The sequence below is a fragment of the Salmo salar genome, chromosome 16, assembly GCF_965601325.2.
Source record: "Salmo salar chromosome 16, fSalSal1, whole genome shotgun sequence".
Taxonomy (NCBI): Eukaryota; Metazoa; Chordata; class Actinopteri; order Salmoniformes; family Salmonidae; genus Salmo; species Salmo salar.
The window spans coordinates 39,215,450-39,359,628 of record NC_138306.1 but is presented as its reverse complement, the minus strand read 5'-3'; the positions used below and the strand labels follow the sequence as shown (position 1 = coordinate 39,359,628).

The following is a 144,179-nucleotide window of genomic DNA, read 5'->3' as shown; positions in this document are numbered from 1 at the left end:
CATGGTCAACTACTTAGCCAAGTTCGCACCCAGCCTCTCCAATGCTAATGCACCCCTGCGTCAACTGCTAAAGCAGTCCAGTGAGTTTCTTTGGGACAAGCAACACGACATTGCTTTCCAGAATGTGAAAGACTTGATCACGAGAGAACCAGGACCAATCCTTGCCTACTACGACCCCAACAAAGAGCTCAGACTCCAAGTGGACGCGTCGAAGTATGGACTAGGTGCAGTGCTACTGCAAGAAGGAAAGCCCATCGGCTACGCTTCCAAATCTCTCACAGACTGTGAAATCAACTACGCTCAAATCGAAAAGGAGCTCTATGCCATTCTGTTCGGATGTAAACGTTTCCATCAGTACGTATATGGACGACAAGTCATTGTGGAATCCGACCACAAGCCCCTTGAGTCAATCATGAGGAAACCACTAGCTGCAGCCCCGCCAAGGCTACAGAGAATGATCCTTCAACTACAAAAATACGACTTCACAATCACTCACCGTCCAGGCAAAGACATCCCTGTCGCAGACACACTCTCCAGGAAGTTTCTTACCTACAAGGACAGCAGCCTCAGTGAGGGCATGGACATGCAAGTGCACACTGTGTACAGCAACTTACCAGTTAGTGACACGAAACTGAAGGAGATCCAAGCTGAAACAGACAAGGACTCACAACTCACACAGCTGAGGGAAGTCATACAGGATGGATGGCCTGAGGAGAGGAGAAAATGCCCTCAGAGCGTCTCAGAATTCTGGAACCATCGTGATGAACTATCACAGATCAACGGAATCATTTTCAAAGGAGAGAAAATCATTATTCCTACCAGTCTCAGAGAAGAGATTTTGACAAAGATCCATGCTGGACACATGGGCATGGAAAAGTGCAAACAGAGAGCACGGGACATTTTGTTTTGGCCTGGAATGTGCAAACAAATAGAGGACATTGTTGGTAGATGCACCATCTGTCTTGAAAGACGCCCCTCAAACACCAAAGAGCCAATGTTACCTCACTGTATCCCAGACCGACCCTGGCAGGTTGTGGCAACCGATCTGTTCACCTGGAACAACGAGGACTACATTGTAACAGTGGACTACTACAGCAGATACTTCGAACTCGACAAGCTTCACAGCACCACATCTGCAGCTGTGATACACAAGCTGAAAGCAGCCTTTGCCAGGCATGGCATTGTAGAGACTTTAATATCTGACAATGGGCCCTGTTACAAATCAAATGAGTTTGAATCCTTCACAAAAGCATGGGAGTTCACACATGTCACCACAAGCCCACATTACCCTCAAAGTAATGGCCTTGCTGAAAAATCTGTGCAGATTGCTAAATCACTCATGGACAAAGCAAAAGCAGACAAGAGAGACCCCTACCTCAGTCTCCTTGAATACCGCAACACTCCAGTTGACAATTTCAAATCACCAGCCCAGCTGTTGATGAGCCGCAGACTTCGCTCAACCCTTCCCAGCACCAACCAGCAGCTGCAACCTGAGGTCGTCAGCTACAAGGAAATGCATGAAAAACGTGCACAGAGACAACAACAACAAAAGCGATACTACGACAGGTCAGCTAGACCACTGCCACCACTGATCGGCGGAGAGTCAGTTAGAATCCAGGAGCATGGCCTCTGGAAACCAGCAGTCGTCATCCAGCCAGCTGACACTGAACGTTCATATCACGTCCGCACAGCAGAAGGAGCAGTGTACCGCCGCAATCGTCGTCACTTACTGAACACAAAAGAACAACACACTGATGAGATGAACTGTTCCCCTGAAAGAGAACGTGATGGACTAAACACACACACAGCACAACATACACCACACTTACCTGCAACACCACAAGAGCTGTTGACTGACACAGAAGCATGCTCAACATCATATCGCACAAGGTCAGGAAGAGAGGTCAAGCCCAGAGCTGTCCTCGACCTGTGAAATGTCAAAGGGTGTAGGCGGATCGCTGCCCTAAAAGCGTTCCAGACTGTAAACTTGTTATTGAAAGTTCACTTGACATGCTTTGGTATTGTATTTGTTTGAAATGTTAAGATGTCATTTCTACAGTGAAAGCTGAGTTGCTGAGAATCCCTTGTTTGAAAAGTTGGATCATTGTTTCAGAGTCTATGTTGATTCAGTTGGTGTATTATGCAATATAAATGGTTACTTACCTTGAGTTCAAACTACAGAGCATGTATCCAAAAGAAAAGCTTAGAATATGTAAAACATTTGTATTTTGTTTAAAAGAAGGGGGATGTAATATTCATATGTGAATACATACTGAATTATAATTGGATGCATTTTACCGCCGTATCATACTGTGCGGTGATTGGTTAAGACCACCCAGACGGTTAGGTCATGGGCAGTTGATCGTGGTTGGAGATAGGCTAACATGTAGTTGTAACTAGTTAATAAAGAGTTATGTTAAGAAACATCCTGTGGTTCTGCGTTTTATTATTTTGTACAAAGCGTACAAAACAAAACACTGACGGTCTGAAAGGTATGAAGTAGAACCATTATATTCACCAAATATTCAAGGGGCCGCTCTAACAATGAAAAGAAATGTCTTTAAAAATGTTAGGCAGTCGGGAAGAGGCAAGATCAGGTGGAACCATTCTAGCCAAGGAGAGGGCAGATATGCCTGTGAGCAACAGGCACAAAATCAAATCAAATCAAATTGTATTTGTCACATGTGCCGAATACAACAGGTGTAGACCTTACAGTGAAATGCTTACTTATGAGCCCCTAACCAACAATGCAGTTTTAAAAAATACGGATAAGAATAAGAAATAAAAGTGACAAGTAATTAAAGAGCAGCAGTAAAATAACAATAGTGAGACTATATACAAGGGGGTACCGGAGTCAATATGCGGGGGCACCGGTTAGTTGAGGTAATATGTACATATAGGTAGAGTTATTAAAGTGACTATGCATAGATGACAACAACCGAGAGTAGCAGCGGTGTAAAAAAAAGGGGGGGGGGGCAATGCAAATAGTCTGGGTAGCCATTTGATTAGATGTTCAAGAGTCTTATGGCTTGTGGGTAGAAGCTGTTTAAAAGCCTCTTGGACCTAGACTTGGCGCTCCGGTACCGCTTGCCATGCAGTAGCAGAGAGAATAGTCTATGACTAGGGTGGCTGGAGTCTTTGACAATTTTTAGGGCCTTCCTCTGACCGCCTGGTATAGAGGTCCTGTATGGCAGGAAGCTTGGCCTCAGTGATGTACTGGGCCGTTGGCACTACCCTCTGTAGTGCCTTGTGGTCGGAGGCCGAGCAATTGCCATACCAGGCAGTGATGAAACCAGTCAGGATGCTCTCGATTATGCAGCTGTAGAACCCTTTGAGGATCTAGGGACCCATGGCAAATCTTTTTAGTCTCCTGAGGGAGAATAGGTTTTGTCATGCCCTCTTCATGACTGTCTTGGTGTGCTTGGACCATGTTAGTTTGTTGGTGATGTGGACACCAAGGAAATTGAAGCTCTCAACCTGCTCCACTGCAGCCCCATCGATGAGAATGGGGGCGTGCTCGGTCCTCTTTTTCCTGTAGTCCACAATCATCTCCTTTGTCTTGATCACGTTGAGGGAGAGGTTGTTGTCCTGGCACCACACAGCCAGGTCTCTGACCTTCTATATAGAGATTGCATCATCTGTGGATCTGTTGGGGCGGTATGCAGGGTTTCAGTACACGTCCTGGTAATCCGTATGGCCCTGCAGCCTTGTGAATGTTGACCTGTTTAAAGGTTTTACTCACTTTGGCTGTGTAGAGCGTGATCACACAGTCTTCCAGAACAGCTGGTGCTCTCATGCATGTTTTCAGTTATTTGCCTCGAAGTGAGCATATAAGTAGTTTAGCTCGTCTGGTAGGCTTGTGTCACTGGGCAGGTCTCAGCTGTGCTTCCCTTTGTAGTCTGTAATGGTTTGCAAGCCCTGCCACATCCGACAAGTGTCAGAGCCGGTGTAGTAAGATTTGATCTTAGTCCTGTATTGATGCTTTGCCTGTTTGATGGTTCATTTGAGGGCATAGAGGGATTTCTTATAAGCTTCCGGGTTAGAGTCCCGCTTCTTGAAATTGACAGCTCTAGCCTTTAGCTCAGTGCGGATGTTGCCTGTAATCCATGGATTCTGGTTGGGGTATGTACGTACGGTCACTGTGGGTACGACGTCATCGATGCACTTATTGATGAAGCCAATGACTGATGTGGTGTACTCCTCAATGCCATCGGAGGAATCCCAGAACATATTCCAGTCTGTGCTAGCAAAACAGTCCTGTAGCGTAGCATCTGCTTCATCTGACCACTTTTTTATTGATCTAGTCACAGGTGCTTCCTGCTTGAATTTTTGCTTGTAAGCAGGAATCAGGAGGATAGAATTATGGTCATATTTTCCAAATGGAGGGCAAGGGAGAGCTTTGTATGCGTGTTTTTTTCCCTCTGGTTCCACATTTAACATGGTAGAATAGAAATCAAATAGAAATTTGGCAAAACGGTGAGCGTTTTCTTGTTTGCTTATGGCGGGATACAGCTCATTCATTACTGTCTTAGTGCCAGCCTCTGACTGTGGTGGTATGTAAATAGCTACGAAAAATACAGATGAAAACTCTCTAGGTAGGTAGTGTGGTCTACAGTTTATCATGAGAACCTCTACCTCAGGCGAGCAATAGCTCAAGACTTCCTTAGATATCGTGCACCAGCTGTTATTTACAAAAATACATAGTCCGCCGCCCCTTGTCTTACCAGACGCCGTTGTTCTATCCTGCCCGTGCAGCGTATAACCAGCCAGCTGTATGTTGATAGTGTTGTTGTTCAGCCACGTCTCCGTGAAGCATAAGATATTACCGTTTTGAATGTCTCGTTGGTACTATAATCTTCCACGTAGGTCATCTATTTTATTGTCCAAAGATTGCACGTTTACTAGCAGAATGGAAGGAAGTGGGGGTTATTCGATCGCCTACGAATTCTCAAAAGGCAGCCCGCCCTCCGGCCTTTTTTTCTCCGCCTCCACTTCACGCAAATCACTAGGATCTGGTCCTGCTCCCGAGAAAGCAGTATATCGTTTGTGACGGCCTCATCAGACTCATTAAAGGAAAAAAAGGATTCTGCCAGTCCATGGTGAGTAATTGCAGTCCTGATGTCCAGAAATTATTTTCGGTCATAAGAGATGGTAGCGGCAACATTATGTACAAAATAAGTAAAAAAATAAGTTACAAACAATGCAAATAAACAAACAAAAAAACACAATCGGTTGGGGGCACGTAAAATGTCTGCCTTCTTCTCCAATATAAACAGTTTTTTCTCAAAGCCGGGATGTCACGTGCCCTACTTATGTCAGTACACTCGTAACAAACTAAGCTTTATGAAACTTCTATTCGATCAAATAAATGAAGGTGTGGCGGAGGTGTGTCTACAGATACACAGTATTCTGACCTTGACTTAATCCCTAATAATTCCACCAGTTTTACACGCGAGGAAACCATGAATAAGGTCAGCGAACCTACCGGTTTCCAGTGGAAAAAGCATCTACTTAAAAAAAAATCTATGGAAATAACACTATTCTCCACGCACTGTAATTTACAAACTTATAAGAGCTATTGATAAGCGCTAGGTAAATGAGTAATCCATTTGAAGAATGGAATTGTAAATATAAATCACACTTATTTTAGATCAATTTGACCTGATAGTCGCTAGAGACAAATGTGAAACCAGTCATATGGCAACAAACTGATGCATACCGTATCAACATAGAAACTTTCCCACAGTAAAGTTTATGAAATGCTGTGCCATTATGCATAATTTAATTTGTACAGTCTTTTAACTTGTCTTAATTATAGACTACCCGGATTGTTTTCTATTTCTATGATGTTATATATTTATATATATTAGCCACCATCAGTATCAACCATCAGTCGGCCTAATAACCACACATATTCAACTGCCAATTTACTGTTAGTTCCTTTTAGTTGGTATTGCCTACATTATCATTCCATTTAATTCCATTTACCTTAATTTGCTTCCGCTGTTAACGCCGTCACGGCTGTGTGGTTGTTGCTGAGGATCATTAACAACAGTTGATAATATTTTAAGGCTAATTCAATAGTTATAAAGTAGAGTGCAGACCAAGCTGCAACAGTTTGAACCCGACACATGGCGCAATACTTGGTCATTTCATCACACAGTTCCATGGTTAGTGCAGGCAATAGACAAGGGTATAGCCTACTATTCTACACTATTCTCCCTATTATAATTATATGTACACTAATCTTCCAACATTACCTTGGATCAAATAACAATGTGGCAATTTTCAGAATTAATCAAAACACTGTATTTTTTTCATGAATCAATATATTTTGTGCATAAAGGCTCTCCAAACCAATTTTGTATAATTCATAAAGACTTTCCCTAAATAATTTACAAGATCAGAGTATTTTTTTATGTACAAATTGGTGCTGAAACAGAAACAAATATGCATATATTTAGATGGTTTTCTTACATTGACCCCTACTGCATTCTGAACCCGTTCTCTCGATTTATTCTAGTGAGTCTGTCAAAACAATCCTAACTAAAAGGTACACTGTATTTAAAGGGATGGCTTAAGATAAATGTACTGAAAACTCTATTGAATTAAAACTCCAGGAGAAATCTGTTGGCCAGCAAGTCGGAGGGTTTTCAGGGTTGAATTACATTTATTCAGAGCGCTCAAGGTAGCCACACCCACAGAACGCCTTCCGTGACTGAATAAGGTAAGTATGAATACCAAATACTGAGAAGTGTGTGGGAAAGACATGTATCTGAATGGCATACATTTCCTAAATCAGAATAATTAATTTTGAGTCGTCAGGCAACTTATGGACCGGGTTAAAAATGCAGTCAGTGACACTTTCAGTACTGCCTTGCACACTCGTACCTGCATCTAGCTGATCTAGTGTGTAAAAATTCATCCAAACGTTTATATTGGCCGAGAGTTTATATTGGACAAGTTCAGGTAGGTACATCCCCGTTTCATTCCATTTCCTTCCTTTTAAGAAAAGTTTTGCAATGGAATCGACAGAATGAATACACCTCTGATCACCTGCACACACAGTTAACTTTGATAGCAGACATACAAACAGCATCGTCACATCTGCGCGCTCTCCTCCTCCCACATTTTCCCTTTGCTTGTGCACAACACAACAGCTGTCTGTGACCAGGCGAAAAACTCTCAAAGCCAAACCTTCATATCATAACCAATACATCGTTGTCACCATATTAGCTAACGTCATAGTCAACATAGCTACTATAACTAACGTGTTGGTAAACCCACAATCCCATCCATGTGTACAATCGCTCATTACAGTGTACAGCAAGCTGTGTAGTTAACAGTTACACACGTCGGCCCCGGTGGCAATAAATTAATACAACTGAAAGCTTACTTTGACTTGGAAGAGTTGGAGTGTTGGATAGCCTTAGCAGCTAGCTAACATAAATAGCGTTCCACTTTGTTTGTGTCAGGTTGTTGAGTAGGCTAAATTAACTTTATTAGCGAGCTAATTAGTAAGTGAAAGTGAAAAGAATACAACAAAATATGTATCTCTCTTTCTTCTCTCTCTCGTTTTCTGCTTGTAAGGAGGTGGACCAGCTGGAGAGGTGCCAAAGGACTGGACAAGAGGATCGTTGATTTTATTTTTATTTTCAAGCAAAGGTGAATGGCTTAAAGTGCTAGAGTCCCAAAAATAAGAAAAATCTAACGTGTCAAATCAGAAAAAAATGATAAACTATAAACTCCAAGCATAAATATAATAAACTCAAATAAAAACAAAACCCATGCACTGCGTTAGCTTAGCATTAGACTAGCATAGCTGGGAGGCAGGCCGGACTGCTCTCTTGGCACTCCAGCTCTGACTGGTCCTGCCCAGCCAGTCAGACTCTTTATACCATGACAATGTGGAACAATGCAACATATTCGTTAACTTCAACATTCACCAGTTTACATGTTACCTCATTATCCTTTTCATATGTTAATATTTAACAGCTATACAATGTTGACAAATAATATTAAACATAATGACTATCAATTAAGTCTAGAAATACACATAATCACTTTTCACTACTGACTTGGCGGGAACACATTCATAAAAAGTGTCTGAATTTCACTTCCTTTACAAAACACAAGATGAGGTGAAGCAAATGGAAGGCACATCACTGTAAGTACACAGCTCAGCTTCTGAAATGCAAACTCAGTTAGCGAACAGATATTCATATTCAGAGCACAATATAAGAGATTGCTAAAATGTGTTGTCTGAATGTTCTGTTATAGATTGCTATGTGCCCACTATGTCTTCCCCTGGCTCCCAACACCTTGTGCATACGGCGGTATGCTGCACCTTACACACCAGTGCTCAATAAACAATTAAATAGTACCTTGTAATTTGTGATAATTTCTTATAGATGGTGACAGGAATGAGAACCATCACACTGCTAGTTCTCCTTAATTTTAGAAGAAATTAATTTGTTCAAAACTGTTGTCTTTCACTTTGAGTCAACTGCTCACCACATTTTATTCACTGCAGTGCTAGCTAGCTGTAGCTTATGCTTTCAGTACTAGATTCATTCTCTGATCCTTTGATTGGATGGACAACATGTCAGTTCATGCTGCAAGAGCTCTGATAAGTTGGAGGACGTCCTCCGGAAGTCGTCATAGTTACTGTGTAAGTCTTTGGAAGGGGGTGAGAATCTTGAACCTCCTTGGTTTTGTGTTGAAGTAAATGTACCCAGAGGAGGACAGAAAATAGCTGTCCTACGGCTACACTATGGTGCTAACCTACAGAGTGCTGTTAAGGCTGTTTAAATCAGTTATTTGGTGACAATAATATATTTAGAATAGTTTTATCTTTAATAATGTTTCACTAAGCTGCTTGTGACTCAAAAGTGACTTTTGACATTCAATTTGTTTCTCTGCATCTGTGTCAATTCCAAGCTGTGCTGTTCATCAGACTGTTCATGTACACTGAGTATATCAAATATTATGAACACCTTCCGAATATTGAGTTGCACCCCCCCTCTACTAGGTGTCGAAAGTGTTCCACAGGGATGCTGGCCCATGTTGACTCCAATGCTTCCTACAGTTATGTCAAGTTGGCTGGATGTCTTTTGGGTGGTGGATAATTCTGTTGAGCATGAAAAACCCAAAAGCGTTGCAGTTCTTAACACAAACTGTTGCACCTGGCACCTACTACCATACCCCGTTCAAAGGCACTTAAATCTTTTGTCTTGCCCATTCACCCTCTGAATGGCACACATACACAATCCATGTCTTAATTGTCTCAAGGCTTAAAAATCCTTCTTTAACCTGTCTCCTCCCCTTCATCTACGTTGATTGAAGTGGATTTAACAAGTGACATCAATAAGGGATCATAGCTTTCACCCAGTGGTGGAAAAATGACCCAATTCAATTGTCATACTTGAGTAAAAGTAAAGATACCTTAATTGAAAATGACTCAAATAAAAACAAAAGGCACCCACCGAAATACTTCTTGAGTAAAAGTCAAAGTATTTTGTTTTAAATATACTTACATATCAAAAGTAAATGTAATTGCTAAAATATATTTAAGTATCAAATGTAAAAGTATGAATAATTTCAAATGTCTTACTTTAAGAATAGGCAGGGGCACACTCCAACACTCAGACATCATTTACAAACAAAGGATTTGTGTTTAGTCAGTCCGCCAGATCAGAGGCAGTAGGGATGACCAGGGATGTTGTCTTGATGCGTGTTTGAATTGGACCATTTTCTGTCCTGCTAAGCATTCAAAATGTAACAAGTATTTTTGGTGTCAGGAAAAATGTATGGAGTGAAAAGTACATAATTTCCTTTAGGAATGTAGTAAAGTTAAAGTAAAAGTTGTAAAAAATATAAATAGCAAGTACAGATACACAAAAAACTACTTAATTAGTTATTTAAAGTATTTTTAGTTAAGTACTTTACACCCCTGCTTTCACCTGGATTCACCTGGTCAGTCTATGTCATGGAAAAGACAGGTGTTCTTAATGTTGATTGATAATATTCTCACCCATCAGACTATTGTCAGTTTAATCTGGTTGTTAGACTAACTCTATTATTATATGTGTGAAATTATCCTGAACAAAACTACAAACCCAACATGCACAACAATTTCAACATTTTTACTGAGTTACAGTTCATAGAAGGAAGTCAGTCAATTGAAATAAATTAATTAGGCCCTAATCTATGGATTTCACATGACTGGGCAGGGGCGCAGCCATGGGTGGGCACAGGCCCACTCACATGGGAGCCAGGTCCACCCACTATGGAGCCAGGCCCAGCCAATCAGAATGAGTTTTTCCCCACAAAAGGGCTTTATTACAGATAGAAATACCTCTTAGCAACCCCCCCCGTCCCCGTCCCCCTGTCCCTTTCTCAGACGATCCCACAGTTGAAGAAGCCAGATGTGAAGGTCCTGGACTGGCGTGATTACTCATGGCCTGCGGTTATAAGGCCAGTTAGATGTACTGCCAAATTCTCTAAAATGACGTTGGAGGCGGATTATGGTAGAGAAATTAACATTCAATTCTCTGGCATCAGCTCTGTTGGACATTCCTGTAGTCAGCATGCCAATTGCACGCTCCCTCAAAGATATCTGTGGCATTGTGTTGTGTGACAAAACTGCACATTTTAGTAGCCTTTTATTGTCCCCAGCACAATGTCCACATGTGTAATGATCATGCTGTTTAATCAGCTTCTTAAAACGCCATACCTGTCAGGTGGATGGATTATCAAGGCAAAGGAGAAATGCTCACTAACAGGGATGTAAACAAATTTGTGCACAAAATTTGAGAGAAGTAAGCTTTTTGTTTGTACGGAAATATTTTTCTGGGATCATTTATTTCAGCTCATGAACACTTTACATGTTGCGTTTATAATTTTGTTCAGTGTAGTTTCAATATAGTTTGGGTGAGGTTTAGATGGGCCATCATCAGCTGTGCAAGCGGCGACATGGGGAAAAAATAACTACATTTAGAAATGGCAGAGTAATTAAAAAAGTAAATTCATTTTGAGTCAATATGACGCTTTCGGCTCACCTAGTGTTATGGTTACATTTGTGGCCGCCTAGCCTACTATCTCCTGGTCGTTGAGCCAGTGATCTGAGAGGTTGACAAGCCTATTGTTTCAAATGTCAAGTTTTAATGTCACGTGCACATGTACAGTGAAATGCCTTTCTTGCAACTCCAAACCCAACAATGTAGTAGTCAATATCAATGTAGCACTAAAAATAGCATAAGATAGAACAAAAACACATTAAATAAAAATAAGAAATAAGAAGAACACGAGAAAGTAAGAAGCTATTGTATATTCAGGGTAATTTACAATGTGCCGGGATACTGGAGTGATAGAGGTAGATATGTATAGGGGTAAGGTAACCAAGCGTCAGGACATGTGAGAAATAGAGTATCAGCAGCGTAAATTATGACTGTATGTGAGTGTGTGTGCATGTGTGTAGAGTCAGTATAAATGTGTGTGCATGTTATGGGCTGATCTGCGCATACTCTGAGAACACACCCTGGAATACCGTCTGGCCCCGCGGCCTTGCGAGTGTTGATCTGAATAAAGATCTTTTTCACATCTTATGACTTAGAATATGTGGACAACTACAAATACCTAGGTGTCTGGTTAGACTGTAAACTCTCCTTCCAGACACACATTAAGCATCTCCAATCCAAAATTAAATCTAGAATCGGCTTCCTATTTCACAACAAAGCATCCTTCCCTCGTGCTGCCTAACATACCCTCGTAAAACTGACTATCCTACCGATCCTTGACTTCGGTGATGTCATTTACAAAATAGCCTCCAAAACTGGATGTAGTCTATCACAGTGCCATCCGTTTTGTCACCAAAGCCCCATATACTACCCACCACTGCGACCTGTATGCCCTCGTTGGCTGGCCCTCGCTTCATATTCATCGCCAAACCCACTGGCTCCAGGTCACTATAAGTCTTTGCTAGGTAAAGCCCTGCCTTATCTCAGCTCACTGGTCACCATAGCAGCACCCACCCGTAGCACGCGCTCCAGCAGGTATATTTCACTGGTCATCCCCAAAGCCAACTCCTCCTTTGGCCGCCTTTCCTTCCAATTCTCTGCTGCCAATGACTGGAATGAATTGCAAAAAATCACTGAAGCTGGAGTCTTATATCTCCCTCACTAATTTTAAGCATCAGCTGTCAGAGCAGCTTACCGATCATTGCACCTGTACACAGCCCATCTGTAAATTGCCCACCCAACTACCTCATCCCAATATTGTTATTTATTTTTTTGCTCCTTTGCACCCCAGTATATCTACTTGCACATTCATCTTCTGCACATCTACCACTCCAGTGTTTAATTGCTCAATTGTAATTGTTTCGTTACTATGGCCTATTTATTCCCTTATCTCCCTAATCTTACTACATTTGCACACACTGTATATAGATTTTTCTATTGTGTTATTGACTGTACGTTTGTTTTTCCCATATGTAACTATGTGCTGTTTGTGTCACACTGCTTTGCTTTATCTTGGCCAGGTCGCAGTTGTAAATAAGAACTTGTTCTCAACTGGCCTACCTGGTTAAACAAAGGTTAAATAATATTTTTTTTAAACGAGAGAGCCAGATCACCCAGTACTCTGGGTCGGTGAGGACCCTCACGCATGGTACAGTGTTGTTATTGTCAAAGCGTTGAGTTTGTCTGGAAGAGAGGCATCGTTGGGCCGATCACGGCTGGGTCTTCCTTTGTATTCAGTAATGGACAGTAGCCACTGCCATATGCAGCGGGCAGTTGAGCCTGTGTAAGATGATTGCATCTTATTCCGATATTGTCCTTTTGCTCGTTTGATGACTGTGAAGGTCGTCCTCAGCTGTAGCCTGAGGGTTGTCTGCGATAGCCCTGTTTGCGGTAGTCCTTTAGCTGAGTGCCGCCGCCAACATTGTTAATCCAGGGCCTTTGATTGGGTAAATTGCGAACCTTCACTATTGGGACAACGTTCCCGATGCATTTCCTTGTGAAGCCGGTGACAGAGGTGTTTAACTCGTTGATGTTATCGGCGAAGTCAGCGCTAGCAAAGCAGTCCGGTATTGTGATTAATACTTTCGTATCAGGGCATTATGGTCTAGTCTCATAGTCTATTAATTAAGATACACTAAGTGTACAAAACATTAGGAACACCTGCTCTTTCCATGACATAGAACGACCAGGTGAATCCAGGTGAAAGCTATGATCCCTTATTGATGTCACCTGTTAAATCCACTTCAATCAGCATAGATGAAGGGGAAGAGACAGGTTAAAGAAGGATTTTTAAGCCTTGAGACAATTGAGACATAGATTGTGGATGTGTGCCATTAGGGTGAATGGGCAAGACAAAAGATTTAAGTGCCTTTGAGGTGCCAGACACACCGGTTTGAAAGTGTCAAGAACTGCAACGCTGCTGAGTTTCCTATGTCTATCAAAAATGGTCCACCACTCATAAGACGCTGGATGTCTCACAACCGTGAGAAACATTGGAGTCAACATTGGCCAGCATCCCTGTGAAATACTTTCAACACCTTGTAGTCCATGCCTCGGCCAATTGAGGCTGTTTTGAGGGCAAAAGGGTGTGCAACTCAATTTTAGGAAGGTGTTCCTAATGTTTTGTACACGGTGTATATCGGCCTATGGTTTATTATGTATAGGTCTATGTGAGTCGCATGTTAAATGCAATAGTAATGGATTAACGTAGGCTTACGACTATTTTGGTCTTTAATGCGAAATCACATTAGATGGTTTGTTGTGTGCAATCGATTACAGTATGGTTTAGGGTAGGTTATGTTTTTTTGATCATTTAATGATAATTTAAGTGTCTAAATTTTGTCCCACATAAATCTTTGCTGGCCATGCCATCAATGGATTTCTGCCTACGCCACTGCTACATACCCTAATTTAGCCAAACTAGCAGAAGAAGGCCACCTTTGGTCTGGCTGTGTTCTCGGCCTTCAGCTCCTCCAACTCTTTCTCACAGGCTGTCACTCTGGCTTTCAGGGCTGCATTCTCTCTCTCCAGCTCATCCACTTTGTTATTCTGGAACTGCAGTTCAATCTTAGTGATGCTCACCTCCTTTTTCTGCTCCTCCATCTACTTCTCACTGGCTGTCACTTTGGCTCCCATGCCTGATAATTCAGCTGCTTGGGCTGTATTCTCGGTCTTCAGCTCCCCCATCTCCTTCTTGGTCAGCCTAAGCTCAAACCGTTACTCGTCTGCCTGGTCAAACCGTTGCTCGTCACTGTCTTTCAGTCTGGCCTCCATGTTGCTCAGCTCTATTTTCTATTCCACCACCATGTCTATAAGTTCCTGACGCTGCAAAAAGCTGTGGGAGAACTCAACTTTTTATTTATTTGATGTTCTCTTTTTATCTCTATAAAGCCTCTACATGTTAGCCCTGGGCTTAGTGCAGTGTGAACACAGCTTTTGTGGATCAGACAAATCAACATTTTCGAAATACTGTCTTGAGTGAGGTTTATAAATCGAACACTTTTATTCTTAGGTTTATAATCTCTCTAAACTGAAACACTAGACGTCATGAAAAATATATTGCTGAATGTAGAAATATACTTATACTGATAGCAGTGTCAACTGTCTCCCCAGCCTCCATACAGTGGAACGACAGCTACACCACTTGTTCTGATTTAGTACTGCTACTAATATATTGGTCAAATCACTGTAATTCCCAACCATGCTCACTAGATGGCACCAAGAAAAATATATCTAATCAATATCAAGTGCTTGCCATTTCAAAAGCAGGATGTGTTACCATTAAGCTGTGGGTAAAAAGCCCATAAACCTATCAGTAATTCACCATAATATTAATGAATGTATCTTAACAGTAGGTACATTGTCTGTATTTATGTGAACTTCGGATCATGACAGACCGGGAATGCTTCATTCTTGAAATCATATATCATATCCCAATGATTAAAATACAGTCAATTGTCATGGCTCCTGCAAAGGACAAATGAAGATTGTATAATGACAACAAGTCTATTATTGTAAGTGACTTATTTGACACTCAAGGAGAACTGTCACTATGAGGCTTGTACAGCATTATGTCACAGTATTTTATACGGGTGGGTCTAATCCTGAATGCTGATTGGTTAAAAACGCATTCCAGCCAGTGTCTATTCCACAAGTTACCACCGGCTAAATCTATGACATTAAAATTCCAATTTACTCTGTTCCATCTGACTGCGCAATCCACTGTCTCATCAGCCAAGCCAGGCAATTTATGAACTTTATCTCCACTGTAAAAAGCATCTAGACATTATCTCACATTTCTTTTTAGACTAACATTTAGTTTTCAACAGTGGAGATTTGTATAAATCTTGCTGTCTGTCTCTCCGACATTTGCAAAATTGTTTCAATATTCAAATTCGATCTCCAGCTGTCCCGTAGTAATGAATGTGTCAGGAGTCAGGACGAGACAGACAGGCAGACAGCTTTTCTCAGCTAGTTGAAATCATGAATCAGCATAACTTTTATGGATATATACAAAACTATCGATAGAATACAAGTCAAACCAAACGAAGTGCAGCTAGTTTGCTGTCTTTCCAGCTTCAGTTTGAAGTGATTGTGTTTGTTGTGTTGTTGGCTAGCTCCTCTGAACAAGTGTCCTGACAAGAGAGAACATTTTCTATGCCAGGCAAAATTCTGCATCAAATCACATTTGATTTGCCGAATACAACCAGTGTAGACCTTACAGTGAAATGCTTACAAGCCCTTAACCAACAGTGCAGTTTGATGAAAAAAAAGTGTTAAGAAAGTATTTACTAAAAGAAACTGAAGTAAAAAAATTATAAAATAAAACATTTAGAAGAAAAATAGAAAATAAGAAATAATTAATGAGCAACAATAAAATAACAGTAGCGAGGCTATATACAGGGGGTACCGGTACAGAGTCAATATACAGGGGGAACCAGTAAGTCGAGGTAATTGAGGTAATATGTACATGTCATTAGCTCATTGTTTTGGATGTATCCAAATAAATGTCCCTAGAAAACAGATTAAAACAAAAGCAAATGCAGCTACTTTGCTATTATTCTGGCTGCACTTTTTGACGTAAGTTAGCCGTAGTTGGCTAGCTAGCAAGCAAGAGATAAAAACGTTGCCAGCCAGTATGGCAATGGAACATTTAGAACGAACGATTGGGTAGCGTCCATAGATACAGAAGAAAAAGACTGAACGACTCGGTCGCGTCTCTGGGCAAACGAACCGATAGAACGAATGACCAGCCGGCTTGGGTAGCAACCTTAAAATTGTGTCGGGACTATATCTTGTGGAAGGATTAAATTGTATGAATAAATGAATCAAAATAAAGTTTTTAATGAAAATATGTCAATCATTATTTGAGTATGTTGGTAACCCATTGTATAAAAGGGATAATGCCCTCGAAGCCAGTGTTTGGAGGATATAGTGGCACAGTTTGCCGGCCCTCGACTTTCTTCTCGGGCCTAACAACACCTGTGCCAATATATCCTCCAAACACCGGCTTCTCTGGCGTTATCACGTAAATATCCCAGAGGAACCGAGAGGAGCTCTGGGGACAGAGAATAGCCATTTTCTCCAGCTAGTTTCCAATTTGACACAAATACCCCGAGGTAGCTACCAACATTGACTATGATTGCTTAATGCTGTAGCCTCTTTGATATTAGTATTGCTAGTTGCCAACATTATAGCGAGGGGGTGAATTCCCAAGAGCATGGTTAGGCTATGTATGCATCCTCCATCTGTCTACTTGTTGAATGACTTTATTTTCCTGATGGCACTTTAGGAAATTATGACTTGTGGCCAATACAAAGTAATTACACTTCTTGTGCCTCGGCCCAGATGAGATTCAGCATTAATAATGAATTGAGAGTTGGAGGCTCTCTCTCTCATACAGCAGATGTGCTTCCTTGGAACAGTAGTCATACAGGAAACAACAACTTGGTTTTATTGACAATGGCTGCCCAGGGCTATCAGGGATAGATTGAAGAGTAGATATATCAGCTGAAGATACACAACAAGAAGTTGGGGTATGTAGAATATTTGTCATAGATTCACAACAGAGCTTAGAATATAATTATTGAGTGATATTTTTTACAACCAGGAAATTATGGATGCTTGATGAATGATGCTTAACATCTTATTAAACTAAGATGTAACCTAAAATGCATTTATTGTAATTGCACTAAACTAAATTGTTTGTTATTCAATAATAATTTCCCCGCAACTCAATTCAACCAAATAAGGATGCCACTAAGTTGGGAAGAGCTGGATCAAGTTTTAATTTTCAAAGTTTATTTGTCACGTACACAGGATACAGCAGGTGTAAAACAGTACAGTGACATGGTTACTTGCAAGCTCTTTCCCAACAGTAATTTTTTCAGAGTTCTATATGCTCAATTTAGTGTTGATATATTTAACTCTGTGTCATTGTGTTTCACTCTGTGCAGTATTATTGAAAAAATAACAGTCATTTTAACTCTGCAGTGTTGTTCAGTATTTTAGAGTTAGTTATTAGAGTAATGTAACTCTCAAAATATAATCACAAGAGTGAATTCAACCCCTATGCAGTCAAACAACACTATTTGTGGGTTTACATGGTTCGATATGAGGTGTAAAGTCTCATTTAAATATATCTTACTGTGTCATATTATGGTGTCTTGCAATGTGACATCCAATCTCTATTAGTATCCATTTAAGAGGGAGGATGTCCAGCAATTTTACATCACCCACAATTTACATTCACAATGCATGTCAGTGCAGAGACCAGATTACTATTGTTAGAGACTACCTACATCATGTCAACTGGAACAGCCTTCTCAGTAACGGTTGCAATAAATCCAACCAAATACAGATTAGATTAGTTTAGAAAAATGTATGCTACATATCAATGTGTCGCATCAGATTTTTTTAAATCTATGTAAATGTGAAAACACCCCTCCCACATCTGTGGATACGCCATAGTTTTAACTCCCAGTCACGGTTTACTCTTATGGAGTGAAAAGTACTCCTTCTCAATCAACACTAACTCCAGGCAGCGTATGACTCTGTTGAGCATTAAGATAACTCCAGTAATTTTAACTGTAATTTGTTCAAATCTGTGATTTCAACTGTCCTTAATTTACTGTGTGGCTGTTGAAAAAAGAAAAAAAGCAAGAGATAAAAACGTTGCCAGTCAGTATGGCAATGGAACATTTAGAATGAACGACTGGGTAGCGTCCATAGATACATATGAAAAAGACTGAACGACTCGGTCGCGTCTCTGGCAACCGAACCGATAGAACGAATGACCAGCCAGCTTGGGTAGCAACCCTAGAATTGTGTCGGGACTGTATCTTGTGGAAGAATTAAATTGTATGAATAAATTAATCAAAATTATGTTTTTAATGAAAATATGTCAATCATTATTTGAGTATGTTGTTAACCCATTGTATAAAAGGGATTAAGCCGGTGTTTGGAGGATATATTGGAACAGTTTGCCGGCCCTCGTCTTTCTTCTCGGGCCTAACAACACCCGTGCCAATATATTTGGTTGAGGTTAGGAGATTGTGGAGGCCAGGTCATCTGATGCAGCACTCCATCACTCCCCTTCTTGGTCAAATAGCCCTTACACAGCCTGGAGGTGTGTTTTGGGTCATTGTCCTGTTGAAAAACAAATGACAGTCTCACTAAGCCCAAACCAGATGGGATGGCGTATTGCTGCAGAATGCTGTGGTAGCCATGCTGGTTAAGTGGGCCTTGAATTCTAAATTAATCACAGACAGTGTCACCAGCAAACCCCCCCACCACCATAACACCTCCCCCTCTATGCTTCACGGTGGGAAGTGCAGAGATCATCCATTCACACACACCGTGTCTCACAAAGACATGGCGGTTCAAATTTGGACTCCAGACCAAAGGACAAATTTCCACGGGTCTAATGTCCATTGCTCGTGTTTCTTGGCCCAAGCAAAGTCGCTTCTTCTTATTGGTGTCCTTTAGTAGTGGTTTCTTTTCGGAAATTCGACCATGAAGGCCTGATTCACATCGTCTCCTCTGAACAGTTGATGTTGAGATGTGTCTGTTACTTGAACTCTGTGAAGCATTTATTTGGGCTGCAATTTCTGAAGCTGGTAACTATAATGAACTTATCCTCTGCAGCAGAGGTTATGCTGGGTCTTCCTTTCCAGTGGTGGTCCTTATGAGAGCCAGTTTCATCATAGTGCTTGATGGTTTTTGCAACTGCACTTGAAGAAACCTTCAAAGTTCTTGACATTTTCCGTATTGACTGACCTTCATGTCTTAAAGTAATGATGGACTGTCATTTCTCTTTGCTTATTTGAGCTGTTCTTGACATAATATGGACTTTTACCAAATAGGGCTATCTTCTGTTACCACCCTTACCTTGTCACAACACAACTGATTGGCTCAAACACATGAAGAAGGAAATAAATTCCACAAATGAACATTTAACAAGGCACACCTGTTAATTGAAATGCATTCCAGGTGACTACCTCATGAAGCTGGTTGAGAGAATGCCAAGAGTGTGCGAAGCTGTCATCAAGGTAAATGGTGGTTACTTTGAAGAATCTCAAATAAAAAATATATTTCCCTACCGCTGAAAAACATCCACACAGCATGATGCTGCCACCAGCCTGCTTCACCGTAGGGATGATGCCAGGTTTCCTCCAGACGTGACACTTGGCATTCAGGCCAAACAGTTCAGTCTTGGTTTCATCAGACCAGAGAATCTTGTTTCTCATGGTCTGAGTTTCCTTCAGGTACCTTTTGGCAAACTCCAAGTGGGCTGCCTCTTACTGAGGAGTGGCTTCCAACTGGCCACTCTACCATAAAGGCCTGATTGGTGGAGTGCTGCAGAGATGGTTGTCTTTCTGGAACGTTCTCCCATCTTCACAGAGGAGCTCTGTCAGAGTGACCATCGGGTTCTTGGTCACCTCCCTGACCAAGGCCCTTCTCCCTCGATTGCTCAGTTTGGCTGGGTGGCCAGCTCTAGGAAGATTCTTGGTGGTTCAAAACTTCTTCCATCTAAGAAGGATGGAAGCCACTTTGTTCTTGGGGATGGAGACCACTTTGTTCTTCGGGACCTTCAATTTTGCAGACATTTTATGGTACCCTTCCCCAGATCTGTTCCTCGACACAATCCTGTCTCGGAGCTCTACGGACAATTCCTTTGACCTCATGGCTTGGTTTTTGCTCTGACATGCACTATCAACTATGGGACCTTAAAATGACAGGTGTGTGCCTTTCTAAATCATGTCCAATCAATTGAATTTACCACAGGTGGAATCCAATCTATTTGTAGAAATATCTCAAGGATGATCAATGGAAACATGATGCACCTGAGCTCAATTTCGAGTCTCATAGCAAAGTGTCTGAAATAATTAATTTCATACATTTTGTAATAAAGCTGTAACGTAACAAAATGTGTCTGAATACTTTCCCGAATGCACTGTATGTGTGTATGTCCTCTATATATGTTTATATACACTACTGATCAAAAGTTTGGGGTCGCTTAGAAATGTTCTTGTTTTTGAAAGAAAAGCACATTTTTTTGTCCATTAAAACAACGTCAAATTGATCAGAAATACAGTGTAGACATTGTTAATGTTGTAAATGACTATTGTAGCTGGAAACGGCTGATTTTAATGGAATATCTACATAGGCGTACAGAGGCCCATTATCAGCAACAATCATGCCTGTCTTCCAATGGCACGTTGTGTTAGCTAATCCAAGTTTATCATTTTAAACGGCTAATTGATCATTAGAAAAGGCCCATGTGAGAAATTGCAAAGAAACTGAAGATCTGGTACAACACTGTGTACTACTCCCTTCACAGAACAGCGCAAACTGGCTCTAACCAGAATATAAAGAGGAGGGGGAGGCCCCGGTGACCAACTGAGCAAGAGGACAAGTACATTAGAGTCTCTAGTTTGAGAAACAGACGCCTCACAAGTCCTCAACTGGCAGCTTCGTTAAATAGTACCCGCAAAACACCAGTCTCACCGTTAACAGTGAAGAGGTGACTCCGGGATGCTGGCCTAGGCAGAGTTGCAAAGAAAAATACATATCTCAGACTGGCCAATAAAAAGAAAAGATTAAGATGGGCAAAAGAACACAGACACTGGACAGAGGAACTCTACTTAGAAGGCCAGCATCCCGGAGTTGCCTCTTCCCTGTTGACAGAAGAGAAAGTTGGACCTGTAGCTAACTCTAGTGCTGGGTACGTTCCTAGCGGTTTGAACGTTCTGCAAACACTAGGTGGAAGATGGTGGACAAGAAAAAAAAGAAGGAAAGTGGAAGATAGTATGAGTAAATATGGAGTGTGGGATTGCACAAGCCCTTTGGAAGATCTAATGAAGGAGAAGATGGCGGACAAGGTAAAAAAGGAGAAGTGAGTTTTGAGTGAATATGGAATGGAGGATCACACAACTTGACGAGTGTGAGGATGAATTAAATGAGGTGGCAGGTGCAGTGATGACCACCTAGAAGGAGCTAAGTGTATAGGGAAGTGGTGTGGTGAGGAAGGTTCGTGTCAAGTATAAAAAGAGGGATACGTGCTGCAGTAGCTCAGAGATGGAACCTGACGAGAGTAAGGAAGAAGTACCTGCGTTGAGGACCGCCGAGTTCAAGCATCCCAATGATACGAAGGATTCTGGCCCAGTGTGGGTGAGCTTTGGGGAGAGAATGGATCCTTGTATTCTGGCTGATCCATATGTGATGTCAGGTTGAGTGGAGAAGAGTTTGGGGACTGATGAGTTGTTTAAAGTAACGCGAAGTGGATTTGTGGTGATGTTTTTTGTGTCTTCCATCCAGCGGGCTCCGAACCACGCGACTAGGGACAAGAATTTACTTGCTTTGCTCTCCAGAGAAGAGCACCTTTGAAAGGAGTGATAACGGGAGTGGCATTAAATGTTGAGGAGGATCAGCTGAAATGGAAGATTCCTGGTGTCTGTGATGCCCGCTTTTTGGTGCGACGCAGACCAGATGTAGAGCGTGGTGAAACGGAGAAGACATTGTCTGTCTTGCTGATTTTTGATGCAGAGTATTTGCTCGATCAGGTCAAGGTAGGCTTTGCCAGTTATGCCGTGAGAGCTTTTGTTCCAATAATATTACAGTATTTTAGATGCCAAGCTTATGGTCATGTTGCAGCAGTGTGTAGGAGGGGGATTTGTAGATGTGAGAAGTGTACAGTAGGGAATGAGACAAAGGAATGTGTAGTATTGGTGGAGAAAGTTGTGTGTAAACTGTGGGAGTGCCCATGGGGCTGGAGATCGGAGGTGTCCGATGAGAGAAAGGCAGGTTGTGGTTACCAGGGTCAGAGTAGTACAGAAAGGGTTGTATGCTGAAGGAGTGAAGAGAGTGGTAGAGAAAGATGGGGTAAGGGATCCTGAGAGGATTCCTGTGAGTAGGCAGAGACCAATATAGAGGGATGGGAATAATATGTGCTTCAGGAAGGTGGGTGTCTTAGCATTCATAGTCATGGTTGTCAATTTAATGCAGAAATGGAATATAAGTCACAGAAAACAGAGGTTGCGGTGATAGCTGCAGAGAGTACTTGGGATTGCGAGGTTTTACTGCAGAACAGTTGCAGGGGTGTTGAGGGGTCGTGTTCTGTCCTCCCAGACCATTGGCCTAGAGTAGGATTAGACAGAGTTAAATAGTGGAATGGGTGGTGGGTTTTTTATTGAGGGTTATTAGCTGGAAGGTTCATTTTCCTTTCCCATTTTTTATATGTTCTATAACTGGAATTGAATGTAGGTAGGCCGTGACTGGCCTCACACTCCAGTACAGTAGGTGACCGTAAATGCACCTACAATTAGGATGTGATCCGCCAACCAAATCCCAAAGAAGGAGAAGAGACATAGATTATGTATGTGTGCCATTCAGAGGGTGACTGGGCAATACTAGATTTTTAAGTGCCTTTGAATGGGGTATGGTAATACTGTAGGTGCCATGCGCACTGGTTTGAGTGTCTCAAGAACTGCAACACTGCTGGGTTTTTCATGTATCAACAATGGTCCACCACCCACTGGACATCCAGCCAATTTGACACAACTGTGGGAAGCATTGAAGTCAACATGGGCCAGCATCCCTGTGGAACGCTTTCATCACCTTGTAGAGTCCATGCCTCGACGAATTGAGGCTGTTCTGAGGGCAAAAGGGGATGCAACTCAATATTAGGAAGGTGCTCCTAATGTTTTGTACACTTTAATGCGCGTTTTGGATTAAGGCCAGTTCAAGGCATTTTCAGCCAAAGACCACAAGGGGGCTTATTGGTCCTATTTCATTGGCTATATTCTCCTTTCCTTCCCACCCTGAAAGCGGGTACCCTCGCTCGTGCAGACTGCTGAACAGAGCGTCTCGGGGACTGGTGAAACTTGTTTCGTTACAACTAGGCTATTGCCTACCCACTTGTGTTGCCAACGGACCGATGCCTGTGTAACAGACCTGTAACGGAGTTTGTACTGAATGGAATAATATCTCTGGCGTCCAAGTTCTGAATCTGATGCGGTTTTCACAGGTGTGGGATTTGTAACACTGCGCTGGTGTGACATCGTTCGCATGTAAACCGATTGAGCAGGATTGACTCTTGGAAGTGGACAAAAGATGGACTACTGTTAATTTTTATTCACAATGGGATTAAAACTATTTATTTTCCTCGGTTTATTCTGCGTCACCTCAGGTAGGACACACATTTGCCATTGACCATAATGTCTTGTAGATAAAAATGTAAATGACTTGAGACACCCATTTTACAACAAAGTATGGTATAGGCTTTCATAAAACGGTATTGTTATCGTCCTGTAGTTTAGTGTTTATCCTATCCATTTTCACCTATTATTCCAAATTGCTGGTTTAAATATCAGCTGGAATTCTGTACAGTTTGATGCGCATCTACCTAGCACCAATAATCGTTAGGAAACAGGTCACTGAATTGATGCTATGAATTGTGTCCATGCGTACTGTGTTTGTTTCTGTAACTTAAGTTTTAGGGTTCGGGATTGATCCTGCTCTATGCATCAATGTTTTCGATGAATTGACGCTTGGAGATGGTTTTGATGGAGTTACTCAAGTCCAGGGCTTCCACAGCGAGTCTCGGGCGTTCCACTTTCAAGGTAAGATGCACCCATAAAGAAACCTAATAGGCTATGCTATGTGGTATGTTGAAGGCGAGAGGGCAACAATGGTTAGTTGCAGTTTTTTCCTCGTCAGAATGAGACAACAAAACAGCAGGCATTATGAGTTCAAAAATTCATGGCAAGGGAAAAAACGTGTTTCTTCCGATATATTATTAGATTGACTGTCATGCGTGGTGAATGGGTGTTGATGCTTTTGGAAGCTCTCACATAAAAGGAAAACATTCCATTTATACATATTGTCCACAATACAACCTGTTTGTTTGCAGAACCATTTATTTTGACATACTTATCCTAGTGTTGTCATTTTCTCTCTGAATGATGCCAGGGGCCCTGGGATGCCACCTGCCCAAAGCAAAGAACAGTGTTCCCACAAGAGAGGGGGACACAGACATGCAAAGAATTATGGAAAGACTGGACATAATGAGAAGTCAGCAACATAACCCCAGGCTCATGGCGATGTATGGAGTGTGGTTGATGTTGAATGAGCCACTCTACAGGCCCCAGCCAGACTGGACCTTTAATGACCACCCTTTGTCTGAGGTCTATGGGTTGTCTAGCCTGAACCTGTTGTTGGCGATTCCTACAGAGGACCAGTATGAAAATGTATTACTACTGTAAATCGCTCTGGATGAGAGAGTCTAGTAAAATGTAATTCTATGCTCTAGTTGTACATCCTACTGCTCTGCCCTCGCACCTCTCAGAATATCACTACATGATACATAATTTTTCCATGGATAAATTCTCTGGAGAAGAATTTCAACCTGGACAAATTGGCACCTCAAGCTGTAAGCATCCAGATCAATGTATATAAAATAATGAGTTATGGCTTCAAAAGGAACGCTTGCCATCTTATAGCACATCATCCTATATAAAAGTAAAAAACATTGTTATAGGAATACCTAATTTCCAAATCCTTTTACGTGTACCTCGTATCTTCTCCTGCCTATGCTCACATCTACTTCTCTGTAGCGACGCCAGCACAGTTACTGTATGTATAGTGCAGCTGGAGCCCCTCTTCCTCTTTGAAGACAGGGGGACATGATGTCCCGTCCTCTACTCCAACGCTTATGCATTCCACCAAGGCGGGGTTCCACCCGCCCTCTCTCCTTCAGTTTGCCATTAATGTCAGAAAATGGAAACATGACTCGGACATCCCCGTACATTCTTCAGCGTTGCCCCTTGTTTCATTTAGGATGTCTCTGTTAAGTAAGTAATGCTGGGTGGAGGCGCGGTGCGGAGCGGCAGTCAAACCTGCTGGCCTCTGTGTAGTGTAGTCACTGAGCAGGCTGTCTAGAGCGAGGGGAGCTGTCTGAGTCAGGAGAACATTCCCTAAATGTCAAACAGAAATTACCCAGAACGTGGTTGCCATGTTCTCAGAATATAAGATATTAATGTTCTAGACACGTTTCATGGGAACATTGCAAGAACATTCCTGTGTTCAGTTTTCTGAGGGTTAGGGGAATATTCCATCAATGTCCCACCAAACATACACAGACCATAGTTGCCATGTTCTCAGAACATAAGATATTATTGTTCTAGACACATTTCATGGCAATGTTGCAAGAACATTTCTGTGTATCAGTTGTCAGAACGTCACCTGATGGTCCCAAAGAACTGTTCTCCCCAAAACATTTTGTTTTATTACTGTTGCTGAACCCATCAAGACCCTGATGAGTTTACCGCTGATCTATTCACAGCTCTTTGTCAGTTGGCAATGTTAGGGACACGCATGGTGCTTTTAACAGTGCATTCTATTGACATACATGATTACATTGCTCATGTTCATTTAGAGTAATTATTTTTCAGCATGTCCTCAATTGGGATTTGAACTCAGAACCTCTTGGTTCACAGCATTCCAATTGTTCTGCTACGCCACCATGTCTGTCAGTTATCAGTTAATCTGACTTTTCTCATTGATTTGATTTTCTTATTTCAGCTATTTTGGTGTTGGTGGGGCATTTTACCCTGTTTTAATGTTAGTTCCTGATTCACTATGATCAATAAAATAGTTTTTATTGTGTATACTTTTAAACAGAGCTGAGATTTACTTCAAAGTGTGTTTCAAGAAGATGACGGAGAGATGCTCAGCTATATATAATTAATAAATACTCATAAATTATGAGAGGTAGTGGAAATGCCATTTGTGCTCAAGGGGTAATCTTACAGATTCCCTTCTTACAATGATAAACTGATTTTAATTAGATCAGTTAGGGGTGTTGTATATGTTACCAAATAATGACATTAACATGCATTGCTTAGAAAGTGAGAGTAGTGTGACACCCCTTGCGGGTCTCAAACCCATGCCACCAGCACCAATGAAGAACAACCTAGCCACTCTCCCAATAAGGGAATTCCCCTAGAGTGTACAGTATGTGCTTATTGGGCCAAAATAGTTAGGTCCTGTCCTGAAGCCAACCCTAACTCCTTCTCCCTAGGCACTTGTGTAGATCTGAAACTGGGTAGATATAAGCAATAGGGCAAATTAACTTTGAAGTAAATCTCAGCTCTGTTAAAAGTACACAACAAAAATGATTTTATTAATCATTAAAACAGGGTTATGCCCCACTAACATTATACAACTACCGTAAATTCCGGACTATAAGCTGCAACTTTTTCCCAGGCTTTGAACCTCGCGGCTTAAACAATGACGCGGCTAATATATGGATTTTTCCCGCTTTCAAATTTTTTTTCTCTCCAAAAAAACACATTCTGTGACGTGCTCAGTTTTTTGGCGGCATGAAGTTTTCATTAGACCAATGAAATTGCCGAACGGGTAAAGGTCAAACAACTTTTTGGTTTACTGTTTAGATTAAAACGAGCGCTCTCAAACTTCCCATCATTCTGATTACGGTAGTCATTTTGTCACCCTCATCATGGCAAAGACACGGAGAAATGCATATGATGCAGCTTTCAAGTTGAAGGCGATTGATCTGGCTGTTGGAAAAGGAAATAGAGCTGCTGCACGGGAGCTTGGTCTTAATGAGTCGATGATAAGACGTTGGAAACAGCAGCGTGAGGAATTGACTCAGTGCAAAAAGACAACTAAAGCTTACTGCAAATTTTTTATTTTTTGTTACAAGCTGTGTTTCGTTATAGCCTATTTATTTTTGTTACAAGCCGTGTTTCGTTAAAGCCTGTGTAAAGTTCATTTGTTTCAATGTACCGGTAGGCACCTGCGGCTTATAGACATGTGCGGCTTATTTATGTTCAAAATAAAAAAAGTAAAAAAAATCAGTGGGTGCGGCTTATATTCAGGTGCGCTTAATAGTCCGGAAATTACGGTATACAAAAGCCCTTAAATTGCTGAAATAAGTAAATCAATTCAATGATGAGAAACTGCTCATTAACTGATACAGACATGGTGGTGTAGCAGGATGATCAAAATGCATTGAACCTGAAGGTTGAGAGTTCAAATCCCAGGGCTGGATATTTTGAATAATAATTACTGTACAAATGAACATGCACAATATAATAATTGATGTCAAATGTAAGTTAAACACTGTTAAAAGCATTGTTTGAGTGTACCTAAACTTGCCAACAAACAAAGAGCTGTGGTTCACCAATCAGCCTTGATGGGTGTTTCTAGTCCCGTGTGGCTCAGTTGGTAGAGCATGGTGTTTGCAATGCCAGGGTTGTGGGTTTGATTCCCACGGGGGACCAGTACACAAAAAAATGTATGAAATGTATGGATTCACTACTGTAAGTCACTCTGGATAAGAGCATCTGCTAAATGACTAAAAATGTTTTAAAAAAAGAAGGTAAAAATGTAATGGGCTTGGCCACAGTAACAAGGGGTGATGTGTAATGATGAAACAAACATCTTTGGGGACCATCAGGCAACATCCTGAACACTGATACACATGAATGTTCTTGCAACATTCCCATGAAACGTGTCTAGAACATTACTATTGAATATTCTGAGAACATGGTAACCAATTCCGGGTAAGTTATGTTTGACATTAAGGGAATGGTCTCTTGGAAACAGTCCTTGCATGTCACTGGAACATTCCTATGAAAACGTTAGGTAATGACCTAATGAGACTCTTAAGGGAACGTTCTCTAAAGTTGTTTCATTCTTAAAGTTGTGTGAACGTTTGTTGTTAGCTGGGTGCCTGATTGCCCATGGGGATGGCTGGTATCTCTAGGAGGGGGGAGAAGAAGGATATGTGTGTGTGCACACACTGGCTTGCATGAACTATGTGTGTGTGTGTTTGTGAGAGAGCTGGGAAGGTGGGGATTACATTTTAGAACTTCTCACCTGCTGCAGATTGCCTTTGAAATGACCTGTCAGCCGTACAGTGAGTGGCAGTACTGTAGGTAGGCTTCGGACTGATATGATAAAGCTGGAGGAAGGAATGTCCCTGTGCTACATTTGAAGCAGACGGCCACAACCAGAGCACTGAACTAGGATCAGACTCTGTCCTAACTGATCCTGGAAGAGGAGCCTACCATGGTCACGACAGCAAGCAGCCAATGAGCAGTATCCTATCTACACAGCTGCATGCATGTGAGCCCAGAGACCCACGTGCTGATTTTATGTCATCACCAGTGTCAGAAAGGCATTCGTTGTTGTTGAGTGTTTGAGCACTGAGCAGCACTGCCGGTGAAGTGTTTCTGTGGTGGTGGTTATGCTCCTAACTGCAACTGCCCTGGAAGGTAGCGGGATGGAAGAGACTCATTTGTTATACAGCAGCGCTCCCTGTGTGTGTGTCAACCAAATAGGAGGCAGCTAATGGGCTAACCTCTGGGGCTACAGCCACCAATGGCAGCTACCAAAGCTATTCTGGCAAAAACACTGCATTCCTTTCTGACTGATTCTATGATAGGACTTGTAACAGTAACTTGGAATCCAGGTGTTAGCCCTCTTAGTCCAACCAGATCCTTTATTCCAGAAGTGCTTATGGTGGTTGAGTGATATTTGTGTCATCTCCGGGCCACCATAAATAGAGTGTTTACACTTAACCTTTTATTTAACTGGGAAAGTCAGTTAATAGCAAATTCTTATTTACAATGACAGCCTAGGAACAGTGGGTTAACTGCCTTGTTCAGAGGCAGAACAACAGATGTTTACCTTGTCAGCTCAGTGATTCAATCTAGCAACCTTTCGGTTACTGGTCCAACGCTCTAACCACTAGGCTACCTGCCGCCACCATAGATATAGGACTAGTGGCTGACACCAGCTGAAAGACTCTGAATGTCAGACAGCCAGTGGCTGACGGTCAGTGCAGAGTCGATCAGAGAATTTGGGAGAAAGTGCTGCCCCAGCAGTCCTGGAGGTGCCCTTGGCTCAGTTTAGTATTTGTTCCAGTAGAGCGGACACACAGTGGAGGGAGAGACCATCCTCCGAATGCAGATTTCCTGAGCCAGTCGGAGCTGGAGCTGGTATTGGAATATTCAGGGTGTAGGCTAGCAGAAAGGGGGCTACGTGAGGGTTTGGAGTTGCTGTTGAGTTTATTATTAATGTAATCCCCCTAGAGAGATGTTCTCAAGCCCAACCCTCCCACGCAGATGCCTCAGCACCGATGTTTAAAGCAGAGTGTTTTGAAAAAATGCAATGTCATTTTCTAACTGGCAGTGTTACGCAATGTTGAGTGAGTCATGAATATATTTATTGTCTACCTGTGGTAGAGCTCTGCTAGCCGACATTATACATTGGGTAGGGCCTGTTTTTTTCCATCAATAACTAGGGTATAGGTAGCGCTCGGGCATCATTAAATTGATCACTAAGATTTTGAAGCTGAGCCAGTACAGTCATATCTTACTAAGATCAAAACATGGTGTCCGAAGTGCTTCAACCTCGTCAAATATAAGACAGGAGAGATTATTTCACAGAAAATAATAATGTTCCTTGAGTTTTGTCTGGGTTTACAGTGACAAAAAGTAGTTAACAGCTCACTGCTCTGTCTCGTCATTGAGCAGAGAGGCCCAAGCGGAGCTGTTGCTATGGTTACTCACAGACTCAGAGCCGCCATGAGCAGAATGCATGCAGAGCGAGCCTCCTGCGCACAGGGAGCCAGTGACCAACAGAGAGGAGCGGCTAATGGATTTACGGTCATGGCTAGAAGAAATCCAGCTTTTGTCAAATTACCTTCAGATTTGACTTTTCGTAGCAGGTTAGGAGAATTAACGTAGCAGGTTACGTGAATTAGGTTAAGGTTAGGAAAAGGCTTAGGGTTATTATTGGCTAAACAATTGAACTTTTGACGATAATTCTACAAAAGCTGGATCCCTTCTAGCCATGAGTTGTATTTACTAACTGAGGAAGTCATTTCTGATTTCAGGCAGGGCTGGACTTTAAATTTGGCAGAAGCAATCGGACCTGGGTAGGGTAGGGCCTGAATGTCGCAGGCATGGGTAGGGGTCGGGCTAAAAATTAATGCCTATGCAGAGCTCTAATCTGTTGTATATTATTTGTTCTCTAATATGGCTGTTTAGGATTTTTTTATGTTTGGACTGACTGGTCACACTTGGTCATTCTGTGCCAAGGATATTTATGCAACTCACAATAATAGCATTTCATAATAAACAAATTCAAATACCCTGGGTTAAATAATCTATGGGTCTATTTCAATACCTCAGGTAAAATCACGTTCTCCCTTCTATAGTATCAATTATCACCAGTACAGTTCAATTCAGAAAATGACATTCAAATACAGATACAGTATTTCAGTCTTATCACATAACATGGGGTGATCAGTTACTGTTCAATTGAATGTTAGAATGGGCTAAACGAGTGACTTAAGTGAATTTGACTGTGGTATGATCGTCGTGCTAAGCACGCCAGATTCGGTATTTCAGAAACAGCTGCCTTCCTGGGCTTTTCACACACACAACAGTGTCAAGGGTTTACATAGAATTGGACGACAAACAAAAAAACATCTAGTCAACGGCTGTCCTGTGGGCGAAAACAGTTAGTTGATGAGAGAGGTTCGAAGGCGACAAACACAGTAGAGCTGTGGAGAATAGTGTACTTCAAGAAAAGGTCCTCTTGAAAAGATGTCTTCAGATGTCTTCTTTGTTCTGCATGCAATGGCAGATGTCGTTCTCTCTGGGTAGGCTCGCCATCCAAGAAGACTCAAACTCCATCAAAAAAACGGCCAAAACTTACACTCATGCATACTATGGATTAATAACCTGTACTTGGCTCCAAAAGGGGGCTTCGCCCCATACCGTATTGGTAATAAATCATAATTTGTTCGACCACAACTTCTGGGGTAGCTAGCTTTAGCTTGGTACCTAGCTAGCACCAATACAACCAGAGTGAAAACAAAGACCAGTAGAAACTGCAGTCATTTTCATTATTCTTAGCAATGATTTAGGAATCCTTGTGAGTAAGTATTAGCTAGGTTGCCACTTGTTGTTCGCATTTTGAAATTGAACTTCAGTTCATGAAAATAAATAGCTAGCCAGCTACTTAACCCTGTTGCCCAAAGCTAACATTATAAGGAGCCAGCTAGCTTCATCTGGCTAGTGAGGCTTGACCGGGTTTTATGTTGTGAAGCTCGCCACAATAAGGATTAGGCACAATAATGGAATTTGTGGTTTGCCTTCAAAATAAAAGTATATCATTGACAGTGATGCAAATGAATACAAATAGTATAATTATGCCAGACTTTTATTTTGAAGGCTAAGCGCAAAGTCCACTATTGTGGCTAATCTTTATTGTGGCTAGCTTCACATAGATGGGTCCGACCACCATTAATCAAATGAGAACTGTCTTATAAATTAGGGTTATTTTAGATGATGACACCTAGCTATATAGTTAGCTAGCTAGCTAACTATATAGCTACTGAAACAGGTTGTCGTTTTGCTATGTTTTTGGGGAAGAACATTGTTTGCATCCATGAGCTAGCTAGCTTTTTTTTATGACCAGCGCTGTAGGTGCGCGAGACAACTTTACCACCATCATAGCATACGTATCAATGAATTGTTGTGACATAGTAAATACCAATGATTGTGTAATAACTACAGTTGAAGTCGGAAGTTTACATACACTTAGGTTGGAGTCATTAAAACTCGTTTTTCAACCACTCCACAAATTTGCATGACACAAGTAATTTTTTCCAACAATTGTTTACAGACAGATTAATTCACTTAATTCACTGTATCACAATTCCAGTGGGTCAGACGTTTACATACACTAAGTTGACTGTGCCAGCTTGGAAAGTTCCAGAAAATGATGTCATGGCTTTAGAAGCTTCTGATAGGCTAATTGACATCATTTGAGTCAATTGGAGGTGTACCTGTGGATGTATTTCAAGGCCTACATTCAAACTCAGTGCCTCTTTTCTTGACATCATGGGAAAATCAAAAGAAATCAGCCAAGACCTCAGAAAAAAATTGTAGACCTCCACAAGTCTGGGTCATCCTTGGGAGCAATTTCCAAATGCCTGAAGATACCACGTTCATCTGTACAAACAATAGTACACAGGTATAAACACCATGGGACCATGCAGCCGTCATATCGCTCAGGAAGGAGACACGTTCGGTCTCCTAGAGATTAACGTACTTTGGTGCGAAAAGTCATGTTGTGGGGGTGCTTTGCTGCAGTAGGGACTGATGCACTTCACAAAATAGATGGCATCATGAGGGTGGAAAATTATGTGGATATATTGAAGAAACATCTCAAGACATCAGTCAGGAAGTTAAAGCTTGGTCGCAAATGGGTCTTCCAAATAGACAATGACCCCAAGCATACTTCCAAAGTTGTGGCAAAATGGCTTAATTACAACAAAGTCAAGGTATTGGAGTGACCATCACAAAGCCCTGACCTCAATCCCATAGACAAGTTGTGGTCAGAACTGAAAAAGCTTGTGCAAGCAAGAAGGCCTACAAACCTGACTCAGTTCCACCAGCTCTGTCAGGAGGAATGGGCCAAAATTCACCCAACTTATTGTGGGAAGCTTGTGGAAGGCTACCCAAAACGTTTGACCCAAGTTAAACAATTTAAAGGCAATGCTACCAACTACTAATTGAGTGTATGTAAACCTCTGAACCACTGGGAATGTGATGAAAGTAATAAAAGCTGAAATAAATCATTCTCTCTACTATTATTCTGACATTTCAAATTCTTAAAATAAAGTGCTGATCCTAACTGACCTAAAACAGGGAATTTTTACTAGGATTAAATGTCAGGAATTGTGAAAAACTGAGTTTTTATGCATTTGGCTAAGGTGTATGTAAACTTCCGACTTCAACTGTATATACACTGCTCAAAAAATAAAGGGAACACTTAAACAACACAATGTAACTCCAAGTCAATCACACTTCTGTGAAATCAAACTGTCCACTTAGGAAGCAACACTGATTGACAATAAATTTCACATGCTGTTGTGCAAATGGAATAGACAACAGGTGGAAATTATAGGCAATTAGCAAGACACCCCCAATAAAGGAGGTGGTGACCACAGACCACTTCTCAGTTCCTATGCTTCCTGGCTGATGTTTTGGTCACTTTTGAATGCTGGCGGTGCTTTCATTCTAGTGGTAGCATGAGACGGAGTCTACAACCCACACAAGTGGCTCAGGTAGTGCAGCTCATCCAGGATGGCACATCAATGCGAGCTGTGGCAAGAAGGTTTGCTGTGTCTGTCAGCGTAGTGTCCAGAGCATGGAGGCGCTACCAGGAGACAGGCCAGTACATCAGGAGACGTGGAGGAGGCCGTAGGAGGGCAACAACCCAGCAGCAGGACCGCTACCTCCGCCTTTGTGCAAGAAGGAGCAGGAGAAGCACTGCCAGAGCCCTGCAAAATGACCTCCAGCAGGGAACAAATGTGCTTGTGTCTGCTCAAACGGTCAGAAACAGACTCCATGAGGGTGGTATGAGGGCCCGACGTCCACAGGTGGGGGTTGTGCTTACAGCCCAACACCGTGCAGGACGTTTGGCATTTGCCAGAGAACACCAAGATTGGCAAATTCGCCACTGGCGCCCTGTGCTCTTCACAGATGAAAGCAGGTTCACACTGAGCACATGTGACAGACGTGACAGACTCTGGAGACGCCGTGGAGAACGTTCTGCTGCCTGCAACATCCTCCAGCATGACCGGTTTGGCGGTGGGTCAGTCGTGGTGTGGGGTGGCATTTCTTTGGGGGGCCGCACAGCCCTCCATGTGCTCGCCAGAGGTAGCCTGACTGCCATTAGGTACCGAGATGAGATCCTCAGACCCCTTGTGAGAACATATGCTGGTGCGGTTGGCCCTGGGTTCCTCCTAATGCAAGACAATGCTAGACCTCATGTGGCTGGAGTGTGTCAGCAGTTCCTGCAAGAGGAAGGCATTGATGCTATGGACTGGCCCACCCGTTCCCCAGACCTGAATCCAATTGAGCACATCTGGGACGTCATGTCTCGCTCCATCCACCAACGCCACATTGCACCACAGACTGTCCAGGAGTTGGCGGATGCTTTAGTCCAGGTCTGGGAGGAGATCCCTCAGGAGACCATCTGCCACCTCATCAGGAGCATGCCCAGGAGTTGTAGGGAGGTCATACAGGCACGTGGAGGCCACACACACTACTGAGCCTCATTTTGACTTGTTTTAAGGACATTACATCAAAGTTGGATCAGCCTGTAGTGTGGTTTTCCACTTTAATTTTGAGTGTGACTTCAAATCCAGACCTCCATGGGTTGATAAATTGGATTTCCATTGATTATTTTTGTGTGATTTTGTTGTCAGCACATTCAACTATGTAAAAAAAAAAGTATTTAATAAGATTATTTCATTCATTCAGATCTAGGATGTGTTATTTTAGTGTTCCCTTAATTTTTTTGAGCGGTGTATGTGTTCTATTCTACTGTATTTTAGTTAATGCTAGTCCAACATTGTTCAACCTAATATTTATATATTTCTTAATTCCGTTCTTTTACTTTTAGATTTGTGTATATTGTTAGATAGTACTTCGCTACTGGAGCTAGGGACGCAAGCATTTCGCTACACACGCAATAACATCTGCTTAAAATGTGTATGTGACCAATAAAATTTGATTTGATTTACTCTTCGAGCTCCTTCCCTGACTGCAGTCAGAGACTGATCTACCTTGCAGCTGCTCGTATGCATTAAAGATTTTTTCTATCTTACAATTAAATAGTCTCTGCCTTAATCTTTGGATCTAATTTTCCACAATAATAACAAGGAAATAAATGTACAAATAGAATAAAATGCTATTAAAATGTCTTCTATGGTTACACAACATGTGCATCTCAAAAGTTACCATGAAATGGCATCTGACAGCCTGCATTAGCTAGTGCTTTGTACGGTTCAATGTGTCACTCAACTAACAAATAACTTTGAACAAAGTACCAATAAGTTTACTTTTCTACAATATATTATTGACACCAAATGCATCCATTTGATATATTGTTCACTTGGGGAAATTATTATTACTGCTACAAAAGTTTGCTTAGCAATTAGCATAAGTTATACCATTTACATTCACTAACATATAGAAAAGTTAGCATTGGCCCGCTAACGTGGCGCTAATACAATAGCTTCATTAATGAAAATAAAACTCATCAAGTAAATGGTCCACAAACGCATTCAACCACTTCTCAAGATGTTGCAATGAATAGAGCATCAATTATCAGTGTTTTTCTGAAGATATATCCATGTTTTACTCATTATTTTTGCTTTAGAGCATAGGAGAGAATGTGCCATAAATGGCGCTTCCTCTACATGGCTTGCTCGACATTGCAACGATTGAACTGTCAAAGGTGGGACCTAAAGGATTTGCACACTTCTGATTGGGTGATAATTGAATTGGGTTGTTTGCTCACAATTACATAAATATTTCACCCATTGTTTTGACCTGGGTTACACACAGTTGCATTTTGAGAGCTGGAGAGATGACATGAAATGTTGGAGAGGAGTGTTATAAACATGACCAGTGTTATTTCGATCAGAACACTGCTGCGATCTTTTACTTGCTGTTGTTGCTTTGTTATGGGTAAAGTCAGGCATCTTCATAATTTGAAACCAGGGCGAAATTTATTTAAATGTTTCCCAGTGAATTCATATTGACCTTGAGAGGCTGTTTACATCTCAATAAACTAAGTTCTTCCCTGTACAGTATACAGTAAAGAAGTCACTCTGAAAATACAGGAAGATATGGGAGCAGAAAAGATTATGTGATAGTTCGGTTAATGTACTGTAGGGCAGCTTTTCAAATCGAGCTTTTAAAGGCACCTTATCTAAATAGTAAACATATGAACCATTGATGAGATTGGCTGTATTTATTTTGCAATGGCAGGGAAGCATTCACTGTTGTACACGGATTTAGAGTTCAGACCGACAAAATAAGGTATTATTACTCAGTGACAGATTAGAGTCAATACCTATGATGGAGACTATCGCCTGGTATGAAACCATTTAAAGCTGTTTATACTGGATCCTGCAGATAAGATTAGCGTGCCGGCAAGGTTACCACAAAGCTGTGCTTCCCAGGAACACTTTGAGACTTTGGACTTCTCACTCTGTCAATGCATTTCTTGATTCCTGAAAATGTAAATGTTTTCTTATTTTTTTCAGTAATTATCTGTGTGCATTAGTTTTCATGACACATTGAAAGCGGTGCTGATGTGAGATAAGGTATGCCGATGTAAATTGATTGGTATTGATTTGGTGGTGGGGGTTGGATCTGGCCCTCTCATCAGAGCAGAGTCTCATCCACTCCTCTTTCATGTGGAGGGTATTTGGGAGGGTGACTGGTAGGGTACTACTGTCTGGTGGTAATCTTATGCCATGAGTGAGCAGCACCGATGCAGGGGTCCTATCTCTGTGCTTTAAATGCAGGCTTCTCCAAGGACAGCCGTGCTTATCAGTAAGTCCTAGTAAGGGGTCCGGTGAGCCCCACTATGCCCCTCCCCCTACTTGGGTGTCTCCCCATCCTTCATGGGGAGGCAGGCTGTGTCCTGGAGAAGAGAAGCTACTAACAGATCAAAGGCTGATGGCTTTCTGTGGAGCCCTGTGGTGAGGCTCAGTCCCAAGGTCCCTCGGCCCAAACTGCCCCCTAACCATTGTGTCTGGGATTGAGGTATCACTGTGGTCCTCCCCTTGCCTTGCCCAGTCACACCCGTCATGCTTAGGTCTGGCACATGACTGACCAGCACGGCACTCTACCATCTTCGGGCTGTAGTCTTTTGCTTGACTTTAGTTTTGTTTCAAGTCTGACAAATGGCTTATTGTATTTCTGTTGTAGAAAATGCCACGGGATCTGACTGCAATTGTATCATTTTTCCAAAAGGGAAAAAATGCACCAAACCCTTTATGGGTCACTCTATTTGATCTGTAATTGTGATTCAATGAGGTGGTCTACTAAGATACTTCAAAGCATTAATCATTTCCACCAATATACTACATTATTATGAAAAGTGGTCACTTATATTCCAAGATGGCGGAGCAGTCAGATGTCTTGTCGTGTCCCATGTGTATATGTATATTTACATCTTTTCTTCGCATATCTTTTTATATCTTTTTTTCTAAAAACTCAACCTCAAAACACTCTCCTGCAACCCGCCTTACCAATTTAAAAAAACAAACAAATAAAAGGATTATTTACCTAAAATCTGAAATCTACAACAGAAGCTAGAGCGGTTAGCCAGAGGTTGGCCAGTTCACTGGCTAATGTTGGAGTTCAGCTAGCCACGGTTGGCGGTCATCAGCTATCCCTTAGCTCGAAAAGCTATCGCCAGTTTTGTACAGCGTGACTCAGACCAGAGCATACTGGACCTATTTTCTACTGCAGGCTCTGGACATTTACACCTGGATCTTGCAGCTAGGTAGCTGCTACCCAAGTGACTATTGGCTAACGTCGGTCCCGGAGCTAACATCAATTATTGCGGAGCTAGCCAGCTGAAGAGTTCCATCAGCCACTCCTGGGCTACAATCACCTATCCGGACCCGTTTTTACTGCCGATGCGGAGCCCCATCGGGCCTTCACGACTGGACTATCGACGTTATCTGCCCGAGGGAGTTATCCAACTGGCCCCTCCGTCGCGACGTAACCTGAACGCCCATCTGCGGCCCGCTAATCGTTAGCTGTCTTATCGGCTGCTATCTGAATAGGTCTATCGGACAATTTTCTTGGGCCACTATAACTATTTTGACAATTGGACTGGTCCCCCCTACCACACGGAACCCCACTAATCTACAGACGGAAACGCACGTGGTGGCTAAAAACAGACCTCCCTCCATCTTCTGCCAGCTGCACCTATGGCCCTGCTAGCTGTCTGAATCTCACGGGACCCTTGTGATCACTCGGCTAAGCATGCCTCTCCTTAATGTCAATATGCCTTGTCTGTTGCTGTTCTGGTTAGTGTTTATTGGCTTATTTCACTGTAGAGCCTCTAGCCCTGCTCATTATAACTTATCCAACCTTTCAGTTCCACCACCCACACATGCTATGACATCTTCTGGTTTCAATTATGTTTCTAGAGACAATATCTCTCTCATCATCACTCAATGCCTAGGTTTACCTCCACTGTATTCACATCCTACCATACCTTTGTCTGTACATTATACCTTGAAGCTATTTTATCGCCCCCAGAAACCTGCTCCTTTTACTCTCTATTCTGGACGTCATACACAACCAATTCTCATAGCTTTTCGCAGTACCCTTATCCTACTCCTCCTCAGTTCCTCTGGTGATGTAGAGGTGAATCTAGGCCCTGCAGTGCCTAGCTCCACTCCTATTCCCAGGCGCTCTCTTTTGATGACTTCTGTAACCGTAATAGCCTTGGTTTCATGCATGTTAACATTAGAAGCCTTCTCCCCAAGTTTGTTTTATTCACTGCTTTAACACACACTGCCAACCCGGATGTCCTAGCCGTGTCTGAATCCTGGCTTAGGAAGTCCACCAAAAACTCTGAAATCTTTATCCATAACTACATCATTTTCAGACAAGATAGAACGGCCAAAGGGGATGGTGATGCAATCTACTGCAGAGATAGCCTGCAGAGTTCTGTACTACTATCCAGGTCTGTACACAAACAATTTGAACTTCTACTTTTAAAAATCCATCTCTCTAAAAACAAGTATCTCACCGTTGCCGCTTGCTATAGACCACCCTCTGCCCCCAGCTGTGCTCTGGACACCATATGTGAACTGATTGCCCCACATCTATCTTCAGAGCTCGTGCTGCTAGGTGACCTAAACTGGGACATGCTTAACACCCCAGCCATCCTACAATCTAAGCTTGATGCCCTCAATCTCACACAAATGATCAATGAACCTACCAGGTACCACCCCAAAGCCGTAAACACGGGCACCCTCATAGATATCATCCTAACCAACTTGCCCTCTAAATACACCTCTGTTGTTTTCAACCAAGATCTCAGCGATCACTGCCTCATTGCCTGCATCTGTAACGGGTCAGCGGTCAAACGACCTCCACTCATCACTGTCAAACGCTCCCTGAAACATTTCAGCGAGCAGGCCTTTCTAATCGACCTGGCCCGGGTATCCTGGAATGACATTGACCTCATCCCGTCAGTAGAGGATGCCTGGTTATTTTTTTTTAAATGCCTTCCTCACCATCTTAAATAAGCATGCCCTATTTCAAGAAATTTAGAACCAGGAACAGATATAGCCCTTGGTTCTCTCCAGACCTGACTCCCCTTAACAAACACAAAAACATCCTGTGGGGTTCTGCATTAGCATCAAACGGCCCCCGTGATATGCAACTTTTCAGGGAAGTTAGAAACCAATATACACAGGCAGTTAGAAAAGCCAAGGCTAGCTTTTTCAAGCAGAAATTTGCTTCCTGCAACACAAACTCAAAAAAGTTCTGGGACACTGTAAAGTCCATGGAGAATAAGAACACCTCCTCCCAGCTGCCCACTGCACTGAGCATAGGAAACTCTGTCACCTCCGATAAATCCACTATAATTGAGAATTTCAATAAGCATTTTTCTACGGCTGGCCATGCTTTTCACCTGGCTACCCCTACTGCGGTCAACAGCACTACACCCCCCACAGCTACTCGCCCAAGCCTTCCCCATTTCTCCTTCTCCCAAATCCAGTCAGCTGATGTTCTGAAAGAGCTGCAAAATCTGGACCCCTACAAATCAGCCGGGCTAGACAATCTGGACCCTTTCTTTCTAAAATGATCTGCCGGAATTGTTGCAACCCCTATTACTAGCCTGTTCAACCTCCCTTTCGTGTCGTCTGAGATTCCAAAAGATTGGAAAGCAGCTGCTCTCATCCCCCTCTTCAAAAGAGGGGACACTCTTGACCCAAACTGCTACAGACCTATATCTATCCTACCCTGCCTTTCTAAGGTCTTTGAAAGCCAAGTCAACAAACAGATTACCGACCATTTCGAATCCCACCGCAATCTGGTTTCAGAGCTGGTCATGGGTGCACCTCAGCCACGCTCAAGGTCCTAAACGATATCGTAACCGCCATTGATAAGAAACAATACTGCGCTGCCGTATTCAATGACCTGGCCAAGGCTTTCGACTCTGTCAATCACCACATCCTCATCGGCAGACTCAATAGCCTTGGTTTCTCAAATGATTGCCTCGCCTGGTTCACCAACTACTTCTCTGATAGAGTTCAATGTGTGAAATCGGATAGCCTGTTGTCCGGGCCTCTGGTAGTCTCTATGGGGGTGCCACAGGGTTCAATTCTTGGGCCAACTCTTTTCTCTGTATACATCAATGATGTCGCTCTTGCTGCTGGGAAGTCTCTGATCCACCTCTATGCAGACGACACCATTCTGTATACTTCTGGCCCTTCTTTGGACACTGTGTTAACAACCCTCCAGACGAGCTTCAATGCCATACAACTCTCCTTCCGTGGCCTCCAACTGCTCTTAAATACAAGTAAAACTAAATGCATGCTCCTTCAACCGATCGCTGCCCGCACCTGCCCGCCCGTCCAGCATCACTACTCTGGATGGTTCTGACTTAGAATATGTGGACAACTACAAATACCTAGGTGTCTGGTTAGACTGTAAGCTCTCCTTCCAGACTCATATCAAACATCTCCAATCCAAAGTTAAATCTAGAATTTGCTTCCTATTTCGCAACAAAGCATCCTTCACTCATGCTGCCAAACATACCCTCGTAAAACTGACCATCCTACCGATCCTCGACTTCGGCGATGTCATTTACAAAATAGCCTCCAATACCCTACTCAATAAACTGGATGCAGTGTATCACAGTGCCATCCGTTTTGTCACCAAAGCCCCATATACTACCCACCATTGCGACCTGTACGCTCTCGTTGGTTGGCCCTCGCTTCATACTCATCGCCAAACCCACTGGCTCCAGGTCATCTACAAGACCCTGCTAGGTAAAGTCCCCCCTTATCTCAGCTCACTGGTCACCATAGCAGCACCCACCTGTAGCACGCGCTCCAGCAGGTATATCTCTCCGGTCACCCCCAAAGCCAATTCCTCCTTTGGCCGTCTCTCCTTCCAGTTCTCTGCTGCCAATGACTGGAACGAACTACAAAAATCTCTGAAACTGGAAACACTTATCTCCCTCACTAGCTTTAAGCACCAGCTGTCAGAGCAGCTCACAGATCACTGCACCTGTACATAGCCCATCTATGATTTAGCCCAAACAACTACCACTTCCCCTACTGTTATTTATTTATGTATTTTGCTCCTTTGCACCCCATTATTTCTATTTCTACTTTGCACTTTCTTCCACTACAAATCTACCGCTCCAGTGTTTTACTTGCTATATTGTATTTACTTTGCCACCATGGCCTTTTTTGCCTTTACATCCCTTATCTCACCTCATTTGCTCACATTGTATATAGACTTATTTTTCTACTGTATTATTGACTGTATGTTTTGTTTTACTCCATGTGTATCTCCATGTGTTGTTGTATGTATCAAACTGCTTTGCTTTATCTTGGCCAGGTCGCAATTGTAAATGAGAACTTGTTCTCAACTTGCCTAACTTGCCTACCTGGTAGAGCATGGTGTTTGCAACACCAGCATGGTGTGTGCAACGCCAGGGTTGTGGGTTCGATTCCCACGGGGGGCCAGTACAAAAAAATAAATGCATGAAATGAAAAGTATGCATTTACTACTGTAAGTCGCCCTGGATAAGAGCGTCTGCTAAATGGCGTAAATGTATTTCAGAGGTTTTCTGTTGCTACCATCATAACTGCATAAAGTGAAATCTAGACAAGCCTAAATATATTTTGAGTGATAATTCATTTTTTTAAATAAATCCTCACCAAGCTAAAATGATCTAATCTCATTGGCAAAAATGGGTAACATTTATAGAAAAATTATCTTAAAATATGGGGGGGGGGGGGGGGGGGGTTAAAATAAGCACAAGTATCTACCAATGACGTTAGCTAATTTAGCTTGGTAATAGACACTAAGTGAATTATCACAATGTAAGATATTTAGGCTTGCTTAGATTTCCCTTTTTGCAGTGCAGGTTATTGCTTTAGCAGACTACTCTTGTACATGTCATTGCACCATCTGACCCACCTCAGCCAATAACACATTAAAAATAGTAGCTCTGTTGAGGATGTACTCAAGCCCTGTATCTGTCTAGTTGACCTAAAAACCAGACAACCTTTTTGTTTTGACAGAAACGACTCAAAACATGGCCTCCCCATGGAGTAGCCTAGCCAGGATCAGACAGATGCTAATGCTAGCAGCACACGCTACACTCCTTCTCTGAAGACTGTATAACGTGCTTCTCTCCAATCACACGCATTGAAGCCTCTACTCTGTGTGCTCACCATGCACAGTGCCAGGCTTCATCATGGCCTTTTTAGCATTTTCATACTACATTGTGTTAATTGACTACTCCCACCAGCTGGAAGTAAAATGTTTATGCGCTGACGAGAAGAGAGGCGGCGATGCTAGCTTAGCTTCCTGTAGCTCTAACGTGTGCCATGGCATCATGCGTGCATCCCCTGGCTGGGAGTGAACCCTTTGATGTGATTTGCTTCTGAGAAACATCATCATTTATTGATGCTTCCATTAAAGTAGCATAGATGTCTGGGTGGAGTTAGGGGGAGAAGGTGGCACACTAGTGGGACTGGAGAACAGAAGACTAGCTACAGACTAGCCAGGCTACACAGAGATCTGAATGTCCACCGCACTTCTTCCTTCTTTCTTCATCTTCTTTAATCTTTCTTCTTCCTATTTCTTCCTTCCTTTTTCTTTCTTCTTCAAGCTGAGCTCAAAACGTGCAGCTCTGAAGCTGCTTATCGGAGATTGTTCAGCTTCAGAGGAGCTGACGTCTTTTGTTTGTATTTTCTAAAACAGACAGATGTGTTCTGCTGTAATTTCAAGAGTGGATAGTTTCAAGCTGTGTTGAAATACTTATTTTAACTGTCTGTACCAACAACTGACGCATTTGTGAATCACGCTAACGTGGGTTTGTTTCTCTGTTCTGGCTGTTTGGCTTCAGTTGAGACACATTTACATTTTAGTAATTTAGTAGACACTCTTATCCCGAGCCACGGTGTAACACTGATCTATCTCCCTGTTATTAATCTAAACACATTATACTGGTTGAAATAATCCTTAATTTCTAATATGGCACTATGGTTGAACAATCATGAATATCCTTTGTATTTTGCAACAATGATAACCTGTAATGAATGAAAGCACATGGAAATGAAATGCCTACATAAATAATGCTAATGTATTTGAATGCTCAAGTGCTACTACAATATTGCCTTTTTAATGACCAAACTGCCAACCACCCTTTCCCCAGGTTCGTCCAGAGAGGTGAAGGCTCCTGAGGATGTGTCTGAGCGGATGCTCCAGAAGCTGAGGGGCCGGAGGGAGTTCACCGTTGTGGTCACCCTGAAACAGGAGCACTTCAACTCTGGGGTCATCCTCTCCATCCACCACTCTGAACAGAGGTACGGCCAGAGCCATTACAAATACGTACTGAATACAATGCTAGAGTCCTCACAATACCCACTGACCACAATGCCAGAGTCCTCATAAAACACACTGGTCAGAGTATGAATGGTTCACCTTTGCAGTGAAGTCCTTTAAACAAAATATGGGATTGTCATTTGTGCGTAAAATGTGTTGAGGGTACATACAGTATTTTTGTGTTTTTGTAAATCTGTTAGTGCAGCAGGAATCAGATGACAAAACAGACTAAAGAATGCTGTACAGAAAAAGCAAATTACACCAACACTTTATTCCTAGTACATCACCAAACTAAACACACAACCGTGGTGATTGTGAACAGTTAGTTAGCTAGTATGCTGATCTGTTTTCCAGTCAGGACGCCACATAATGTGTTGATTGAACTGTGTATATTAAAGTCAGCGCAGAGTAAAGACCTCATAGCGATGTTAATGACTTTCCCCAGCTCTGATTAGCTGAGCCAGACTGTGTGCAGGATGTGTGTTCACGCTACAGAACCATTGTTTCTTTTGGTTTAGAAATGGGTTGTTGGGTGATCTCGGCAGGCAGTGTTACTGGATTTGTGCAGCTGGTATATTGTGCATGGCTGGAGGACAATAACTCATTAGATTCGGTTTGTAGATAAATCCACTCCACCGCTACAGTTCTTCTAAATGGCTGTTTTTCTTTTGAATAATGCTTTGAAGTGAGTAGAAGTCTTTAAAGCCAGAGCTGTATTGGCAACTCTGTCAGCTCTTTCCATTAGTGTCGCTACTTCACATGGGGAATCTCAACGGACTAGACAGAATGAAGGCAGGGGTTTCCTGGAATACAAATGTACCAATGAGTTTACTCCTCTCACTCACATTACACATATGCATTAGTGTTGTCTCGCTGAAGCTGTCCTTGACAGCCGTTGAGGAGCATTAAGCTTGCACTTCAAGTGATTGGATCTTGAAAGGGTTTGCAGATCTACAGAGGAATGTGTCATGATTCTTTGAAACAGGGTGAAGCACTTATAATTTACCATGGGGTGAGTGCGGTGCACAATCCACTTTACTGGAAGGATTCTGATTCAGGGAATGAACAGGAAATGTTCAGCTATCTGTAGAGTTATGGGTGTGGTCTGTCCTCAATTTTACTGCCTTTTTACCTCTGTTAGTGATGTTGTGGTTGAATTGGGTAGTGTGTGTGTGCACGTGCACTACATGGCCAAAAGTATGTGGACACCCCTTCAAATTGGTGGATTTGGCTACTTCAGCCACAGCCGTTACTGACAGGTGTATAATATCGCGCCCACAGCCATGCAATCGGCATAGACCAACATTGGCAGTAGAATGGCCTGTACTGAAGAGCTCAGTAACTTTCAACGTGGCACTGTCATAGGATGCCACCTTTCCAACAAGTCAGTTTGTCAAATTTCTGCCCTGCTAGAGCTGCCCCGGTCAACTGTAAGTGCCTTTATTGTGAAGTGGAAATGTCTAGGAACAACAGCTGCTCAGACGCGAATAGGTAGGCCACACAAGCTCACAGAAGGGGACCGGCGAGTGCTGAAGCACGTAGTGCGTAAACATTTTCTATCTATTGGAAAACCTTCCAACAGCTGCTGTTATATCAGCAAAGGGGGGACCAACTCCATATTAATGCCCATGATTTTGGAATGAGATGTTCGACGAACAGTTAGTTGTCCACATACTTTTAGCCATGTAGTGTATGTGCGTAGCATTTTCTCTCGCCATATTCCATCTGATCATTCTTTCAGGATCCACTTTAGACAAACTTGTGTCCATATCAATTCGTCTCTCCATCCATATTCTGTCTGCTCGTCCCTTCAGGTTCCTGGAGTTGGAGAGCAGTGGGCAGCGCAATGAGGTGCGTCTCCACTACCGCACCAAGGGTCAGAAGGCCCACACCGAGGTGTTTCCCTACAGCCTGGCAGACGGACAATGGCACAAGGTTTCTGTGGCTGTCAGCGCCTCCCACATCATACTGCACGTTGACTGCAACAGGTAGACTAAATGTACTGAGATATAACCATGTTTCATTTAATCCGGTATTATTCCCAGTATGAACTACCTATAATAAGTAGGGAATATGATGACTGAAGAGGGTGTATTTTAATGTTAGAGGCATTATTACCAATCAATTTAATCAAATATGTGACTCACCTGGATTTGGTCTTATGTAGCAACTTTTTTTTAAATTCTTTTTTTTACATTGGATAAAAGTAGAGACTCAGAGCTACAAAATGGTATATCATACACTGCATTTCTGAGGAACAATGGGAAAGTAATTATGCTTTGAAAGTTGATAAACTTGTAAACTCACGTTTGAGAATGTTTTCTGAATGTTTTGGTATCTAGTGAAGAGCTCTTCTTTGTCTACACCCATTCAGCATCGTTCACACCCTCTGAAGCTTGAGCCCCACCCATCTCGTTTCGCTCTCGGAGCGTTCAAAGCGCACACTTGATGATTTGTTTAACTCTGGATAGCATGAAAACAGCCTAACCAGCTCTGCTGGCAACAATTTCATGACGCTTTTTTGCCGACGTTTGCTGACACCGGCCATATTCAATGGGTGTTTTATACTTTAGCTTAAGACATGTAGCTAGCTAGCTAGGTAAACAATGAACCTAGCTAGGTTAACAACGTATAAGATCACACACGTCACGTAACGTTAGCTAACGATCCAGCCAGCTAACGTTAGCTACAATGAACATCGTGCCAAATCATGTCGCTAGTACCCTGCATGAATCTGCTGGGAGCTAACCAACCAGGTTCAATGTTAACTAGCTAACGTTAGGGTCTAACTAGCAAAGCAAACGACTCTGGGATACGAATAATAACGTCATACACGTAACGTTAGCTAGGGAGCCAGCCAGCTAACGTTAGATAGCTAGCTAACAGTACACTTTAGCTTGAAATGAAAACACTTTCTGACAAAATTAGAAACTTGTAATATCTGAAAATGTAGCTAGCTAGACTATCTTACCCATATACATCATCATGCATGATGGATGCGTCTCCCTGTCACGGATGCCATGCCACGGTTGCCCTTAGTTTGAAGATGTAATCCGGTGTTTTCTCCATCTCTTTAGCTATCATACTCCAATTCCACTGATTTCAAAACTCGATCCTCCAGAAAGTGGTGAGCAACACTTACGCAGCTCCACTACACAATACATTTTTAAAAAAGCCTCGTTCATCAGGATTACCAACACAGACTGACCAACTCAAATAGACAGAAGCCCTTTATATGTCAGACCAATCCGAACTCCTCTTTCGGCATGTCTAGCCCACTCATTATCTCAGCCAATCATGGCTAGTGGAAAGGTTGCTGACTTTTTCTGTGGCTTAACCAACAAGGCTCATAATTGTAAAGTTGTATGCGTATTTAGAGATGGCATATACGTTTCTTATTAAGGCACATGAAAGTTTACATGTTCCAGAAGGCATTTCTACCAAAAAAACACATTTTGATTAAGAAAAAAAAGAATGGCTCTCCTGTGAAGTCATGACTTGCGACAAACGCCTAGTTTCCTGAAATGGGTCACATATTATTACTGTTACAAGCTTTAGTGGTTATTGTATTAGAAGGTGTGGTGTGGTTGGCAAATACAGTATGTTTTATGATGAGCAGTAATCATGTTTTGCTGACCCGTTCCTGTCTTTCCGTCTCTGTAGGATCTATGAGAGGGTGGTGGAGATCCCATTCATGGACATCCCTGAGGACACAACTTTCTGGTTAGGGCAGCGGAGCAGCACCCATGGCTTTTTCAAGGTAAATATGACATGTTTTGTAAAGCTGAAGACTCTTCATGGTGGCTTAGGTTTGACGGTGTGGCATAAACGGTGCTGATGCTGCTTGATAAATTATTCAAATAATTGAAGAGGAAATTAAGCGCGTTGGCTCATGGACGTTGTTTTCCCACATGCCACCCTGGTACATACCCAGCACCCCCCTTCCCATCCTCGGTTGTTTAGCCCTGGACGTGTTTTATTTATTATGGCTGGGAATTTAATTGCTCACATTTTCTCAAGACTGTCAATGTAATTTGTGCATTCTTTCTCCTTTCTCTCCCTCACTGCTAAGAATACATTTACATTTTTGTCCCATAAATTGTTTCCCCCTAGTCTGCCGCTCTATGCATTGCTGCCGTAATTATCCCACTAACACTGATTTGGGAGAAATCATTAAACTCTCTGGACCGTGCTCATTAAACACGGTCCATTGTTTATCAGATGTGAAGACATGTATCACCAATCACAGCGGTTTAATCCACATGGGAACATCCTTCCCATATTGATAACTTAGAGTATAATGTCAGCTTTAATGTCGGATTTTACCTATTTTAACCACACTGGTACTACTTTTTGTTTGCTGTCAGGCAGAACGTGTTTGTGTGTCTGTGTGTTGAACTGCGTGTGTATAATTTTGTGTGACGCTCCTGGCTGTTGCATTTCCTCTGCGTTAATTGGCAGATGAAAGAAGACTTGGAGGTCACCCACTAATCTTGACGTGTGCCCACCACACCTCCCCCTTTCGTGCCTCTGAAGCCCTGATTAGTGCTGGGAAAGGAAAGCCACATCTCATCTAAGGGAAAACTCCTTCATTAACGATCAGACATTCTTTCTCTCGGTTTGGATGGGGGTTTAGAGGAAGCAAAAATTGCATCCCCAGCAGTATAGTGGCAAACACTTTTATCACAGAGATGGGATGATACCCATTCAGCAGTTCGATATTATAGCATCCTACATGTATAATATACCATGATGTGTGTGAAGGAGAAGTCCATAAGATGAATCATTCACAATTGATTACCAATTTAGTTGCATTTAGATCTTCATCTTTCATTAGAAGACACTGTGTGTGGTTTACAGCTGTAGTCTACATCTGGAAAGTAGCTAGTTAGTAATCATACACTCAATAACCTTTCACACTAAATGCACACATTCATCAGTGATACATACATGCATTATCGTCCCTAGTCTAATGGTTTTTCAGCCTTCCACTGAGTTAGTCTAAATTACCGGGAGATGGAAACATGTTTAACAAAACATGACTCATGCCTGCTTCCATCTCGCATGATGTTGCCATAAGGAATCAGCTAATTGGTTTCTTTGGATTTTAATTCATGGCCAGTAAATTAAAGTGGCAAGACAATAAAAAAAATATATATTCTCATAAGTTGCGTGGCTCCACTTCTGTAAGAGAAGTACATGCACTCAAGGAATGAGATGGGCCAGGTTTCCATGGTTACTGAGTGTCTGGATTTGTGCTTCGACCATACGATGATAGGCTATACAATGAGGATACCTATGAATCAAATTTAATGTGTATCTCATAGCTATGCTTATCAAAGGGAATCAGGAGAAAACAGAAATTGCAATTACATTCATTATTGGTTCAATTTACATCCCATTTCAGTCCAATTATCTCAACAGACATCAGGCTGTACCAGTCCAGAGAGCACATTAACTCAGAATAAACTTGTCAGACTCCCTCCCTGCTATTGAAACATACATTTCCAGTAACAGTAAACTTCACTAAATATTTAATACATTTGTTTACTTATAGCACAGTATTTATTGGTGTGTGTGTGTGTGTGTGTGTGTGTGTGTGTGTGTGTGTGTGTGTGTGTGTGTGTGTGTGTGTGTGTGTGTGTGTGTGTGTGTGTGTGTGTGTGTGTGTGTGTGTGTGTGTGTGTGTTAAGAATATTAGACCATCTCTCATCTATTTTCTACCTATTGCACATGTAGTTGTCCTAGCTTCTCTTTATATAACACCATCCACTGCACTGTGATGACGGCTATCCTCTCATTTAGGGGTGCTATCTGTGATCAAGTAGGACACATTTAGTCAGACGAGACATTACGCTCTGTGCTCACTGTAACTAAGCCACTGTTTTTTTTCTATGTGTGTCTGCAGGGTGTAATGCAGGACGTTCAGATATTAGTCATGCCTCAGGGATTCATCTCCCAGTGCCCAGATCTCAACCGGAGTAAGTCCACACTGTAGGAGGTTGCTGAGGGGAGAACGGCTCATAATAATGCCCGGAACGGAGCAAATGGAATGGTATCAAACACCTGGAAATCATTTGTTTGATCTATTTGATACCATTCCACTACTTATTGGTGCAGTCATATTACAATTTTATTCACCTGTAACAACGTTATGTGTAAACATGTTGTCTCTGTGGTCTGGTCTTTTCTAGCTTGCCCAACCTGCAATGACTTCCACGGACTGGTGCAGAAGATCATGGAACTGCAGGATATCTTAGCCAAAACATCCAGCAAGGTACTGTAATGTATCCTGATCATAAACCTTTGTTGTCAAGGCTGATACCTCAGGCTATTCATTTCTGTTTCAACAAGTTTCATTTACCATCAAAGGGCATCTATTGTCTACCTACAGTGCCTTTGGAAAGTATTCGATATTTTGATACGTTACAGCCTTATTCTGAAATGGATTTAAAAAAAAATAAACCTCAGCAATGTACACACAATACCCCATAATGACAAAGCGAAAACACGTTTTTAGAAACAGAAATACCTTATTTACATAAGTATTCAGACCCTTTGGTATAAGACTCAAAAATGTTTCCATTGATCATCCTTGAAATGTTTCTGCAACTTGATTGGAGTCCTCCTGTGGTAAATTCAATTGATTGGACATGATTTGGAAAGGCACACACCTGTCTATATCAGGTCCCACAGTTGACAGTGCATGTCAGAACAAAAACCAAGCCATGAGGTCAAAGGAATTGTCCATAGAACTCCGAGACAGGATTGTGTCGAGGCACAGATCGGTGGAAGGGTACCAAAACATTTCTCAAGCATTGAAGGTCCCCAAGAACACAGTGGCCTCCATCATTCTTAAATGGAAGAAGTTTGGAACTCCAAGACTCTTCCTAGAGCTGGCCGCCCGGTCAAATTGAGCAATCAGGGGAGAAGGGTCTTGGTCAGGGAGGTGACCAAGAACCCGATGGTCACGCTGACAGAGCTCTAGAGTTTCTCTGTGGCGATGGGAGAACCTTCCAGAAGGACAACCATCTCTGCAGCACTCCACCAATCAGGCCTTTATGGTAGAGTGACCAGACGGAAGCCACTCCTCAGTAAGAGGCACATGACAGCCCGCTTGGAGTTTGCCAAAAGGCACCTAAAGACTCAGACCATGAGAAACAAGATTGACTGGTCTGATGAAACCAAGATTGAACTGTTTGGCCTGAAAGCCAAGCGTCACGTCTGGAGGAAACCTGGCACCATCCCTACGGTGAAGCATGGTGGTGGCAGCATCATTCTGTAGGGATGTTTTTCAGCAGCAGGGACTGGAAGATTAGTCAGGATCGAGGCAAAGATGAACAGCGCAAAGTACAGAGATCCTTAATGAAAACCTGCTCCAGAGCACTCAGGACCTCAGACTGGGGTGAATGTCCACCTTCCAACAGGTCAACAACCCTAAGCACACAGCCAAGACAACACAGCAGTGGCTTCGGGACAAGTCTTTGAATGTCCTTGAGTGGCCCAGCCAGGGCCCGGACTTCAGATCCCGGACTTGAATTCGAAGGAACATCTCTGGAGAGACCCTGAAAATAGCTGTGCAGCAACTCTCCCATCCAACCTGACAGAGCTTGAGAGAATCTGCAGAGAAAAATGGGAGAAACTCCCCAAGTACAGGTGTGCCAAGCTTGTAGCGTCATACACAAGAATACTCAAGGCTGTAATTGCTGCCAAAGGTGCTTCAACAAAGTACTGAGTAAAGGGTCTGAATACTTATGTAAATGTGATATTTCAGTTTGGTATTTTAAATAAATTAGCAAAAATGTCTAAAAACCTGTTTTTGCTTTGTCATTATGGGGTATTGTGTGTAGATTGATACATTTTTAGGGGGGTTCAGTTTTAGAACAAGGCTGTAACCTAACAAAATGTGGAAAAAGTCAAGGGATCTGAATACTTTCCAAAGGCAATGTATATGAATCTACTTTGATGATGTCATACACTGTAGATCTCCATTAGTGCATGGTTGACTGTAACAAAGTAGAATGCGTTTCATGTGTATATAGATCAGTGGTCACCAACCTTTTCTGAGTCAAGATCGCTTTCTGAGTCAAAATGCAAGCTGAGATCTACCACTCAGATTTTTTTTTACATAACTTAGAAAATGTAAGCTTATGCAACATTAACCAATCAAAAACAGTTCTGTAACAATGACGTTTGTGCAGTAGGCTATAGGCCCAATACATTATCATTGCATATTGGCTAAGCTTGAATTGACTTGCCATTGTTGTTCTTCTCAGACCATTTTGAAATTATATTTACAAAATGTAGGTGTATGATCACACTGGTAGTAGATCATTTGTTGTATTACTTATGAGGCACCGCTGAGAGAGCATAATAATAATAACAACGCAAGCTTATCGGAAATAATTTGCTATACTCATTCATTGCAGTGCTGGTTGTATCGTGAGTGGAAGTAGCGAGAACGTGCATTTTATGGCTTATAAAAGTGTTGAACAAAGTGTTGACAGTGCTGAATAACAATTTAAACATGAACATACTTTTAAAAACAGCAGCCGTTTTCTATATGTGTTGAGTCTCTCTCTAGTCATGGTTTTAAGTTTTGCTGTGCGTTCGAGATTTCTTTTTACAGTCTATGGCTCAAGGAAACTGTGCAGACACAGATAGCTCAGTGGTCTGAGCTATCTGATTGGCCAGCGGTAAGCCTATGGGTTCACTTGATCTTCTCTGGGCCTGCCCGGTAGGCGGAGTTCTACCTTCAGACACATGAAATGGTTAAAAATGGGAACACTTTGCCTTTCCGGGGCTAGGGCTGCTGAATCAAGTGCCCCTCCAGCCAACAGCACAAAACAAATAAAAAACATAGGAACGCAAGGCTTTACCGTTGGGTTTTTACAGAAATGTTTGGGGATCAACTAGGAATGCCTTGGAGATCAACAGGTTGGTGACCACTGATATAGATGGATTATATGCACCGATCTGAGACCCTCTCCCTCCCTCCATCCCCCTCCCTCCCTTTGTATCTGGGCCTGGCTTGGCCAGCTGTCCAGAGCAGAGGAGATGATGAATGGTCTGGATGGATGCTACTGTGAGAGGACCTGCAGCGTCAAGGGGGTCGTCTACAGAGAGGACGAATCATTGACAGATGGCTGCAGGAACTGCACATGCACGGTGGGCTATGTGTGTGTTTGTGTGCGTGTGTGTGTGTGTGTGTGTGTGTGTACAGTATGTGTACACTGACTGTACAAAATATTATGAACACCTGCTATTTCCATGAAATAAACTGACCAGGGGAGTCCAGGTGAAAGCTTGGATTGTTGATGTCACTTGTTAAATCCACTTTCAATCAGTGTAGATGAAGGGTAGGAGACCGGTTAAAGAAGGATTTTTAAGCCTTTAGACAATAGAGACATGGATTGTGTATGTGTGCCATTCAGAGGGTAAATGGGCAAGTCAAAAGTTTCCCGTGTGTATCAAGAATGGTTCACCAACCAAAAGACATCCAGCCAACTTGACACATCTGTGGGAAGCATTAGAGTCAACATGGGTCAGTATCCCTGTGGAACGCTTTTGCCACGTTGTAAAGTCCATGCCCCAATAAATTGAGACTGTTCGGAGGGCAAAAGGGGCGGGGGTGCACTCAATATTAGGAAGGTGTTCTTAATGCTTTGTACACTCATTGTATATAACTGGTGTGTGTATGTGTGCTTGCATTTGGTTTTACTATCCTTGTGGGCTTCAGAAGTGCTGACATTTCACCAGTCCCCATAAGGAAAAAGGCTATTTTAGTGATTGGGGTCATGGTTAGGGGTTAGGGAAAATAGGATTTTGAATGGGAATCAATTTTTTGGTCCCCACAAAGATAGTAAAACAAACGTGTGTGTGTGTGTGTGAGGGATTCAATCCCATTGTTGACCCTGCCTATGTTTTTGTCTTCTGTTAATCAATTGTTGGTGGGGGGGGGGGGGGGGGGGGGCAGTACTCCATTGTTGATGGCTTATGTTCTCATTACTTCATTGGTTTGAGAGGAGTGTTGCCCTAGATATTTAAAGAAAACAGCACAGAAAACACTGAGGAATTATAGAAAACATACACAGTAACTAGGATTAAACAGAGCACCAGGACTAAGCTATGCTGGACAGACCCTCTCAAGGGTCTACTTTCCTCTTCACCAAGTATGTCAAAGGAGCGTGAATACTTATGAGAGGGCTGGGGTTATTTACCACATCAAAAGAGATTTCACCTCTGTCACTCTCCCAGCTATAGGACATGCATTACTTTCTATGCCACTGGACTCCTGAAATGAGCCAATGGGGTGGATCTGTGGCTTAGCACCTGCAGCTGAGATAAACTGAGGAGATCACATATTTCTCAGTACATTACATTGGTATAATGTGAGTAAATCACATCTCTCACTACATTGCACCTAATTACTCTCGACAGATGATAATTGTCGTCTGCGATTCGTTCCGCCCCGTTCGTCTAATGAATCATCGGTGCTCATCGACGTGTCACTTCCCTGATGCAGACTGCAATTATGCCATTAGATAGACGTGTTCGTTACCTTATGTGTGGCAATTAGCCGCGACCTTTGAAACTCAAAGGTCACGGCATTAAGATGTTATCAGTTATGGTGGATCAGTCACATACAGTGGTTCTTCCTTTAAAAGTTGCATCATACTGCAGCACAGCTTGCAGGGTGCTGCAGAATGGTGTGGCACGTTGGAGTGCATGACGTCATAGTATTTTACTCTCAGCCATTGTCTCCATTAATGCTAGTTAATGCTAGTTGGACCAGCAGAGGACATCTTTGAGAAGTTAAGTTATTGAAATTACATGGAGCTGTAGACCTAAGTGTCTTGTTTACTGTAGTTGTTTTAGCGTAACTTACTTATTGGCATAAAGGCATACATCAATATAAAGTATATCAATCAATCATTCATTAATTTGTGCGTGTAATCACACAGCATACAAGTCATCCATGTCTTAAAATACATTAAAGCATTTTAGTTCTAAAACGATATAACAAAGGGAGCCTTGAATAATTAAACAATGAATAAACCGCAACACAATTGAATTCACAAATGCATTTGACTGTTTTTAATATTGGTTGTACTTGAGACTAGAGGTCGACCGAATGGCCGATTTAATTAGGGCCGATTTCAAGTTTTCATAACAATCGGTAATCGGTATTTTTGGGCACCGATTTGCCGATTTTTTTACTATTTTTACTATTTTACTATTATTATTTTTTAAATATATTTAAATGTATTATTTATTTATTTTTTATATATCTTTTTTTTATTATTATTATTAATTTATTTTTTATATATATTTTTTTTATTTATTTTTTTTATTTTTTTTATTACATTTTTATATATATTTTTTTTTTACCTTTATTTAACTAGGCAAGTCAGTTAAAGAACACATTCTTATTTTCAATGACGGCCTAGGAACGGTGGGTTAACTGCCTTGTTCAGGGGCAGAACGACAGATTTTTACCTTGTCAGCTTGGGGATGCAACCTTACGTTAACTAGCCCAACGCTCTAACCACCTGCTTTACATTGCCAAGGTAAGTTGCTAGCTAGCATTAAACTTATCTTATAAAAAAACAATCAATCAATCATAAACACTAGTTAACTACACATGGTTGATGATATTACTAGTTTATCTAGCCTGTCCTGCTTTGCATATAATCAATGTGGTGCGCATTCGCAAAAAAGGACTGTCTTTGCTCCGACGTGTACCTAACCATAAACATCAATGTCTTTTTTAAAATCAATACACAAGTATATATTTTTAAACCTGCATATTTAGTTAATATTGCCTGCTAACATGAATTTCTTTTAACTAGGGAAAATGTGTCACTTCTCTTGCAAACAGAGTCAGGGTATATGCAGCAGTTTGGGCCGCCTGGCTTGTTGCGAACTGTGAAGACTATTTCTTCATAACAAAGACAGCAGACTTCGCCAAACGGGGATGATTTAACAAAAGCGTATTTGCGAAAAAAAAGCACAATCGTTGCACGACTGTACCTTACCATAAACATCAATGCCTTTCTTAAAATCAATACACGGAAGTATATATTTTTAAACCTGCATATTTAGCTAAAAGAAATCAAGGTTAGCAGGCAATATTAACCAGGTGAAATTGTGTCAGTTCTCTTGCGTTCGTTGCACGCAGAATCAGGGTATACAGAATCTGGCTCGTTGCGAACTAATTTGCCAGAATTTTACGGAACTATGAAATAACATTGTAGGTTGTGCGATGTAACAGGAATATTTAGACTTATGGATGCCACCCGTTAGATAAAATACGGAACGGTTCCGTATGTCACTGAAAGAATAATGTTTTCGAGATGAGAGTTTCCGGATTTGACCATATTAATGACCTAAGGTTTATTATATTATAGTTAAGTCTATGATTGGATATTTGATAGAGCAGTCTGACTGAGCGGTGGTAGGCAGCAGCAGGCTCGTAATAGTCAAAGGTATATGATTTAGAGAGAAATAGTCGACGCGTCATAATTCCTGTAATAACTTGCGGCTGAACTTGAAAGGGGTTCCTTCGTTATTTTACCGTTCATGTCTTCCATAGAGAATGTCTTGATCTACTTCAAATAAGGTCTGTGTTTTGTGCTTAAACCGCCTCGGCTTTTTGATACCCGTGTAAATCTCACTAGGTAACGTTTGTCAACATATTTTCATAAATTCACTCTACAAAATAAATTATCTTCGCTTATATTGATCAGAGTTATATCCTATGGATATCTACACAGTTATAAAATTGGCAAGGTGGTGTAAGCCTAAACCAAACACAGACCTTATTTTAAGTTAATCTAAAAATATCCTATGGAATAAATGAAGAAACCGCTTTTCAGATTTTGCTAGAAGGTGTCATGGGAATTATGACTCGCACTTTGGTAGTCAATTCTTACCATACCCATTATTAAAATAGGATTTCCTGCATATAGAAATTACCGTTTTTGTTTTCAGCATTCATCACAGGTAACTTAAACTCGATTTTTATTATTGAGAGTATTTGTCTCCTAAGCAGACTCTTCAGAATCGTTGTCACTTCAGAGCTGTGTGTGTGTGTGTGTGTGTGTGTGTGTGTGTGTGTGTGTGTGTGTGTGTGTGTGTGTGTGTGTGTGTGTGTGTGTGTGTATATATACACACACACACACACTTTTGTTCGATAAAGTTCATATTTATATATAAAAACAGCATTTTACATCGGCGCGTAACGTTGACTAACTATTTTCCCTCAAATGCATCCGGTGAAACAGCGCTACAATTTACTAAATTACTATTCGAAAACATTTTTAAAATGTAATATTGTCATTCTAAGATTTATAGATGAATATCTCTTGAAAGCACCTGTAATGCCAGATTTAAAAATAACTTTACTGGGTAATCACACTTTGCGATAAAAGGGGATGCGATACTCAGAAAATAGGCTAGCAATACAGGTCAGCACCATCTTGGAACAATCCCATATCAAATCTAGTCTTGTATACTATTGTCAATAATCCCTTACCTTTGATTGTCTTCATCAGAAAGCACTTCCAGGAATCCCAGGTCCACAACAAATGTATTTTCATTCGAAAAAATGAATCCTTTATGTTCCAATAGCTTGTTCTTGTTAGCGCGTTCTGAAGGCTGCTCCAAAACTTCCGTTGTGCGTGGGACAGCTCTTTCGAAAAAATTCATTTTTTTTTTATTTAGGTTCGTTCAAACATGTCAAACGTTGTATAACATAAATCTTTAGGGCCTTTTTCAACCAGAGCTCCAATAAGATTCAAGGGGGATGATTGCATTGTCTTTCAAAACGTTTCGAAAGGGGAGGGTAGCCAGGGGCGCCGGCGTCATAATGGTGGTAGCCCTCCTCATGTGACCACGTTCCACTGCGTCTCATTCATTCAGTTTTCACAGTAGAAGGCTCAAATCACTTTGTAAAGACTGGGGACATCTAGTGGAAGCAATAGGAAGTGCTCAATGAACCATTGCTCACTGTGTGAATTACAGGCAAAGTGGTGAAGTTGAGTCCGCAATTCAGAATTCCACATCCTGTTACGATCGGTCTCGGGGTTTTGACTGCCATATGAGTTCTGTTATACTCACAGACACCATTCAAACAGTTTTAGAAACTTTAGGGTGTTTTCTATCCACAGGTAATAATTATATGCATATCCTAGCTTCTGAGTTTGACTAGGAGGCCGTTTCAAATGGGCACAATTTTTTTTCAAAAAGCGCTGTAGCGCCCCCTATCCTAGGCGACCGTCAAGAGGTTAACCCACTATTCCTAGGATGTCATTGAAAAAAAGAATTTGTTCTTAATGGACTTGCCTAGTTAAATAAATAGGGCTGAGTGACTCACTCATTTCTGGCTTCCGTTCAAAATAAGTTATATTATACTGCGAAGTTAAAGACACTCTTTCTGATTGTCTTTAGCATGCTGTCTCTCCTCTCGCTACAGCTAATTTTGTTTTAATTACTATGTGGATTATAATAGGTATTGATGTAATAGTAGGGATTGATGCATTTGATATAATAGTAGGGATTGATGCATTTTTCGTAAGGGTAAATCTGGTCTGTGATATTGAGTACTTTGGAGTACTTAAGCATCAAATACATTGCAAGTTCGCCCTTTTTTTGGCCATTAGGCTACACTTCACAATAGGACTCGACTCTGACTGACCACAGTATCTATCGGTAGTCTAAACTGTGGCACAATTTGGGGGCTTTTTCACACCTAGCCTAGCTATTAGACTATCCTTTTGTAAATTAATGGAGGTATAAATGTTTGTCAGTCTTTCTCCTATCACACTAGAGTCCTGCATCAGGCTTAACAAAATCAGCTGGTGGGTGGTCCTGGAGTTGAGAGAACTTTGGTAAATAAAATGGCGCAATTACACTTGACATGTGGACTGACAATTTTAGAAAAATAGGATACTTGTGCCTTACATACAGCCCATTACATAAATGAAGAGTGGATGTTATCTACCACAGAGTAGGGCAGAGCAGCTCAAAAATGCAGATCACATAAGACCAGCTATTGTGAAAGAATACTTGTGGATCTTGTTGATTTCCTCTATCGCTTCAAGAGGCCTACTGTCCACCTGGTAATTGTGTGGTTCCAAAGGATAAAGGGTCACCTTCAGATGGACGACATGAATAGCAGTGCCTTGCGAAGGTATTCACCCCCTTGGCATTTTTCCTATTTTGTTGCCTTACAACTTGGAGTTAAAATAGATTTTTGGGGGGTTTGCATCATTTGATTTACACAACATGCCTACCACTTTGAAGATGCAAAATATTTTTTATTGTGAAATAAACAAGAAATTAGAAAAAAAACGGAAACTTGAGTGTGCATAACTATTCACCCCCCAAAAGTCAATACTTTGTATAGCCACCTTTTGCAGCAATTACAGCTGCAAGTCTCTTGGGGTATGACCCTATATGCTTGGCACATCTAGCCACTGGGATTTTTGCCCATTCTTCAAAGCAAAACTGCTCCAGCTCCTTCAAGTTGGATGGGTTCCGCTGGTGTACAGCAATCTTTAAGTCATACCACAGTGTCACGACTTCCGCTGAAGTTGGTCCCTCTCGTTGTTCGGGCGGCGTTCGGCTGTCGAAGTCACCGACTTTCTAGCCATCGCTGATCCCCTTTTCATTTTCCTTTGGTTTTGTCTTGTCTTCCATCACACCTGGTTCCAATCCCATCAATTACATGTTGTGTATTTAACCCTCTGTTCCCCCCTCATGTCCTCGTCGGTGATTGTATATTGTAAGTGCTTGTGCACGTCTGTCCTGGTGTGCGTTGGGTTATGTACCCATTTATTTTATTATTCTGTTTTCCGGTGGGTTTCGTTAATAAACTGCGCCGTTGGAAACACAGTTATTTCTCTCCTGCGTCTGACTTCTCTGCCGCCAGTTCACACCCCTTACACACAGATTCTCAATTGGATTGAGGTCTCGGCTTTGACTAGGCCATGCCAAGACATTTAAATGTTCCCCTTAAACCACTTGAGTGTTGCTGTAGCAGTATGCTTAGGGTCATTGTCCTGCTGGAAGGTGAACCTCCGTCCTAGTCTCAAATCTCTGGAAGACTGAAACAGGTTTCCCTCAAGAATTTCCCTGTATTTAGCGCCATCCATCATCCCTTCAATTCTGACCAGTTTCCCAGTCCCTGACGATGGAAAAACATCCCCACAGCATGATGCTGCCACCACCATGCTTCACTGTGGGGATGGTGTTCTCGAGGTGATGACAACAAGATCCACAAGTATTCTTTCACAATAGCTGGTCTTATGTGATCTGCATTTTTGAGCTGCTCTGCCCTACTCTGTGGTGGATAACATCCACTCTTCATTTATGTAATGGGCTGTAAGGCACAAGTATTCTATTTTTCAAAAATTGTCAGTCCACATGTCAAGTGTAATTGCTTGTAAGTTGCTCTGGATAAGAGTGTCTGCTAAATGATGTAAATGTAAATGTAAATGATGAGAGGTGTTGGGTTTGCGCCAGACATAGGGTTTTCCTTGATGGCCAAAAAGCTCAATTTTAGTCTCATCTGACCAGAGAACCTTCTTCCATATGTTTGGGGAGTCTCCCACATCCCTTTTGGCGAACACCAAACATGTTTGCTTATTTGTTTCTTTAAGCAATGGCTTTTTTATGGTCACTCTTACGTAAAGCCCATCTCTGTGGAGTGTACGTCTTAAAGTGGTCCTATGGACAGGTACTCCAATCTCCACTGTGGAGCTTTGCAGCTCCTTCAGAGTTATCTATAGTCTCTTTGTTAACTTTCTGATTAATGATTGCCTGGTCCGTGAGTTTTGGTGGGCGGCCCTCTTTTGGCAGGTTTGTTGTGGTGTCATATTCTTTCAAATTTAAATTAATGGATATAATGGTGCTCTGTGTTCAAAGTTTCTGATATTTTTTTATAACCCAACCCTGATCTGTACTTCTCCACAACTTTGTCCCTGACCTGTTTGGAGAGCTCTTTGGTCTTCATGGTGCCGCTTGCTTGGTGGTGCCCCTTGCTTAGTGGTGTTGCAGTCTCTGGGGCCTTTCAGAACAGGTGTGTATATATACTGAGATCATGTGACAGATCATGTGACACTTAGTGCACACAGGTGGACTTTCTTTAATTAATTATGTGACTTCTGAAGGTCATTGGTTGCACCAGATCTTATTTAGGGGCTTCATAGCAAAGGGGGTGAATACATATGCAAGCACCATTTTTACGGTTTTTATATTTTTATAATTTTTTAAAACATCTTATTTTTTCATTTCACTTCACCAATTTGGACTATTTTGTGTATGTCCATTACAAGAAATCCAAATAAAATCAATTTAAATTGCAGGTTGTAATGCAACAAAATAGGAAAAATACCAAGGGGGTGAATACTTTTGCAAGGCACTGTACACGGTACACTGTATCGGCAGGATAGAACAGCAACCTCTGGTAAGACAAGGGATGACGGTCTATGAATATTTGTAAACAACAGCTGGTGCACGATATCTAAGGAAGTCTCGAGGTTTTGCTCGCCTGAGGTAGAGTGTCTCATGATAAGCTGTAGACCACACTATCTACCTAGAGAGTTTTCATCTATATTCTTCGTAGCTGTCTGTTTACCACCACAAACCGATGCTTGCACTAAGACCGCACTCAATGAACTTATATGGCCATAAACAAACAGTGAAACTCTCATCCAGAGGCGGTGCTCCTAGTGGCCGGGCACTTGAATGCAGGGAAACTTAAATCGGTTTGACCTCATTTCTACCAGCATGTTAAATGTGCAACTAGAGGGATAAAATCTGTAGACCACCTTTACTCCACACACAGAGACACGTACAAAGCTCTCCCTCGCCCTCCATTTGGCAAATCTGACCATAATTCTATCCTCCTGATTCCTGCTTACAAGCAAAAATTATAGCAGGAAGCACCAGTGACTCGGTCAGTAAAAAAGTGGTCAGATGAAGCAGATGCTAAGCTACAGGACTGTTTTGCTAGCACAGACTGGAATATGTCCTGGGATTCTTCCGATGGCATTGAGGAGTACACCACATCAGTCAATGGCTTCATGTGCGTACAATGACTGTACGTACATACCCCAACCAGAAGCCATGAATTACTGGCAACATCTGCACTGAACTAAAGGGTAGAGCTGCCGCTTTCAAGGAGCGAGACTAAACCGGAAGCTTATAAGAAATCCCACTATGCCCTCCGATGAACCATCAAACAGGCAAAGTGTCAATACAGGACTAAGATCAAATTGTACTACACCAGCTCCGACGCTTATCGGCTTGCAAACTATTACAGACTACAAAGGGAAGCACAGCCGTGAGCTGCCCAGTGACACGAGCCTACCAGACGAGCTAAATTACTTCTTTGCTTGCTTCGAGGCAAGTAACACTGAAACATGCATGAGAGGATCACCTGTTCCAGACGACTGTGTTATCATGCTCTCCGCAGCCGATGTGAGTAAGACCTTTAAACAGGTCAACATTCAAATAGATTACCAGGATGTGTACTCCGAGCATGCGCTGACCAACTGGCAAGTGTCTTCACTGACATTTCCAACCTCTCCCTGTCTGAGTCTGTAATGCCAACATATTTCAAGTAGACCACCATAGTCCCTGTGCCCAAGGTAACCTGCCTAAAAGACCACCGTAGTCCCTGTGCCCAAGGTAACCTGCCTAAAACTACTAACCCGTAGCACTCACATCTGTAGCCATGATGTGCTTTGAAAGGCTGGTCATGGCTCACATAAACACCATTATCCCAGAAACCCTAGAACCACTCCAATTTGCATACCGCCCCAACAGATCCACAGATTATGCAATCTCTATTGCACTCCACACTGCCCTTTCCCACCTGGACAAAAGGAACACTTATGTGAGAATGTTATTTATTGACTACAGCTAAGTGTCCAACAGTATTGGGCCCTCAAAGCTCATCACTAAGCTAAGAACTCTGGGACTAAACACCTCTCTCTGCACCTGAATCCTGGACTTCATGACGGGCCGCCACCTAGGTGGTAAGGGTAGGTAACAACACATCCGCCACCTGATCCTCAACACAGGGGCCCTTCAGGGGTGTGTGCTCAGTCCCCTCCTGTAGTCCCTGTTCACTCATGGCTGCACGGCCAGGCACGACTCCAACACCATCATTAAGTTTGCCGATTTTATTGTTATTATTATTTTTTCACCTTTATTTAACCAGGTAGGCTAGTTGAGAACAAGTTCTCATTTGCAACTGCGACCTGGCCAAGATAAAGCATAGCAGTTAGAGACATACAACAACACAGAGTTACACATGGAATGAACAAAACATACAGTCAATAATACAGTAGATAAAAAGAAAACAAAAAGTCTATATACAGTGAGTGCAAATTAGGTAAAATAAGGGAATTAAGGCAATAAATAGGCCATGGTGGCAGGGTAATTACAATATGGCAATTAAACACTGGAATGGTAGATGTGCAAAAGATGGATGTGCAAGTCGAGATACTGGGGTGCAAAAGGAGCAGAATAAATTAATACAGTATGGGGATGAGGTAGATAGATGGGCTGTATACAGATGGGCTATGAACAGGTGCAGTGATCTGTGAGCTGCTCTGACAGCTGGTGCTTAAAGCTAGTGAGGGAGATGGGAATCTCCAGCTTCAGAGATTCTTGCAGTTCGTTCCAGTCATTGGCAGCAGAGAACTGGAAGGAAAGACGACCAAGGGAGGAATTGGCTTTGGGGGTGACCAGTGAGATATACCTGCTGGAGCGCGTGCTACGAGTGGGTGCTGCTATGGTGACCAGCGAGCTGAGATAAGGCGGGGCTTTACCTAGCAGAGACTTGTAGATAACCTGTAGCCAGTGGGTTTGGCGACGAGTATGAAGTGAGGGCCAGCCAACTAGAGTGTATAGGTCGCAATGGTGGGTAGTGTATGGGGCTTTGGTGACAAAACGGATGGCACTGTGATAGACTGCATCCAGTTTGTTGTGTAGAGTGTTAGACGCTATTTTATAGATGACATCGCCGAAGTCGAGAATCGGTAGGAGGGTCAGTTTTACGAGGGTATGTTTGGCAGCTGATGACACAACAGTGGTAGGCCTGACCACCGACAACGATGAGACAGCCTATAGGGTGGAGGTCAGAGACCTGACAGTGTGGTGCAAGGACAACAACCTCACCCTCAACGTGATCAAGACTAAGGAGATGATTGTGTGCTACAGGAAAAGGAGGACCGAGCACACCCCCATTCTCATCTACGGGACTGTAGTGGAGCAGATTGAGAGCTTCAAGTTCCTTGGTGTCCACATCACCAACAAACTAACGTGATCCAAGCACACCAAAACAGTCATGAAGAGGGCACAACAAAACCTATTCCCCGCTCAGGAGACTGAAAAAATTTGGCATGGGTCCTCAGATCCTCAAAAGGTTCTACAGCTGCACCATTTAGAGCATCCTGACGGGTTGCATCACTGCCTGGTATGGCAACTGCTCGGCCTCCAACCACAAGGCACTACAGAAGGTAGTGTGTACGGCCCAGCTTCCTGCCATCCAGGACCTCTATACCAAGCGGTGACTGTTCTCTCTGCTACCGCATAGCAAGCGATACCGGAGCGCCATGTCTAGGTCCAAGAGGCTTCTAAACAGCTTCTACCCCCAAGCCATAAGACTCTTGAACATGTCATCAAATGGCTACCCAGACTATTTCCATTGCCCCCCCCCCCCCCCCCTCTTTAAAGCTGCTGCTACTCTGCTATTATCTATGGATAGTCACTCTAATAACTCTACCTACAAGTACATATTACCTTAATTACCTCGACTAACCAGTGCCCCCACACATTGACTCTGTACCGCTACCCCCTGTATATAGCCTCGCTATTGTTATTTTACTGCTGCTCTTTAATTATTTGTTACTTTTATTTATTTTTAGGTATTTTTCTTAGCTGCATTGTTGGTTAAGTAAGTAAGCAAGTAAGCATTTCACTGTAAGGTCTACACCTGTTGTATTCGGCGCATGTGACAAGTACAATTTGATTTGATGTGTGGTTTCAGAGCGAAGCCAGCTGCGAGCCTGCGACCAGGCACGGTGGATGACATGTTTCTGCTGCATAGCAATTTGAAGAAATCCTGTGATGAATGGACTGTTTTTTTGTTTTAGTATTATTATTTGTTTTCTAATATTAGAAGATTCTTTAAAGCAATTTGATTTGTCAATGTGCCATATTGGATTATGAAAAAAAAAAATCTGTTCTTAATTTATGGCAAGGTTTCTTATTAGCCAAATGTTGAACAGACATGCAGACAAATTCAATAATGCAGGAAAATAGGAATAATAGCATACTGTCTGTCATACTGAACTCATTAAGAGGTGGCTTCTATCTTCAATATAATCATTCATTCAGAAGGTTAAACCCATAGGTCTTAATCCTGCATAAATAAAATTAGATTACCAAGTTCATTTTTCGTTAGGTTATAATAATCCATGCCTTCGGAGAATGTTATGAAGTCCAAAAGTTATGGGACGAGTTAGAAATGTGGTTGTCAGAAGTATTACAATGGAAATTAACTTTTAATCCATCTGTCTGCATATTTCAAGACATGGCATGTAAAGGTGCAGTGAGATGGGTTGGACGATACTTTTCTCGTCAACCATCTTGAAAAAACGTATACTTAAACAGAAAATCAACCAATGTCAGCCTTTAAATGTTTATTTGGGGGGGGTTGCCTGATGCAGGACTAGCGGCAGACAAGAGAGACTCTTGGACTGAAACATTCACACCTCCATTCATTTCCGAAAAGATAGTCAATTTGTTCGAAAGTTCTGACTAGCGATAGATCAGCGTTCTAACTCCCCCTTGTGATAGTGTGGTGCAATGACAGAATGACGCAATTTACCACAATCTGCCACCATCTACCACAAATGGTCGTGGCATATTTTTTTTATTTTGGTTTATGTTACCTTTATTTAACTAGGCATAAGCTCAACTTTTTAATTGAGGCACCACTGTACATGTTCCTTTTGAGCAAAGTTGAATTATCTGGGAGGAATGGGGTGAGCTACAGAGGTAGAGATATGCATCTCATACTTATTTAATTCTTAAGACTGAATACTCCCCTGACCACTTATATTAAGATGTGTTTAATTCTGTTGCCTGTCAGTTTGAGTGACTTCCTGTCTTTTCTCTCTCCTACAGAACGGCACGGTGCAGTGTGAGACTATCTCCTGCCCTCCCCCTCAGTGCCCAGCGGACACCACGCCTGCCTACGTGAAGGGTGCCTGCTGCATGGAGTGCCAACGTGAGTGAAGTGTTTTAACTTAAACACGCAGAGATGGACACACGTATGCACACACACACACACACACATAAACACTCCTCTTCTCACACACTCAACACAGAAACACCAGAGACACACATAGCACGCCTCCACAACGGCTGCTTGGCAACTGACCACAGCTCTGCGTTACTAAGCTGCTCCCCAACACACCTCCTGAGATGCTCCATACTTTTGCATATACATGGAACAATCAATTATTCAACAGCCAGCTTCTCAACAGAGGTGCCCACATTGACACAAATGGGAAACAGAAATCAGGGGTCGCAGGATGTGAGATGAACTAGTTCCTGTTTACAATAGACAGGATGATGCTATGAGCCGGGAGCTCGTCCCGGACTTTCAGGGAGTTTTCTTTCTAAGAAAAAAATTACAATTATGAAATGGAAGTTGGAAGCTGTTGGAGTATCCTTGTGTCTGGCTGAGTGGACTATGAAACATTAAGATAAATGTCTGTGTGTTTTGTATTTGATCAATAGCCGTTTGCTATATACGCTAAAACTTGTAGTGTATTTGAGGTTTAAAACTGCTTCTGAAGTTTGTAATTTCCACTTGATTTTCCCTGACAAAAAATTTATCAACCCCTACAAAAATGTTCATTAATTATAATCCACATAATAATTCACATTTCCTTCTACTGCGGGATTATTTTCCTGCTGTAGCAAACTGGCTCAAATTAAGATCCTATATCTGTACATGATGTATGTCACATATTCAAAGGTTCTCTCAACTTTGTTTGCTCTCAATAAGACATGGCTCTTGTTTTTGTCTCGTGTGTGGCTACCTATACCTTTATATATACAGTACCAGTCAAAAGTGGGTTAGTACCCGCAAAATACCAGTCTCAACGTCAACAGTGAAGAGGCGACTCCAGGACACTGGCCTTCTAGGCAGAGTTGCAAAGAAAAAGCCATATCTCAGACTGGCCAATCAAAAGAAAAGATTAAGATGGGCAAAAGAACACAGACACTAGACAGAGGAACTCTGACTAGAAGGCCAGCATCCCGGAGTCACCTCTTCACTGTTCACTTCACACTTCACGGACGTTGAGACTGGTGTTTTGTGGGTACTATTTAATGAAGCTGCCAGGTGAGGACTTGTGAGGCATCTGTTTCTCAAGGTAGACACTCTAATGTACTTGCCCTCTTGCTCAGTTGTGCACCGGGGCCTCCCACTCCTCTTTCTATTCTGGTTAGAGCCAGTTTGCACTGTTCTGTGAAGGGAGTAGTACACAGCGTTGTACCAGATCTTCAGTTTCTTGGCAATTTCTCGCATGGAATATCTTTAATTTCTCAGAACAAGAATAGACTGACGAGTTTCCGAAGAAAGTTCTTTGTTTCTGGCCATTTGAGCCTGTAATCAAACCCACAAATGCTGATGCTCCAGATACTCAACCAGTCTAAAGATGGCCAGTTTTATTGATTCTTTAAATCAGAACCGTTTTCAGCTGTGCTAACATAATTGCAAAAGGGTTTTCTAATGATCAATTAGCCTTTTAAAATTATAAAATTGGATTAGCTAACACAACGTCCCATTGGAACACAGGAGTGATGGTTGCTGATAATGGGCCTATGAAGATATTCCATAAAAGAAATCAGCCGTTTCCAGCTACAATAGTCATTTACAACATTAACAATGTTTACACTGTAATTCTGATCAATTTGATGTTATTTTAATGGACAAAAAAATAGCTTTTCTTTAAAAAACAAGAATTTCTAAATGACCACAAACATTTGAACGGTAGTGTATATGAAGCCTGGGTGGGTTAAACAGTACATATTCTCACATGTAAATTGAATTCACTTCAAACTCACACTCTACAAAACCTCCATTAGCTTAGCTAGCTAATCAGGCTGTGTTGATGTAAACACTCTCACTCCATACCCACTTCATACCCAGCTGCACTGCGTTGTGGCGGGTGAGTGGGTCATAAGTCCTGTAAGCATCCTAATCTGACATCAACACACTGGTATTAATCCTCCTGCTACTGTCTCTACCGTGTCTCTGTGTACAGCACTTATCTCACTTAGGTAGACAAACACAGGGTTTATTAAGCTCGCTTTGGTGTTAGACACAAAGACACAGCTCCCTCTCCAAATTAAAACCTTATCTGTTCACATACTGTACAGTACCCTCCTCCACGGAGCGGGAGGCAAGGAGCTAGGTTCTCATTTTGATGACTTGTCAAACACAATGTTTAATTGCGTTGTGAAAAGTTCATCATTGATTTTCCTGGTAATCACCATTCTAACATACTGGATGTGATGTATCAGTTTATTCAGTTTTACTACTGTAGTTCTTGTGCAGATGTAGGAATTCACAGTTTGATTGAAGTGTGAAGTGGCTTAGGGCTAGTCCTATATAGTGCTTTCCTCCAATAATTCTGATAACCAGGTAGCCTATCCACTCAAACCTCCACATCAAACTGACACATTTAATACGATGTTCTGCCCAAGAGTGACATTGAAGTCCAATGCTCCAATTCTATTTTCTGATAATAAAGATTGCCATGTCTGATCCCAGTGTGTCTCCACAACACCACATGTTGTCACAGACTGCCATACTGAAAAGTGTGTGTGTGTGTGTGTGTGTGTGTGTGTGTGTGTGTGTGTGTGTGTGTGTGTGTGTGTGTGTGTGTGTGTGTGTGTGTGTGTGTGTGTGTGTGCGGCGTGTGACTATTTCCAGCTGTATGCCATTTCGGAGAAGAAGAGTTGGTGGAGGGAGATCAGAAAGCAGTGCATTATAACTCTGGCAGATGCCAGCTGTCCGAGTGCAGGGTGAGTAACTCGGCAGCCCTAATGAAAACATACAACTGTTTTTCTGCAGTACTGCTTGCTTAAAACTCCTTCAACTCTTCTGAAAAAATACAATCATTTAAGCAAACAAGCGCTAAAAGTGTATTTCAGTGTTTTCATTTTCATCTTGATGTGTATGACAGCCTCATTAAATACTGATTCCAGACTGGAGCTGCGCTCCTCAGGCCAGGGGCTAAATCAAGCCTGAATGAGAGACTGTGGTGGGCCGTCAACATCAGCTAAATGTATTGATCCGTTGGTTGTCAACTCTCCATTTTTTCTATTGCACTCAAAGGGGAAAGTAAATGGGCAGAACTGAGTAATTGAGTTTCCATAAGAGTACCAAACTGTCACAGCATGTCAATCACTCCAGTGTTTTGATCCATCCTCATCAAATAGATCTCATGTGGATGCATGGCCCTATAGATTTTATTTAAAAAATATATATATTCTGCATTGTTGGGAAGTGCACGTAAGTAAACATTTCACTGTTAGTCTACACCTGTTGTTTACGAAGCATGTGACAATTAAGATTTGATTTGAGACTGATGGATGTACACTCTTAGAAAAAAAGGTGCTAAGTACTGTACAACCATGCAGGGTTCTTCGGGTTGTCCCCATAGGGGAACCCTTTTTGGTTCTGTTTAGAACCCTTTGGAGAGGGTTCTATCTAGAACCCTCTATGTAGGGTTCTTCAAAGAAGCACCTGCATATGGTTCTACCTAGAACCCTCTATGAATGGTTTTGCCTAGAACCCTCTATGAAGGGTTTTACCAAGATCAATTTTATCATCTAAAGGTTCTTCCTAAAACCGTCTATGAAGGTGTCACAGCTGTCGTAGAGAGGGAACCAAAGTGCAGCGTGGTTGTAGTTCCACATTTTATTAAATCCGTGAAACTTTGCAAAACATAAATAACTGAATATGACAAAACAACAAACCGTGATGCAGAGAGAAACAAACACTACTCAAAAGATAATAACCCACAAAACCCAATATGATCTCCAATTAGAGACAACGAGGACCAGCTGCCTCCAATTGGAGATCAACCCAAAACAAACCAACATAGAAATAGAAAAACTATAACTTAAACATAGAAATACAAATCATAGAAAAACACTAAACACCCCCTGTCACGCCCTGACCTACTCTACCATAGAACATAACCTCTTACTATGGTCAGGATGTGACAGAAGGGTTCTACTGAGAACCCTTTTATCTTTGGTGGGTTCTTCCTAGAACCCTCTATGAACGGTTCCACCAGCGTTATTAGCCTTTAACATGTATAATTTATGATAATACATTACATATCTCATGAGGCCTTTTTTAAGGCCTAGTTATACCCTAACACAGCAGTGTTAGGAATCTCCTGGTTGACAGGCCACATCAGGCCTGCAAGTCACATTATGCTGGCTTGCAAAAGTGATGTGTAATTCTATTGAAATTGAGCCAGAGTTAGGATATCCAAGAAGGGGAATTGTTAATCACCCACAACCTGCATTCAGGGTGACTGCCAGGGTAGGAAAGATTAAAAACTGAGACGACCTACAATCATCTAAACTGGAACATCCATCTCAGTAACGGGTGTAATAAATCCAACTGATTGGATTAGTTTAGAAAACCGTATGTTATTAATCATTGTGTAGCATAAAATGTATCAACCAATCAATGTACATGCACAAACAGATATTACAGTAAAACAACCAATTCTGAAAATCGCCCTGCAATAGAGCATGCAGGGAAATATTATATATGGTTCAATGTAGAACCCTTCTTGCCTTCCAAAGAATCATCAACTAACCCTTTCTTCCAAAAAAGTTTGCTATGATGTTAAAGGTTCTAGGTAGAACTCTTTGCCTTAAAAAAAGAACCCTTGCCTTCCAGAAAGTTTTTTTTCTGATCAAAACAATTCTTGGTAGAACCCTATCCCTCCACGAAGAACCCTTTTGGAACCCTTTTCTTTTCTAAGAGTGTATGGTGAGGTCACTCACTTGGCCCAATGGCAGCCCCTGCTTTCTGACAGCACAGATACAGACATGGATAGAGATACAGCTACAGACAGACAGACAGACAGACTGAGAGAGAGACATAGATAAAGACACAGTTACAGACACAGATATAGACATACAATATATAAAGATACAAACAGAAAGATACAGACTCAGACAGACACAGGCTACAGACAGAAGCTGCAGATCCAGACATCAGCTGCAGATGAAAGGACTGGGTGATGGCAATAGTCATCCTGGTCCTCCTGTCTCAGACAGGTGGCCATCTGGCTACTTGTGACAGCTGCCTGTCATGTCTTATGTCTCTGATCTCATGTCTGACTGCTGCTGGTTGAAGGAGGTTTCTGGGGAGAGAGTGACTAACATAGAGAGACAACTATTAGATGTATCTCTATTTTGACTGAGCTGTGTGGAACGTAGCTAGTCAGAGATTAGTTCTAAGTTGGTTTATTAGTTTGGTTTTCTCTGGTTGTGTGTTAATGATCATGAATTGGCATCAGTCAGGTAGACAGAGTGGAGAGGAGCGGAGCTGTTGAAGAGATGGTGGGAGAGGGAGCCCCCGTATAACATTACTGTCTAATCACACAATTGGGGACAAATACACTGGTTTCGTATCCTTCTCTGTTCAATTGGATATCATGCTCATACTCATCATGAATCTTAAAAGACGGGTTGGTTGTTTAGCATCAAAACCAACTTGTGTACAACTATGGGGCAAAACAGAAAGGGTTGGCTTATAAGCTATATTTCCTCTCAAATGTTGATTAAAAACATAAATACTTTTGCACAATGAGCACTTGTTGTTGCTCAAATGCATAGTTAGTTGTTGGTTAGCTAGCTAGGGAATTTTTGCCTTATTAGCAGAGACGTGACATGAGTCAAAACATGACATCAATAACAAGCTACAACGTGCTGAAACGAGACACCTACAATTCTCCACATGGCAGCTTCTTGTCATTGTTTCTAGCTATCTGACCATTCAGAATCATAACGTCACACGGCCTTCTACCTCATCGATGCGAGTGCATAATTTTCGTGACGTTGTCAGCCAATCCATCTATAGGTAAGAGAATCGACGTGCAGAGTTTACAACATCGCTAAACACTAACCTGAAATATGTAGACCTTACTGCTATTGACCCATTATGTCACTTTAGTTGGGAAGATGTGCACAGTGAGGAAGGAGGCACACAATGGATGTCTAATTGCCTCTAATTAAATTCAAGCCTTATCAAATCTGTGGGAAACTAGCAGCTGAGCTAATCTAACCCTCCATTGGGTTGGGTCTCATATTGTTTCTCATTGGTTCCCTGTTACTAGGAGAGGACCATGCATCGGGTCGTCATGACTAGCCCCTGTCCTGAACTCAACTGTCCAGAGTCCGAGCAGATCACCCTCACCGACAGGTGCTGCAAAGTCTGCAGAGGTATTGGAAAATACATTCACCTACCTATATTCTACAGCACAGATGTAAACCTTAAAATAATCTGCAAATCATGACTGGAATCATTGCAAGAAACCCACCTGGACTGTTAGACCCAGTCTGAGAGGAGTGACCTGTGTGTAACCTCCATAGAGATGGATAGAAGATTAATCTTTGTTTCTGTATCATTATAGCGTCTGTTACAGCATGGGCAGCGCCATTGAGGCTATCTCCATTTTAAAGTAGTCAATTTCTTCTTCTTCATTGGCTGATTGCTCCCAAGTCATAGGAATCCCTACCCAGTTGACTGCTTTAAAATGGTGGAAGCTATCAATGGCAATGTCCATGCTAAAACGGCTTATATCCATGATGAGTCCTCTATCTATCTCTATGGTAACCTCTGACCTCTGTGCCCTAGGTCACGACTTCTGTGCGGAGGGCCACGGCTGTGTGGAGCACTCTGACTGTATCAACTTGGAGGCTGGGGCCTGCTGCAGCTGCAAGGACGGCTTCCGCCCGCTCCGAGACGACAACGCATACTGTGAAGGTACATAAAGGATTCTAAAAGAATAATAATAGAATTGATAACAAACACCTCCCATTGAAGTACTGTTTTCCTCCAGGATCATTTATTTTGTAGATCCAGTTTGCTTTTCCTTTTGTGCACTTTGGTTGAACTGTGAGATACTTGTGACAGCATAATTCTTATTTCACAACAAAACTACATCTTCCAACACTTTGAGAGATGACATACTGTTAAACAGACTGTCTGCTATGATTTGTGTGGAGGTATTAGACATAAGTACAGTGTCCGATCCAGGGACTTACTATCACTGACATTCTCACACCACTCTTGTCCCTTTGTCTGCTTGTGGTCAGTCTCTACTGTCTATTGGTATGAAAATACAGAACGCTCCCTAGCTGTGTTTATTGTATCACTGTCAAGAATGCATCAGTGATATTTTATGAGCAGAGACGCTCATAAGTAGTGCTGTCATGTAAGTAGTGTTACACTATATATACAAAAGTATATGGACACCCCTTCAAATTAGTGTATTCGGCTATTTCAGCCACAACCGTTGCTAACAGGTGTATAAAACCGAGCACACAGCCATGCAATCTCCATAGGCTAACATTGGCAGTAGAATAGCCTGTACTGAAGAGCTCAGTGACTTTCAACGTGGCACCGTCATAGGATGCCACCTTTCCAACAAGTCAGTTTGTCAAATTTCTGCCCTGCTAGAGCTGCCCCGGTCAACTGTAAGTGCTGTTATTGTAAAAGTGGAAACGTCTAGGAACAACAACTGCTCAGCCGCGAAGTGGTAGACCACACAAGCTCACAGAATGGGACGACCGAGTGCTGTAGCGCGTAAAAATAGTCTGTCCTCGGTTGCAACACTCACTACCAAGTTCCAAACTGCCTCTGGAAGCAACGTCAGCACAAGAACTGTTCGTTGGAAGCTTCATGAAATGGGTTTCCATGGCTGAGCAGCCGCACACAAGCCTAAGATCATAATGCCAAGCGTCGGCTGGAGTGGTGTAAAGCTCGCCGCCATTGGATTCTAGAGCAGTGGAAACGCATTCTCTGGAGTGATGAATCACGCTTCACCATCTGGCAGTCCAACGGATGAATCTGGGTTTGGCAGATGCCAGGAGCACGCTACCTGCCCCAGTGCATAGTGCAAACTGTAAAGTTTGGTGGATGAGGAATAATGGTCTGGTATTTTCATGGTCTGGGCTAGGCCCCTTAGTTCTAGTGAAGGGAAATTCTAGACAATTCTGTGCTTCCATCTTTTGGTAACAGTTTTGGGAATTCCCTTTCCTGTTTCAGCATGACAATGCCCCTGTGCACAAAGCGAGGTGATTTGGCCCTCCACTTTTGAAGATTGGAAAACGTGTTAATACATCAAAGTCATTATAATTTCACATGGGTTGCCTGCTAAAAAAAACATGCTCGTAAATGCTATATAACATACACTGTGAATATAGATGTCTTCGCCCCTCCTCCCCTCCTCTGTGGAACTTCCCACATACAGTACATGTATGCTTCTTACTATACGGAATCTTCCTGGGATGATCAAAGACGAGATGACTGCTTCATCTGCAGTGATGTCATGCTATAACATCTACAGTGCTTACCCCAACTCATAGTAATACATGTGGGATTCCGGGAGCTAAATCTAAACATGACGTTGATGACTAGTGCAAATAAGCCATTAAATCTTGTCTCCATATCCCTTTCTTCCTCACTGCCTCACTCCGTGCCTGTGTGCATACATGCCCTACTTTTAGCAAGCTGACAAATTCCCTCCAACTTCTCTCTTCTGTCACCTTCACCAAGATCAGTGGGATGTCTTTGGCTACATGTTCGTTGGCGCTGACAGAGATAACCAAGGAGGGAAAGGCATGTGTGTGAGAAAGAGAACAGTTATTCCTGACCTCATGTCAGTCTGTTTTAATATGCTGAATATGACCAGTTGGTCAGGTAATTACACTATCTCTGGGAATCTGCATAATTGAAGATGCCATCAGCCCCCGGTCTCAAATTAATGGAGTGTATGGTCTCTGGGCTTCAGGTTAAGCTCTTGCCACATGGCACCACCTCCACGCACTGAAATAGACTGTGACCTCCCTCCGCTGTGTACATGCAGCCCTACAGGCAGCTTAACCCACTATATGTTGGCGGGAAGAGTTTTGCTAAAGGCTTTGCAAAATCTGTGAGGAAGACGTGTCCAATGTTTTTGCACACCTATTGCGTTATGAACATGAAGGTTCAAATTAGGTGTGGATATTTCAGTTTAGAATTGAGCCATATTAGGTTTTTTGTGTGTTTTTATTTTGCTTTATCTTGGTGTTAGGAAATTAGTATGTTTGGAAATTGACCATATTCATGACTGTATTCAGTTGTTCACTGAACCATTCCATCAAAGGGGCAATCAGCAGTTAAAACGACAACAAAGCGTTTTCCCTGCCACTGTTTCGGTAAAAGGCTGAGAGATGCGGCTGGAAGAATGCAATCACTTTTACATTCATAGACTTAGCTATGGATGCATGGACCGGCCCACTCACCTCGAGAGTGACCCAGGTCTCTGTATGAAATTGGATAGGGGTGTGATCTGAGAACTGCATTTGCATCTGAAATTGTGTAGGGACCAAATTGACTATTGTAACTCTCACAAAATAAATGTATTTTTGGGGGTGCTTCTGGAAATCACTTACATTTTGAGTACTGTGCCCTGCCAAAATAAGTGGACCCGTCAACATACACTGTAGTTGTTTTGAGGATCACACAGGTGTATGAGAGAATGTTGTTGTTCAGATAATAGTCTGGACAAAGGTAGTTATGCCATTTTGCTGTTGAGGGTTGGTATATGTCAGTAGACAGATGCACACAGACATTGAAATTGGCAGGTTCCAAATGTTTGTCAGCTTCATTATCAGATCGCAGAAGAGATGAGATGGACTCTGATCTCTTGCTGCACACAATGTACATACAGTACACAATACATAAAGTACATACAAAATACCCCAATACAGTTCCCTGCACCCATCAGGCAGGAGTCAAATAGGGCTAGGTATATCTCTGTCTGGAGGAAAAGACACACAAACGTTAGCTCTTTAAAACAGTCCTAGGTCACTGATGTGCTGAAAATAGCGTATGAGATCACTCCTGTGTAAATGTTTCATAGAAGCAGTGGTAGCAGAGACAAAAGGGGGGGAGATGCACTCCTCTCCCAGCCTCTCTCAGCTCTGTGAGATAGATCAAGTGCTGTTCTCTCAGACAGAAAAGCACCAGAACCCATCTCAAGGTTGCGTCCCAAATGGCACCGTGTTCCCTATATAGTGCTCTACTTTTGATCAGAGCCCTATGGCACCTGTTCAAAAGTAGTGCACTACATAGGGATTTGGGATGCAGTCTCAGTCCCTCAGAAGGCAGACATTAAGAAGGCTCCTGAACAGCTTTTACCCCCAAGCCATAAGACTGCTGAACAGTTAATCAAATTGCTACCCAGACTATTTACATTGACCCCTTTTATTAATATTCTTATTATTTTGTTTGCACTGGCTGTATGAACACTCTAGACTCTACCCACACACTCACACATACTACACTGAACCTCCAACACACACATACATACACACTACATACGCTCACAAACACACACACACTTGCATATTGACGCCACACACACCCACACTCACTCGCACATAGACACACTTTCACACTCCTTCACACTCTTCACATATGTTGCTGCTACTCTGTTTATCTATCCTGATTGCCTAGTCACTTTTCCCCTTACTTACATGTACATATTACCTCAACTACCTCGTACCCCTGCACATTGACTCGTTACCAGTACTCCTTGTATCGCATTGTTATTTATTGTTACTGTTTCCTTTTATGACATTTTTTTATTTTGCAAATATTTTTCAACTCTGCATTGTTGGGAATGGGCTCGTAGGTAAGCATTTCAAGGTAAAGTGAAATTTGGCGCATATGACCAATTTTGATTTGTATTTTCCAACACAGCTCCATGTGTTGGGGTGTATTGAACATCAATGTTAGAGTTAGAGCCAAGCTGCTGTGGCTATGTGATGGACTGTGTGATTGGCTCTAAATTGAGGCATCAGTAAAGCGCTCTAAAGGTTGAAGCTAGTCTCATTATTAGTATTCTTACCACAGGAGAAAAGGCAAGGGGCAGATCGTGTAGGTTTTTCTCATACGGAAATCATTATTTTCTGGGTCTCTGAAAATTACTGTAGTATCACTTTTCTTTTTATACCTCAAAAGGACAATTTTAAATGCTTCTCTATTTTGAAGTACACAGTAATGTAGTCAACTATCGGCATTTGCACATTGCAAACCTCACAAGAGATTTATCGAGTGTATGATTACCATTCAGAGGGACTGTGTGTGTACAGAAGGATAGCGGTTGTGTACCATCCAGTGCATTGTGACCTGGCCGGTGTATTTTGCAGCGTGTTTTAACGTCACAAGGTGGAGGGAGGCTAATTGGTGTTGACTGAGGAGCACAGCTCAATCACTGCTGGGATGAGCCTGACCCACACAGCGTGCAAACGCCAAAACTGCTGACAAACACCCTGTGGTGCTGAAAACCAGGCCAGTCTGTAAATAGCAACAGCATATGACAGCAACCGTGCTCCTACTGTATCCTTCATCACCAGAGACAATTCCCCTGTGTTTGTCAGGCAGCATTAGAGACAGCTACAACTATTAGCACCTGTTATTCAGAGAGAAGGATGATAGATGATGGTGATTCATTGATTCATTCAAAGAGGCAAGATTCCTCAAGATTAATGAGTGCCGTGAAGGAGCGTAAGCCCACTCACTCCCTCAGACAAATCCCCCATCATTCCTTACATGCTTGATAGCATAAGCAAGGAGTTTATTCTGTAAAATACATTAGCATTCATCTAGCTTGTCATGACACACACACACACACACACACACACACACACACACACACACACACACACACACACACACACACACACACACACACACACACACACACACACACACACAGTGCATTCCTCAGTGTCTGCAGAGTTCATTCATACCAGTCCATTATTCTAAACTCAGGTACTGTAGTGGGATGATTCCTCTCACTTCATTCTCGCTATGATTTATCACTTCTGGTTGTTGCCTTGAAAAGAGACAATGGCTGTACTGCTTTTTAAACAGAATTGAGACAGAATTGTTGTTGCATCCCAATGTGCTTCTGTTCACGCCATTGTGTTAATTGTTTCGCTTTTCCATGTTTGTTTTGGTCTTTTTAAAGATTACTCATTGCCTGGTTTTTGAAAGAGATGAAAAGATGTTGAGCATTGTCTCTCGCCCATTAAAACACAAGCAACAAAGCATATAATCTCCCCACCAATGTTTAGGCAATTGTTCTGAAGAAATACTAATGGCTTCCTAGTTGTTTTACTGAGAGGCCTGTTTGCGTAGAGTGATTATAACATATAGCTTGAAAATAATCGGAGACTCTTGGGATTTTAACAAAAGGAGCCAGATATTTTTTCCTCTATCAATTACGGCTGCAGACTCTGCTGAATGAAGGAAATGGAGTTGCATTTACTCTCCCTCCTAATATACCATGCTCTGCCTCCTTCGACCCAAGCAATATATTGTGGAAATTCTTACACAGGGACGCTCAAAGTCAATCTTAAATTAATCATTGTTTATTGTCAGCATGCTTGAGAGGTTCCAACAAAGTTAATGCCCCATAGTGAACGTCTGTCAGAAGCTCGAACTGGGCAGTCCCTTATATACTGACAAGTCATATTTGCATGACTTAGCTTATTCACTGTTCCCCGAGCGCCGAAGACGTGGATTAAGACAGCCCCCCCGCACCTCTCTGATTCAGAGGGGTTGGGTTAAATGCTGAGGACACCTTTCAGTTAAAGGCATTCAGTTGTACAACTGACTAGGTATCCCCTTTTCCCTTTCATAATTAATTAATCATTAACGTTTGCTTCATTCATGTGACCGACCAATACTGGGTCATGCAACTGACAGACCAATACCTCACGAGGCTTCTTCTCTCTAAGCGGAGACCTTAAAACTGAGATATCTCTAAACAAGGTTCTGTGTGTACTGCCAAATTGCAGACACTGATAGTGAGGATTCATTCAATCAGTCACTTGCATGAACACAAAAATTGGTTTATAGAAAAGCACAAACATAGAAATTGGTAAATTGAAAAGCTCCAACATAACATTTTCCATCACAAATACATAGACAATTAACATGTAGCATCACAGTAAGTGGAGTGCTGCCTAGAGAGAAACCAATTGAGGACCTATTTTTTTATCGTAATACGTTGAATCGTTTAAAAACATAATACATATGGAAAGCAGTGGTACCTACTGAATTGTCTGAAAGACAGAAATGTCTGAAAACTCTCCAAACAGAATAGCCTATCTATATACTGCAGCTCCGTCCACCGAAGGTGCTTCAACAAAGTACTGAGTAAATGGTCTGAATGCTTATGTAAATGTGATATTTGTTTTTGCTTTGTCATTATAGGTTATTGTGTGTAGAACATTTTGTTACATTACAGCCTTATTCTAAAATGTATAAAATTATTTTTTCCCCCTCATCAATCTACACACAATAACCTAAAATGACAAAGCAAAAACAAATTTCACATTTACATAGTCATTCAGACCATTTACTCAATACTTTGTTGAATGTGGAAAAAGAGAAGGGGTCTGAGTACTTTTCGATTGCACTGTATACAGTAGATCGCTGGTTGTTGGTTGAGCTCTGTTTGCATTGCACTGCGTTGAATCACAATATGAGCATTTTATTTACCCCAGCAGTTTTTTGAGATTCTGCATGTTGTGTATAATGCTTTTGACAGTTTTTTTGTTTGTGTACTTCACAAAGAGTTGCTGTGACCACTCTCCAAGGGTCTTTCAGGGGGATGCAAACCCATTTCACACCTCACACCTGTACAGGTTACCCACTTGTACATACAGTGAAACAGGACTATATAAGCACCCCCTAATTATTATTAATTATATTAGCTAATGGGGTTAATACATTTATAAAAGATTGAATCTACTGCCTTGTGGTGAGTCATTATGCATAAAGAAAATACACTGCTCAAAAAAATAAAGGGAACACTTAAACAACACAATGTAACTCCAAGTCAATCACACTTCTGTGAAATCAAACTGTCCACTTAGGAAGCAACACTGATTGACAATAAATGTCACATGCTGTTGTGCAAATGGAATAGACAACAGGTGGAAATTATAGGCAATTAGCAAGACACCCCCAATAAAGGAGTGGTTCTGCAGGTGGGGAGCACAGACCACTTCTCAGTTCCTATGCTTCCTGGCTGATGTTTTGGTCACTTTTGAATGCTGGCGGTGCTTTCACTCTAGTGGTAGCATGAGACGGAGTCTACAACCCACAGAAGTGGCTCAGGTAGTGCAGCTCATCCAGGATGGCACATCAATGCGAGCTATGGCAAGAAGGTTTGCTGTGTCTGTCAGCGTAGTGTCCAGAGCATGGAGGCGCTGCCAGGAGACAGGCCAGTACATCAGGAGACGTGGAGGAGGCCGTAGGATGGCAACAACCCAGCAGCAGGACCGCTACCTCCGCCTTTGTGCAAGGAGGAGCAGGAGAAGCACTGCCAGAGCCCTGCAAAATGACCTCCAGCAGGCCACAAATGTGCATGTGTCTGCTCAAACGGTCAGAAACAGACTCAATGAGGGTGGTATGAGGGCCCGATGTCCACAGGTGGGGGTTGTGCTTACAGCCCAACACCGTGCAGGACGTTTGGCATTTGCCCGAGAACACCAAGATTGGCAAATTCGCCACTGGCGCCCTGTGCCCTTCACAGATGAAAGCAGGTTCACACTGAGCACATGTGACAGACGTGACAGTCTGGAGACGCCGTGGAGAACGTTCTGCTGCCTGCAACATCCTCCAGCATGACCAGTTTGGCGGTGGGTCAGTCATGGTATGGGGTGGCATTTCTTTGGGGGGCCGCACAGCCCTCCATGTGCTCGCCAGAGGTAGCCTGACTGCCATTAGGTACCGAGATGAGATCCTCAGACCCCTTGTGAGACCATATGCTGGTGCGGTTGGCCCTGGGTTCCTCCTAATGCAAGACAATGCTAGACCTCATGTGGCTGGAGTGTGTCAGCAGTTCCTGCAAGAGGAAGGCATTGATGCTATGGACTGGCCCGCCCATTCCCCAGACCTGAATCCAATTGAGCACATCTGGGACATCATGTCTCGCTCCATCCACCAACGCCACATTGTACCACAGACTGTCCAGGAGTTGGCGGATGCTTTAGTCCAGGTCTGGGAGGAGATCCCTCAGGAGACCATCCGCCACCTCATCAGGAGCATGCCCAGGAGTTGTAGGGAGGTCATACAGGCACGTGGAGGCCACACACACTACTGAGCCTCATTTTGACTTGTTTTAAGGACATTACATCAAAGTTGGATCAGCCTGTAGTGTGGTTTTCCACTTTAATTTTGAGTGTGACTCCAAATCCAGACCTCCATGGGTTGATAAATTGGATTTCCATTGATTATTTTTGTGTGATTTTGTTGTCAGCACATTCAACTATGTAAAGAAAAAAGTATTTAATAAGATTATTTTTTTCATTCAGATCTAGGATGTGTTGTTTAAGTGTTCCCTTTATTTTTTTGAGCAGTATATATTGACAGTTCTGTGAAGTTGACTACATGACTACTTGGCTTCTCCAGTACAACAGCAGGGATAGGCAACTGGCCCTCCTTTTGATGGCCCTCAATCAAAAATATATCTCACTCAGATATCATATTAAAACCTGCAAACATTTCTCTCCACCCTATCGGAAAATATGTAGAATTGCAGGAAATTAGCTGTTAAACGGCAACATTTTCTCTTCGCCTCATGGCAAAATGTGTAGAATTGCACGAAATTAACTCTAAAATGTAAAAAATGTATCTTCTGTCAAAAGTGGGCTGCTAAAATGTTTTGCTTGCAATGTGGCGGTGGTGGGGGAGAGGTACGCACATGTGGGTATGCAGACCTGTGAGCAACTGCCGCCCTTCAAGATTTTTGATGGCCCCCACCCCCATCAAAGTTGCCCATCCCTAACCTAAAGTATGAGTAAAGGATGTTGTTCTTTGAGTACATGGAAGATCTAGAAGCACAGCCTCCAGTGTCCCCCTCCATCTCCCCAGGGTCTCCACTGATGAAGAAAAACTACACTTTAGCTCTCCCTCCTTCCCTAGCTTTGTATGAGGACTTAAGGCTGATTCTTTAGTAGAGCCCCAGTTAGAGGATCCTAGGGTGGGCCATGCATGACCAGCTGTCCTGTCTTTACACCTCTCCCCAGATATCGATGAGTGTGCAGAAGGGAAGCACTACTGCAGGGAGAACACCATGTGTGTCAACACCGCCGGCTCCTTCATGTGTGTCTGCCACACGGGCTACATCAGGATCGATGACTACTGCTGCACGGGTGAGTCCTTTCTTCTGGCAGACTCTTATAGCTGCTAACAGGAGAGACCCATACTGCCCTACCAAGCAAAAAGGCAGTAACTGCTAATTTGGTCGAAAATGAGTTAATGTCATTCTTGCTACATTAAATACATGCTTAATCATGTGGACAAGTGTCCTTCCACTATTGTTTCTTGGAGAAAATGGGGGTCATGTCAGCAGTAATTGTATAAAGTTATTGTGAAACCACGGTAATAAAAGCCATTTTTCTTAGTTCCACGCTATGAGCAGTTACTGCCTTTTTGCTTGGTAGAGCAGCATACTGTACTTGTTTCATGTTTATGACTTCGGACTACACCGTTGAAAGCTGCAGAGGGGAGCCTTTTCAACAGAAGTTATTGGAAGGGATATTATTTAATAAGGCAACTTAGCTGTGCTCAGTGTGTGCGTCAGCGTTTGTGTGTGTGTCATTGTGCGCGCACAATTGTGACTCATGCTTGTGAGCCTTTTTAAAACATTTTAGAACTATCATCATGTAATGAAAACACTTCAAACACTGCATAGCCATGTACAGTTGAAGTCGGAAGTTTACATACATCTTAGCCAAATACATTTAAACTCAGTTTCACAATTCCTGACATTTAATCCTAGTAAAAATTCCCTGTCAATTAGGATCACCACTTTATTTTAAGAATGTGAAATGTCAGAATAATAGTGGAGAGAATGATTTATTTCAGCTTTTATTTCATCACATTCCCAGTGGTTCCGAAATTTATATACACTCAATTTGGTAGCATTGCCTTTCAATTGTTTAACTTGGGTCAAACGTTTTGGGTAGCCTTCCACAAGCTTCCCACAATAAGTTGGGTGAATTTTGGCCTATTCTTCCAAACAGAGCTGGTGTAACTGAGTCAGGTTTGTATAGGCCTCCTTGCTCGCACACACTTTTTTCAGTTCTGCCCACAAATGTTCTATTGTTACGCCCGTTGTTTTAATGACACCAAGGTGCAGTGTGGTAGGCGTACGTTTTCATTTATTTCAAATGACACCGGGAAAACAACAAAATACAAAAACAAACGTAAAGCTATATGCAGTGCAGAAAGCAACTACACACAAACAAGATCCCACAATCACAGGTGGGGAAAAGGGCTGCCTAAGTATGATCCCCAATAAGAGACGACAAGAAACAGCTGCCTCTGATTGGTTCCCAATCTAGGCCAACAAAGAAATAGAAGCATAGATATGCCCACCCAAGTCACACCCTGACCTAACCAAATAGAGAATAAAAAAGGTTGTCTAAGGTCAGGGCGTGACATCTATAGGATTGAGGTCAGAGCTTTGTGATGGCTACTCCAATACCTTGACTTTGTTGTCCTTAAGCCATTTTGCCACAACTTTGGAAGTATGCTTGGGGTCATTGTCCATTTGGAAGACCCATTTGCGAACAAGCTTTAACTTCCTGACTGATGTCTTGAGATGTCGCTTCAATATATCCACATAATTTTCCTTCCTCATGATGCCATCTATTTTGTGAAGTGCACCAGTCCCTCCTGCAGCAAAGCACCCCCACAACATGATGCTGCCACCCCCGTGCTTCACAGTTGGGATGGTGTTCTTCGGCTTGCAAGCATCCCCCTTTTTCCTCCAAACATAACGATGGTCATTATGGCCAAACAGTTTTATTTTTGTTTCATCAGACCAGAGGACATTTCTCCAAAAAGTACGATCTTTGTCCCCATGTGCAGTTGCAAACCGTAGTTGTGACGAGCTTGTGTTTAGAGGTAGGTGAAGGAGTCAAGCGCAGGAGAGCAGAGATGTCCGAGATGCGTATTTTAATAGGCAAGTCCACAAACATACAGGTCAGGTACAATATCAAAATAAACGCCCTTGACAACAGAGAAACCAGTACTCACGGAAGGAGGGAAAAAAACAACGCTCCTAACACTTGGTATAATACGTGAAAACAAATAAGGCTCAACCTTAACGAGCAACATCACATGAATAATCCCGCACAAACCTAGGCAGGCAACAGGGGTAATTATACACACATATCCAATTATACGCTCCTCCGTATCATACAGTGCGTCTGCCTTAGTGTTCTGGGAACCTGGTCTATATGATATAGTAAATCTAAACCTGGCGAGGGTTCAGTCTCCTCCCCTCCCGGATGTACTCCAGATTACGGTGGTCAGTCCAGATGAGCAAAGGCTGTTGAGCCCCCTCAAGCCAATGTCTCCACACCTTCAGAGCTTTGACAACAGCCAACATCTACCGATCCCCCACGTCATAGTTTCGCTCCGCCGGGCTGAGCTTCCTCGAAAAGAAAGCACAGGGGCGGAGCTTCGGTGGCGTACCCGAGCACTGTGAAAGCACGGCTCCAATTCCAGCCTCAGACGCGTCCACCTCCACTATGAATGCCAAAGAGGGATCTGGATGAGCCAGCACGGGAGCCGAGGTTAACAGAGCCTTCAGGCGACCAAAAGCTCTGTCCGCCTCAGCCGACCACCGCAGACGCACCGGTCCCCCCTTCAGCAGTGACGTGATGGGAGCAGCCACCTGCCCAAAACTCCGGATAAACCTCCGGTAGTAGTTGGCAAACCCTAAAAACCGCTGCACCTCCTTTACCGTGGTTGCAGTCGGCCAATTATGCACGGGTGCAATGCGGTCACACTCCATCACCAACCCTGATGTGGAAATGCGATACCTTAGGAAGGAGACAGCCTGTTTGAAGAACAAGCATTTCTCAGCCTTGACGTACAGGTCATGCTCCACCAGTCGCCCAAGTACCTTGCGCACCAGAGACACATGCGCGGCGCGTGTAGCAGAATAGACCAGAATGTCATCGATATAAACCACCACACCCTGCCCGTGCAGGTCCCTGAGAATCTCGTCTACAAAGGATTGGAAGACTGCTGGAGCATTCTTCAACCCGTACAGCATGACGAGGTACTCATAATGGCCGGATGTGGTACTACACGCTGTCTTCCACTCATCTCCCTCCCGGATATGCACCAAGTTATACGTGCTCCTGAGATCCAGTTTTGTGAAGAAGCGTGCCCCGTGAAATGACTCAATCGACATGGCGATGAGAGGTAGTGGGTAACTGTACCCCACCGTGATGGAATTTAGACCTCTATAGTCAATGCACGGACGCAGACCTCCCTCCTCCTTCTTCACAAAAAAAGAAACTCGAGGAGGCAGGTGATGTGGAGGGCTGAATGTACCCCTGCCACAGAGATTCAGACACATATGTCTCCATAGCCACCGTCTCCTCCTGTGACAGGGGATACACGTGACTCCTGGGAAGTGCAGCGTCTACCAGGAGATTTATTGCACAATACCCTCGTCGATGAGGTGGTAATTGGGTCGCCTTCTTTTTACAGAAGGCGATAGCCAAATTGGCATATTCTGAGGGAATGCACACGGTGGAGATTTGGTCTGGACTCTCCACCGTCGATGCACCGATGGAAACCCCTACACACCTGCCTGAGCACACCTCTGACCACCCCTTTAGAGCCCTCTGTTGCCACGAAATCTTAGGGTTGTGACAGGCCATCCAGGGGATCCCCAGCACCACCAGAAACGCAGGAGAATCAATGAGGAGGAGACTAATTCTCTCCTCATGACCCTCCTGCGTAACCATGCCCAGTGGAGCCGTGTCCTCCCTGACTAGCCCTGACCCTAATGGTCAGCTATCTAAGGCGTGCACTGGGAAGGGTTTATCAATCTGAACAAGGGGGATCCCTAAAGTATGCGCAAAACCGCGGTCAATAAAATTCCCTGCTGCGCCTGAATCTACTAGCGCCTTATGTCGGGAATGAGGGGAAAACTCAGGAAAAGAAATCAGCACATACGTGACCAACAGGGGACTCTGGGTGAGCCTGGTGCTGACTCACCTGGGGTGTCCGAGCAGTGCTCGGCCTGACGTCTCGGCTCCCAGAAGAGCCCCTCCAGCACCGGTCAGCAGTGTGCCCTCTACCACCACAGCTGGTACAGGAAAGGGCTCCTCCTCCAGTCGCCCTCGCTGAAGCACCTCCTAGCTCCATGGGCATTGGAGCGGAGGGGCTGGTGGATGAAACTGACAGGGCCCGATCTGGACGTCCACGGGTCACCAGCAAGTTGTCCAGCCGAATGGACATGTCTACCAGCTGGTCCAAGGTGAGGATGGTGTCTCAACAGGCTAGCTCCCTACGGACGTCCTCGCGAAAACTGCACCTATAGTGATCGATCAGGGCCCTGTCGTTCCATCCCGTGCCGGCGGCCAAGGTCCGGAACTCTAGGGCGAAGTCCTGTGCGCTCCTCGTCTCCTGCCTTAGATGGAACAGATGTTCACCCACCACTCGGCCCTCAGGTGGGTGGTCGAACACTGCCCGGAAGCGGCGGGTGAACTCTGGGTAGTGGTCCCTCGCCGAGTCTGGATCGTTCCACACCACGTTGGCCCACTCCAGGGCTTTGCCTGAGAGGCAGGAGACGAGGGCGTTCACGCTCTCACCTCCCGAAGGAGTCGGGTGAACGGTTGCCAGGTATAGCTCCGTCTGGAGTAATAACCCCTGGCACCCGGCCGCCGTCCCATCGTACTCCCTCGGGAGCGCAAGTCGAAATCCACTGGGACCAGGCGACGAAGGAGAGGGTTGTGGGACTGGTTGGAGTGTGGCTGGTGGAGGTGTAGAAAGGCCACCTCTCTCCCATCTTTCCATCGTCGCCATCACCTGATCCATCGCGGTCCCCAGATGGTGTAATACTGCCGTGTGGTGTCAGCTCCTGACTGGTGCGGGATTCTGTGACGAGCTGTTTAGAGGTAGGTGAAGGAGTCAAGCGCAAGAGAGCAGAGATGTCCGGATGTGTATTTTAATAGGCAAGTCCACAAACATACAGGTCAGGTACAATACCAAAATAAACACACTTGACAACAGAGAAACCAGTACTCACGGAAGGAGGGAAAAAAACAACGCTCCTAAACTTATACACACTTGGTATAATACGTGAAAACAAATAAGACACAACCTTAACGAGCAACATCACATGAATAATCCCGCACAAACCTAGGCAGGCAACAGGGGTAATTATACACGCAGAAATTAAGGCAAATGAAACCAGGTGTGAAAGAACCACAGACAAAACAAACGGAAAAGGAAAAAGGGATCGGTGATGGATAGTAGGCCGGCGACGCCGAGCGCCGCCCGAACAGGGAGAGGAACCACCTTCGGTGGAAGTCGTGACAGTAGTCTGGCTTTTTTATGGCTGTTTTGGAGCAGTGGCTTCTTCCTTGCTGAGCAGCCTTTCAGGTTATGTCGATATAGGACTCGTTTTACTGTGGATATAGATACTTTCGTACCTGTTTCCTTCAGCATCTTCACAAGGCCCTTTACTGTTGTTCTGGGATTGATTTGCAGTTTTCGCAGCAAAGTACATTCATTTCTAGGAGACAGAACACGTCTCCTTCCTGAGCGATATGACGGCTGCATGGTCCCATGCTGTTTATACTTGCGTACTATTGTTTGTACAGATGAACGTGGTACCTTCAGGCGTTTGGAAATTGCTCCCTAGGATGAACCAGACTTGTGGAGATCAAAACATTTTTTATGAGGTCTTGGCTGATTTCTTTTGATTTTCCCATGATGTCAAGCAAAGAGGCACTGAGTTTGAAGGTAGGCCATGCACAAAGTAGATGTCCTAACCGACTTGCCAAAAATATAGTTTGTTAACAAGAAAAACGAGTTTTAATGACTTCAACCTAAATGTATGTAAACTTCCGACTTCTACATACAACCTCAAATAACCGGATTGACTCTGTATCGGTACCCCCCTGTACAGTGGGGGAAAAAAGTACTTAATCCCCTGCTGATTTTGTACGTTTGCCCACTGATAAAGAAAGGATCAGTCTATAATTTTAATGGTAGGTTTATTTGAACAGTGAGAGACAGAATAACAACATAAATATACAGAAAAACGCATGTCAAAAATGTTATAAATTGATTTGCATTTTAATGAGGGAAATAAGTATTTGACCCCCTCTCAATCAGAAAGATTTCTGGCTCCCAGGTGTCTTTTATACAGGTAACGAGCTGAGATTAGGAGCACACTCTTAAAGGCTTGTTACCTGTAAAAAAGGCGCATGTCCACAGAAGCAATCAATCAATCAGATTCCAAACTCTCCACCATGGCCAAGACCAAAGCGCTCTCCAAGGATGTCAGGGACAAGATTGTAGACCTACACAAGGCTGGAATGGGCTACAAGACCATCGCCAAGCAGCTTGGTGAGAAGGTGACAACATTTGGTGTGGTTATTCGCAAATGGAAAAAACACAAAAGAACTGTCAATATCCCTCAGCCTGGGGCTCCATGCAAGATCTCACCTCGTGGGGTTGCAATGATCATGAGAACAGTGAGGAATCAGCCCAGAACTACACGGGAGGATCTTGTCAATGATCTCAAGGCAGCTGGGACCATTGTCACCAAGAAAACAATTGGTAACACACTACGCCGTGAAGGACTGAAATCCTGCAGCGCCCGCAAGGTCCCCCTGCTCAAGAATACATATACATGCCCGTCTGAAGTTGGCCAATGAACATCTGAATGATTCAGAGGACAACTGGTAAAAGTGTTGTGGTTAGATGAGACCAAAATGGAGCTCTTTGGCATCAACTCAACTCGCCGTGTTTGGAGGAGGAGGAATGCTGCCTATGACCCCAAGAACACCATCTCCACCGTCAAACATGGAGGTAGAAACATTATGCTTTGGAAACATTGTGTTTTTCTGCTAAGGGGACAGGACAACTTCACCGCATCATTTGACAGGGCCATGTACTGTCAAATCTTCCCTCAGCCAGGGCATTGCAAATGGGTCGTGGATGGGTATTCCAGCATGACAATGACCCAAAACACACGGCCAAGGCAACAAAGGAGTAGCTCAAGAAGAAGCACATTAAGGTCCTGGAGTGGCCTAGCCAGTCTCCAGACCTTAATCCCATAGAAAATCTGTGGAGGGAGCTGAAGGTTCGAGTTGCCAAACGTCAGCCTCGAAACCTTAATGACTTGGAGAAGATCTGCAAAGAGGAGTGGGACAAAATCCCTCCTGAGATGTGTGCAAACCTGGTGGCCAACTACAAGAAACATCTGACCTCTGTGATTGCCAACAAGGGTTTTGCCAACAAGTACTAAGTCATGTTTTGCAGAGGGGTCAAATAAATATTTCCCTCATTAAAATGGAAATCATAACATTTTTGACATGCGTTTTGACATGTTGTTATTCTGTCTCTCACTGTTCATATAAACCTACCATTAAAATTATAGACTGATTATTTCTTTGTAAGTGGGCAAACGTACAAAATCAGCAGGGGATCAAATACTTTTTTCCCCCAATGTATTTAGTCTTGTTATTGTTATTTCACTGCTGCTATTTAATTACTTGTTACTGTTATCTCTTATTCTTATCTGTATTTTTTGAAACTGCATTTTTGGTTAGGGGCTCGTAAGTAAGCATTTCACTGTAAGGTTTACATTTGTTGTATTTGGCGCATGTGACTTGAATCGCTTTGAGATTCTTTGAAAGTGCTATATCATTTGAACAAATTGGGGCAGGCAGGGCATGCATGTGACAGTTAGAGTGGGGAGGGAGAAGCGGCAGCCAAGTCAATCTATACTGAACAACAATATAAACGCAACATGCAACAATTTCCACGATTTTACTGAGTTACAGTTCATGTAAGGAAATCAGTCAATTGAAATAAATTAATTAGGCCGTAATCTATGGATTTCACATGATTGGGCAGGGGCACAGCCATGGGTTGGCTTGGGAAGGTATAGGCTCACCCACTTGGGAGCCAGGCCCACCCACTGGGGAGCCAGGCCCAGCCAATCAGAATGAGTTTTTCCCCAAAAAAGGGCTTTATTACAGACAGAAATACTCCTCATTTCCATCAGCGGTCCAGGTGGCTGGTTTTAGACGATCCCGCAGGTGAAGAAGCCGGATGTGGAGGTCCTGGGCTGGCGTGGTTACAAGTGGTCTGCAGTTGTGAGGTCGGTTAGACATACTCTACCCCAAATTCTCTAAAACGACGTTGGAGGTGACTTATGGTAGAGAAATTAACATTAAATTCTCTGGCAACATCTCTGGTGGACATTCCTGCAGACAGCATGCCAATTGCACGCTCCCTCAACTTGAGACATCTGTTGCATTGTGGTGTGTGACAAAACTGCACATTTTAGAGTGGCATTTTATTGTCCCCAGCACTGTTTCTCTGTCAGCAGTACTGTAGCCCTCCATGTTCAGGTCAGCCAGTTCTCTTCACACCAGATTGAAATGCCACATGGTGACACAGTTACTACTGACACAAGCACTCCTTTTCTGTAGAGCTACCCTTAGAGCTGTGTTCCCTTAGAAGGTATAGGCTCACCCACTTGGGAGCCAGAGTTGTGTTCCCTTAGATTGTTTCAGGCAGTGAGTTGAAGAAACAGACTTTGGGGAAGATTTACTAAGTTTGCATCAATAAAGTTTGTGGTTTTCAGAAGAGAATGATACTGCAGCTAAAAGCTTACAATTTCTTCTATAGTCCATGTTTTTACCACGGATGTCATATGTAGGTGCAGACCTTGAATAGATAAATGGCAAATACACTACTTGAACTTGAGTAGACCTTTGTGACTACACTCAGGCTTTAATGAAGGTCATTTGATTATGGCCCTGACTTCTTGATGACCCACAAACTGTTGACGAACCACCATTGTTCCATTAGTCATTTTAATCAGTCTTACTCTTCACAACAAACAATATCACAAAGATAAAGAAAGAAATCAAATATTTAAATTAACACCATGACTAAAATTGTTACTGAACAGCAGGCCCATGTCTCCTTCCAGTTGTAAAGATGACTCAATGGTATACCCATAGAAACAGTATGTAGCATGGTCGTCATGTTCGCTGTGAGTGCATTACAGTGCGAGTTATGAGGCTAAGTAGATCCCTGTGTGTGTAGTCTCTGAGGGGGACACAAAACATTTCCTCTTCGTCTGTAATTAAAAAAGCAATTACCACTAATTCAAACTAACTCAGCACGGAGAGGAGACAGAGAGGAGAGGAGGTAGAATGCAGAGTAAAGGAGCAGCCTGCCTGGCTGAGACGTGCCAGAAATAGGGGCTGCATCCCAAATGGCACACTATTCTCTTTATAGTGCACTACTTTTGACCAGGGCCCATAGGGAGGGCCCATAGGGCTCTGGTCAAAAGTAGTGCACTGTATAGGGAATAGGATGCATTTGGGACATAGCCAGAGAAAGGATTCGGGCCTGCTGCGACGCTGCTTTCCTCCCCCCTCCCTCCCCTCCCCCTCTGAGCTTCTGGGTTTGAATTAAAGCAGTAAGAGTCTGTAAGACCCACCAAGACAATGCAACAACACAGCAGATTTTTTACATTTCCTCACTGCCACAACTATGCCCATGGTGGGTTTCCCCTTGTTGATGGGAACAGGAAACAGAAGAGGATATGGGAATGGAGGTAGTGAGGCTGTCAGTAGGTATTTTAGGAATGTTTCAGAAGGAATAATCATGAGAATTCTCACTCATCTCACACTTTTTTGTTCTCTTATTTATTCAGTGAAGAAGAGACACACACCTTGCGTACTCAGTCTTTTTCTGTAGTGTTAGTTCTCCTTAGACACACCCTGAATTACATTCCACTCACAGTTATATTTCTATGCATCTTGGAGCCGGATGCAGTATCCTATTCATTTGTCTCCTATCCTGCAACCCATTAGTTTCACCGATTTACAATGAAGATTAATACTGCAGCCCAGTGGATTAAGTTGTGTTTCTGTATTTTACATAGAATCTTATTAAAATGCCTTCAAGTCAGAGCCATGCACAACTCTGTTATGCATCATGATTAAACCGAGGCGTATTCAGGGGGCCTGATGTAACGACTTTCTGCCTGCTACAGTACAGTCAAATTACTGTCGTAATCTCTCTCTGAGTTATTGGACTATCAGTGTATATTCACAATCATTGCCTCAGCGCATGATATAGAATCGCTCATATAGAGCCACACTCCACCTCTTATCTGATATTAAAAAGATGAATTATGGTTAAATTGTACTTAATTCAAAACTTGTCCGATGGACCCATATGTGGCTAAATCAAATCAAACCGACACAATCTTATTAGAGCACATACACAAGGCACAGCCTCCGACAATATTCATGTTTATTTCCAGAGTATGCCATCTCGCCCATTCCTGTTGCACTGTGATATGTTAGCGATAGGGGCCATGTGCTAAGCTAGCCATGGGGTTCTATTCATTATTAATAGCAATCAAACATCTGTTTCTGTTTGAACAGGGTCCAGAGGGAATGGGCTACTCCCCAAGTGGCTTAGAAAGGAAATATTGCCACAGCTCAAGAAAACACAAAATATGGTATCTCCCATGTCCATTAGAATAGCTCATTCAATATGAGGATCTTCATTATTCTCCATGGATTCAAGCAATTACTAGATTGCAAACCTCAGCAGAAATAATGCACAGATAGCCTAATTATATTGTTTTTCCATAAGTGCATGTATCTATACTAGTCCACACAGTGATTAAGAAAGATTACACTTATTTAATTGAGTTACTCTAGTAACAGTAATTCTGGATTAAAAGGCTAAACCCAGAGAGATTTTCTATAGTTACATCATGAGGTTCTGGGTTCAAGTGAACATGGTATTTACATAAAACACCCCACAGTGAAGGGGGTCACTATTTAACATCCCAGCTGGTCAATGTCCAATAGAGTCAGGATAGAAAGGAGCAACCCAACTTTCCCCTGCTCTCTGACTATCATTTTAGCCTTGATCTTGAAGGTCAAGATAGCCCTCCTCTCTTCCTCCCTCCCCAAAGTGCCTGGGGTGTGCTCCTCACTCATAGAGATGAGTTGCCTTTGAATGTTATTAGAGGGCTGCTGTCCTGAGGTGTGTGTGTGGTGGGATGTGAGGTGTGTGACCCCGCTCTTATCCGATGATAACCAATCCGGCCTTGGTCTCAGAGGCAGTAGGAAATGAGGGAGGGAGGTGGGGATGAAGGGATGAAGGGAGGACGGAGGTGGGGATGAAGGGAGGACGGAGGTGGGGATGAAGGGAGGACGGAGGTGGATATGAAGGGAGGGCGGAGGTGGATATGAAGGGAGGGCGGAGGTGGGGATGAAGGGAGGGCGGAGGTGGATATGAAGGGAAGGCGGAGGTGGATATGAAGGGAGGGCGGAGGTGGATATGAAGGGAGGGCGGAGGTGGATATGAAGGGAGGGCGGAGGTGGATATGAAGGGAGGGCGGAGGTGGGGATGAAGGGAGGGCGGAGGTGGATATGAAGGGAGGGCGGAGGTGGATATGAAGGGAGGGCGGAGGTGGGGATGAAGGGAGGGCGGAGGTGGGGATGAAGGGAGGGCGGAGGTGGATATGAAGGGAGGGCGGAGGTGGATATGAAGGGAGGGCGTAGGTGGATATGAAGGGAGGGCGGAGGTAGGGATGAAGGGAGGGCGGAGGTGGGGATGAAGGGAGGGCGGAGGTGGATATGAAGGGAGGGCGGAGGTGGATATGAAGGGAGGGCGGAGGTGGGGATGAAGGGAGGGCGGAGGTGGGGATGAAGGGAGGGTGGAGGTGGGGATGAAGGGAGGGCGGAGGTGGATATGAAGGGAGGGCGGAGGTGGGGATGAAGGGAGGGCGGAGGTGGGGATGAAGGGAGGGTGGAGGTGGGGATGAAGGGAGGGCGGAGGTGGATATGAAGGGAGGGCAGAGGTGGGGATGAAGGGAGGGCGGCGGTGGGGCAGTGGGGATTAGAAAGGATGACTTCCACTGTGTGAAGTCAAAGGGCCTGGCAGATATAGAGGATTATGTGAAAACAGTGGGCCTTGACCCCCGTCTCTCCTCCCCATCCTTTCACGCTTTGTTCCCACTCTATTCTATCTCCTTTATCTCAGATATTGCATCTTATGATGACTTTGATACTCTCCCAAAGATGGAAAACAAACACTGCTATTTCAACACAGCCTTCACATTTAGAACTGTTATTACGATATGCCTGTCAAGACCCAGAATGTCTCCATTTTCCATAAAGATCAGTGAGTTCTCCATGAGTTTATAAGTAGTTCTAGATGCAGTGACTGTATTAACTGATACAGTGACTGTATTACCACGGCCTAATGCAGTTTTAGTTACAGTGTGTCGGTCAAATTGTTGGACAAAGGCTGAGTTGGCTCCAGGCTGGGCTAAGGCTCCAGTCAGTCAGTCTGCTGTAGCACACTACAGAGGGCTCCCTAGTGACAGCCTGTACATAATTGATTGTTTATCTGTCTGCAGCATGAGCAGCACTAGTCAAGAAGAAAAACCCCTACACAGGACGCAGAGGCACACACATACACAGATGGACACACGCAGACACATGTACTGTACGCACACACACACACACACACACACACACACACACACACACACACACACACACACACACACACACACACACAGGAAGGATAACCTCGTCGCAGACACAGACACAGACACACACATGCACCTAGTCTGCCAATTTCTCCATTCTGTCGATTCAGTGTGATGGCATACAACTCCCCTGCCCGGCAGGCATAGACAGATGTGACCTTGGGCAAATCTCCTCTCTGTTTTTACTCTCCTCTTCTGTTAGTTTTATATGCTCTCTGCATCTCATACGACACCCTGTTCCCTATAAAGTGCACTACTTTTGACCAGGTCCCATAGGGCTTTGGTCAAAAGTAGTGCACTTTGTAGGGAAAAGGGTGCCATTTGGGACACATCCTAAATACTGCCTCAGTGGGGACTCGGGGCAGGTTTTAATGCAGGACATCAGCAGGTGTGATAGAGCAGCAGGACCGGTGTTCCTCCATGTTCTTGACGCTGTCATATAGACATCATATCCTCAAAGGAGAAGCTCAACACCACATCACTTTCAATTTGTTTGAGCCTGATACTGTTCAGGAAATGTAATGGATGGGATGATGTCAATGGAATGGATGGAGCTTAGGTCTCTCCCGTGGCACGCATTCTCATTCAGATACATCCTTGTTCTCAGATAGTAAGACGTTCAGTTTGAGGGCTGTTTGGTTTTTGCTGTATTACACAATTGAAGTCTAACAACTACAGAAAAAATACTTCCACTAATTAGGAGAAAAGCACAATATATTAATACTGTACTTTATTGTCATTGTTTAGTAAGACTCCTGAGAGCTAGTCGGTCGGTGTATGAACATGTGTGAGCACAGCAAAGAGGACTTGATGCCAGGCTTAGGATGGCCCAGAAATCCACTAACACAAATGGAAGAAGTGTTACCCAATAAAATTGAACCCTCTGGAATGGTCCACACAGAATAGATTTATTCCTGTGTGTCTGTGGGATAAAGATCTCCCTGTGTTCTGCTTGGTACTGATGGTAGTGTGTGTCTGCCTCTCTCTGCTTCCTGCTGTTAAGGTGTGATTGACCTGTGTAAGGAAAAGTTTTGTTTAGGTCTTAAAGGTGCTGTTATGGTATGATTGAATGTGTAAGGTGAAGTTTAGTTCAGGTCTTAAAGGTGCTGTTATGGTATGATTGAATGTGTAAGGTGAAGTTTAGTTCAGGTCTTAAATGTGCTGTTATGGTATGATTGACTGCGTAAGGTGAAGTTTTGTTTAAAGGTGCTGTTCTGTTTGTTTGTTTTACTGTTCCAGAGCATGATGAGTGTGTGAGCGGACTGCACAGCTGCGCCCAGAATGCCCTCTGTTTCAATACGGTGGGGGGACACAGCTGCTCTTGTAAGCCGGGATACACTGGCAATGGTACCATCTGCAAAGGTGAGATCCTACTGACCAGACCCACACAGATACAGTACAGATAGGGTCCTTTTTCATTCTAGTACCCCTTCCCTAATGGATAGACCATTACTAACCATCCAACAAGTAGTGGATTAATTCTAAAATGTATATTTAATTTATCTTACTGAAATAAATTAATCAAAAAAGCTGTATGAGTTTGAAAAATGTAATCACATTGCAAATTGACCCCATGGACAGTACACTCTTTGAAAAAAAGGTGCTATCTAGAACCTTAAAGGGTTCTTTGGCTGTCCCCATAGGATAACTATTTTTAGTTCCAGGTAGAACTCTTTCTACAGAGGGTTCTACATGGAACACAAAATGGTTTTACCTGGAACCAGAAAGGGTTCTCCTATGGGGCCAGCTGAAGAACCCTTTTTGGAACCCTTTTTTTCTAGGCCTAATTAAAATGTTAATCGAGCTAAATGAATGTTGAATACCGACTTTGTGGTACCTGTGTTCTTCCTCTAGCGATGTGTGATGGCCTGTGCCAGAATGGAGGAACCTGCATCTCCCCTAATAACTGCATCTGCCAGCTAGGCTTCACAGGGAAGATGTGTGAGACAGGTAAGACTTCCTCTGTCCAGTCGGCAGTCCTCTGATTTAAACACTGCATCAAGACCACAGAATAGAAAGTACGAGGGAAGAGGTGAAGTGTGGAGTTCTTTATATAGATTTGATTTGTATTTCAAAGGATCAAATATGATTTTTTAAATCAAATCAAACCAAATCAAATGTTATTTGTCACATGCGCCGAATACAACAGGTGTAGACCTTGCAGTGAAATGCTTACTTACAAGCCCTTAACCAACAATGCTTTAAGAAGTTTTAAGAAAAAGAAGTGTTAAAGTAGTCACTCTAGACTACTTTAAAGTAGTCACTCTTGCTGAAAATAAAATCTTAAGAGGATACTTTCAGTGTTATCATCGCTTTGGTGCCAGAGTTTATTTCATTCTCTAGACATACCAGAAAGAGCCCATTAAATCATCTGCATCTTTGTTTCAAATAAAACCAATGTCTTGTGTTCAATTGGAACACATTTGACTGAGACAATCAAATGAGACTGTTGTCCATTTTAAGTGTTGACCTGGCCCTGTCTGTACTTAGTGACTGTCTTTATTTACTCTGACAGTAAAATGACGTGATATTACTGAGATATTTTCACTATACCCCAGCTGGGGTATTTGGAGCTTGCAATAAAGGCATTTCACTGTACTTGTGACATTAAAACTTGAAATTATTCACAAAAAGCACCCGTCTTCAGTTTCTCCAGTACTGTTATCCATAAATACATGGCTCTTAGTTTCCCCATTTCCCCTGTTCATCCTCCTTCATTACCTATGTGTTCTGTTCTGTGGTGACTAATAAGATAGTCTCTGTTCCAATGTGCCATTGGAGGATTTTAACTGCAGTCACAGCACTATGGGAATGACTGTCTGCATCACACCAGATATTATTCAGTATGGCCTTTTCTTTTACAGGGCTTTAAACTTTCTCACTTTCAAATGACAATAGCACACAAACACTAATGCACTGAGCATTATAGTGCATCAAGCATTATACTGTAGATTTACCACTATGCATCAAACTCATCCTATATTGATGTCTATCATTTGTAATCTGTTTTCGTATACATTTCCATCTGCGGTGGTGTATATGTAAGCATCATGGGGAGAGGTTGAAACGGCGTTGACATGCTCATGTAGCAGCTTAACACTCCTTATCCCTGATCTATACAACAGATGCTTTTCTCTCAGCCTGTCGTACGTAGAGAATAGCTGTCAGGACAAGACAACATGGAAAGCTAATAAATTAAAAAAAACACAGGGCCCTTACAGTTTTAGACTGTCTTTAGGCTCTCAGACAGGGCAGACAGAACAGAAACCGAGATCTGCTGAGCTGAGCCGCTGCCCACTCATTGGTGCAGGTATTGATTGCACATAAAGGACCTTTATGAGGCGTACCCTTTTACTACCTGTCTTAAAGCAAATTACTTTTCTCAAGGTGCTGTTCTGTCCTGTTTTGTGATGCTGAGGATGGCTGAAGGGAAGGCCAGAAAGCTGGCTGGTGTTATGACCATAATAACCAGGATCTCTTATCACTCCATCTGCTCTCTGCAGTGGACCAGCTCTGATGACCATGTACCCTAGTAATGATATGGCCAGAGCTCTCAACCATTTCATTACCTTCACTGGGCTTTGCCTTCACTAGGTTTTCTCTGTAGAATCTGCAATTTTCTGTTCTGTAGATCTAGCAATAGTGAGTAGCAGGGGACATGGAATTGTGAGAATGTATTTTCTGTTTAATAGAACAGTTTAGAACAGAATGCTTAAAGCCTAATTAGTGACAAACAAATAGTTGTGGTGCAGAGTGACTTTGTCAATCTAATCACAGAATGAGGGAAAACAGTAATGATGAGGATGTGGAGCTCAGGCCTCTGTTTATTTTGGGCTCCTTCCTTCCCAACAGTTAATCATCAACGTTGATTTTAATTCACACACACACACACTCAAACAAATTCCCAGAGAGGGTGCCTCAGGTGACAAGGCTTTTGTCACCACCTCTGCATCTGTTTCTCTCCTCCTTTCCCCTCTGAGAGTCTTCCCCTCCTTTCCCCTCTGAGAGTCTTCCCCTCCTTTCCCCTCTGAGAGTCTTCCCCTCCTTTCCACTCTGTCTCCAGCCCCATCAGGCTTGTGACAGCTCCTTTCCTCACGTGCCCATTGTGCCCTCAACAAATAGCTGGAGCCACCTCTGGAGTTGCCTGACGACTCAAACTGAATTCTTCCACTGCTCTAAGTTCACTACATAGTTGAAGTAATTTGTGGTGACGTCAAAATTAGGCATGTTGCACAAAACATCAGCGATTGGATCATCTCTAACCAATCGGAGTATCAAAGCCAATGACGCATTCTTTTTTTTACCCCCTTTTTTGTGATATCCAATTGGTGGTTGCAGTCTTGTCCCATCGCTGCAAATCCCGTACGGACTCGGGAGAGGCAAAGGTCGAGAGCCATGCGTCCTCCAAAACATGACACTGCCAAGCCGCACTGCTTTTTGACACATTGCTCACTTAACCCGAAAGCCAGCCGCAGCAATGTGTAGGAGGAAACACCGTACAACTGGCGACCAAAGTCAGCGTGCATGCGCTCGGCCCGCCACAAGGAGTGGCTAGAGCGCGATGGGACAAGGACATCCCTGGCCGGCCAAACCCTCCCCTAACCTGGATGACGCTGGGCCAATTGTGCGCCGCCTCATGGGTCTCCCAGTCGCGGCTGGCTGCGACACAGCCTGGGATTGAACCCGGGTCTATAGTTACGCGCCACTCGGGAGGCCCCACCAATGACACATTTTCTAAACACTGCTTTACCCACGTATGAAACCCATCGGTTTCTGGAAATAGTCTGGTGGTACTCAGATCCAGACACATTGAGGAGAAGAAACTAATGTCCATGGGCGTGACGCAGCATTAGGCTAGAGCAAGGAGTTTAGGCAACCAGGCAACCTCTGGAGGCCTCTGCAGAGACCTCATCAGGCAGTCAGTGGATGGACTGGAGGAGTCAGTGCTCATGTGCTTATGAGAGCAGAGAGAAAGAGAGAAAGAGAGAGAGAGAGAGAGAGAGCTCCATCCATCCAGCCTGGGGAGCAAGGGTAGTCGAGGTCGAGCAAGGCTTGGTGACTGAACATGGAAAAGCTTTCACACCAACCCACCGTGCTGCTTTTAGAACCCCCCCACCCCCGGACACACACTGCCTCCAGAACAGTGGCAAGCTACCTGCCTGTGACAGCTGAGAGTGAGGTCCTAAAACACAGACCGAAGATACGCACACACATACATACATACATACATACATACATACATACATACATACATACATACATACATACATACATACATACATACATACATACATACATACATACATACATACATACATACATACATACATACATACACAAACACAAACTACATATTTCTTTTGTTTTTAGCTCATTATCTTCTCCCTTAATTTATAGTCAAAGCCAATCCAAGCTTGTTAGGCTTTATTGTTTTTTTTTTATCCTCCACTCTGATAGCCCACTGTGCCTTCAGTCGCTAATGGCAACCCGTTGTTGCCCTTGGCGGCGGTTATCTGTGGTTACAATAAGACAATGAAAGCAGCCAAAAGAAGAGTGGTCTTGGTGTTGTAGTGTCTCACTCCCTCTGTTTGTGACTCATCTTTACACTAAAATTGTTCTTCAAGGACCAAGATAAAGAAATAGGGGCTTGTGTTAGATGTTATTGATGTGCTTTAGAAACAACTCTGCTCGACATATGGAGAACAACCTGGTGGAAAACTTTGAAAAGCTTGTAACTATTCAAGGCTCGTTATTTTTGTACTATTACAGTAGTTACATAGACTTTCATACTCGTCTTTCTACATTTAAGAAAGGTCCGGAAGGTCTTAAACACGCTTGATGAACCTTTCAACATCCTCAGGTAACTTCATATTTGAGGCTTTTTTTAGGCTCTATTAAATGAGAGTTGTTGCCTGACTAGAGAAAGAGAGGAGAGGATACAGCACAGTTCTGTTACAGACCAGACCAGACAGCAGAAGAGCCCAGGGGTCACTCTGACACATCAACTAGGAGGGTGGATGGGTGCAGACAAACAGTTTGTTACTACAGACCACATTAACATGGAGGACAGACAGACAGACAGACAGACAGACAGACAGACAGACAGACAGACAGACAGACAGACAGACAGACAGACAGACAGACAGACAGACAGACAGACAGACAGACAGACAGACAGACAGACAGACAGACAGACAGACAGACAGACAGACAGACGCTGGAGGAGACATCTTCTAGTCAAATCAAATGAAATTTTATTTGTCACACATACACATGGTTAGCAGATGTTAATGTGAGTGTAGCGAAATGCTCTCTCTTCTATTCACATAACTGTTTCCTTACACCGTCTGAAGTAGGGAGTGAGTGTTTTGAATAGTATTGCAGTGATTGCTTTTCCTCCCTCAACAGCCCCCATGAAGCCTCTCTCTCTCTCTGTCTCTCTCTCTCTCTCTCTCTCCATGCGGCCCAGGGGTGCCCGCTAGTTGATCTCAAACGGGTTTTTTAAGCACAATGATTATTACTTCACTTCGCCATACTTCTCCTGTTTCCAAGTGACTCACTGTTCATTCTCTACCATGTTGTATTGTTACTGTACATGCTAATGTTCATTTAATGTGTACAGAGTATTTTAACACACTCCTCTATTGCCCAGACACACCCCCAGGATCAGTAATCAGTAATCTGTCATAAATCCACTTAACGCCAAAGCATGTATACAGGAGAGGACACCAGAATCATATTTGAAATAGGATTAGGAAGTGTTATAAATAAGAGCAGCAGATCAGGATTCTAGTTAATTTCCCTGTGAAAATGGAAATACTGTAATCATATTGCACAGTATGTAAGATCTGACTGTTCAGGCCCTGATGTTCTGCGGTCGAGAGAGAGAGAGAGAGACTCTCTCTGGGGTCCAAACAGGAATAAAACAATAGTCTACATCATAAATAAAACAGTACATCAAACTACAAATTAGGCATTATACATATTGGCATTGCTCCATTACTACAAATTTACAGTATAAAATGTGTGTAGAGTGTATGTGTTAGAGTGCGTGTGTGTCTCTTCACTGTCCGCTTTGTGCCGTGAGGTGTTCCATGTAGTCATGGCTCTATATAGTACTGTGTTTCCCAGAGTCTGTTCTGGACTTCGGGACTGTGAAGAGACCCCTGGTGGCATGTCTTGTGGGGAATGTTTGGGTGTCTCAGCTGTGTGTTAGCTGTTTGAACAGACAGTTCGGCGCTTTCAAGACGTTGATACCTCTCGCAAAGACAAAAAGTGATGAAGTCCTCTACTTTGAGCCAGGAGAAATAGACATGCATGTTATTGAAATGAGCCCTCTGTGTACCCTGTTCTGTTCTGGGCCAACTGTAATTTGCCTATGTCCTTCTTTGTGGCACTTGACAATTTAACTGGGCAGTAGTCCAGGTGTGTTAAAACTAAGGCCTGTAGGACTTGTTTTGTTGATTGTGATGTCAAGAAAGCAGAGCAGCATTTTATCACGGACAGACCTCTTCCCATCGTAGTTACTGTTACATCAAAAATGTTTTGACTATGTCAGTTTACAATCTTGTGTTACACTAAGCAGTTTAGTCTCCTCAACAGGTGAGACTAACGACTGAGTATTGAGGCGACAGGTGCAACACATCCTGACCAATGAGGATGATTCCAATCAGTGTGTGTCCACACCTGAATAGAACCAACCTTGAAAACCAAAGCCTGTAACAATGAGGATTAGGGTTTAGCAAATAATTTGTACCAAATACTATGCTTTTAGTTTTTGATATGTTTAGGACTACCGTAATACTAGCCACCCATTCTAAAACTGACAACAGCTCTTTGTTAAATGTTGCAATGATTTTACTTGCTGTGGTAGCTGACGTGTATAATGTTGAGCCATCAGTGTACATAGACACACAGGCTTTACTCAACGCTAGTGGTAGGTCATTAGTAAAAAATGAAAAAAGTAAGGGGCCAAGACTCTACCTGGTTTACTTTAGGAATTCCTGATTCTACCTGGATTATGTTGGAGAGGCTTCCATTAAAGAACACTCTCTGTGTTCTGTTAGATAGGTAACTCTCGATCCACAATATGGCAGAGGATGTGAAGCCATAACACAAGATATTTTCAGCAGACTATGATCGAAAATGTCAAAAGCTACACTGAAGTCTAACATAACTACTTCCACAATCTTGTTATTTTAGCCAATTCTTTCAGCCAATCATCAGTCATTTGTGTCAGTGGCGTACATGTTGAGTTAGCTGACAATGTCATGAAAACGATGTGCACGCTTCAAAGCGGCCAGATAGTTAGCAACAATGACAAGAAACTTTTATGTGGGGAATGGCGCATTTCAGCTCATTTGATCTTGTTCTTGATACCATGTCTCGTTTTGAGGTGTTTTGACTGATGTCTCGTCTATGCTAATATGGCTAACATCTGCTAGCTAGCTAGCTAACCAACAGTTGTAATGATGTATTTGAGTGCTCATTGTGGAACTTTAGTTATGTTTTCAAAAAACATTGTAGACTAAATATAGTTTACATGTTAAAAACAATCTGAGCCATCCCCGTCTGTTTTTCCCCGTAGTTGCGCACGCGTCAGTTTTGTTGCTAATCAACCAACCCATTTATATATATTTTTTTATTTATTTAACCTTTATTTAACTAGGCAAGTCAGTTAAGAACAAATTATTATTTACAATTATGGCCTAGGAACAGTGTTGTTCAAGGGCAGAATGACATATTTTTACCTTGTCAGTGTGCTGAAAGTCAGTTAATACATTTACTGTGAAATAGCATTGTATCTGGTTAAAAAGTTTACTAAAGGTCGGTAGCAGGCTGCTCCTCGCACTTGCCGTGCGAAAGTGAGCATCCGGCCAAGACGGGTTGTGCTGGCTCAGCGCTCCTGGTCTCCAGTACGCCTCCTCGGGCCAGGATGTCCTGCGCCGGCTCTACGCACTGTGTCGCCAGTGCGCCTTCACAGCCCTGTGCCAGCGCCCCGCATTTGCCGGGCTAAAGTGAGCATCCAGCCAGGATGGGTTGTGCCAGCTCTACGCTCCAGACCTCCAGTACGCCTCCTCGGTCCAGGATATCATGTGCCGGCTCTACGCACTGTGTCGCCAGTGCGCCTTCACAGCCCAGTGCGTCATGTGCCAGCGCCCCGCACTTGCCGGGCTAAAGTGAGCATCCAGCCAGGACGGGTTGTGCCAGCTCTACGCTCCAGACCTCCAGTGCGCCTCCACGGCCCAGTATATCCTGTGCCAGCTCCACGCATCCGGCCTCCAGTGCGTCTCTCCAGCCTGGTACGCCCTGTGCCTGCTCTACGCACCCAGTCTCCAGTGCATCTCCCCAGACTGGTACACCCTGTGCCGGCTCCACACACGAAGCCTCCAGTGATGATCCATGGCACGAATGCTGCAGCGGCGATCCATGGCCCGGAGCCTCCAGCGGCGATCCATGGCCCGGAGCCTCAAGCGGCGATCCAAGGCCCGGAGCCTCCAGCGGCGATCCACGGCCCGGAGCCTCCAGCGGCGATCCACGGCCCGGAGCCTCCAGCGACGATGCACGGCCCGGAGCCTCCAGCGACGATGCACGGCCCGGAGCCTCCAGCGACGATGCACGGCCCGGAGCCTCCAGCGACGATGCACGGCCCGGTTTCACGTAAGTGGGGGGAGCCTCAAGCGGAGCGGGGTCTGCGTCCCGCACCGGAGCCTCCACTGAGAGGAGATGCCCACCCGGACCCTCCCCTATAGGTTCAGGTTTGCGGCCGGAGTCCGCACCTTTGGGGGGGGGGGGTACTGTCACGCCCTGACCTTAGATAGCCTTTTTTATTCTCTATTTTGTTAGGTCAGGGTGTGACTTGGGTGGGCATATCTATGTTTCTATTTCTTTGTTGGCCTAGTATGGTTCCCAATCAGAAGCAGCTGTTTATCATTGTCTCTGATTGGGGATCATACTTAGGCAGCCCTTTTTCACACCTGTGATTGTGGGAACTTGTTTGTGTGTAGTTGCTTTCTGCACTGCATATAGCTTTACATTCGTTGTTGTATCTTGTTGTTTTTTGCAGTGTAATTTTTATTGAAAGAAAATGTACGCCTACCACACTGCACCTTGGTCCAATGTTTACGACGAACGTAACACCCAGTGACCAACTGATTTTACCTGTTCAGGTGCCGAAAATTGTTATGTTTCTTCACATATGATGGTGACATATCTGAGCATACATTTGCACCATATTCAGTAGTAGGCTATACAAAGCACAGAAAGGCGAACATCATCATATTTAATCCAAGTTGCTATTTCCAAAGCACATCTTTGCTATTTCTGTTTAAAATATGCAGCACAGCAAATACATCACAAAATTGCAAATGTATGCAAATCTTTGCTAAAAAGAAATGTTTATGTAGCCCTCTCCTGCAGTCGAGTGACCAAAGAGCTCTCTAGTGGCCTCATGGTGGAATGTTATTCATATTTATCACAATTTCATAATTAATAAACACAACAACATAAAATACTAGGGTGTTTCTATCTCAAACAAGTCTTCTGTGATGTATATGAAGTGTAATATTGAATACATTTCAACTCTATATTTGACATGGTACAAAACCATATGTGTGAGGTGTGTACTTTTGTTTCAAAGTTGATTTGTTTAAGACTACAAAGAAACACTCTGTGTGACATTGATTTAGCCCACTGCAGTTAAAGGTTTGACAGTATGTCCAACCGGCCTCACAACCGCACACCACGTGTTTGGCGTCGTGTGGGCGAGTGGTTTGCTGATGTCAACATGGTGAACAGAGTGCCCTGTGGTGGTGGGTTTATGGTATGGGAATGAATAAGCTACGGACAACAAACACAACTGTATTTTATCATTGGCAATTTGAATGCACAGAGATACTGTGATGAGGTCCTGAGGCCCATTATTTTAAGGTACAGTGCACTTTGAAAGTATTCAGACCCCTTGACTTTCCATATTTTGTTACTTTACAGCCTTATTATAAATGGATTAAATAAAACATTTTCCTTATCAATCTACACACAATACTCCATAATGACAAAGCTAAAACAGTTTTTTTTAAATGTTTGCAAATATATAAAAAAATAAAAACAGAAATACCTTATTTACATAAGTATTTAGACCCTTTGCTATGAGACTCGAAATTGAGCTCAGGTGCATCCTGTTTCCATTGATTGTCCTTGACATGTTTCTACAACTTGATTGGAGTCCACCTGTGGTAAATTCAATTGATTGGACTTGATTTGGATAGGCACACACCTGTCTATATAAGGTCCCACAGTTGACAGTGCATGGTCAGAGCAAAAACCAAGCCATGAGGTCGTTGAAATTGTCCGTAGAGCTCCAAGACGGGATTGTGTCGAGGCACAGATCTGGGGAAGGGTACCAAAACATTTCTGCGTCATTGAAGGTCCCCAAGAACACAGTGGCCTCCATCATTATTAAATGGAATAAGTTTGGAACCACCAAGACTCCCAGCCAAACTGAGCAATTGGGGCAGAGGGGCCTTGGTCAGGGAGGTGACCAAGAACTCGATGGTCGCTCTGACAGAGCTCCAGAGTTCCTCTGTGAAGATGGGAGAACCTTCCAGAAGTACAACCATCTTTGCAGCACACCATCAATCAGGTCTTTATGGTAGAGTGGCCAGACGGAAGCCACCCCTCAGTAAACGGCACATGACAACACTCTTGGAGTTTGCCAAAAGGCACCTGAAGGACTCTCAAATCAAAATCAAATCAAATTTTATTGGTCACATCCACATGGTTAGCAGATGTTATTGCGAGTGTAGAGAAATGCTTGTGCTTCTAATTCTGACAGTGCAGCAATATCTAACAAGTCCCGTGTGGCTCAGTTGGTAGAGCATGGTGTTTGCAACGCCAGGGTTGTGGGTTTGATTCCCATGGGGGACCAGTACGGGGGAAAAAATTTATGAAATGTATGCATTCACTACTGTAAGTCGCTCTGGATAAGAGTGTCTGCTAAATGACTCAAATGTAAATTCCACAACAAATACCTAATACACACATCTAAGTAAGGAATGGAATTAGAATATATACATATAAATATATGGATGAGCAAGAGGACAAGTACATTAGAGTGTCTACCTTGAGAAACAGATGCCTCACAAGTCCTCACCTGGCAGCTTCATTAAATAGTACCCACAAAAACACCAGTCTCAACATCAACAGTGAAGAGGCGACCCCGGGTTTCTGGCCTTTTCGTCAGAGTTCGTCTGTCCAGTGTCTGTGTTCTTTTGCCCATCTTAATCTTTTATTTTCATTGGCCAGTCTGAGATATGGCCTTTTCCATTCAAAATCTGTTGTTTCCAGCTACAATAGTAATTTACAACATTAACAATGTCTACACTGTATTTCTGATCAATTTAATGTTATTTTAATGGACCAAATTTTTTTTTTCTTTAAATAACAAGGACATTTGTAAGTGACCCCAAACTTTTGAACAGTAGTGTACATATGAGATGAGTAATGCAAGCTATGTAAACGTTATTAAAGTGACTAATGTTCCATTAATTAAAGTGGGCAGAGATTACAAGTCTGTATGTAGACAGCGGCCTCACTGCTAGTGATAGCTGTTTAACAGTTTGATGGCCTTGAGATAGAAGCTGTTTTTCAGTCTCTTGGTCCCAGCTTTGATGCACCTGTATTGACCTCACCTTCTGGATAGTATCGGGGTGAACAGGAAGTGGCTCAGCTCGTTGTTGTCCTTGATGATCTTTTTGGCCTTCCTGTGACATCAGGTGTTGTAGGTGTCCTGGAGGGCAGGTAGTTTGCCCCCGGTGAAACGTTGTACAGACCGCAAACCCTCTGGAGAACCCTGCGGTTACGGGCGGTGCAGTTGCCATACCAGCCGGTGATACAGCCCGACAGGATGCTCTCAATTGTGCATCTGTAAAAGTTTGTGAGGGTTTTAGTTGACGAGCCAAATTTCTTCATCCTCTTAAGGTTGAAGGGGCGCTGCTGCGCCTTCTTCACCACACTGTCTGTGTGAGGTGGACCATTTAAGTTTGTCAGTGATATGTACTCCGAGGAACTTTCCACCTTCTACAATGCTGTCTCGTCGAAGTGGATATGGGGCTGCTCCCTCTGCTGTTTCCTGAAGTCCACGATAATCTCCGTTGTTGACGTTGAGTGAGAGGTTATTTTCCTGACACCACACTGAGAGCCCTCACCTCCTCCTTGATGGCTGTCTCATCATTGTTGGTAATCAAGCCTACTACTGTTGTGTCGTCTGCAAACTTGATGATTGAGTTTTGAGGCGTGCATGGCCACGCAGTCATGGGTGAACATGGAGCAGTCCTTGGTAGCGGGCCGCGTCGGTGGTCGGTGGCACTGTATTATCCTCAAATCGGCCAAAGAAGGTGTTTAGTTTGTCTGGAAGCAAGACGTCGGTGTCTGCGACGTGGCTGGTTTTCCTGTTGTAGTCCGCGATTTTCTGTAGACCCTACCACATACATCTCGTGTCTGAGTCGTTGACTTGCGACTCTACTGTGTCTCTATACTGACATTTTGCTTGTTTAATTGCCTTGCAGAGGGAATGACTCCTCTGTTTGTATTCTGCCATATTCCCAGTCGCCTTGCCATGGTTAAATGAGGTGGTACGTGCTTTCAGTTTTGCGCGAATGCTGCCATCTATCCACGGTTTCTGGTTAGGGTAGGTTTTAATAGTCCCAGTGGGTACATCCTCTTCTATACACTTCCTTATAAACTCACTCACCGAATCAGAGTATACATCGATATTATTCTGAGGCTACCCAGAACATGTGATCAAAACAATCTTGAAGCGTGGATTATGATTGGTCAGACCAATATTGAATAGTCCTTAGCACGGGTACATCCTGTTTGAGTTTCTGCCTATAGGAAGGGAGGAGCAAAATGGAGTTGTGGTCAGATTTGCAGAAAGGAGGGCAGGGGAGAGCCTTGTATGCATCGCAGAAGTTAGAGTAACAATGGTCCAGTGTTTTTCCAGGCGAGTGCTACAGTCGATATGCTGATAGAATTTAGGTAGCCTTTTCCTCAAATTAGCTTTGCTAAAATCCCCAGCTACAATAAATTCAGCCTCAGGATATATGGTTTCCAGTTTGCGTAAAATCCAGTGAAGTTCCTTGAGGGCCGTCGTGGTATCGGCTTGAGGGGGGATATACATGGCTGTGACAATAACCGAAGAGAATTCCCTTGGGAGATAATACGGTCGGCATTTGATTTTCAGGAATTCTAGGTCAGGTGAACAAAAGGACTTGAGTTCCTGTATGTTGTTACAATTACACCATGAGTCGTTAATCATGAAACATACACCCCCGCCCTTCTTCCTGGAGAGATGTTTACTCCTGTCGGCGCGATGCACTGAGAATCCCGGTGGCTGTACTGACTCGACAACATATCCCAAGAGAGACATGTTTCCGTGAAACAGAGTATGTTACAATCCCTGTTGTCTCTCTGGAAAGCAACCCTTACCCTGATTTCGTCAACTTTGTTATCTAGGGACCGGACATTAGCGAGTAATATACTCGGAAGCGGTGGGTGGTGTGCACCTCCGAAGTCTGACTAGAAGACCGCTCCTTCTCCCTCTCCTCCGGCGGCGTTGTTTTGGGTCAGCCTCTGGAATCAGTTCTTCCCGGCTGTATGTAATAACACTTAAGATTTTCTGGGCTGACAATGTAAGAAATAATACATAATAAAAACAAATACTGCAAAGTTTCCTAAGGACTAGACCATGACTAACAATATACTCTGGTCTGATGAAACCAAGATTGAACTCTTTGGCCTGAATACCAAGCTTCACGTCTGGAGGGAACCTGGCATCATCCCCCCAGTGAAGCATGGTGGTTGCAGCATCATGCTGTGGGGATGTTTTTCAGTGGCAAGGACTGGGAAACTAGTTAGGACTGAGGGAAAGATGAACAGAGCAAAGCACAGAGAGATCCTTGATGAAACCCTGCTCCAGAGCGCTCTGAATATCAGACTGGGGTGAAAGTTCACTTTCCAACAGGACAACGACCCTAAGCACTCAGCCAAGACAACGCAGGAGTGGATTCAGGACAAGTCTCTGAATATCATTGAGGGGCCCAGCCAGATCCCGGACTTGAACCTGATCGAACATCTCTGGAGAGACCTGATAATAGCTGTGCAGCAACGCTCCCCATTCAACCTGACAGAGCTTGAGAAGATCTGCAGAGAAGAATGGGAGAAACTCCCCAATTACAGGTGTGCAAAGCTTGCAGCGTCATACCCAAGAAGACTCGAGGCTGTAATCGTTGCCAAAGGTGCTTCAACAAAGTACTGAGTAAAGGGTCTGAATACATTTACAAAAATGTCTAAACCTGTTTTTGCTTTGTCATTATAGGGTATTGTGCGTCGATTGATGAGGGGAAAAAACAATGTAATCCATTTTAGAACATAACAATGTGGAAAAAGTCAAGGGGTCTGAATACTTCCGAATACACTGTATCTGTATTTCCAGTCATGTAAAATCCATACATTAGGGCCTAATGAATTTATTTCAATTGACAGATTCCCTCATATTAACTATAACTCAGTAAAATCTTTGAAATTGTTGCATGTTGCGTTTTATATTTTTTATCAGTATAAATGGAGTGTCTTGTACAGAATAATACAAAATGCTCTGAGACCAGGTTTGATGTATACAGTCAGTATTTGTTAACATGAAGAGAGAGAATTGGATGTCATATCTCAGGATATTGAATGAGTCCATATCCGGCCATAGGAAATGTCAATATGTGATATTCGGAGCAAAAGATACATCTGGATTCAGAATTTGTCAGGATAAGGTACATATCCACAAAACTCAAAATATGCATTGGAAAGGGTCTGTATTCTCTAGAATATCAAAAACTTGTCCTGTAAAGATATCCCCTGATATGGACCCTTTACGCCCATATAGTCCACTACCATCCTTAGTAATTTTCCATCTGGTTGAGAAGGAGGACATGCCAGTGTAACAAATAGGAGGAAAGGTAAGAGAAAACATTGACCATGTAGTTGAGTGCCTTTGGAGAGTTGTTTTTAAATAGAGACTTTGTTTCAAGCCTGTTGCTCACCATAACGAGAGAAATAACCATGTCTGTCCCATCAGCTCTCTCCCACCACATCCATCCCTCTGTTCCTTCATTCATTCTTTCTTTCCTTCTTTGTTTATCCCTTTCTCTCCCCCTGTTTCTGTCTCCATCGCTATCGCTCTCTCTTTCGGTAGCCATTGTTTTTCACTGAAAATAAAATATTATACCATTTATGGCCAAGATGTACTAGAATAGGATTCACTGACTTGAATCAGACACTGCCACTGCTTATAGTGATTCACAGTCATTCTACCTCATGCATTCATATACATTTAATTTCCTTTCTCTCACCAGAAAATAGGTCATTTTCAGATGAAACGCCCATATTGTTATTGCTCTTGATGGTAAATTAAGAATTGTAATATGTAAGGGGGAATTTACACATGTGCCTTGCATTCGTGATAAGTCTAATTCAGACGTGACAGGAAGCAGTCGTTTGAGAAGGTATATTTAGACCCACCATCAATTTTACAAAGGCCTCGGAAGTGCTTTGTTGTAATTGTGATTGACAGCTGTGGTGTCACATAAAGGAAGTAGAGGGTGAAACGTTTAATTGAAAACGTGACCTCCTGTCACCATAGCAGGGCATTTAGGCATAGCAACAGAACAGTTTGAATGAATATACGCTGAAAATAGTTCAATTTGTGTATATTTAGAACTGCATTCCCTCTAAGTTGGTTATAAATAGTAACTTCATCTTTCTTTGAACAATTTCATACAGTTATATTGGAGAAAATATAATTTAAATAGATTCTTTTTTTCCCCCTTCCCCATCCTGGCTTGAGACCACATGCCGCTTCTCTATTTCAAAGCATGCCAAGCTCTGTCAACTGAAATTCACTGGCAGCAAAGAGCATGAGAGATTTCACTTTATGACTGAGAGACGAGAGAATATGCTTAATTTCAAGGCTGGTTATTATTTTTGGTGTTACCATATGATTTTAGGTGACAAGGTGGCTGTAAGGGTCTGTATTTATTTTCTTAGTCAACCTTGTGTTCTGTTTCGTTGTGTTCTTGAACGTAGCTCTGTTTCCCTGTGTTCTTGAACGTAGCCCTGTCTTTCATTTTTGTTCATTGATTTCACCTGTGTTAGTTACTCACCTGCTCTCATCAGCTCCTTATTTAGTTCAGTTCATTCTGTTTGTGCCTTTGTGAGGCCTTTGTCAGCTCCTTATTTAGTTCAGTTCATTCTGTTTGTGCCTTTGTGAGGTATTGTTCATTTTGACTCTACTAAGCCTTTTCCTAGCTCGTTTGTTAGAACCAGTTGTAGCCTTCAGTCCTAGTTTGCTTACCTGTGTGTGATCATTGCCTGCCTGTTGACCACGATTCCTGCCTTCTGCGAAGGCGAAATAAACACCTGCCGTGCACTGCGTGTGAATTTACACCTTTTTCTCCGAGTATTCATTACAGAATACCTCACCCAAAAACGGAATGGATTCAGCGGAACTACAGCGGCGCCTAACCCAGCAAGAGGAGCGTATGGAGGAAATCTGCCATCTTCTCCGCCAGCCTATCCCTAATCCTCCGATGCCAGGTTTAACCCATAGCCCTCCTTCATTCATATCTATGCATGGACATGACAGTTCACCTGGGAAATGTCAGGGAGTTCTGATGCAATGCAGCAAATACAATGAGCACAACCCCACTAACTTTACCACCGACAAGAGCAGCGTGGATTTTGTTGTCTCTACTCACAGGCAAAGCCCTGGATTGGGCCACCGCCACATGGACTGCCAACAGCACAGAACTCGGCTCCGAGACCCATTTCCACACCCTCTTCAGAGGTATTCAACCACTCTCCTTCCGGTCATCCTATAGGGGACCGGAAGAACTTCAACAAGGACGCAATTCAGCTGCCGAGTATGCCCTCGAGTTCCGCACCATGGCTGCAGGGAGTGGATGGCGTGAGGCTGCTTTACTAACCGTCTACCAAAGAGGGCTCAACAGGGAACTTCAGGATTTAAATCAATACATTCGTATGTCCATCTCCATCGACCACCTCACCACCGAAGAACTCTGCCACCCAGGAACCTGAAACCTTCTCTTTCCATGATTTCGTCATCCCGTCCGAGTCTTCCAGAGCCCATGCAGTTGGGCCATGCTCCTCTCCCGTGTATCAAACATCAAAGGTGGATCCAAGAAGGGCTCTGCATATACTGTGGAGGGAAGGATCATCTACTCAGCCATTGCCCTGTTCACCCCCCACGGAGAGATATGGGTTCACCCCCCACGGAGAGATATGGGTCCCTCCGCTGCCATGCAGTAAGGCGTGTCCTTATTTCTAAATATCTCCCAGAAGCATTTCTCCATCCCAGTATTGATAACCGTGAATGGGGTTACTAAGTACGTAGAGGGCTTGATAGATTCGGGAGCTGCAGGTAATTTTATCGATCACCTGCTAGTACAAGAGCTTGACATTGATCTAACACCTGTCAACCCCTCACTTAAGGAATAACACCCTGGACGGGCAGTCATTGGGCACGGGCTTCATTACGCACCTGACACAGAGCGTCACCCTTCAGATTGGAGTCTTCCACACCGAAACCCTTCAACTCATGGAACTCTCATCCTCGGACACCCTGGCTTTGTCGTCACGACCCTGCCATCTCATGGCGACAAGGTGAACTACTGTCCTGATCTTCTACCTGTTTCACCAGTTGTCCCAGCCTACCCTGCAGAGCCACCATCATTGAGTACTCTGCCTCTGCAGTGCCACCCACCATACCATCTGAATACGCCCAGTACAGAAATGTTTTCGTCAAAATCAAGGCCTCCACTCTGCCACCACATTGCCCAGGGGACTGTGCTATTGACTTACTCTTTGGAGTGTCCCCACCGACGGGCCCTGTTTACCCCCTATCTATCCTGGAAAAGGAGGCAATGGAGAACTACATTGATGAAACACTCAAACGGTTTCATTCGTCCTTCTTCCCCGGCTGCGTCCAGCTTCTTCTTTGTTGGAAAAATTACGGTGGTCTCCGTCCATGTATTGATTACCGTTCCCTGAATGATGTCATGGTCAAGAACCGTTTCCCTCTTCCTCTGATCCCAGCGACCCTTGAACAAGTGGGCCGCGCCAACATCTCTACAAAACTCGACCTGCGAAGTGCATATAACCTTGTCTATATACGTGAAGGCGACAAATGGAAGACGGCCTTTATCACCACACGAGGGCACTACGAATACCTGGTCATGCCCTATGGCCTTACTAATGCCTCCGTCGTCTTCCAATCCTTTGTGAACGGGGTTTTCCAAGATATGATCAACCGCTTTCTCATCGTCTACATTGATGACATCCGGATTTACTCCCACTCCCTGAAGGAACACATACAGCATGTGCAAAAGGTTCTTCAATTGCTCCTTGACCATAACCTTTATGTGAAGACTGAAAAGTGCACCTTCCATGTAACCTCAGTAAACTTCCTTGGTTTTGTACTGACACCTGGAGGGGTCAGCATGGATGAGAACAAAGTCACCGCCATCAGTAACTGTCCCAAACCCACCGCCGTTAAGGAACTCCAATGTTTCATTGGGTTCTCCAACTACTATCACCGGTTCATTTGGAACTTTAGTTCTACTGGCGCTCCCCTCACTGCCCTTACCAGCCAAAAGACCCGGACCCTTCAATGGACTAATACCACCCTGACTGCTTTCAACAACTTGAAGCGCCTCTTCACCTCAGCTCCTGTCCTTCGCCAACCTGATCTGACCCTTCCTTTCATCTTGGTGCACGCCCCCAAAGTAGGAGTAGGAGCAATACTCTCTCAGCGGGTTGGAACACCTCCAAAATCACATCCATGTGCCTTCTTCTCCAGGAAGTTATCCTCCGCTGAGAGGAATTACGATGTAGGGAACAGAGAACTCCTTGCCCTCGAGTGGCCCCACTGCTTGGAGGGCACACAACATCCCTTTCTTGCCCTAACAGATCATCGTAATATGGAATATATCAGAGGGGCCAAGAGGTTAAACTCCAGACAAGCCTGCTGGGCTCTCTTCACATGCTTCCATTTTCATGTTACTTACATTCCTGGAAAGAAAACCATAAAAGCTGATGCTCTCTCCCGCCAGTTTGACCTTCCAACCAGTTACTCAGATCCTACATCCATTCTTCCTTCCTCCTGCATTTCAGGACCGGTACAGTGGGAGGTTCACTCTGCCATACAAGAAGCCCTAACCTCAGACCCGGCTCCTCCTGAGACACCAGCTGGGAAGAGTTACGTACCAGCAGCTGTTAGACCCCAACTGATGCAATGGTGTCACACCTCCTTGGGGTCAGGACATCCGGGCATTACACAAACCACCGAAATTCTGTCCCGTAAGTTCAGGTGGTCCTCACTGGCATCCAACGTAAGGGATTCCGTACTCTGCTGTCGCATCTGCGCCCAAACCAAAAGCCCTCGCATTTCTCTTCCGGTAAGCTTCAACCTTTGCCTATCCCTCACAGACCCTGATCCCACATAGCTGTTGACGTCATCACAGACCTTCCTGAATCCTCTGGTAACACCACCATCCTTGTCATAGAGCCGTTTTTCAAAAATGTGTCTTGTTCCTCTTTCTCATTTACCTAACGTCATGGAATTGGCTGAGTGTATGTTCTAGCAGGTGTTCTGGCTGTGTGGGATTCCGGAGGACATCGTCTCTGACCACGGGCCCCAGTTTGCAGTTTGTCTCCCGCGTGTGGCGAGCCTTCTGTGACTGACTGGGGGTCGCCCTCAGCTTCTCCTCCGGGTACTATCCCCAGACCAACGGGCAAACGGCACGCCTGAACCAAGAAATAGGGAAGTACCGCCGCCAACAATGTTCTGCCTCTCCACACGACTGGAGTCAGTATATGGCCTGGGCCGAATACGCTCAGTCACTCATGCATTCATCCCTCTGCCTTACTCCGTTTCAGTGTGTACTTGGTTACCAACCCCCCATGTTTCCCTGGGAGGCGGAGTCTGGTACTGTCCCAGCTGTCAACGACTGGTTTCGGCGTGGGTATGGGAGACCGCTCACCGGCATCTGCAGGAAGCCTCTAATACCCAGAAATGCTTTGCCGCCAACCTACGCCACTCTTTCACCCCGGACAGCGTGTGTGGCTCTCTACCAGAGACATCCGGCTCCGCCTCCCCTGCAAAAAAATTCTGTCCTCGCTTCATTGGTCCCTTCAAGATAACCCATCGCATCAACCCTGTCACGTACCGCCTCCAGTTACCCTATCAGTATAAAATCTCCTCGTCCTTCCATGTGTCTTTGTTAAAACCGGTCACTTACAGTCCTCATCATCCTCCAGTCTCAACCCGCAGTGCATCCCCACCATTGGACGTCAGAGGGGAACCTGCCTACGCCATTCAGGCCATCCTTGATTCCAAACGCCTGGTCGGGGACCCTGGACCGGTCATTAGGCCCATAACCTTCCCAGTCCACTATCTATGTATTGGTCCCCGACCAGGTTCTGTGTTTATTTTCTTAGTTAACCTTGTGTTCTGTTTTGTTGTGTTCTTGAACATTTTGGTTCATGGATTTATTTTTTTAATTTTACCTTTATTTAACTAGCAAGTCAGTTAAGAACAAATTCTTATTTTCAAGGATGGCCTAGGAACAGTGGGTTAACTGCCTTGTTCAGGGGCAGTATGACAGATTTGTACCTTGTCAGCTCGGGTATTCGATCTTGCAACCTTTCGGTTACTAGTCCAACGCTCTAACCACTAGGCTACGCTGCCGATTTCACCTGTGTTACAGTGGCTTGCGAAAGTATTCACCCCCCTTGGCATTTTTCCTATTTTGTTGCCTTACAACCTGGAATTAAAATAGATTTTTTGGGGGGTTTGTATCATTTCATTTACACAACATGCCTACCACTTTGAAGATGCAAAATGTTTTGGTGAAACACACAAGAAATAAGACAACAAAAACAGAACTTGAACTTGCATAACTATTCCCCCCCCCCCCCAAAGTCAATACTTTGTAGAGCCACCTTTTGCAGCATTTATAGCTGCAAGTCTGTTGGGGTATGACTCTAAGCTTGGCAAATCTTGCCACTGGGATTTTTGCCCATTCTTCAAGGCAAAACTGCTCCAGCTCCTTCAAGTTGGATGGGTTCCGCTGGTGTACAGCAATCTTTAAGTCATACCACAGATTCTCAATTGGATTGAGGTCTGGGCTTTGACTAGGCCATTCCAAGACATTTAAATGTTTCCCCTTAAACCACTCAAGTGTTACTTCTGCAGTATGCTTAGGGTTATTGTCCTGCTGGAAGGTGAATCTCTGTCCCAGTTTCAAATCTCTGGAAGACTGAAACAGGTTTCCCTCAAGAATTTCCCTGTATTTAGCACCATCCATCATTCCTTTAATTCTGACCAGTTTCAATGTCCCTACTGATGAAAAACATCCCCCACAGCATGATGCTGCCACTACCATGCTTCACTGTGGGGATGGTGTTCTCGAGGTGATGAGAGGTGTTGGGTTTGCACCAGACATAGCGTTTTACTTGATGGCCAAAAAGCTACATTTTTAGACTCATCTGACCAGAGTACCTTCTTCCATATGTTTGGGGAGTCTCCCATGTGCCTTTTGGTGAACACCAAACATGTTTGCTTATTTCTTTTCTTTAAGCAATGGCTTTTTTCTGGCCACTCTTCTGTAAAGCCCAGCTCTGTGGAGTGTACGGATTAAAGTGGTGCTATGGATAGATACTCCAATCACCGCTGTGGAGCTTTGCAGCTCCGTCAGGGTTATCTTTACTCTCTTTGTTGCCTCTCTGATTAATTCCCTCCTTGCCTGGTCTGTGGGTTTTGGTGGATGGCCCTCTCTTGACAGGTTTGTTGTGGTGCCATATTCTTTCCATTTTTTAATAATGGATATAATGGTGCTCTGTGGGTTGTTCAAAGTTTCTGACAAATAAATATATAACCCAACCGTGATCTGTACTTCTCCACAACTTTGTCCCTGACCTGTTTGGAGAGCTCCTTGGTCTTTATGGTGCTGCTTGCTTGGTGGTGCCCCTTGCTTAGTGGTGTTGCAGACTCTGGGGCCTTTCAGAACAGGTGTGTATATATATATATATATATATATATATATATATATATATATATACATACATACATACATACAGTGGGGCAAAAAAGTATTTAGTCAGCCACCAATTGTGCCATTTCTCCCACTTAAAAAGATGAGAGAGGCCTGTAATTTTCATCATAGGTACACTTCAACTATGACAGACAAAATGAGAAAAAAAATCCAGAAAATCACATTGTAGGATTTTTAATGAATTTATTTGCAAATTATGGTGGAAAATAAGTATTTGGCCAATAACAAAAGTTTCTCAATACTTTGTTATATACCCTTTGTTGGCAATGACACAGGTCAAACGTTTTCTGTAAGTCTTCACAAGGTTTTCACACACTGTTGCTGGTATTTTGGCCCATTCCTCCATGCAGATCTCCTCTAGAGCAGTGATGTTTTGGGGCTGTCACTGGGCAACATGGACTTTCAACTCCCTCCAAAGATTTTCTATGGGGTTGAGATCTGGAGACTGGCTAGGCCACTCCAGGACCTTGAAATGCTTCTTACGAATCCACTCCTTCGTTGCCCGGGCAGTGTGTTTGGGATCATTGTCATGCTGAAAGACCCAGCCACGTTTCATCTTCAATGCCCTTGCTGATGGAAGGAGGTTCTCACTCAAAATCTCACGATACATGGCCCCATTCATTCTTTCCTTTACACGGATCAGTCGTCCTGGTCCCTTTGCAGAAAAACAGCCCCAAAGCATGATGTTTCCACCCCTATGCTTCACAGTAGGTATGGTGTTCTTTGGATGCAACTCAGCATTCTTTGTCCTCCAAACACGACGAGTTGAGTTTTTACCAAAAAGTTATATTTTGGTTTCATCTGACCATATGACATTCTCCCAATCCTCTTCTGGATCATCCAAATGCTCTCTAGCAAACTTCAGACGGGCCTGGACATGTACTGGCTTAAGCAGGGGGACACGTCTGGCACTGCAGGATTTGAGTCCCTGGTGGCGTAGTGTGTTACTGATGGTAGGCTTTGTTACTTTGGTCCCAGCTCTCTGCAGGTCATTCACTAGGTCCCCCCATGTGGTTCTGGGATTTTTGCTCACCGTTCTTGTGATCATTTTGACCCCACGGGGTGAGATCTTGCGTGGAGCCCCAGATCGAGGGAGATTATCAGTGGTCTTGTATGTCTTCCATTTCCTGATAATTGCTCCCACAGTTGATTTCTTCAAACCAAGCTGCTTACCTATGGCAGATTCAGTCTTCCCAGCCTGGTGCAGGTCTACAATTTTGTTTCTGGTGTCCTTTGACAGCTCTTTGGTCTTGACCATAGTGGAGTTTGGAGTGTGACTGTTTGAGGTTGTGGACAAGTGTCTTTTATACTGATAACAAGTTCAAACAGGTGCCATTAATACAGGTAACGAGTGGAGGACAGAGGAGCCTCTTAAAGAAGAAGTTACAGGTCTGTGAGAGACAGAAATCTTGCTTGTTTGTAGGTGACCAAATACTTATTTTCCAACATAATTTGAAAATAAATTCATTAAAAATCCTACAATGTGATTTTCTGGAATTTCTTTTCTCATTTTGTCTGTCATAGTTGACGTGTACCTATGATGAAAATTACAGGCCTCTCTCATCTTTTTAAGTGGGAGAACTTGCACAATTGGTGGCTGACTAAATACTTTTTTGCCCCACTATATATATATATATATACTGCTCAAAAAAATAAAGGGAACACTTAAACAACACAATGTAACTCCAAGTCAATCACACTTCTGTGAAATCGAACTGTCCACTTAGGAAGCAACACTGATTGACAATACATTTCACATGCTGTTGTGCAAATGGAATAGACAACAGGTGGAAATTATAGGCAATTAGCAAGACCCCCAATAAAGGAGTGGTTCTGCAGGGGGTGACCACAGACCACTTCTCAGTTCCTATGCTTCCTGGCTGATGTTTTGGTCACTTTTGAATGCTGGCGGTGCTTTCACTCTAGTGGTAGCATGAGATGGAGTCTACAACCCACACAAGTGGCTCAGGTAGTGCAGCTCTTCCAGGATGGCACATCAATGCGAGCTGTGGCAAGAAGGTTTGCTGTGTCTGTCAGCGTAGTGTCCAGAGCATGGAGGCTCTACCAGGAGACAGGCCAGTACATCAGGAGACGTGGAGGAGGCCGTAGGAGGGTAACAACCCAGCAGCAGGACCGCTACCTCCGCCTTTGTGCAAGGAGGAGCAGGAGAAGCACTGCCAGAGCCCTGCAAAATGACCTCCAGCAGGCCACAAATGTGCATGTGTCTGCTCAAACGGTCAGAAACAGACTCCATGAGGGTGGTATGAGGGCCCGACGTCCACAGGTGGGGGTTGTGCTTACAGCCCAACACCGTGCAGGATGTTTAGCATTTGCCAGAGAACACCAAGATTGGCAAATTCGCCACTGGCGCCCTGTGCTCTTCACATATGAAAGCAGGTTCACACTGAGCACGTGACAGACGTGACAGAGTCTGGAGACGCCGTGGAGAACATTCTGCTGCCTGCAACATCCTCCAGCATGACCGGTTTGGCGGTGGGTCAGTCATGGTGTGGGGTGGCATTTCTTTGGGGGGCCGCACAGCCCTCCATGTGCTCGCCAGAGGTAGCCTGACTGCCATTAGGTACCGAGATGAGATCCTCAGACCCCTTGTGAGACCATATGCTGGTGCGGTTGGCCCTGGGTTCCTCCTAATACAAGACAATGCTAGACCTCATGTGGCTGGAGTGTGTCAGCAGTTCCTGCAAGAGGAAGGCATTGAGTCTATGGACTGGCCCGCCCGTTCCCCAGACCTGAATCCAATTGAGCACATCTGGGACATCGTCTCGCTCTATCCACCATCGCCACGTTGCACCACAGACTGTCCAGGAGTTGGCGGATGCTTTAGTCCAGGTCTGGGAGAAGATTCCTCAGGAGACCATCCGCCACCTCATCTGGAGCATGCCCAGGCGTTGTAGGGAGGTCATACAGGCACGTGGAGGCCACACACACTACTGAGCCTCATTTTGACTTGTTTTAAGGACATTACATCAAAGTTGGATCAGCCTGTAGTGTGGTTTTCCACTTTAATTTTGAGTGTGACTCCAAATCCAGACCTCCATGGGTTGATAAATTGGATTTCCATTGATTATTTTTGTGTGATTTTGTTGTCAGCACATTCAACTATGTAAAGAAAAAAGTATTTAAGATTATTTTTTTCATTCAGATCTAGGATGTGTTGTTTAAGTGTTCCCTTTATTTTTTTGAGCAGTATATATTGCACACAGGTGGACTTTATTTAATTAACTAATTATGTCACTTCTGAAGGTAATTGGTTGCACAAGATCTTATTTAGCTTCATAGCAAAGGGGGTGAACACGTATGCACGCTCCACTTTTACGTTTTGTGTTTTTTAGAATTTTTTTAAAACATTACATTTTTTTCACTATTTTGTGTATGTAAATTACATGAAATCAAACTAAAAATCTATTTAAATTACAGGTTGTAATGCAACAAAATTGGAAAAACGCCAAGGGGGATGAATACTTTTGCAAGGCACTGTAGTTACTCACCTGGTCTCATCAGCTCCTTATTTAGTGCAGTTCATTCTGTTTGTGCCTTTGTGAGGTATTGTTCATTTTGACTCTACTAAGCCTTTTCCAAGCTCGTTTGTGAGAACCAGTTATAGCCTTCAGTCCTAGTTCTGGTTCACCTGCCTGTTTGCCTACCTGTGTATTGCCTGCCTGTGACCACGAGTCCTGCCTTCTGCAAAGGTGAAATAACCACCTGCCGCGCTCTGCGTGTGAATCTACACCTTTTTCTCCCTGAGTATTCATTATAGTGGCAAGGTGCTGTAGTTAGCTTTTTTGTGTTACTACTTAACATTGAGCAAATAATTTAAGAAATATGTCCTACAACCAAAAATAACATTTGGACATTAGATTGGAGGTCACTCGAGAAATTCGCCCAGAAATGTTACTTCCCTGATCTGGATCCTTTGTTTGGACTTCCCGAGGCAGCCCCATTCATCCTGGGTGCTACACCCAAATGTTGACGCCAGAGAAAAGGGAGGAGAAGTGTGGTTCTAGTCAGGCGGCGAGCAAACCTCCCACCGCGTCCAAGTATATTACTTGCAAACGTTCAGTCCCTGGACAACAATGTAGGCAAGCTCAGGGCAAGGATCTCCTTTCATTGAGACATAAGGGACTGTAGCATACTCTGTTTTACGGAATCGTTACACTGGACTTCAGCGTCAGCAAGACAAAGGAGCTGATTATGGACTACAGGAAATGGAGGGACGAGCACACCCCCATCCACATTGAGGGGGCCGTATTGGAGCGTGTCAAGAGATCCAAGTTCCACGGTGTCCACGTCACTAAGGAATTAACATGGTGCACACAAACTCACATCGCTGTGAAGAGGGTACGACAGTGCCTCTTCCCCCTCAGGAGGCTGAAAAGATTTGGCATGGGCCCTCAGAGCCTCAAAGTTCTACAGCTGCACCATTTAGAGCATCTTGACTGCCTGCATCACCGCTTGGTACGGCAACTGCAAGGCAAGGCGCTACGGTAGTGACTACCACCCAGTACATCACAGGGGCCTAGCTTCCTACCATCCAGGAGCTCCATACCAAGTGCTGTCAGAGGAAGGCACTGACTCTATGCACACACACTGGACTCACACATACTTACACTGACAGTGAAACACACTACATACGCATAACACATGCATACTAATGCCACGCACACAATTTCACACTCACCACATACGCGCTGCTACTACTGTCTATTATCTATCAAGTTGCCTAGTCACTTTACTCCTACCTATATGTACAAAGCAACCTCAATTACCTCATACCCCTTCACATCGATTCGGTACTGGTACTCCCTGTATATAGCCATGTTAACCTCTATGGGCTAGGTGGGACGCTTGCATCCCACCTACTCAACAGCCAGTGTAATCCCGTGGCGCGATATTCAAATACCTTAGAAATGCTATTACTTCAATTTCTCAAACATATGACTATTTTACACCATTTTAAAGACAAGACTCTCGTTAATCTAACCACACTGTCCGATTTCAAAAAGGCTTTAAAATGAAAGCAAAACATTAGATTATGTCAGCAGAGTACCCAGCCAGAAATAATCAGACACCCATTTTTCAAGCTAGCATATAATGTCACATAAACCCAAACCACAGCTAAATGCAGCACTAACCGTTGATGATCTTCATCAGATGACACCCCTAGGACATTATGTTATACAATACATGCATGTTTTGTTTAATCAAGTTCATATTTATATCAAAAAACTGCTTTTTACATTAGCATGTGACTAGCATGTGACTAGCATTCCCACCGAACACTTCCGGTGAATTTACTAAATTACTCACGATAAACGTTCACAAAAAAACATAACAATTATTTTAAGAATTATAGATACAGAACTCCTCTATGCACTCGCTATGTCCGATTTTAAAATAGCTTTTCGGTGAAAGCACATTTTGCAATATTCTCAGTAGATAGCCCGGCATCACAGGGCTAGCTATTTAGACACCCAGCAAGTTTAGCACTCACCAAAGTCAGATTTACTATAAGAAAAATGTTATTACCTTTGCTGTTCTTCGTCAGAATGCACTCCCAGGACTTCTACTTCAATAACAAATGTTGGTTTGGTCCCAAATAATCCATAGTTATATCCAAATAGCGGCGTTTTGTTCGTGCGTTCAAGACACTATCCGAATGGTAAAGAAGGGTGACGAGCACGACGCATTTCGTGACAAAACATTTCTAAATATTCCATTACCGTACTTCGAAGCATGTCAAACGCTGTTTAAAATAAATTTTTATGCAATTTTTCTCGTAAAAAAGCGATAATATTCCGACCGGGAGTGGTGGTTTTCGTTCAAAGAGAGAGAAAATAAAAACATCTCGTGCCCTCGTGCACGAGCCCCAGTCTGATGGTCCTCTGACAGGCCACTATCCAAACGTGCTAATGTGTTTCAGCCAGGGGCTGCCTCGATATCATTCAGCTTTTTCCCGGGTTCTGAGAGCCTATGGGAGCCGTAGGAAGTGTCACGTTACAGCAAAGATCCTAAATGTTCAATAAACAGAGGCAAGAAGCCCAAGGAATGGTCAGAGAGGGTACTTCCTGTTTGGAATCTTCTCAGGTTTTTGCCTGCCATATGAGTTCTGTTATACTCACAGACACCATTCAAACAGTTTTAGAAACTTTAGGGTGTTTTCTATCCAAAGCTAATAATTATATGCATATTCTAGTTTCTGGGCAGGAGTAGTAACCAGATTAAATCGGGTACGTTTTTTATCCAGCCGTGCAAATACTGCCCCCTATCCCCAACAGGTTAATTTTAGTGATCATTATTTGTTTTTCACTGTATATTTATTCATTTTATATACAGAACCAGTCAAAAGGTTGGACAAACCTACTCATTGTGTTGTTTTTTTGTTTTTTTTACTATTTTCTACATTGTAGAATAATAGTGAAGACATCAAAACTATGAAATAACACACATGGAATCATGTAGTAACCAAAAAAGTGTCAAAAACATCTGAGAGTCTTCAAAGTAGCCACCCTTTGCCTTGATGACAGCTTTGCACACTCTTGGCATTCTCTCAACCAGCTTCATCTGGAATGCTTTTCCAACAGTCTTGAAGGAGTTCCACATATGCTGAGCACTTGTTGGCTGCTTTTCCTTCACTCTGTAGTCCAACTCATCCCAAACCATCTCAATTGGGTTTAGGTCAGGTGATTTGTGGAGGCCAGGTCATCTGATGCAACACTCCATCGCTCTCCTTCTTGGTCAAATAGCACTTACACAGCCTAGAGGTGTTTTGGGTCATTGTCCTGTTGAAAACAAATGATAGTCCCACTAAGCACAAACCAGATGGAATGGTGTATCGCTGCAGAATGCTGTGGTAGCCATGCTGATTAAGTGTGCCTTGACTTCTAAATAAATCACTGACAGTGTCACCAGCAAAGCTCCATCACACCACCTCCTGCATGCGTCATGGTGGGAACCACACATGCAGAGATCACCCGTTCACCTACTCTGTGTCTCACAAAGACACGGCGGTTGGAAACTAAAATCTCATATTTGGACTCATCAGAACAAAGGACAGATTTCCACTGGTCTAATGTCCATTGATCGTGTTTCTTGGCCCAAGCAATTATTTTCTTTATTGGTGTCCTTTAGTAGTAGTTTCTTTGCAGCAATTCAACCATGAAGGCTTGATTCATGCAGTCTCTTCTGAACAGTTGATGTTGAGATATGTCTGTTACTCTGTGAAGCATTTATTTGGGCTGCAATCTGTTGTGCAGTTATTCTAATGAACTTATCCTCTGCAGCAGAGGTTACGCTGGGTCTTCCTTTCCTGTGGTGGTCCTTATGAGAGCCAAATTCATCATAGTGCTTGATTGTTTTTTCGACTGCATTTGAAGAAACTTTAAAAGTTCTTGATATTTTACTTATTGACTGACCTTCATGTCTTAAAGTATTGATGGACTGTCGTTTTCTCTTTGCTTATTAGAGCTGTTCTTGCCATAATATGGACTTGGTCTTTTACCAAGTAGGGCTATCTTCTATATACCATCCCTACCTTGTCACAACACAACTGATTGGCTCAAACGCATTAAGAAGGAAAGAAATTCCACAAATTAACTTTTAACGAGGCACACCTGTTAACTTAAATGCATTCCAGGGACTACCTCAAATAACATTTTATTTGCCACATGCGTCGAATACAACAGGTGTAGTAGACCTTCCAGTGAAATGCTTACTTACAAGCCCTTAACCAACAATGCAATTATTTTTTTTTTAAACGGGAGAAGAAAAAAAAAGTAACAAATAATTAGTTGAGGTAATATTTACATGTAGGTAGAGTTATTAAAGTGACTATGCATAGATAATGACAGAGAGTAGCAGCAGCATTAAAGAGGGGGAGGGGGGATAACCATTTGATTAGCTGTTCAGAAGTCTTATGGCTTGGGGGTAGCAGCTGTTATGAAGCCTTTTGGACCTAGACATGGTGCTCCGGTACCGCTTGTCGTGCGGTAGCAGAGAGAACAGTCTATGTCCAGGGTGGTTGGAGTCTTTGACAATTTTTGGGCCTTCCTCTGACACCTCCTGGTATAGAGGCGGTAATAATATTGATTTATACGCTGATTCGGTGAGTGAGTTTAAGGAAGTGCATAGAAGATGTTGTACCCACTGTGACTATTAAAACCTACCCTAACCAGAAACCGTGGATAGATGGCAGCATTCGCGCAAAACTGAAAGCGCGAACCTCACGGACTACAAAAAGGAAACTAGCCACGTTGCAGACACTGATGTCTTGCTTCCAGACAAACTGAACACCTTCTTTTCCCGCTTTGAGGATAATACAGTGCCACTGATGCGGCCCGCTAACAAGGACTGTGGGCTCTCCTTCTCCGTGGCCGACGTGAGTAAGACATTTTAAACGTGTTAACCCTCGCAAGGCTGCCTGCCCAGACGGCATCACTAGCCGCGTCCTCAGAGCATGCGCAGACCAGCTGGCTGTTTTGTTTACGGACATATTCAATCTTTCCCTATCCCAGTCTGCTGTCCCCACATGCTTCAAGATGGCCACCATTGTTCCTGTACCCAAGAAGGCAAAGGTAACTAGTCAAGGATAATATCACCTCCACCTTACCTATCACCCTAGACCCACTTCAATTCGCGTACCGCCCCAAAAGGTCCACCGACGATGCAATTGCCAAAACACTGCACAGTGCCCTATCCCATCTGGACAAGAGGAATATCTATGTAAGAATGGTGTTCATTGACTACAGCTCAGCATTCAACACCATAGTACCCTCCAAGCTCATCATTAAGCTTGAGGCCATGGGTCTCAGCCCCACCCTGTGAAATTGGGTCCTGGACTTCCTGACGGGCCGCCCCCAGGTGGTGAAGGTAGGAAACAACATCTCCACTTTGCTGATCCTCAAGCTACTTTTATGTCTATTATACACAATGGAGATATTATCTTCATGCATGCTACGGCATCCACACTGAAACTGCTGGATGCTACTTATCATTGTGCACTTAGGTTTATTACGGGTGCTAGCTACAGAATTCACCACTGTGTTTTATATCCAATTGTGGATTGGACTTCGCTGTCCATGAGAAGAGAACAACATGCTCTCCTTTTTGTCTATAAAGTACTTCTGAATAAACTACCTTCTTATTTATCATCACTCATCAACATTATAATTATAATTAATAAAACCAGGTCTCAAGCATGGATTACACTTGAGGCCCCTGCGATCTCCACAGAGTTGGCTGCCTTTTCCTGTTACGCTCCTTGCTTATGGATTAGCTTGCAGACCAAATTTAAACTTGAGACTCTTGTCCCTCTTGCCCATTTTAAACATTTATTGGAGGAGTTTTATTTTTGTATTGCTTGTAACTTCTTTGGGTAATACAAATTATTGTGCTATTAGGGGAATAACCTATGTCTAAATGTAACAATCTACTGCTGTATTTTTTTGTGTTATCTATGATCGTTTTGTTTGTCTTGTGTAATTTCTTAATCATTGTACTTAAACTGTTTATGTATACGCAGGGCCCAACTGTAAAGGAGACCTTGGTCTCAGGCTATGTTCCTTGTTGAAATAAAGGTGTAATAACACTGGGGCCCCACAAGGGTGCGTGCTCAGCCCTCTCCTGTACTCCCTGTTCACCCATGACTGCGTGGCTATGCACTCCTCCAACTCAATCATCAAGTTTGCAGATGACACAGCGATAGTAGGCTTGATTACCAATAATGACGAGACAGCCTATAGGGAGGAGGTGAGGGCACTCGGAGAGTAGTGTCAGGAAAACAACCTCTCACTCAACATCAACAAAACAGATGATCGTGGACTTTAGGAAACAGCAGAGGGAGCACCCCCTTATCCACATTGACGGGACAGCAGTGGAGAAGGTGGAAAGTTTTAAGTTCCTCGGCACATCACGGACCAACTGAAATGGTCCACCTCACACAGATAGTGTGGTGAAGAAGGCGCAATAACACCTCTTCAACCTCAAAAGGCTGAAGAAATGTGGCTTGTCACCTAAAACCCTCACAAACGTTTACAGACGCACAATTGAGAGCATCCTGTCGGGCTGTATCACCGCCTGGTACGGCAACTGCACCGCCCACAACCGCAGGGTTGTGTTCAAAGCGTCTTTTAGGCAAAGGGTGGCTTCTTTGAAGAATCTCAAATATAAAGTATATTTTGATTTGTTTAACACTTTTTTTACTTACTACATGATTCAATTAATGTTATTTCATAGTTTTGATGTCTTCACTATTATTCTGCAATATAGAAAATAGTTAAAATAAAGAAAAACGCTAGAATGAGTAGGTGTGTCCAAACTTTTGACTGGTACTCTATATTATTTTTAACTCTGCATTGTTGGAAAAGGACCCGTAAGTAAGCATTTCACTATTAGTCTACACCTGTTGTTTACGAAGCATGTGACAAATACAATACAATTTCATTGATTTGCCTTTGTGCAAACTGGAAACCACAATACCTGAGGCCACATTTATTGTAGCTGGGGTCTTTGATAAAGGAAATCTGAGGAAAACACTCCCGAAATTCTACCAACACGCTTGACCATTGTTAATCTCACTTCCGGGACAACTGCAAGGCCCACCCATGCGGCAAATCAAATCACGCCTCCATCCTGCTCTGCCCCGCCTATAAGCAGAAGCTTAAACAGGAAGCACCTGTGGTAAGGTCTTGTTCTACGTTGGTCTGAACAATCGGAATCTATGCTTCAGGATTGTTTTGATCACGGGTTGCCTCTGGGAATAGTATCAATGTATACACTGACTCAGTGACTGGGTTCATCAAGAAGTGCATAGAAGATGTTATTCTTACTGTGATGATTAGAACTCATGCAAACCAAACAATGTGGATAAATGGCAACATTTGGAAAAACTGAAATCGCAAACCACCACATTTATCCACGGCAAGGTGACTGGCAACATGGACGTGTAAAAACAGACCAGCGAGGACCTCCGTAAGGAAATCAAAGATGCAAAATGACAGTACAGCTGGCTGGAGTGTTTACAGACATATTCAATCTCTTCCTATCCCAGTATGTTGTCCCCACTTGCTTCAAGTTGTCCACCATTGTTCCTGTTCCCAAGAAAGCGAAGGTAACTTAACTAAATGACTATCGCCCGGTAGCACTCACTTCTGTCATCATGAATTGCTTTGAGAGGCTAGTTAAGGACCATATAACCTCCACCTTATCTGACACCCTAGACTCACTAAAATTTCCATACCGCCCCAACAGATCTACGGACGACGCAATCGCCATTGCACTGCACTCTGCCCTCACACTGCCCTCCAAGCTCATCACTAAGCTCAGGGCCCTGGGTCTGAACCCCTCTCTTTGCAACTGGGTCCTAGACTTTGTGACTAGACAACCCCAGGTGGTGAAGGTTGGCAGCAATACCGCCACACTGATCCTCAACACGGGGGGCCCCACAGAGGTGCGTGTTCAGCTTCCTCCTGTACTCACTGTTCGATCATGACTGCATGGATACGTACATCGCCAACTCAATCATCAAGTTTGCTGACAACACAACAGTGGTAGGCCTGTTTACCAACAAAGATCAAATCAAATTTTATTTGTCACATACACATGGTTAGCAAATGTTAATGCGAGTGTAGCGAAATGCTTGTGCTTCTAGTTCCGACAATGCAGTAATATCCAACGAGTAATCTAACCTAACAATTTCACAACAATTGCCTTATACACACAAGTGTAAAGGAATGAATAAGAATATGTACATAAAAAAATATATGAATGAGTGATGGCCGAACGGCATATGCAAGATGCAGTGGATGGTATGGTATAGAGTACAGTATATACATATGAGATGAGTAATGTGGGGTATGTAAACATATAAAAGTGGCATTGTTTAAAGTGGCTAGTGATACATTACATCAAGATGGCAAGATGCAGTAGATAGTATAGAGTACAGTATATACATATGAGATGAGTAATGTAGGGTATGTAAACATATGAAGTGGCATTGTTTAAAGTGGCTAGTGATACATTTATTGCATCAATTTTTCCATTATTAAAGTGGCTGGAGTTGAGTCAGTATGTTGGCAGCAGCCACTCAATGTTAGTGATGGCTGTTTAACAGTCTGATGGCCTTGAGATAGAAGCTGTTTTTCAGTCTCTCGGTCCCTGCTTTGATGCACCTGTACTGACCTCGCCTTCTGGATGATAGCAGGGTGAACAGGTAGTGGCTCGGGTGGTTGTTGTCCTTGATGATCTGGATGATCTCCAGGTGTCCTGGAGGGCAGGTAGTTTGCCCCCGGTGATGCGTTGTGCAGACCTCACTACCCTCTGGAGAGCCTTACGCTTATGGGCGGAGCAGTTGCCGTACCAGGCGGTGATACAGCCCGACAGGATGCTCTCAATTGTGCATCTGTAAAGGTTTGAGTGTTTTTGGTGACAAGCCGAATTTCTTCAGCCTCCTGAGGTTGAAGAGGTGCTGCTGCGCCTTCTTCACCACGCTGTCTGTGTGGTTGGACCATTTCAGTTTGTCCGTGATGTGTACGCCGAGGAACTTAACTTTCTACCCTCTCCACTACTGTCCCGTCGATGTGGAACGGGCGGTGCTCCCTCTGCTGTTTCCTGAAGTCCACGATCACCCTACAGGGAGGAGGTAAGAGCCTTGGCAGTGTGATGCTAGGGACGGGCCGCAGTGGAGAGGGTCAGAAGCTTCAAGTTCCTCGGTGTGCACATCACTGGGAACGTAAAATAGTCCCTCCACCCTGACACTGTGGTGAAGGCAGCACCACAGAGCCTCTTCAAACTCAAGAGGCTGAAAAAATTTGGCAAAGACTTCTACAGATGCATCATCGAGAGCATTCTGTCAGGCTGTATCACGGCCTGGTACGGCAATGGCAACTGCACTGTCCGCAACCGCAGGGCTCTCCTGAGGGTAGTGTGTTCCGCCCAATGCATCACCAGGGGCACACTCCCTGCCCTACAGGACATCTACAGCACCCGGTGTCACAGAAAGCCCAAGAAGATCATCAAGGACTTCAGCTACCCGAGCCACGGCCTGTTCACCCTGCTACCATGTAGCAGGCGGAGACAGTACAGGTGCATCAAAGCTGGGACAGAGTGAAGGAAAACAGCTTCTATCTCCAGGCCATCAGACTGTTAAACAGTCATCACTAGCCGGCCTCCGCCCAGTACCTTGCCCTGCACCTTAGAGACTGCTACCCTATGTACAGAGTCAATGAACACTGGTCACTTTAATAATGTTTACGTAATGTTTATTTTTCTGAAATCGTTTCTGTAGTTAGGAACAGATGAGATTTGCATTCCTGCATCATTATTCTGTTAAAATGTAATTGATCTCTGAAAAATAACTAATTGATTATTTACTTTATATATATACACATACTGTATTCTCAACATAGTTAATCTTACTGTATATATCTACTGCTGTACATACCTTTTTCCTACATTGTGACACAAATCCAATTCAAGTCATGGTACCGATATTAGCATTTTTCGCACATACAGTTCAAATCCTCTATACAGTGCAATCGGAAAGTATTCAGACCCTTTGACTTTTCCACCTTTTTGTTACATTAGACTTTTTTTTTTTAATTGATCAAATATTGTTTGCAAATGTATTAAAAATAAAAAAACAAATACCTTATTTACATAACTATTCAGACCCTTTGCTATGAGACTCGAAATGTAGCTCAGGTGCATCCTGTTTCCATTGATCATCCTTGAGATGTTTCTACAACTTGATTGGAGTCCTCCTGTGGTAAATTCAGTTGATTGGACATGATTTGGAAAGGCACGCACCTGTCTATATAACCAAGCCATGAGGTCGAAGGAATTGTCTGTAGAGCTCCGAGACAGGATAGTGTCGAGGCACAGATCTGGGAAAGGGTAACAAAACATTTCTGCAGCATTGGGTCCCCGCCGGGCCCCACACAAGGGGGGCCCAAGACTCGTCCTAGAGCTGGCCGCCCGGCCAAAGTGAGCAATCGGGGGAGAGGGGTCATTCTGACAGAGCTCCAGACCTCCTCTGTGGGGATGGGAGAACCTTCCAGAAGGACCAACATCAGTGCAGCACTCCACCTATCAGTCCTTTATTGTAGAGTGGCCAGACGAATGCCACTCCTCAGTAAAAGGCACATGACAGTCCACTTGGAGTTTTCCAAAAGGCACCTAAAGGACTCTCAGACCATGAGAAACAAGATTATCTGGTCTGGTGAAACCAAGATTGAATTCATTGGCCTGAATGCCAACTGTCACGTCTGGAGGAAACCTGGCACCATCGCTACGGTGAAGCATGTCGGGGGCAGCATCATCATGCTGTGGGGATGTTTTTCAGCCACAGGGACTGGGAGACTAGTCAGGATCGATGGAAAGATGAACAGAGCAAAGTACAGAGAGATCCTTGACTTAAACCTGCTCCAGAGCCCTTTGGACCTCAGACTGGGGCGAAGGTTCACCTTCCAACAGGACAACGGCCCTAAGCACACAGCCAAGACAACGCAGGAGTGGCTTCGGGACAGGTCTCTGTCCTTGAGTGGCCCAGCCAGAGCCTAGACCTGAACCCAACCGAACATCTCTGGAGAGAAATGAAAATAGCTGTGCCGCGACGCTCCCCAACTAACCTGACAGAGCTTGAGAGGATCTGCAGAGAAGAATGGGAGAAACTGCCAAAATACAGGCGTGTCAAGCCTGAAGCGCCATAACCAAGAAGACCCGAGGCTATAATCGCTGCCAAAGGTGCTTCAATAAAGTACTGAGTAAATGGTCGGAATACTTATGTAAATGTAATATTCAAGTTTTATATTTTTATACATATGGTTTAATGTCTAAACCTGTTTTTGTTTTGTTATTATGGGGTATTGTGTGTAGAGGAATATAATCAATTTAAGAATAAATCTGTAATGTAACAAAATATGGAAAGAGTCAAGGGGTCTGAATACTATATGAATGCACTGTGACTTTGTTGAGTTTCACAATCAATTTTAGATACTTTTTTGATGATTTGGACACGATAACATGTACCAAGACTTGGATGAGATGTTTGCTACAAATCCTAAAACATTAGCATTTGGAAACAGTGCCAGAGAAAGTAAACCAAAATGGTGGATTGCTGTCAAACCTTGTCCATAGACTGATTACAGTGTAAGGAAACCAATATGTAATTTGGGTGAACTATCCCTGATAAGTGCCTAATATCCACAATATTTCTGCTGGATAAATTTTATTAATGGGGTGAATGCTCATTAGCCAATAGATCTTAATCCTATTACTGCTGTGGCAGAGGGAGAGGACAAGAGGATATGAAGGGAGAGGAGACGTAAGGGGAAGAGCAGAGAGGAAAGAAGAAGGGAGGGAAGGAGTAGAGTAGGGGACGAGGAGGCCTGACCTGGGCCCTCCAGGGGATCCTGCTGTGTTCTATTCTGTCTGGACTCTGGGGGAATTGAATAGGAAGGTCACTGATAGGACAGGGCAATTTTCATAATGAGGGACTCTTATAATGCATCACACACGCACACAATCATAAAAAATCCATCCATGCCCACACAGACACATTTAATCACTCTGCAACCTGGGCCCTTACATTTAGCCCCAATCCCGTAATCACTAGCTAAGCTTCTCTCATCTGGCCAAGCCAGTCTAATTAAATATTATTGAAATATTAGGGCATCTTCTTATTCAGTACTGACATAAATCCAGTTGATTTGAGATGTTTCATTTATTTGCATCTCGTTCCTTTGTAATAAATGGTTGGTCAAGGTGTTGTTTGTCTAAATATATTGTCACGGTCAATGTTGAAAATGTCTGTCAGGCAAGAATGAAGCTAAATTCGATACGCTGTTCCAAACTTAAGAGGTCTAGTCCTCACTGTTCTCTCTCTCTCTCTCTCTCCTGACAGACATTGATGAGTGTTTTCATGGTTTCGTGGAGTGTGATGACAAAGCCATCTGTGTCAACCTGCCCGGGTGGTACCACTGCGAGTGTCGGGATGGCTACCACGACAACGGCTTGTTCTCTACTAATGGGGAGTCGTGCATAGGTGAGTTGACTCGCTCCTTTCATCACAAGACCAAAAGAAACACTGCGGTTGTAGGCAATCTTTATTCACCTAGTCACATATGATCATTTATATTAATATCACATGCATAGAGTATACCTGCACAATTGTTTGTTTTTCCATTATTCTAGTCTAGTGTATTCTAACGTTGATCATAGCAGCACATCTAACCATTGCAGAGCTAGAAATTTCCTTGGTCTTCTTTTGACCAGTTGTTTTTGCTGTCGGTGTGGGTAATAGTATGTTTGGACTGGACATACCGGTGCATACTGGTGCATTTTCCTCAAAATCCCTGTCTGCTTTTCACTGCTCATTCAATCTTTCTGGAACATTCTCTGAAGCTGCCTGCCAAGAGCTTGTCAAATGTCAAAATGGAGGGAAACCCTTATGCAGTCACGCCTCAGTAGTGACAGTACTACAGCTCTGTGTCTGTCTGTCTGCTCTATAGACAAATTTTACCTGTCAAGTCTAGCCGATCCACACAGAGCACATCAGAGACTGTCAGAGAGGTGAACATACTGTGAAGAACAAAGCCAACTGCAGTTATAATTTGATGAAAAATGGTCTCTGGGGGGACGAAATTACAAAGTGTTTTGACAAGAAAGCCCACTTTAGTTTACTGAAGCTGAGAGCTGTTCGAATGTAATACATGTGCTTCCTTTGTATTTTTTAAAGCAGTAAGATGCATGTGAATTTAAGCATAACCTACAGTATTTGACCTGTGTTGAGCATATGCCTGAAGTCGTCTCTCTGGCTCCCTACAGATATCAATGAATGCAAGACAGGGAGGAACACCTGTGCCAATGACACGGTGTGCTTCAACTTGGAAGGGGGCTATGACTGCAGGTGCCCCCACGGGAGGAACTGCACCGGAGACTGTATTCATGACAACAAAGTCAAACACAATGGACAGATCTGGGTGCTGGACAATGATAGGTGCTCAGTCTGCTCTTGTCAGGTGAGACAGAGAGGATGATGGGTGAAAAAAACAATGGTCAGGTCAGGGGCGTTCTATTGGTTGATGTAAAGCATTATGATGACTTTATTAATTAAGTTAGTTGATGATTAATACAGGTCTGAAGAATTTAGATGTGTCTAGAACCAGTTATTTCGAAAACGTAGTTTTTAATTAAGCAAAAAACCTAACATTTATCTAATCATTATTAGGCTACAGTCTTGTCATATTTAGTCATTGAGTGTTTACTTTTGGATAATGTCTGGTGTATGGGAATGCTTGCAGGTGATTATAGAGGATTAGTATGGGTATTTAATAATCAAGCATCATATTATTCATTTAATTAAAGAGGAGGGCAGAAATGAAGCTTTAATGAAATTAGTCATTTTAATTGATTGGAGAAATTGAGAACCTGCCTGTCAGAATAAGTAGTATTGAACGGCTGAGCAAACAGATAAATTAGTAAACATGTTATTGTTTTGTAATGTTCACTGTCAGCTAGTAGAGAGCAATGGTAATGTTGAGTGTGTGTAATCAACCAATAACCAAGGTCAACAACTAGCAAATATTGAGTTTGGGTTATGGAGACTGTACTTTACAATAGTCGTTCAAATCAAATTGTATTTGTCACATGCACTGAATACAACAAGAAATGCTTACTTACGAGCCCTTAACCAACAATGCAGAGTTTTAAAAAAGTAAGTTAGACTGTACTTTACAATATAGTAGCTACAAACTATACTTTGTAGTTTGTAGTTTGAGTTGAGTGTTACTGTCAGTTGATTGACAGACAGTGTATCGCCCCCCTCCCCTCTGTGCAGACTGGCCGGGTGATGTGCAGGAGGATGGTGTGTGACTGTGAGAACCCGACAGCTGACCTGTTCTGCTGTCCAGAGTGTGACCCTCGCCTCAGCAGCCAGTGTCTGCACCAGAACGGCCTGCTGACCTACGGCAGTGGAGACACCTGGGTGGAGAACTGCCAGCAGTGCCAGTGTCTGGTGAGTAACAATAAAACACACCCTATAAATAGATAAAACACACTGTACTGGACTCTGCTTTAAATCAAATCAAATTGTATTTATCACATGCGCTGAGTACCACCGGTGTAGACTTTACAGTGAAATTCTTGCTTACGAACTTTTCCAAACAATGCAGAGTTTAAAAATAATAATAATAATAATAATAATAAATAGTATCTAACACAAGAGGAATAAAATAAAATACACAACAATGGAGCTACAGTATATACAGGGAATACCAGTACCAGTACTTTCGTGATTAATGTACGGGAGATTGTGTGTGTGTGTGTGTGTGTGTGTGTGTGTGTGTGTGTGTGTGTGTGTGTGTGTGTGTGTGTGTGTGTGTGTGTGTGTGTGTGTGTGTGTGTGTGTGTGTGTACTGTATACAGGTTTCTATGTCCACAGGTCTCTATGCCTTGCAATATATATAACTGAATCACGATGTGTCAAGAGCGTTCTCTATTGAATCTACTCAAAGAAATACGCACTGTTTGCATTGACTCTCTCCAATGTTGACCTTTTCCAAAGTTCCCGCATCCCTGCTGTTCAAACAACAGGAAGGCTTTTTTCCGAGGATTTCACACTAAATCTGGCAGAACATCACATCCTACCGCCTTCAATAAGCCTTTCAGACGCTCTTCACCACCAGCCATATGTTTATTAAATGCAAATGTCACACTTGGCATTCACCCTGGCCATTCCACTCCCGGATAAAAGTAACACTTAGCTGCATTTGTGTCAATCTGCCTTTGCGTCGGCCCATAAATCATCTTAAGCTTTGTTGTTCTGCCAGCTCTCTCCCGACCGCCCGTTCCCTCGGAGGAGTGGCATTACCGTTGGTTCTTTTTTCCCTCAGATCAAACAGAATGTTGTAGCCACACATACAGCCTTCCCACCTCACTCTTCTTCTATGATTAGCATATGCATGCACACACATACATCATGTTGCACACACACACATCATGTTGCACACACACACACACAAACACAGCTACCAGCCAAAATGGTATAAACAGCAGCACACAAAAGAGAGGAGTGGAGGAGAATGGTGAGAGATACGCGTGGGATCTAGTAGCGTGACCGCGACATGAAATGAACCTTGAATGCCTACACAGTTAGCAGAGCCAGAACCATACTGGCCCTGCTCTGCTCAGCAGGGAAACGGACAAGCAATTCTCGAAGACAATGATCCAAATCCCCTTTTAAATTACATGTATTTTTGTGAATATTTGAATGACAGAATATGTCTCTTTGACGTATGTATCTCTGAGTTGCTACTATAGGGCGTAATGGGTATAGGATACTATATTAGCCTTAGATTTGCAGGAATGAAACATGGCTGTTGTTCGCCATGCTGTTGTCTAACCAAGGCAAATTTCTGGCAAAGCTCCCTAAACCAAATGTAATTCACCGGTAAATGTAATTCTCCTGAAACACGCAGCAACATTTCTGCCTTTTTATAGGACCATCTTCTGTAAAGCGTACTGAGATCTAGAAACATGATTCTTTTTAAGAGAAAGAGTGGCCTATTTAGAAACATATCAGTGCCTTACCCACCTGACAGGGCTCATGTAAAGGTAACTGAAGGACATCACATACTCTATCACAGGGTTCTTCAACCCTGTTCCTGGAGAGCTTCCCTCCTGTAGGTTTTTGCTCCCACCCCAGTTTTGACTGACTTGATTCAGCTTATCAACCAGCTAATTATTAGAATCAGGTGGGCTAGATTAGGGTTAGAGCGAAAATCTACAGGACGGGAGCACCTGCTCTATCATGTTACACGTCAATATGCACAGATACTAGTCTCCCTTTTTCTAGATGTGATGGAGACCTGAGTCTACAGCTACACCCACTGCCTGTGGCTATGATGAAAAAATTCTGCTACAGAGGAACCACACTTCAAATGTTTACAATGAATGAATGGAGCACACATTAGCATGGCATGGGTCTGTATTTTATAGTCTGACTAATTTACTACAACATCACATAAATGCCGAGCTAGCTGATTTTCGGGTATATTAAATATCCCAATTGGAAACTTAAATCAAGTCAAACTCTTGGCTGTTTGGAGTGTGTGTGTGTGTGTGTGTGTGTGTGTGTGTGTGTGTGTGTGTGTGTGTGTGTGTGTGTGTGTGTGTGTGTGTGTGTGTGTTCACATTCGCGCCCATGCGTGTGTGTGCAGGGGTGTATTCATTAGTCGAAATCCGTTGCAAAATGTTTAGTCTGTAAACCATTCATCGTTTACTCTATGAACCAAATGGAAGCAAACGGAACAAAACGGGGAGCGCCAGAGCAAAGGAGCAAACAGAGCGGCTGCATCCCCACTTTCAAAATAGATGCAAACGTATGTTTTTGAACCCCGACATTCCCACAGGCTTCCACAAGCAAGCGCCATTGCTGAGGTTACTGCCTTTTTGAAGATTGTGTTCCACGATAATATAACCAGTTGATATTATGGTTTCATCAAATCAATTTTAAATGGCACTTGTTTTTTTTAAATTCAGAACAGCCTCGATTCGTCGGCATGGGCTCTACAAGGTGTCAAAGCGTTCCACAGAGATGCTGGCCCATGTTGACTCCAATGCTTCCCACAGTTGTGAAGTTGGCTGGATGTCCTTTGGGGGGGTGGACCATTCTTGATACACATGGGAAACTGTTGAGCGTGAAAAACCCATCTCAGAACTGCAACGTTGCAGTTCTGGACACAAACTGGTGCGCCTGGCACCTACTACAATACCCCATTCAAAGGCACTTAAGTCTTTTGTCTTGCCCATTCACCCTCTGAATGGCACACATACACAATCTATGTCTCAATTGTCTCAAGGTTTAAAAATTCTTATTTAACCTGTCTCCTCCCTTTCATCTACACTAATTGAAGTGGATTTAACAAGTGACATCAATAAGGGATCATAGCTTTAACCTGGATTCACCTGGTCAGTCTATGTCATGGAAAAAACATTTCTGGCCATGTGTTCTAAAAATATATTTTTTATTTGAGTACTTGAGTTCAATATAATTTATTATGGCAAAACCTAATATCACATTTAATTTTTTCCGAACCCCGAATTTCAGACAGTCTGCCACCCATGGAGGGACCTACCTGCATTTGTCCAATAGAAGCTCTTGTTTTCATTGCAAAACGTTTTCCGTTTTGAGTGAACGGTTTCCTTTGCAAAACGTTTTGCAACAGATGAAATGTTTTGCAATGGAATCCGACTAATGAATACACCGTGTGTGTGCGTGCGGTGTGTGTGTGTGTGTGTGTGTGTGTGTGTGTGTGTGTGTGTGTGTGTGTGTGTGTGTGTGTGTGTGTGTGTGTGTGTGTGTGTGTGTGTGTGTGTGTGTGTGTGTGTGTGTGTGTGTGTGTGTGTGTGTGTGTGTGTGTGTGTGTGTGTGTGTGTTCTTTTTCCCAGGAGGTGTAAACCACAAAAGCTCAGGGATGAAAATGTTAACAGAACTAGGTCATGCAGAATCATAGCTTAACCAGGATCTATAAAGTTGGCCAGAATATATGACATGTATTCACTGGTTTATTGAAACGACTGCTGGAGAAATCCAATAAGGCATTCTCTGCTGCAACTGTGTAATGATTAATATAAGAGGGAGAATGAACGGGTGACCAAAACAACTCCATTAGGAAACACAGAACATTTTTAGCACAATGTCTGAAAATGTCTTTCTTCTCATACTGCTACTCCTACGCAATGACATATTCTTAGCCCCATGTACTGTACATCTATGATGTATCAGGACAAAATGTCTATGTTTACATGATAATGACTGCATCAGGGTGGTATAGAAGTATGCCTAAACATTTGGCAAGGGACAGGATCTATTCAATACAATTGTAGGGGTGATGGGCTGCACATACCAGTGGAGGCTACTAAGGTGAGGACAGTTCTTAATAATGGCTGGAATGGAGTCAATGGAATGGTATCAAACACGTGGTTGATACCACTCCATTGGCTCCATTCCAGCCATTATTATGAGCCATCCTCCCCTCAGCAGCCTCCATGGGTATGTATCATTGTATTGTCCCAGTGATATGACTCCAGTCTGTCTTTCTGTTTCGCCCATCCACAGCAGGGGCAGGTGGACTGCTGGCCCCTGTTGTGCCCCCATGTGGACTGTGAATTCACGGTGGTGCCCGAGGGCGAATGCTGTGCCCGCTGCGTCACTGATCCCTGTCAGGCCGACACCATCCGCAACAACATCACCAAGACGTGCATGGACGAGCACGGCATCCAGCGCTTCAGCGGCTCCTCCTGGGTCAAACACAGCACCGAGTGCACCCTCTGCCAGTGCAAGGTAACAGCCATGGATATTCATTATATCTATGCAGACTTCGGCCAACTATACCCAATGTTGGCGATAAAACACTCCATGACTATCGAAATTCTAAATGTCAAACCAAGTTTGCCTTTTCGTGAGAAATAACAGAACATAATAACAGAAGAACTGTATTGTGGATAAAGTCTAACAGTGACCCACTCTAAAGTCTCTCTCTCCTCCTCCTCTCTTTCAGAATGGACATATCTGTTGCTCAATGGACCCCATGTGCCTTTAGTTCCTGAAGATCTGAAGGTACCTCCCTGTACAGTGTTATCCATGTAAAAACAACCAGCGTTTTCCACCCTCCAGCCCAACTTCTTTATACCAAATACAAAACATGTATCATAGAACACAGATGGACTACAGTACCCACAAGCCCCCCTCTGTGTTCAGCCTCACTAATCAGGGTGACCCATGTGCATTGAGGAACACCCCCAAATCATCTGCAACATGACGCTGTAAAATACTATTATACTGGCATGAATGTGCTCGATGTAGAAACATTTTGCTAATTTCTAAACTCTTTAAATCTCAATGATATCCTAGATAGTGGTTGTTTTAGTGTAAGTTTCCTTTGCTAAATTATTAAAGTCGTCTATATTTTGTGGTCCTCTAGCATTATTTTCTATTCATCTTTTACATTTATTTCCAGGCTTGTTAATGTGTAATGGTGAATAAAGTATTTCAATTTACATGAATTGTTTGAGCTTGTATTTTTTAGGATGTTGTTGTGTATTAGTCATTGGAAACCATCAATCTCCTACTTAACCACGACTTGTGTCTGTATTCATATGAAGTCAAAAACTCATCCTCTCAGGTCTCGTGTACCCGAAAATTCAATCAACACAGATGACAAATCACTTGAGCTTTGCCTTCCCAGACCTTCCCACTTCCTGTGAAGAGGATAGCGAGGTGAGAGTTAGTTCATGTCAGAACACATGTTTGTGTGACAGTGTGTTAGAGGAGAGGAAACTCAGCCTGACACCAGCAATCACAGCCTATCAGTGGTACCTACACATCATCACGCCTGACCTTTCACATCAAATATTCATTGAGCAGGTGGACTTCCTCTGTCTGCACTGCTGCCGATGTACATGGTGCTGGTGATGATTACATAGTACAGTGCAGGATCAAGAACCATCCAGATCAGTCTGATTTTGAATGGATAATTGGAAGGTGTTTGAAGTTTAGGATTTTAAGGATAGCATTTTGAGGGTTTGCCAATACACACACAGTACTTGATTGAGTACCGGATTTGATTGAGAACTTTCATTTGTTCAATACATTGAGCATCTGTGATACAGTATACACAATGTCCCAATTGGTTTGCTTTGCTTCCTTCCACTGGTTCCAGAGGTAATGGTAATACTTGTATGATTCAGAGTACAGTGCTTAAAACTCCTAAAATAATTAGCATATCAATATACAGGCTGGCTGGGAGGAATGAGTTGTGCCTGAAGAAGACTAACCAACTAATTCCCTGGGTCTCCCTAGCAGCAGCTTCTTACAGGAACAAAAACAAAGCGGAACTGAATCATGGAGCACATTGGTATTCTACCATTTCCTCTCCTCCCTCAGTGGAACATTTGCCATCTCTCTCTCCTTCGAAACGTGTTATACCTGTCAAATGATGAATATAGACTACTGTGAACGTGTGCCTGACTGCAATGAAAGCGTGCGTGTGCGCGTGTCTGGTTTGTGTGTGTGTGTATGTGCGTCCACAGTGGCTGGAAGCACAGTGGCAAGGGCACCATCTGGCAGGCTTTGGTCCAGTGACTGCAAGCCGGTGGTGACTCCTAGCTGGTGGTGGCTCCTAGCTGGTGGTGGCTCCTTGCCAGGGGCACAGGGGTAGTGGCACAGCGGGGCAGAGTGGTTGTCCATGTTGTAAATGTCCAATTTTCCATGGTGGGGTAAGTTGAACTCACCGCAACAGATGTCTCCGCCCACATTACTGCCTGTCCTGTGTTCATTACTAATGGACACTCATATTATTGGGTTTGGCAAAGGCAGGAGGACTAAAGCAGTGGAGCAGCGCAAGAGTTTTACGTGGAGATCTGTAAACACTGTAGCCTTCATAAACCATTAGTTTACAACATGCGTGTTAGTTGACATTGACAACTCTCAAGGCATCAGAAGGGTAATGTATTGGAGGTCAGTCATCAGACATTATTGAACCCTTTCATAGATCTTGGACGTACAGTGTAGAATGCTACAGTAGCTTGATTCCTCTGTAGGGGGCCTGGTTCATATTCTCTGTGTGTCAGAGGGAGCAGCAGAGACTCAACCTCAACTCTTTAATTATTAATTGGCAAATTTGTTAATATGTAAATCCAACACAGTGCTGACTCTTATGTATAGCAAAGTCTCCAATTATCCCTAATATGTCCGGATTTAGCCTACATTTAACTAGATATGACATGCAGTATGTGCTTATTTGGCAAAATAGTTGGTTGGTTGGTTGGTTGGTTGGTTGGTTGGTTGGTTGAATGCACTAAAGCTGCAGTCACTTATTTTTGATTCTCCCAACAAGTGTTGTGTATTGCATCAGTAAGTAAGTTACTGTAGGTGTCAACACTCAAGGCTATACTAGCTGAGAAACCACCTCCGCTACATAGCCGTACAGTATATGTGCAGGTATTAGTTCTACAGTGTGCAACCACCATTGCTTAACTCAAAGCACTTCATCCTCGCTGATAAAAATGAACTCTCGCCACCTCTCTGTTCCAAAGAAAAGGAAGCAGAAGAAAATCAATCGGAGTAATACTTTTTTTTGTCCGTCAATCTCTCTTCCAAGCGAGTGACTGGATATAGGCTACCCAGGGACTAATCTGAGCCCCCCATCTCACTGTTAGGCATCAGGCAGGGATAACATCATCACCCACAGCGCCAGACACAGCTGACAGACTGAGACTGTCTTCAGACCTGTCAGTCTCATGGGGAAACCACCCTGCCTCTGTCCTGACTGATGGATTCACAGGAGACTCACAGTTCACAGACATGAAGTTGAACTAAAATTTGTTTGAAGCCAATTCTTGCAAAGTTGCATGACTATTCCTCACTTACAGAAGGGCCTACTTTACCCATTGCAGTAACCATCTCATTTTGGGAGTACACAACTTGGGCACAGACGTCCCACCTTTCTCATCCCGAACATTATTGAAACTCTTGGTTTGATGATTTCCCTCACTTACTGCATACACCCATAAATCAATATCTAATTTCTCACTGCAGTGGCACACCGGGATTGGCTTCAGCGTAAGACCTAGCACTCCAGCTGTAAGAAATATGTTTCCCTTATCCAACAAACTACACGGTAAACAAACTACACAGTAGAATGACTAGTTGATGGTTTGACTGCCCAGTTTGACTTTTAGAAGCATTCTTGTACAGCTCCGTGCCCCCAATGTTTGACATGGTCTGTATCTTTGTAAACTAGCTACAGTATACTGTATTCTGTATCAACAAACGACTAAACTACGGAACGTCATTAGTGAGAAGAGGGCTAATCATGGCATAATGGCATGAACAGGGCTTTAAGTGTAGATATATCTTTCTCTCATATCTTAACTTGTGTAAATACAGTA

General features: G+C 43.2%; 1 protein-coding gene across 1 annotated transcript; it reads left to right on the top strand.

The window, feature by feature from the left end:
- Nucleotides 1–23,339: 23,339 nt before the first annotated feature.
- LOC100380741 (protein kinase C-binding protein NELL2a) lies at nt 23,340–141,287 on the top strand. The gene is made up of 20 exons (XM_014148812.3): nt 23,340–23,706; nt 24,011–24,139; nt 43,857–44,007; nt 45,841–46,014; nt 47,690–47,786; nt 49,935–50,007; nt 50,221–50,303; nt 53,066–53,194; nt 66,233–66,335; nt 69,057–69,148; nt 72,493–72,598; nt 73,014–73,142; nt 82,472–82,597; nt 96,274–96,396; nt 96,889–96,984; nt 134,131–134,271; nt 135,054–135,247; nt 136,066–136,242; nt 140,347–140,571; nt 140,789–141,287. Exons 1-20 carry the CDS (start codon nt 23,658–23,660, stop codon nt 140,828–140,830), a joined length of 2,439 nt encoding a protein of 812 aa, XP_014004287.2. The 5' UTR covers nt 23,340–23,657; the 3' UTR covers nt 140,831–141,287.
- Nucleotides 141,288–144,179: the final 2,892 nt, after the last annotated feature.

Bases quoted from the DNA above. Each gene is read 5' to 3' on its own strand.
- LOC100380741 (XM_014148812.3), top strand. From the start codon at position 23,658: ATGGGATTAAAACTATTTATTTTCCTCGGTTTATTCTGCGTCACCTCA. The intron at 23,707-24,010 runs GTAGGACACACA...CTGTAACTTAAG, and splicing joins TTTATTCTGCGTCACCTCAG to TTTTAGGGTTCGGGATTGAT. The intron at 53,195-66,232 runs GTGGGCTATGTG...TCTCTCCTACAG, and splicing joins GCAGGAACTGCACATGCACG to AACGGCACGGTGCAGTGTGA.